Source organism: Gymnogyps californianus, chromosome 4 (assembly GCF_018139145.2).
Source record: "Gymnogyps californianus isolate 813 chromosome 4, ASM1813914v2, whole genome shotgun sequence".
NCBI lineage: Eukaryota > Metazoa > Chordata > Aves > Accipitriformes > Cathartidae > Gymnogyps > Gymnogyps californianus.
In genome coordinates this window covers 75,692,140-75,835,990 of record NC_059474.1, presented here as the reverse complement: position 1 = coordinate 75,835,990, position 143,851 = coordinate 75,692,140, and the positions used below count along the sequence as shown (strand labels likewise).

General features: G+C 39.1%; 5 protein-coding genes across 7 annotated transcripts; 3 read left to right on the top strand and 2 right to left on the bottom strand.

Moving 5' to 3' along the window:
* The first annotated feature begins 6,615 nt into the window (after positions 1 to 6,615).
* PLK4 (polo like kinase 4) lies at positions 6,616 to 25,734 on the top strand. Its single transcript, XM_050895716.1, has 16 exons — positions 6,616 to 6,687; positions 7,636 to 7,731; positions 8,502 to 8,597; positions 8,691 to 8,805; positions 11,384 to 12,416; positions 14,481 to 14,581; positions 16,184 to 16,560; positions 17,430 to 17,534; positions 17,919 to 18,021; positions 18,874 to 19,023; positions 19,964 to 20,094; positions 20,892 to 20,983; positions 21,363 to 21,504; positions 23,223 to 23,363; positions 24,279 to 24,385; positions 25,137 to 25,734. Exons 1-16 carry the CDS (start codon positions 6,658 to 6,660, stop codon positions 25,234 to 25,236), a joined length of 2,919 nt encoding a protein of 972 aa, XP_050751673.1. The 5' UTR covers positions 6,616 to 6,657; the 3' UTR covers positions 25,237 to 25,734.
* A 2,111-nt stretch (positions 25,735 to 27,845) lies between these two features.
* Positions 27,846 to 40,329, bottom strand: MFSD8 (major facilitator superfamily domain containing 8). The gene is made up of 12 exons (XM_050895714.1): positions 40,286 to 40,329; positions 38,517 to 38,602; positions 37,456 to 37,499; positions 36,040 to 36,280; positions 35,613 to 35,726; positions 34,055 to 34,199; positions 33,358 to 33,416; positions 32,168 to 32,276; positions 30,908 to 31,042; positions 30,420 to 30,523; positions 30,063 to 30,322; positions 27,846 to 29,306 (listed from the first exon to the last, which is right to left on the bottom strand). Exons 2-12 carry the CDS (start codon positions 38,545 to 38,547, stop codon positions 29,091 to 29,093), a joined length of 1,458 nt encoding a protein of 485 aa, XP_050751671.1. The 5' UTR covers positions 38,548 to 38,602; positions 40,286 to 40,329; the 3' UTR covers positions 27,846 to 29,090.
* A 2,983-nt stretch (positions 40,330 to 43,312) lies between these two features.
* ABHD18 (abhydrolase domain containing 18) lies at positions 43,313 to 66,278 on the top strand. 2 transcript variants are annotated; one of them, XM_050896023.1, is made up of 15 exons: positions 43,313 to 43,381; positions 43,823 to 43,968; positions 44,796 to 44,904; positions 48,238 to 48,322; positions 49,437 to 49,537; positions 49,889 to 49,913; positions 51,283 to 51,378; positions 51,469 to 51,553; positions 52,038 to 52,065; positions 54,351 to 54,489; positions 56,569 to 56,658; positions 57,391 to 57,492; positions 59,768 to 60,146; positions 62,277 to 62,439; positions 63,476 to 66,278. In XM_050896023.1, the coding sequence occupies exons 3-15, from the start codon at positions 44,813 to 44,815 to the stop codon at positions 63,525 to 63,527; spliced, it is 1,437 nt and encodes a 478-aa protein (XP_050751980.1). In that variant the 5' UTR covers positions 43,313 to 43,381; positions 43,823 to 43,968; positions 44,796 to 44,812; the 3' UTR covers positions 63,528 to 66,278. The 2 variants fall into 2 exon arrangements, with proteins under 2 accessions (XP_050751980.1, XP_050751981.1); XM_050896024.1 differs by lacking the exons at positions 43,313 to 43,381; positions 43,823 to 43,968; positions 44,796 to 44,904; ... (4 more) ...; positions 51,469 to 51,553; positions 52,038 to 52,065 and adding an exon at positions 53,885 to 53,932.
* A 4,885-nt stretch (positions 66,279 to 71,163) lies between these two features.
* LARP1B (La ribonucleoprotein 1B) lies at positions 71,164 to 104,740 on the top strand. 2 transcript variants are annotated; one of them, XM_050895353.1, is made up of 20 exons: positions 71,164 to 71,501; positions 77,955 to 77,978; positions 79,490 to 79,551; positions 80,637 to 80,696; positions 84,401 to 84,569; positions 85,992 to 86,135; positions 88,857 to 89,000; positions 89,252 to 89,420; positions 93,230 to 93,374; positions 93,593 to 93,767; positions 94,571 to 94,743; positions 95,225 to 95,596; positions 97,351 to 97,474; positions 98,354 to 98,553; positions 98,949 to 99,055; positions 99,584 to 99,744; positions 100,060 to 100,204; positions 101,462 to 101,571; positions 101,792 to 101,919; positions 102,725 to 104,740. In XM_050895353.1, exons 1-20 carry the CDS (start codon positions 71,225 to 71,227, stop codon positions 102,956 to 102,958), a joined length of 3,123 nt encoding a protein of 1,040 aa, XP_050751310.1. In that variant the 5' UTR covers positions 71,164 to 71,224; the 3' UTR covers positions 102,959 to 104,740. The 2 variants fall into 2 exon arrangements, with proteins under 2 accessions (XP_050751310.1, XP_050751309.1); XM_050895352.1 differs by lacking the exon at positions 77,955 to 77,978 and having other exon boundaries at positions 98,351 to 98,553.
* Positions 104,741 to 109,516: 4,776 nt separating this feature from the next.
* Positions 109,517 to 122,804, bottom strand: PGRMC2 (progesterone receptor membrane component 2; the record flags this gene model as incomplete). Its single annotated transcript, XM_050896414.1, has 3 exons — positions 109,517 to 111,384; positions 112,136 to 112,291; positions 122,522 to 122,804. Coding segments are annotated over 3 exons (537 nt in total), but the record flags the coding sequence as incomplete, so codon positions are not given.
* Positions 122,805 to 143,851: the final 21,047 nt, after the last annotated feature.

Here is a 143,851-nt window from a genome sequence, read left to right as displayed (position 1 = left end):
CAAAGCAACGCTGGATCATACCGTTTGCATGACATAGGATGTTTTTTTGCATATACCTGATCACGTATCAGTGTAAAACAGATCAGGCCAAAGCCACAAGACCCTTAATCTTTTTTTTTTTTCATGACAGTGAAATAGCACAAAATAACCCATCCAGAGACTGCATGTACAAAAGAACTTGCATCTGCAAGTTACAAGACCGTAGTAAGAATAATACTCTGCTTATTGGCCTACAGAACTGATACCAACCACCTGCAGCCCAAATGCACTGCAGTCTCACCTAACGATATACCCATGAAATTAGTAAGTACTAGACATGGCATGCCAAGTGGCCTCTACCACCCAAGCTTTCTGCTAGCTTTTCTGACTCAGTGAGAATGTAAATTCTGCCCTTTTTAATGAGAACAAATCAGATATCAGGAGATGTTCTGAACAAGCAAGCTAATTAAAGACCTGTGCTCTACCTGCATGGACATTTCTGCAACCCACTGACACTGCACCTCTGCCATTTTGTTCAAGGACAAAGTTGATTTGCATCATTTGTGATACACATAGATGGATTTCAATAGCAAAGACAATTATCCATGCTTATAAAATTAGCCAGTGCAGCCAAGAGACATCGGATTTAAAATAACCATTTTCACTGCCTAACACTATGCCTAAGACACAATGCACCACCACATATGCAGTGCTCTGAACAGGGGCTAAACCATCACCACTGCTGCAAGCTACAGCACTCTTGACAGTTCTTGTCTGCCTTCTACTCAAAAATCTGTTGTCGCTCCCTTGCTCTCCAGGGAAAGGCTGGAAGAGCTCCATCAGCTTTAGAATGTTACAGTGACACCTGAAGGAAGCTGAATGTCAGGAAGGGAGGATGACTTCCCCTCTTTCTCCCAATTTCTGTATTCTGAGTACTCTAGTTTTGCTTTTCATCATCCTTCTTACTCAGTTCCTTTTTACTCTTGTGGCTAATCAGACTTCTCCACTGATGAAGGACCCTCAAAATCTTCACATTTTGTTTGTGCAATAAAGTGGAAAGAAGGCCTGCATGCCCTGTTTAAAGGGAATCCTGTTGCTGTCTTAAAACTATTTTAAGAAGACTTTAAGCTAGCATTTCTTTCAACACTTAAGCATGGAGAACAAGATTAGATATGTATTTGCTCTCTGATAAAAAGAGTTAGCAAGGGATTTATTACATCGCTAGTTCATCTCGCAAGCTCTGCTTACAGCAGATGCTGACCCCTGTAGTCATAAATTCAAGCCAACAACAGAATAGTGATTCAACTTTATTTTTAATCAGACAGAGGAAAGTACCATTTCACTGGCATGTTGCTGGCTTGACAATTACTGGAGGAGCAGTTACCCAGTTGCTGAAAGTCCAAAGACTCTCTGGCTCCCCTTTTAACGGGGACTATGTGACATGAAAGAAAAAGAAGCTAAACTAAACAATAACATCTACCTTCCAATCTTATGCGAGAAACATGATCATCTTCAGAAGACTTCCTATTTATAACCTCCTAACTACCACACAACCCCAACTATGCTACTCATGATGCAACAGAACTTCAGAGAAACCAGTGCCTGTGCCCTAAAGCACGCACACTTTTCCAACTGCAGTGGCTAATATAAAAAGGTATTATCTCTACCTACAAATTTGTCTTCTGTACAGTCAGGCAGCATATTTTGCATGCTGTTAGCTATTTAGTTTGCCCCCCAACGTCAGTATGTATCAGTCATACTTTTGGCACATGAATTCACTCACACAACTTTTCTCATCACTGTTCAGGTTAAAAATCTAGCCTGGAAATTAAATTGAAAGTCTTATTTTTGCTAATCTTCCACCCTAATTACTCAAACCAGTGATGACTGTTAATGTTGCACAGCTCCACAAACCAGATCTATTTAATCAGTCACACAGCTTCCGTTTTACACTTAAGGATTCTCAACAATTGACACATACACTTATCCACAATCCATTTTACATCCATTAAGGAGCGGATGACTGCATGTAACTTCCTGAGAGCCTCCTTCTCTGAAGGAGAAAGTGCAGCTTGATTACAAGGCACCTCTGTATTTTATTCCAACAATGAAAGTTGGCAGGCAGTGGGGGAACTGTTTAAATTTATAGTCACAAGCTGGCAAACATCGGAGAAGGCAAAGTGCTAAATCAGTGCACCTCCTTGCATCCTGAATGATAGCCTGCCCTAGCCAGAGTAACTCTTCGGGAGCATTCCACTGGTACGGAAGTAGCCAGCAAGCTGTTTATGAGGTGGAGTGATTCAGAGGGCAGACTAATCAAAAAAACAACAACAAAAAAATCTTTTTCCCAGCCAAACCCAATTCCTTGATCTGGTTCACCATGTAGCCACATGAACAGTCCTGCCACACAACAGAGGAAGAAACAGAGGGTGGAAACAAATAGTCACGTCTGCTTCAGCCAGCTTAAACAGTACTGCATCTGAATGTGAAGCAAGAAATAAACAAACAACTGAACTGCCAGTTGAAAAATAAGAAATGGAAAAGCAAACGTCTTCTCCAAAATTGGGGAAAATTTATTCTATGCAAGGGACCTGCACCAGTTCACTACAGTGGTTGAGTCTAAATATTGTTTGAGGGCATACTTGCCCAAAGATGAATTTCATTCTTAATAGCATAGCTAGGAATAGAAAAGCACATGAAAATATAAACAAACTGGTCAGGTAATGGAGCTTGAAGATGTTCCCTCACATTTTAAATTCACCTTAACTACAGAAAGAAAATTCATCAATGATGCCTGGCATCAGGTGAAGGCAGCTAGCCCATAAAAACAAATTTGTTACAACAATGTTGTTTTGTTTCACATTAGACATGAAGTGCTGTTGACCAGGTCTAATTGCTACTTTGACATAATAAAAAAAAGCTAAATGGAGGAGCCAAAGAACACAGGCAATGTGAGAATCTCTCTCTCTACATAGCTAGAGGATTTTATTTTACCATATATTCTACAGAAAACACAACACAAAAAGGTCACTCAATGGTTTTAAAGTCACGTACGGAAACAGCAGACTTATCAGCCAACTCTATAGTGTAATGGAAGGAAAAGAATATAGGGTGCTCTTCCCCCTACTTGGCCTCATCTCACTGCTTTCTACCTACGGGTGGAATTCCACAGTAACATTAGCCCATCCAAGAGAGAGCTGCTGTGCCACCCTCCCTCTTGCTCCCATTTTGCAGTCCTGCCCCTTTCACTGCACCGGCACTACTGCTGGCACAGTCACACACTGACCTAATTCAGGGCACTGAGCAAAACCTAACCCTGCTGAAAGAGAACCCATTTTTAGCTGTTTCAGCTTCTTAAAATGGCTTGCCACTCAGCTGAAAAAGCATCCCAGCCAGCACGTGAAAGAAGACAGGTGAGACAATGGCAGCTCTGAGTAAACTCAATCCAAACTAATGGGGACCAGCAGCCTTAGAAATGATAAGTTTGTAATTAAGATGCAGGTTTGGAGGTCTGCCAACAGGCATATCACTCAGGGCTCTGCCCAGTAACGCATTAGTACCTCAGGTTAAAGAAAGATTTATGTCAAGAAGAGCATGCTAAGCACAGGTGATGGAATGAGGTTCACTCCTGATTTTCTTCACTCATGTTTTTTTAAAACTCCAACTCACAGTTCAGAAGTTATTTCAGCAGGAAAATAATTGGAAATAGCATTTTTGAAAAATAAAACAGTGTAGCTAGGAATTAAACGCACAAGTGGATTAAACCAGCTGCTCTGCCTTTGCCTCTCAGTTCTCTGTGTACTTAATACTCATCACACCTTGTTGTGGCAGAAGACAATTCAAAGAAAAGCTGCACTATTTTCTAACAGTAATTACAACAATAACCACCACTGTAAAATTGGCGTAATTCCTATCAGTGCAACAGACTAACAGAAGTGGGAGTTGCAATACCTTTGAAAAGGTTAAAGACCCAAGAGGAATTTGGTTGCAAAAGCATGGCTTGCAGCTGAAAGCAGCACCGAGAGATCAGAAATGCAGCTGACAACAAGGGTGCTGGTAGAACAGTTGTGGAATGACTGAACAGTCCCAGATCCACTTAAGGCATTTTACTCAAAGTAAAAGAAACCAAAACATGAGCAGAACCTCACAGCAAAGAAAACCACCAAATTTAAATAATGAAATTATATACGACAGGTCTGCTCTCCCTTTTGTGCCATTCCCCTTCCAAATGAATGGTTCAAAAAAATTTGACTACTCTTCTATAGCTTAGATTCTACTCCATTAAAGGCAATGTAAAATATTTCTGGCTCTACTTTCAAAACCACTTGACTTTGACAATTTTCTAACTAAACTGTAACCCAGCAAGAATGTTAACTTTGTATATGCAAATGAAGATGTGTAATGAGCAGAGAGCAACATTTTATCGCACCTACAAGAAACAAACATGTTGTTATTCCAGTTATATATATCAAAAAAACAAAGGCCAGAAAAACAAGGTCTTTGGAGGGATGATGCTACAGACAATTAAAGGAAAGGGATATGCCTCTTAAAGGCCATCATAAAAAGCTGACAAAACGTGCTGCTTTAATTACTTATTAATGACAAAGAATTAAGATCAATACAAGTAGAACGCTGATCTGGTCCCTTAATGGAAAAGATTGTCTCAGAAAGAGTTCTTACTGCTAAATGTTTCACCGTGCAAGATCATTATAGTACCAAGTACCCTTTTTCCACTCCCAGATCATGAGAAAAGAACACTTCATTAACTCATGTTAAGAACAAAAAGAGGAATTATCTTCTGATTGGAAAATCTATGCGTCTGTACAGAGCCCCTTCTTCTTCGCCTGGTGTGCTGACAGCTCCCCTTCTGTCCCAATCGACTTTACCTATCTTTCAGAGCATTCACATACTTTCCATTAGTAAGAAACGGGTATATCTGCTAAGAAAGGACAATCTATATAATGCCCCATGTCCCTTCCCTCAATATATGCAGGTAAAAATACCATGCCCGCATTTTATAAGAGAAATACAACCTGATGACGAACATCACAAATCATAATCCATTCCCAGAAGTACTATTTCTTCTATCAAAAGCCCTTTCAATTACAGCACTTTCGTAGTGTTTCAATACAAAAACCACTTCCTCTTTGTCCTAATTAAGGTTCATGTTTAAGTCTGCATTCAAAACCTTCTATATTTCACATGAAAGACTATAGAAAGAATCCAAGAAGTAGGTATTAGTCAAAGAACCACCACACTCAGCTCAGTGCTCCATAGCGCACTTGGTGATAAAATTAGTTACCATGTTGCACTGCATTTATGTTGCAGCTATGCTACTATCCCAGTACGTTACTTAGTTTGGCACTACAGCCCCAAAATCAGAGGGCCCTCCAACACGTTCCTGAAGCATAAAAGTGAATTAAATCCAGGCTTTGCTGTTGCTCAGCATGTGCTGCAGTAGTTTACTACACACCATACCACCATCAGCTGACAACACCTCACTAGCCTAAGCTTTTTCAGATATTTGGAGAAACAATACAACAACGTACCTCAAGAAAAGATTAGGAACTGAGGATTTAAAGCTTCAGCTTGCACCTCTTCCTTCAACGGACTGAACACCTGGGAGAGGGGAATTTGGGACAAACCCCAATTGACAGCTCCTCCTCTCAGCTAGCTCCGGGCAGGTTTCCTGTGCAGCTGGGGGTTCCTCAAGGTGCCAGCTGGAAGCAGCTGCTGCTCCCCGTGGGTACCCTGTAGGAGGAGGCTGGGCACTCAGCCCAGGCCACACGGGCAGTCTTCCACCTAAGCCCATTGCTGTTTCTAGCCTACACATCTGAGACAAACACCATGCATCTCCATTACTGGACACCATATCAGAGAAGGTAAGATGGAAGAACTGTACTTTGTGTTTAATATGTAAGGCAGTAAGCCGAAGGGAAGCCCTTAAACTTTGTGGGAGTTCATCCCAGAATTTAGCCCAGCTATTTAAAAATAATAATCAAGGAATAACAAAACCTCTCTACTGAGTGCGAGGGAGATACCCACGTGAGGATAGCACTGCTCCTTTTATTAGGAAGAGTTCACGTTCACCTACGATCAACCAGGAGCTGACCCTGCCAGCTCAGTTCGGCCCATCTTCCAGGCCTGAGGGCTTCCACCAAGACGCCCGGGTGAGCATGACAATGCCAGGGAGCCCGGCCTCCCTAGGCCACAGGCAGCGCGGAAACTCTCCCTCCTCTGAGGAGAGATACCTGGAACCGCACAGGGCTGTCAGAAGCGGTTATTTTTCAGCTACCGGGCCGAGGTGACACACCAGCCCGCCACCGGCTCCGCCACCGCCAGACCTCCAACAGCGCATGCGCCGTAACGGCTGCCAGGGCAAAACGCCCACGCGCCGTTCTGCGCATGCGCAGTAACTCCCAGCCCGACCATGAGTGCCACGGGCGCCTCTGCGTGACGCGATTGCGTCAGACGCAGCCTCGACCTGGGGCGGGGCGGGGCAGGGGGGGTAACGGCGCGATTTTTCAAAATGGAGGCGCTGGGGGAGGGGAGCGGCCGCCGGGCCCGGGAGCGAGCAGGCCTGGGCCGAGGCGGGCGGCGGAGGGTGCCGTGATGGGGAGCCGCGGCCGAGGTCCTGAGGAGAACCTATAGCGGGACCCGGGGAGAGCGGCCGGCGCCATGGCGACCTGCATCGGCGAGAAAATAGAGGTGCGGAGCCCAGCCCCCTCCTGCTGCCCGCGGGCCTGGCCGGGGCCGCCCCGCCATTTGCTGGAGGCGCGGGGCCGGTGGCGGGGAGAGGCCAGGCGGGGGGCTTCTCCCTCTCCGGGGCGGCTTGTTTGTGGAAGGCGGCCGGCGGGGCGCCGAGCGCGGCTCCTCCCAGGCCCGCCCGCACCTTCGTCCCCTCCCTCCACGAACGCGGCCCGGTGGGCTGTGGCGGGGCGGATCCCCCGGGCGCCTCCCCGGCTGGGCCGGTGGCGAAGCGGGCGCAGGGGCTCAGCCAGCTGGGCCTGGCGCCCTCCCCCGTCACTTGCCCCCGGACCGAGCCGTGAAGCCGTGTTTCTCCACCCACGGCGGGGGGGACGGACCCCGCCCGGCGGAGCGCCCCGGGCGATGACACCCGCCGGGAGATCCGCAGCTCCTCCGGCGCGCACCTTGTGCTTGGCTTTTATGTTCCCTGCGCTCCTGTGCGAGCGGCAGCTGGCCCGTGCGGGGCACCGGGGAGCTGCTACGGAGCCGGGCTGTGGAAAGTCCCGGGCGCTCTGTGTTTGCGGGGCGGGCTGCGGTCGCTCCCCAGCCGCTGCCATAGCAGCGGGAGCTGGGGGCGGGTGTCTCGTCCCCCGCGAGCGGCGGGAGAGACGGCGGGAAGGTGGCCGCGCCGCGCTGCCCCGGGCAGCGCCAGTGCTAGTGCAAGCCGGCTGCCGAGCGGCGAGGACGATGCCGCGGGAGGTGCTGCGCGACCCCGCCGCGGCCCGCCGCTGCGCCCCGGAGAGTTCCGTCCAGGTACCGCCCTGGCACCCCGGGGGCGCCTGAGGGTTTGCCCCGGCATCGGGGGTGTGGGACACCCCCATCTCTTGAGGCGGCGAAGGGGCTCTGCATCGGGAGAGAGGCTTCAAAGCCTGGGCTGGGGCTGATGGCAATGATTTGTTCGTATTGCAGGATTTCAAGGTGGGGAACCTCCTGGGGAAGGGCTCCTTCGCAGGGGTCTACAGAGCAGTATCCCTGAAAACCGGTCTGGAAGTGGCTATCAAAATGGTAAGGCAGCCAGCCAAGGAAGTCTCGGTCTTCCGAGAGACTGAACAAGGGCAAGTTGCAACAGGTTGAGGTTACGCGGTTGGGCATTCGTGCCTGGATTGCTTGTTTGTACGTAACTAATATTTAGATTAGGATTCAATCCTGAAAGATGCAGTACAACCAAACAGACTGTATTGATAATTAATAGAAATGCTTACAGTGCTATTAAAAGAACTTAAGCTCAAATATTCAACATTGGGTGGATAATGAGCCCTATAATTCTAATTCAGAAATTTCTGACCACAAAAACTTCATTTAGAATCCATGTGGCTGGAGAGGTTCTAGAAAAAATGCCTTGAAAGATTTCCCTCACTGCCAGGACAAACTTTGTGAAGGAAACTCGCACCTCACAGGTGTTTTGCCAGATATACTTACAATCTATAATACTTCTACTTATCCACCTCTGTAATGTTAACTATATTTAGCACATCTGCCTGGCAAAATCAGAGTTAGGTTTCTCTGCCTAAGTATTTCAGGAAATTTTTTACTTAGCGTTAGTACTGAAAATGTTACCACTTGTCTACTTTCAGACAGTTGTGTGTTCCACCATTTATCTATGATACTTGTTCATTAAAAGCATATAGTAGGTAAAACTATGTGAAAACTTGCTTATATTTAGAAGTTTTCAGGCAAACATGCATTGAACATCTAAAATGTCAAGTTCACTTGAAACTAACATGTATGTAATCAGTGTTGCAGTTCTTGAAAAATATCCTGTGATCCATTTACAGATAGATAAAAAAGCCATGCACAAAGTTGGGATGGTACAGAGGGTTCAAAATGAGGTGAAAATACATTGTCAGCTAAAGCATCCATCTATACTTGAGGTAAGAATCATGTTTTTGTAGTGAGGACTGTATATGTTACTTGCTGTAGGTCTACAAAATGCATTTTATTTTTTTCATTGTTTTATGTTCTAGCTTTATAACTATTTTGAAGATAGCAACTATGTATACTTGATACTTGAGATGTGTCACAATGGTGAAATGAGCAGATACATAAAGAACAGAAAGAAACCCTTTTCAGAAGAAGAAGGTGAGATTTTTTTCTGTGTAGTTCTCTTTGCATTAATGTTTTGGCTCAATAAATATTTAATTCTAGTGAAAGAATATTTAAAACTGCCATCACTCTGACCCAGTTTCTATAGCTTAAAAACTTGTGATAAGTGATAATCTAGAGATTAATTACTATTACACGTATATTCACTTGAATTTCTGTATACTTTTGTTTCCGTTTATGCCATTTTACAGTAGCTTGTCCTATTTGGGGTTTAAAAAAAATTGTCGTGGTTTAACCCCAGCCGGCAACTAAGCACCAAGCAGCCACTCGCTCACTCCCCCCACCCAGTGGGATGGGGGAGAGAACTGGGAAAAAAAAAAAAAAACCTCGTGGGTTGAGATAAAGACAGTTTAATAGGACAGAAAGGAATGAAAAATAATGATAATAATAATAATATGACAATAGTAATACTAAAAGAATTAGACTATACAAAGCAAGTGATGCACAATGCAATTGCTCACCACTCGCCAACTGATGCCCAGTCAGTTCCCGAGCCGCGATCTGCCCCTCCCAGCCAACTCCCCCTAGTTTATACACTGGGCATGACGTCATATGGTATGGAATATCCCTTTGGCCAGTTTGGGTCAGCTGTCCTGGCTGTGTCCCCTCCCAGCTTCTTGTGCCCCTCCAGCCTTCTTGCTGGCTGGGCATGAGAAGCTGAAAAATCCTTGACTTAGGATAAACACTACTTAGCAACAACTGAAACCATCAGTGTGTTATCAACATTATTCTCATACTAAATCCAAAACACAGCACTATACCAGCTACTAGGAAGAAAATTAACACTGTCCTAGCTGAAACCAGGACAAAAATAGACAGTGATCTTAGAAGGCAGAGGTATATAGAAGGTAGAGCTTACCTTTGTACATAAAATTATGTTGAAGTATAGTCTAGACTGGGAAGTTCCACAGAGGAAAACTGGCAGCTTCACATCCACAGATTTGCTTTCTTTGCGTTGTACCTCTTCACCTCAATATGACTGTATTACATGTCACCAGTTAGAAAGCCTTCCAGATTATAGCTTGCCTTATGTGGTATTGTTGGAAATATTTACTGTGTTCCAAGGTGTGTGGAAATGATGATAATGCGGTTAACTGTGTTGCTTAAAGGCTGAGTTAGCAAGGAAATAGCCAATTTGACACTCGATCTAGAATTTTTGAAGGACTGGCAGCTGAGGAGAAATTCTACTATGGTTTTACCTCCGTTTCTTACGGAAAGCACTGAAAATCCTATCTTTCATTGAGAGTTTATTGTCAGAGTAATGCTAAAACTTTTTAAATTGGCTGTTACTCTTTTGAATAGTGTTTTGAGAAAGAAGTCTTGCAAAAAAGATTAATTTCGCTTACGAATTCACTAATGTTTCATTTTCTTACCGTTGAGAGAGAGGATTTCAGTTAGAACACAGACCACTGAAAGCTGAACCAGAACAGCACAATTTAAAAAAAAAAAAAAAGACAGCAAAGCAAGCTGCAGTGTATAATGTTTGAGGGCACAGCCAAACAAGCTGTTCTGGTTTCAGCTGATCTGGATTCAGTGGTTATTGCCTCTACTGCTTCTAGACTTACCATGCTGATCATCTCTTGCACAGTTCTTCCAGTTTACCTGCTTCTCAGTTTCTAATCTAATTCTGTGAAACTATTATAGATATGGATTTTTTTGGAACCCAGATCACAGGACTGGATTAAAGGGGTACTGCTGTACAGGCATCATCTGTTTAACTCGTATCTGCTCCAGCAAAAAGAGTTCATCTGATGGTACATTAGTTCTAATAGCTGATAAACCACTGACCTGGATAAAGAAGTCTCTTCCTTTGAGGAGCGGTTTCTACTAACGTTTGTCACTCACCAGTCTTTGCCCTCTGCTAAGAGAAGAAGGAGGGCTGTAAATTGTTTGCTCTAGAAAGAATGATTCTTAAAATTGCTGTAATTGCAACTTCATAATAAATGATGCTGTTTCAGCCTGGATGAGGTTTTGTTATTCCTGCTGTAAGCTAAAACTCGTGAATATTCCCTGAATTTCTAATGTAATAGAACAGAAAGGCTATCCCAATATTGTGAACTTAGAAGTTTTTGAGAAATTGGAATACTACTAGCCTTGCCAGTTTGCTGATGATAAAACAAATATCATCCAAGTTGTCTCCTATATTTTATAATCTGCACATACTGAAGCTGCTTGATTTCATGTATTTGCTGTTTCTGAAAGTGAGGAGCAACTTAACTCTTTAAATTCTTAAGAATCTGATTTTAAAAAGTTTAGGCCAATTGAAAATATTGCCAGTCCTGTTTACATTATTCTGTTAGCAAACAAATCTGGTTATTGCATTGTAGAACATTTTTTTTATTAACTTAGAACATAGTCATGCCATATTGCTTAAAGCAAAAAGCGCAGAGTTAATTCCAGTCTCATTAGCATGACACTTAAACATCCTTGTAACATCCTCATTATTTAAAAAAAAAAAAAAAAAAAGCAAGACCGATAGCAGACTTCAGAAAGTTATTTTCACAGCTATGATTTCAATTATATGACTAAAACATCTGGTTTTGTGTCTTGACAGCCCGACACTTCTTGCATCAAATTATCACGGGTATGCTGTATCTTCATTCTCATGGAATACTGCACCGGGACCTCACCCTTTCTAATATCTTACTCACCAATAATATGAATGTCAAGATTGCTGATTTTGGACTAGCAACTCAGCTGAAAATGCCTCATGAAAAGCATTACACCATGTGTGGAACTCCAAATTACATTTCTCCAGAGATAGCCACAAGGAGTCCACATGGACTTGAATCTGATGTGTGGTCTTTGGGCTGTATGTTTTACACTCTTCTTATTGGAAAGCCACCTTTTGACACTGACACAGTCAAGAACACGCTGAATAAAGTAGTATTAGCAGATTATGAAATGCCAGCCTTTTTATCAAGAGAGGCGCAAGACCTTATACATAGGTTACTTCGCAAAAATCCAGCAGATCGTTTGAGTCTTTCCTCAGTGTTGGATCATCCTTTTATGTCCAGGTGTAGCTCTGCACGGAGTAAAGATTCGGGAACTTCAGAAGATTCCATGGACAGTGGAAACGCTACCATCTCTACAACCTTCACAGGCTCTTCCAGCATCAGTACCAGTGGTTGCTTGAAGGAAAAGAAGCAGCTGTTAGTTGGGCAGCCACTCCCAAATAAAATGACTTTTTTTCCTAAAAACAAGAATTCCAGTAATGCTTCATCAGTAGATGGAAGCGGTTCTTTTCATCAGTGGGGAATTCAGGGAAAAGAAATTGGCATAACTGGCAGGGGAAGAACCATGCAACTTGCTGAAGAGAGACCACATTCGCGCTACCTCCGAAGAGCCCACTCTTCAGATAGGTCTGGCACATCCCATAGTCAGACTCAAGGCATATCGAATATTGTTGAGAGATGTCACTCTATGGAACTGCTTTCTAAGCCTAAAGTAGGAACAAGGGAAAATACAGAATGCTTTTCGCCTGCCAACAGCTATACTGATATAGGAGAAATATTTAAGGAGAAGACTTCTAGTAGTTCTGGTTCTTTTGAAGGGCAAATATCTCCACCTGTAAAAGATCAACCACAGTAAGAATCAGTTTTTATTAAGATTAAATTTAGAGCTGCCTTATACGTTAAATGCATGATTTTTCCTGTAACTGAGCTGTAGTAAGTGCCCAAAGTCTCTACACTTGTAGCTTGAATACCAAATGGGAGAGGGTGGTAGTTGATGCTGTTGCTATGTAGAGCAACTCTACCTCCCCAGTGTCCCTATCTTAAAGTTTATAGATACAGCGCATTAGCTAGCTAGATCGTAGCTTTTCTTTATCCTGGTAATACTCTATTATTGACTTATTTCCATGTGCAGCAAGTTGAGTATTTCTTTCCCCACAGTAATTGTAGCAGAGAGCCTTCCTAATTCTTCTTTGCAGAAGAGATATAGACTAGGGTAGAAGGCATTCAGAGTGTGATTACCAATGTTTTTAGTTGCTGCTCTGTTTTTTTCTTCTGTTATGCTTAGACAAGGTAAAGAAAAAAAAAAACCAAAAACAAATTAAGTACAAGATTAGGTGATGGATTATAAAACTGGCATACCAGAAAGGAAAAATAGCACTCAAAGATAACTATCTGAAACTTAGTTCTGGCCTTAGTTGTAGTTTCTGGGTGAAAATCCTGGGTTCTTTCTATACATTGATGGACTTCCCCAGCTGATACAAACCAACTCGGGTGTCAAATCTACAAGTGATGCTAGGATGTTTTCTGTGGTGTTGGAGGCCTCATCTTTGCCTTCCGTGCACTGCTACGCAACAAGAGCCCTTCTTTGAGATAAACTTAGTCTATGCTCAGAAGTTTGCTTTGTTTTTTCCATCAGCAGAATATCAAAGAACGCTTTCCTATTTTAATATAAGGACTATTGCATATCTTAGTTCTCGCATTTCTTTCCACATTAAGGAGTGGCGACTTTGTGTGATGGTTTCATATGTTTTTCTTTTTGCAAATGGGTTCAGGGAAAATGCAAATGAGCACTTTGCCCTGTAGAAAAAGTAAATGGAGTAAGAGGTTTTTCTTGACTATTTACAAGTGTTTGACATAAGCCTCTGTTCAGCAAGTTCAATGGGCATGTGCATTCTTTCTAGTTTGAGAAATGTTTGATGAATCAATAAAGAAATGATTTATGCAAATGTTAACATAATGCTTACTTGTATTCCCCATGACTTCATAAAGACATGCTCAATATAAATGTGACAGCATATTAATATAAGTCTGGGGATTAACTGAATGGTTACTACTTTTTTTACATGGTTGATTATAGGAGAGCCTCTTACATCCGTAGTTAGCCTGCACAGCAATCTTAAATGCAAGGTTCTAAGACCTAAATTAGACACTTATATTCTGTGGGGTTTTTTGTGATAACTGAGTCCTTGCCAATGCAAAAGTAGTGATCATCGCAAAAAGAAAGTACAGACAGGTACAGGCTACGGAGATAGAAAACTTCACAGGAGCTTAGTGTGAATTTACAACAGATCAGTGATTCTGCAGTAACTGTTTTTGTGTGTATTCTTTATTCTTCAACATGTGGATTATAGCTTGAGTTCACCTGTGACTATATATATGTCACTGTCTACAAAGCTGGTAAAAAAATCTTTATAACCTTTGGGATTTACTATATTAAACTCAAGTTATTTTAGGTGATTGACTACAGATTTCTGCTGCATATTTGTTATGCTGAATGAGATCCACTGGGGTTATGGGCATCATCCCTGTGTCTTCTCTGAGGTTGTTTCCTATACTGTGAATTAAGAACTAGATGTAAGAACAGCCACTGCTGGCAGCACTATCAATGGCTCTTTTTGTTCCTATATGTCAGTTCTAAGAGTCTACTAGTGCATGCTAACAGGCTTAAATTTGTGTTAAAAATTACTAATAACTTTTCATTCCATTTGGAAACAGTATTTTATTTTTTTATGCTTTACCCAATGAACATTCCCCATGAAAAAAGAAGCATGTTCTATGCTGTCTAGAGCTGCAGAATGCCACCTGCATTTCTTAAATGTTCTAAAAGTGTTGCGGTTTCTGCAGCTGTAACATAACTTTTGTTGTGCAAGTGTCTTTGATGTAATCTTAATTACATGTGTAACTTTTATTTTGCAGCTCAAATTATCTCTGCCCAATGAAGCCCCAGGTTGGTTTGTTAGAGCAGAAGTCCCAGGCTGAAACAATGCAGCAGTGGCTTGGAAGCATGCAAACAAATGGTGTGTTACTAATCAGTTGTATATTTTTGCACTCAAGTTGGAGTAGTGACTTGTAACGGTTTCTGTGGGTTTTTCTATATTTTCTTTCTTTAAGCTTGTGACAGAAGGGGTATCTGTATGGCCAAGTAACTGTGATAACGGAGTGTAATGCTGGCATTGTAAATAACAGCGATTGGATGTTAACAGAGGCTACTGTAGACAGACTTTTTTTTCCTGAATGAAAACCATGGGAGACCCTAAACTGACGTCACTGCAAAAAATTGACACAGATATTGAAAGAGGCAAAATTATTTCCAGCATCACTAATCTGTAGAATCATTCTTAAGCAAGAAATATTCCATTGAAAACATTGTTTTGTTTTCTCTTTTGGACTAAGCTGTAACATTTTAGTTTCCTGAGGCAGGAATTAATTTCAGAAGGTTTTGTAGTTAGTGTTCCTCTCAGGCAGTTGGGTTGGTATAATGAACTGTTTGTAACTGCCTTCATAAGAGTGAAGAAATTGTACATTGAATTTGAACACTTAGCTTCCTAAAATGAGGTCATTCTCTTCTTTTAGTATTTTAGCAAAAAAAAAAGAGAGGAAAACACAATTCTAGAACCTGCCATAATTATTCAGTTGTGACCTGAAATGTGTAAGTATAAATACATGCCAAAAGATTGGCAGGTGACTCAAAAGCCCTGTTAATTTAGTTGTGCAAATACGCCTTAAGAGAAAATGGGACCTCAGTGATTGAGAAAGATAATGAGGCTGCAGAAGGAGAGGTGGAGGAAAGGACAAAAGACACAGAAGGGAAGGAGGTGTTCTTTGTCATGCATCATGTTACATCATTTACAAATAATGTAATTTAATCATAAAACTAAATCACAAATCCATTCTGGCCTTTTTTGTTTTGATATTTTACTGGACTCCTTCCCTTCCTGTCTACAGGGAATTGGAATCATATGACATATGGTCTTAATAATCCTATTTCATTTTTGGTCCCTTCTCAACTGTTCTGTAACATGGCAGGAGGAGTGCAATACTTGTGTGGGTGAGGCGAAAGTTGATCAAGGGCTTAAGTATCAAAACTAGGTAAGCAGTTATAGGAAGTTTAAATATAAAACCAGGTTTTTGTCTTTTAACAAGTGACTGGAAATGAAACAAGGGGTTTGGAGCGTGCATTTAACGTCTTGAGTACTAAAACCTCTGATGCTAAAACACTAGTTAGATAAGCTGGAACTTAAATGAAACTTGGTACTAGTGGTTATCTGAATGGCAAGTAAACTGTTTCAACAGATTAAACTAATTCTTATTTATCTATTTGAAATCTTAGTATTTTGTTTATAAATGGTTTTGCAAAATGATTTGATATATGTTAAGACTGAAGGCCATCATAACTGAAATCTAGTAACAGTATTTTAAGTAGCACTCAAATTTTGTTAGCACTGGTATTGATTGGTACTAAAGTCATAGCCTAATGATTTGGGCTGAGGATTAAAGAAATCCCATTCTCCACTTAAATAAGCCTTCTAAGATGGTTTTTTGAAAAGCTTTTAAAAACATAATAGTATTTTTTCTTCTGACTTCTTTGAATCTACAACGTACCTTTATGACGCTTTCAGTTCCGCTGAGACCACCTGCAGACCTAACTGGCAACAGTAATGCACATGGAGATTTTCGGTATCATCTGGATGTGCAGCAAGATGCATCAAGAAATGCATGGAACACCTTAAAAGATATAAGGAATCACGATGCGTCTGTCGACTGTCCGCATTCTTTAAACCAAAGAAACCCAAAGAAATACATCCCTGGAGCTCTCTGCAAATCTGAGAAAATTCAACCATCATCATCTACATGTGGCCTTTGGTCAACTTCAGAACAAAACCAAACATGGGGCAAAGAACCACCAGCACATCAGAAACCTACGCTGCGAAGTATAGTATCACCTCTCAACGCTCACAGGCTAAAACCAATCAGGCAAAAAACAAAAAATGCAGTGGTATGTATCAGTTCTTAAAACAGAAACAACTTAAGGATTAAATACAGTGAGACAATCTCTTAAAAATCACTTGGTAAACTAGAAGCATTTGTTTTTAGAAAACTTAATCTATAATAATTTAATTTAAAGTTATATTAGTAAGATGCATCTTAGTTTTTGTGTATGGAATACTCATGGTCACTTCCTGCAAATAGTGACATGGCATTGCTTCTAGCTTACAAGCAAAGAAACTATATGTAGACATAACTATTAAATGCATATATACTTCCTACAGTTCTAAAACTCTGTACTGCTTAGCTGTACAGTTGCATTTAAGATTTTAACTGTCAAACACTTTTACAGATTAGATAAATAACTGGATTAGAAATGAAAACAGCCTTGCTCTCAAGTAAAAACTTGAATCTCTTTCCTACAGTGCTGCTTTTTCCCTGTCTTGTGGGTGGGAAAGCAAAACAAATTCCATTAATCCTTACTGATCACAAAAATTTTCTGATTGGTTTGTTCCTGGTATCACCCTTTTGCCTTTTGTTCCATTTCTTATAGTCATGCTTATCCTGTCATGTTTCCCCCCGCCCCCCAATTTGTTTGTTAAAAAAGAACATAATAGAGCTGACCTGTCTTTGTTTGATTTGTCACTTAAGAAGGCACACTGTCACTGACCAGGCTTATAACCTTCAGTCATGTTGAAGAAGTGTTCTCTTCTAATAGCACTAATAGCAAAAGTTACTGTAAGAAGCATTTATAAGTTAGCAGTGCATTTGAGGAAGAAGAAAACCATTTTTTAAAAGCATTTGTGGAAAGAAATTATATCTTTTCTTGCCAGAAAGTAAAGGTCTTTTTCTTTAACTTGTATATTTAATATATTTTAGGTGAGCATTCTAGATACTGGGGAAGTGTGTATGGAGTTTCTAAAAGAACACCATTCACAAGAACTTGTGAAAGAAGTTCTCAGAATATCTTGTGATGGAAATGTGGTGAGTATGTTTTCAATTTCTTCACTGTTGTATAAATGGCTTAGAGTATTCTGTTCTTTTGGAGTTTTTTTATTTTCATTTAAGTGATTATTTGTTTGGAAATGCAATGTTTACATATGCACAGCTGTAAACTCCTTCCTCCCCCCCAGTACAGCCATACACAATAGGTAGCAAGTAATTATTTCAGAGCAAAATTGGACTTGACTTTTGGAATAGGTGAAGTTTTGTTGAAAAACTGGTGCTGTTAAATAATTACTTAGAGGAATAGAGCGTTCATGGTAAATTACTGTAATTAATTAAACTGTGACTTAATTCCATACCTGTTAAAAGTAGGGAGTGCTGTAGTAAGTTGCAACTGTAAACACATTTTTTCCTTTTTTGTAGATTGCAGTTTATCATCCAAATGAAGGAAGAGGTTTCCTTCTTGATGACAGACCTCCTGCTCCTCCTGAAGACATCTGTATGTATAATTTTGACAACTTGCCAGGTAACCTGAAATTTATTTTAATTATGATGATTAATGTGATTTTTAAGTGAATCTTGTTTGAGACTTTTTAACTTTTAGCCACTACTTTTCAGATAATTGTGAAGATAAAACTCTTTCAGAATAAGATTCAAACCACAGTTTAACTGGAAACTGTATTTTGAAACTTCACAAGAAAGCGTAAACCCACAGGTTTTAATTCATTTTGTATAGAAGTTATAAGGAGTCACTTACCTCTATGCAATGTAGTGTACTAAAATTAAAGCTTTCATAATCTTTCATAATCCTCAATTTCATAATCTTTCATAATCCTCATTCATATTGGAAGCTGTTTAAATATGAGTGGAAGAAATATTATCAAATCATTTTTAAAACAGCAACTTTGTGCTTCCTAATACTCATAACTTGGGGAGGAAGGGGAAAAATACATATTTTAAAGCGCTGACAGATTATTTAATGTAGACAGCTGAAGAACAAATATAAGCTACCTATAAGTTCTTAAGAGACAAGCAGACTTCTCTACTAATTAGAGATCAAAGACATGTTTTACCTGAAGCCAGGAAGCCAGCTGGACCACAATATCTAGTTAAATGGTATATGCAGCAATTTACTATGTTGTTTAGGTTCTGAACTATGTTAATTGAAGCTATTCAAGTGAAGCTATTGAAGATGCACGCTTTTCTAAAAGTTGGTGAAAATAAGTCAGTTTCTTTGAACATACTTCTGTAAAGTACTTAAATATTACTCACAACCTTCAGCTATCAAATAGGTATTTTAAATTACTTCTCTCCAAGCTGGCACACAGTGTTTAATCTGATGACTTTTATCAAAAAGTTTTTAAATTTTCTTTTTTAGAAAAGTACTGGAAAAAATACCAGTATGCAGCCAAGTTTGTGCAGTTGGTAAGAACAAAAACCCCCAAAGTTACGTTCTACACAAGATATGCCAAGTGCATGTTGATGGAAAATTCACCCACTGCAGATGTTGAAATTTGTTTTTATGATGGTATGTATTCATTTTTGCAATTATGCAAATAGCTATATCATGTTGTTAAAGCTGCTAAAATATTGCCAAACACTAAACAATGAACACTTCAGGTTGAAGAAAATATTAGAAACATTTTTTTTCCCACTCTGCCTTTATTCTATAACTTGCAGATCAGTTTATTATTCATTAGTTCCTTACTGATATCCTCTTCAGGGAGTACATGTTGCAAAAGTGTTATTTAAATTATGCCTTGTTTTTATTCATGAGCTCTTCTCTGCATCTACATTTGATAGTTAACCTGCTTAGTTAAAGCTGCGTCCCTGCTCCAAGCTTTCCATTGTTAACTGAGGTAATAGCGTTACCAAGAACACTCACTGGAGAAAGCAACTGGCTGCCTTTTCCAACTCTTACCATTCGTAAACTAGACTGTACCGACAATTGTTTTCTCACTATAGACTACTGTCAACTAGTTTGATTTGCCACATGCATAGATACACACCAACAGAATTTATGACAAAAAAAAAAAAAGAAGACTTAACAGCTCTGTGATTCAGTGTGGAACTGCTATTGAAAGAATGGGCATCTTTTTTAAAATCATATTCAGATACTAATAGAGCCTACTTAACCAATTTTTGGCAATACTGTTAGACATGTTAATTTTGTCTCAGATTAATGTTTAGAAAGGTAGTTCTTAAAATACTTAATAAATGCATTATTCAGCCCATTTAAGTAGTGATCTTTGGCCACAGAGGGTATTCTGTTAATATCACAGTCCCAATTTAAGTGGCTTTTTATTTCTGCTAGACATAAAGCTCATGCAGGAGTGGTTTTATTCTTGCAGTAATTAAGTCAGTGAGATACACTTTAGTACAGTAGAATGGAATGGTAGAAATCTGTATTTTGTAGATGCTGGTATGTTATACAATTCACACTAGAAATTTTTACATTTTTTTTACAGGAGCAAAGATACACAAGACAGCTGGTATAACTCGTGTGATTGAAAAATCAGGGAAATCCTTCACTTTGAAAGGAGAAAGCGAAGCAGGTTTGAAGAAGGAAATACAAGTTTATATGGATCATGCAAATGAGGTAAACTGTTCTATATAGACCTTCTCCAGTGCGAAGCAACCTGAAAATTGAGTTTCTCTTTCACAAACGTGCTTCCAATGTTGCTTTTCATATTTTTCATCACACTAATAAGGAGGGATGATAAAGTGTGTTTTGGAAGAGCAAATATCAATGTAGAGGTAACAGTAACAATGCCTCACAATGAAGACTATTAGAGGAAATTCTTACTAGTGTGTAAAGCAGGTTTGTCTGTCTGGTGAAAGGATTAAACAGAACAGATGAAGCTGCTTTAGACAAGTTTAAAAAAAAACCCCAACAACAACAACAACAAAAAACCCACAGAAAACCAACCCCCCCAAAAAAACAAACCCAAAAACCTGCTAGGTGTTTAACTGGCCTGCCTGCTGTGCTTTCCATCTCGTTTCATGTCACCCAATTAACAGTCACAAGAGTAATTTTTTGTCTATGAACTTAGGAAACAGTACAAATATAGTACAAATTTCCTATTCGGTCTTCCTTGTGTTCTATTATTTTTCTGGAATAGAATTCAGGGGTCTTCTAGTCCCCCGTCTAGTCCTGCTAAAAGGGGAGATGTGATTATTAAGAGCATAATTTCAGATGTGCTGAAGTTACGCGGGAGTCTTGCTGTAGTATAGCTTTTTGAATCGCCTCCATGGTACATGAGTGCAACTATTATCAATATTCAGTACCATTGAAAAAAGCATTTCCTTGTGTAGGCTCACCTGCCACACTAAACATGTATGAAATAGTTATACTGTTCTCAATTAAAAACTTTAACAAGCTCCTTCTAATTCCAGGGACATCGTATATGCCTTGCACTGGAATCTGCTGTTTTGGAAGAAGAAAAAAGGAGTGAAAGTGTCCCATTTTTTCCAATAATTGTTGGAAGGTAGTATCTTTCACTTGAAAATACTTAATGCATTTGAATATTCCCACTGAGCAGCCTCATGCAGCTAATGTTTGCAGAAGCCAGGGTTGCTTAACAGAGGCTCGTAGTTATTAGCAAGATGAATATTAACTTGATAGCATGTATGAACACCTTATTTTGGACTTGCAAAGCCTTCTTTGATACTAGGACAAATATACACTTCTGGATTTAGACTAAACCAGGCTAACAATTAGCATGTGTAAAAACAATTCTGCAGAAGACCAGTGCCGTCAAGTGCTTTGTACAGTCCATGGTAAACTGAAGGAAAAGCTATGTCTCCTCACTTGTTTCTTTAGTCCCTTTTGGACAGACCTTTTCTCAATTTGTCTCATTTTTCCAGAAAACCTGGCAATACTGAATCGCCACACGCTGTAGCACCTCCACTGTTGGACAATACAAACTGTTCAAAAGAAGTTATGGCACTGGATATAAATATAGCTGCCGGTTCTACTCCAGTTCAGACTCCAAACTCTACTCCTTCTGTAAGTACACAAGAACATACAGTGGAGACTACTCTCCAGTAGGAATTCAAATATTGCTGTTCTATTGGAACTAATGGAATTACATTTGTACGGACGTAGGCTTTTATTAGCTATTTGTGAGCATATTGACTAGAAATGTTAACTTTGATTTCAACTAACTTTTGATATCTGGATTTAAGATCACCTGAAAAATCAAAATCCTCCAAAACTTTACCACAAATGCCTCCTGGGAACATAGTTTGAAAATTGCTTACTCATGTTATATGGCACAGTCTTCAATTTGTTTTGGAGAGCTCTGATGTGCCCTCAGGCCTGTATATTGAATGGTAGTCACAAAGGATATTAGCACTTGAGGCTATTGTTCTGAAATAATCAAGTGTTAGTGTGTGTATAAAAAAAAAGAAGTGTAAGTGTAAATATATTTGTATGTATAGCCCACAAGGCTTTGGGTGCAATTTCATCTAGTTTGTTTAAAAGACCCACCAAGCTTCCATTCCTGCATCACAGCCCTGATACAACTTCCCCTGCTGACTGAATTACATTGGGGTCTTGGCACACTGAGTTTGTATCATCTTAACCTGGCTGAATTTCTGTGGGTCTGCATCTCTGTTCTTTGATTGTGTAGCACATGTCCTTAGTGCAGAATCTGCCAGTTTTCACTTGACTGAAACGAACCTGGCAACAAAAATTCCTTAGGGCTGCAGCACTAGGGTTGATTTTTATACTGACTTAAGGTTACCCCTCACCAGAGTTCTAACTTGAGGGTTCAGCATTCAAACTCATTCTTTCTTTGCCATATAGCAAACACTTAGGTCTTTAAGACTTTCACTGTTTGCTTTCTCTTCTGAAATAGGTACTTCTAAGCAAAATACCACAATAGCTGGTTGCCTTTCTGTGTTACTCTTGACTCTTTTTGTCAGTTTCTTTATACTTGAACTAGATCTGTATATCCTGAGGTACAGCTTGTTGTTTCTTTCAGGTTCCTGTAATTATCTGGATCCTGCTGTCTTTCCTGACCAAGCTCTCCTATTTCAGAGGCATCCCCTGACTTGCATCTTTTCACTGAACCCTGAATCTTAAATACTGCTAAGCATACCACCTCATCTGTCATCTCTGACTATGGGAGGAGGTATCTGAGTAGTAGAACTTTACAGAAGCAGACATGTTCCTCCTAGACAGTAGCGGTAGTGTTGTCCTAAAGGCCTCCAATGTTTGATGCTCTGTTATTCTTAACTCATCACTTTTGTCTCTCTAAACCTATAACAGACTCTGTATGTGCTGTAGAACTCTTCTATTAATGTTTAATATTCTAGTTTCCAATTAATAGCAATGTCCATATTTTGGTAAAATATTGGCTGAGTGGTCATCTGAATGAGGGCTATTTTATAATCTAATGTGCTGAACATTTTTGCTGAAGATGGACAGGGTTTTCCAACAGTCAAATAAGGAAAAATGGGATTTAAGCAGAAAAAGTCTGCTTAGGGAAAGTGATTCCTTTGAGTAGAGGGAAGTGGTAGAAAAATTGTCATAATACTGAGAAAGTCATATGAAATCCTGTGGGGTTTTTATAATGTAATGCTGTTAAATGAGGCATATAGGCTAAATCTGTCTGTATTATATGAGAAGACTAAAACAGGTGGTAGTTGACCACTACAGTTGGGACATAATCAGTTGGATTAATACTAAGGCTGCTAATATGGTGCATTTCTGCATTTTAGGTGGTGTCGTATGAAAAGCCTACATTTATGACTAACACGGCTGAAACTGCATGCTCCTCTGTTCATCAAACGGAATGCAGTCCAAATTCAGCCCAACTTTTAAAATCTGTCTTTGTGAAAAATGTTGGTTGGGCTTCTCAGGTGAGAAATGAATACTGATAAAGGAGGGAAGTCTGTTCTTTTTTCCCTTCCTTACATACTTTTAAGTCATTAACTTTAAACTTGATTTGTGAGGAATACATTCAGTTGTATTCTGCTACAGTTTAAAGCTGAAAATTGCTATGTGGAAAGATCCTTCCAAATTAGTGTCTTGGATAAATACCATGGTGAACTACATATGTAGAAGAAACCAAAATAATAGTTCAGTGTTTCAGTTATCACAATTTTCCTGTGGTTATTATTGCCTATTTCAGTGTCTTCTGTCATTTAAATTTGACTCTAGTAAAAAACTGAAGCTGTTAAACTTGTGTGTTCACTAACGTAGAAGTAAAGGTGTCATGACAAAGTGTTTTTAACAGATATGGACCAGATCTGTACAAGAAGAATGAATCTGCCTACACAACAGGAAAAGCTGTTTCCTTACAGAGAAATTTTTCCTCTGTTTTTCTGTAGGACCAGCTTTAGATTTAAAAAATGGTTCTCTGCAATCCAGATAAAGTAAGCTTCCTGTCCCAACAGAAAAAGTTTGCTTTATACATATATATGAACTTTAAAATGTATATAGCTGTGAACTCTCACAAATAGGCCTTCTCTTTTATGTTTGGTCCTATTTAAAATTTCTTTAGGAGTGGTTAAGCTAAAGGTACTTCTTTATTTAACTCTCATTGAAAAGGATGACTAAAGCTGAGAGTCTGAAACCTTACGAAGTCTGATTCTTGAGACTGCACAAGACTACTTACTCCAAAGTAGTGTACATGCAATCTTTAAAAGACTGACCAAGATACCCAAGTCACTTCAGCGATTTTGAAGAACTTTCAGCTTCAATGATTAGAAAAATTCTAGTTATGTAGTCTTGTATTTTATGTCCTCAAACCATAATGCAACTTCTCTTGTTAGCTGACCAGTGGAGCAGTATGGGTTCAGTTTAATGATGGATCCCAACTGGTAGCCCAAGCAGGTGTTTCTTCGATCACTTACACATCTCCAGATGGCCAGACAACTAGGTGAGTCTATTACTGCTGTAAAAATAGTTCAGTTTACTGTCAGTGCAAGCTGTTACACAAAAGGTAAACTTCATAGCTGCATAGCTGCTATTCATTTTGTTTTGTAAATATTAAAACTTAGCTTTTCAATCACTTCTCAGTTGATTAGCTTATATAAGCTTAATAAATAGAGAAACACCTATAGATTTGACTGAACTCTGGATAACAAATGCATAAAAAAAAAAGCTGGGAATGCATCTACTTGGTCTCCACAGTATGGCTATGATTCATGTATAGTATTTAAGAGGCAGGTGGAAAAAAGTAAGGTTTTAATACTTCTTTTTTTTTTTTTTCCAAGCTACTGCTAGATTAGGGAGATAGCATGTCAGCATTGATGCATAGACCTGAAGTGCTCAGGTGAAGTTTTGCATATCTTTTGGATGCTGGGCACTTCCCATACACATATAGCCACTCAGTAACGTGCTTCCTCTGTGCAAAGTTTGAGACAGTAATATACAGTCTGTTCAGCTATTATTGCAGCTTTAAACATTGTTTAGATATTTTCTTAATCTGAAACACATTCAGTTAAACACATATAGGGAAGGGGGGCCTAGACTTAAGCCATCAAGCTCCAATTAATGTGTCTAGATAGACTTAGAATCTACTTGACTTAGTCATTTGGTTATTTATAGGCAAGTTTTGAAATAATGTCCTGAAATAAAACAAATTATTCCAAGTACCTAATTTTTTCTGTGCTTATTTACCTTTCCAGATATGGAGAAAATGATAAGTTACCAGAATACATCAAAGAGAAGCTGCACTGTCTGTCTTCTATTCTTGTGATGTTTACCAATCCAGCTGGTCCCCACTGATTAAAGCAAAGCAGGTGTCAGGACACAAGAGCTTAATAAACTCACTGACTTTCAAGTGATGTGACTGCTCTTACTCAGCTTATGCAGAAATTCTTCCAAAAGCTGGTAAAAAAATAGGAAAGGAAGGGTTGCTCTGGTTGTGTAGCAAATTGCTTGTAAAGTATCTTACAAAACATGTTTTTCCTCAAAATGATGGATAGACTTGCTCAAGCACAACTTTGAGCAACTTAGTTCTAGATAGCATCAACTTTTTGGAAATAATCTGAATCTGTTGTATTTTTTCTTCCCCCACTGCTTACTCAGTGCCAACAATCAAGGAAAATGCATCCGTGCTGTTGAAGTGTTCGTATTTGTAAATAACTTATATTTTTACGTCTTACAAGTAATATATGTAAATATGTATATGTTTTATTACTTTGTTTTTATTTTTTGTAGCAGCAGCTTTAACTTCCCTGCACAAGCATTTTATACAAAAAAAAAAAAATAAAAAAAATGCAGTGGTAATTGTCCAGACCTCTTTCTTTGTTTCATGTTCAAGTGATTGTTTATTGAGAGCCCTTTCCTCTAAGTATGAAGCTCCATTTATAACAGGAGCTGATGTGATATCTTAGCATCATATGTTGAGAGTTTAGGACTGGGTGAAGCTTGGGGAGAAACAGTATAAAACTGTTGCACAAAGTTACTTCTAACTTACTGAACTGAAAAATTGCACTGTGGTTTGTATATTCAATATTTTACCTCTGGCCTACAGATGCCAAAAACCTGGGAGCACATTTGATAGGAAAGCAAACTACACATACTGTAGTAACCGATTCAGCTTGTTACTTTGTAGGTATTTTATTAACTTTAGATACTGTTACCTTGTCTTTCACATTATGAGTAACACTTGTAACAAACTGAAGTAGCATTAACAGTAGCACTTTTTTTACACATTTTGCTTCAAGTGTGCAACACTCCTGATGGTGCTTATATTCATACTTAAATACTCCAACTTCCTTATAAGGTAGGAGAAAGGCTTAAGTTGAGTGGAAGAGTGGGATCCAAAAAGGTGTCAGTGGGTGGGGGAGGATGGAGAGTTTCAGAGGAGCTGATGGTGGCTTGCACATGTGCTCTAGGCACAAAACTGAGCTGTAAAACCCTCAGGAAAGAGGTGTTCCAATACAGCTTTTTCAAATCTGCAGGCTCAGCTTCGAGCTGAAATAGCCTTGACTTCAAGTCAGTTCTCCTTATTTGTCTAGTCTAATGAAGACAATTTTGATTATTTTGTCATGTCCAAATCAAGGAAATAGCTTGCAAATAAAGAATTTGGCACTAGGAACATCAAGAAAGATACGTAAGTAGCACTTATTAAAAAAAAAAGCCTTAAATGATTTTCCAAAATGAATTTTTTTTTTTAACTGCTCTTTCAGTTGAGAGTGTACCTTCTCATGTTGGACCTTAATACTCAGAGAGAATGACTGCACGGTAAAATGACTTAACTATTAGAAGTCTTTGATAAACCAAGTAGTATGCATGGCTCTTAGGCAGACTCTAGGGTTTTTTGAATATACCTCTAGATACAAACAAGTGCACATGCACATAAATACAGCTTTCCTAGAAGAAACATTTTGGTTTAGTACTTTAATCTTAAATCAACTGATTTTTAAAGTAGCAAGTCAACCTTGGTAAGACGTAGGTCAGGACTGCATGTTAAAAACTTGCATTATCAGCCACACTGATTATCTTTACTTCAGACATAATATAATCTAGTTTGATGTGCAAGCTAAATGTAGAAATAGTTGAAGAAAGCCTAAGAGGTAGACACCAGAGGGCAGAAAGGCATAAATGCTTAGAAAGAAGAATCAGCTAGCTTGTAAGGAACAGTGTGACGTAAGTGCAGTTACATTACATTGCTAACCAGAATAAAAAGAAAAAACAGAAGCCCTACCTGTGAATAACAAGAACATGTTTTGTAAGAAGGAGAGGATGATAATCTGTAACAAGCAAGCCATAGCTTAAAACACAGCTGACCTAGGAAAATAAAAACAATTCTCATGGCCAAAGAATTTAAAACCTTGCTTTCTTATTTTAATCATTATGTAAACTTATTAATGTGCATGGGCTACCCCTTTCTAGGGATATTCTGTATTCTACAGGTATTCACTGCAGAAGAAGAGACTTGAATCCAGTTTTATCCTTAACCCTTTAAGTTACAGGTAAAATAATCCCTCCAAGTACCCAAACATTTTCTCACTCTTAAGCTGGAAGTTAGCTAGCTTGAAGAATGACAGTAATAAAACCCATACAACATACATACTTTGTCCTAACCTTCAGCACAAACTGAGTTGTAGAACATGAAATCCTAATCATGTTAGCCGCTTTGAAAACTCTTGCATTTCTCATGTCTACAGTAACACCAATTTCTCATGACTGAAGTAACTTTCAGTTGCTGTAATTAAACATTTCATTTTGCAGTCTGTTTTCACCACCAAAACACAGTATTTCTGGTACTATTTATTACAAATTAGCATATAAAAGAAATGCTTATAAAAGCAAAGTCCTTTCTCATAGCATTTTGTGATTCTGCAGCAGGAAAGCCCGAGAGAATAAAACTTCTGTATTCCCTTCAGTCAGTATTGAAAAAATAATCTTTTAATTCAGTAGTCTTTTTGTGTTTGAACAATTGATTACATATGAATACTTAATTAGATTTATTAAATTCAGTAGGCATCAAATATTAGACACATTAAACAGCAGCTACAACTCTCATACGGGAGTTATTCCAGTTTTTTTTTTCCCAGTAGTATTGAAACAGATAAAACAAACCCATACAGATGAGCTTAGGCCCCATTATGAAGAGAAATTATTATTTCACTTTTTAAAATAAAAACTGATTCCAATATTGTAAATTCCTGTTTCTCGTACCATATCATCAGAAAAAAAATAAGTCTACAGCTAATAGTCAACACCCAAGGAGCCAGTCTCCTCCCCTTTACTTAATTACTGGTTGCTCAGCACAGTGCGTTCATTCTCACAAATGACAACGAAAGTGTAAACTATCAATCATGCTTAGTATTTCCTTCTTGTAGTGAAGTTAAGAAAAGCTGTGCATAATTCAACTCTGTGCAGGTTATCTTTCTTGCTACAAAAAGGCATTCAGCAAAACAGAAGAAAAATTGCACATATGGTTCACTGTAGTTCAAGTAACAGCCACCGAGGCTGCGATTTTCAATGGCTCTTAACCAACTTAAATACCCAAATCCCCCATAAACTGCTTGTGAAGTAGGCACCTACCTTCCTCTACAATTCTGTCACATTTCATTTGAAATCCTGGAGAAGATGTGCTGACATGTAACAGTTTCCAGTCAGACATTTTGGATTAACCAGTGCTTACAAGCTAGCAAACTGAACATCAGAAGGTTCGCTTAAGTAGTGATGTTTCCATACAAAGTGCATGCAGCTCAACTAATCTTGTAGTTACAAAAGGGTTACTAATCCTGATTCACAGAATCAAGATAATATTTCTTTTACCTCTTTCTGGAAAGGGTGCACGTAACCTGTGACCTTCACAGCTGCATTCAGTACACAGGTGCATCATTTAAACTGTACACGCTTCAAATGTGCCATTGTATTGATCTAACTTGTTCACATCCCTTCCTCTGCTGCTAGAAAAGCAGAATACAAAAGCTCTGTTGCAGCAGGTGTAACCATGTATTAGGATATGACCAAGTTATGTGTTCTGTCAATGTGCAAGTACAGCCGTACAGTTCTTAGCATACAGCCAACAAGGTCAGTGGTTAGGTACTCCTCATTAAAAAGTAGTAATAAACTAAGTATTATTTCTGGCTGGTTTTACTTTTTTTTTAAATACATATTTAACAATTCTCTTCTTGCATCCTTCCATATCTGACAGAAAATGCAATTAGTCTCTTGTATACTATCTCCAAGAGTAAGAGAGAGACTACAACTACTCCACAGATTAAGCTAAATGCCCAACGTGGTCCCAGATGAGTGTATATTTGGCTCACAAAAACAGGCCCAAGTATTCGTGCTCCACTTCCAGAGGCAGTTAACCATCCCATGTAGACACCCTACAGAAGATCAAAAGCTTATGTTAGTGATACAGGAATTATTTAGCTTGCCAGTAATTCCCACCGATTATCCTAATTAGAAAATTCAGAAGTGTTTAAGCAATTGCTTATCTTTCTTAACTCGTTTAGATACGGAGGAGTACTTTGTTTCCAAGAGTACTGCTCAGCTTCTCTAAGCATTAATGCGAAGGCTCCACTGAGCTACATACTCTATAGCTTTCTAATAAAAAGGCATTCTGGCTCAAAGTATTTAGTCTCTTACAGCAAAATATAACATGGAAAAAATGAGATAAGTGGTGAAAAAGGAAGAAAATTTTTTGAGCATCAGTATCGGCTTGCTATGTGTTTCACCACTGTAAAATGTCAATAACTGGAGGTATCATAGCATTTGTAGTCTTTATATAATATACTTAGTAAGAGGAACATTATTCCGTACTGATATTCCAAATATACAATTGGTTGTTACAAAAATGACTCAGAACAGTCGAAAGTCACAAGCTTTGGGCTTAGTTGTTCTGAAATTTTCATACTGTAAGATTTGCCATAAATGGCAGTACAAGCCTTGCTTTCTAATCCCTCTAGGGACTTGCCTTGGATTTTAAAAAAGATTAGAGTTCCTGGAAACTTCTGCCCTGGTTGAAACATACTATTATTTGGCTAATGACCAAAGGAATTTTAGCTAGATCCCTCATTCTAATAAAGAGGGTGCAAGTCTTGGAGAGCAAATGAAATAAACCGTTTAGACATCATGCTTACCTGAGGCTTTGGTCCTAGAATTTTTGAGTATAAAGTGTAGGACATGACATTACAAACTGGATAGCCCAATCCTATTAGTATGTCAGAGCTGATATACTGGGCCAGATAGATCATAGGAGTATTCAGGCACCAGGACTGTGTGACAGGGCAGCCTACGGGTTCCACTGTACGGTTGGATGGAAGCTCCATTGCTTGCAAACCCCAGAAAGGCATTAACGTTTCAATGGAAGTTGTTCTGGGAACGGAGTTATTCTTTATTTCTGTAAAAACAAGTTATGCATACCGTTAAGAAAAAAATACAATAAAAAGCTTTCAATAAAACATTACAATGATAGTGTAGTGTGACTTGAATTATACCTTGCCACTGGATATTTGGTAGTTTTTTGCCCCAAGGCAATAAGATAAAGAATCCGACCAAGACAATCAGTAAGCCTCCATGGAGTATGGCACGCTCACCAGTCCTATCAAACAATAAAATTACAATTAAATTTATCATTTAATTAAAGTAAAATTTATCAAGGTGCTAATGACATAGTCCATTAGTTTGTTGAAAAGATGCCTGACCAAAACACCTGCAACAAAAAGTGCAAAATCACAGCAACTTAAAACCTGTTTTTCTTGTGATTCAAGGGTAAAACACAGACAAGGAAGGGGATTATGTTAACAGAATAAAGAACAACCACAGCATCATGGCTGTGTCAAAACTGGAAGTACTTCATTGTCATAGTAAACCCAAATTCATTAACAAGCAAAAGATTTAAGTAATGCAGATTTGCCCTTGCCATAAAGCTTCTCACACTTAGCTAACATAAGTAACAAAATTCCGATAAACTCCAAAAACTTACCTTTTAGATAGCGTTTTAACCACCATGAAAACAATAACCGATTCAATGCCAATCACACTAAGGATTATTCCATTATAAAAAACGGCTTCTTTCCTGGTCCAGGAATACATATCCATCGTCAATGGAGTAGCTATACTAAATTGACAGAACAAAATGACATTAATTAAAAAAACCCATCTTCTATACAGCTCTTTCTATACATATATTGTCCCAAACATTAAACACAGTGGTATAGAAGCCTTTCCTCCTGACGGAGGTATCAGAAAACACAGGCTAGTTATAAACTAATTCTGTCACGCATCATTTATCAAAACTAAATCCACTAGACAAAATTCACAACTGCATTACACCAGCCATACTCTGAAGCATCATTAATCTATTTCATGAAAAGATGATGGAGTTAAAGCAAAGCAATAGTCATAGAGAGAAAAAAAAACCAATCGGGCCCTGTGAGTATAAAAATAATAAACATTTAATACTGTTTCAGTTTTAGCAACCAACCAGTCTCTAGGATCTCAGTTTTCTAAAAATAATGCAATTAAGACAGAGACATATTGTTAAAAGAAATTTTAGCTATGTTAGAGCTCAAAAACCTTACAAAATAAATCTTATATCCTCAAAGTATTTTATAAATTAAAAAAAAGGAAGTATACTTCAGTCTGAGGTAATGTTGTTATGTTTTACTTGTTCACTCCCAAATTTTCTGTATATAAGAGAATAACACACCTCTTTAGGTAAAAAAAACATCACGTAAAATAGTGTATTTAAGAATACAACTGCATTAACTATATCAAACAATTGTTTTCATCATTACTGAAATAATCACTACTAAGAGCTTCACTGGAGCTTTTGGAGCTAATCAGAATCATGCTAAGAAGTTAAACAAATTTAAAAAAGAAAGTATAGAACAAGGTACTCAACTGAAGACCAGTTTTCTCTGAAGACTTTAGGTAGCCCAAGTTAAGCTACTTTTTCTTTTAAGACTTAAAAAGTTGAGGATATGGGTTTCCATCCATTCAAAAGTTTTTAGGTTAATGTTTCATACACTACCAACTGTATGCTACATATTTTCAGTTATTACTGACCTTTAATTCATTACTCTATATCAGTATATATCAATTTGATTGCATATGGTTTTGGACTTCTGTTTCTGAAGAGTACGGTTAAGAAAATGAGTGCAACAGAAAAGCCTTTACATGCACACCCAGTCTAACTACATTACATGTCTAAGTATTTTGAGAGAAAATAGACAAAACTTACGTTTCAAAGACAGCAAACACAAACAAGATGACAAAGAAAAGAAAATTGATTGCTACCACAGCAATATGGTCAATGTTTCCTTCTGCGTCCTGATCCAGAACACCACTTTCTGCAACAAAACAACAGAATAATCTAAACTGCAAACAGAGCTTTTTTTTTTACGCGACCACAAATTACAAACAGTAATGATTTCCTTACTCTGTTAAGTATTTAATGTGCAGGTTGGTGGGCGGCTAGGCAGTTATATTTTGACAATCTAAGTATAATGTTTTTAAATCAAAATGGAATTGTTGAAATTTCAATTCCTCTGACAATGAGGGAAAATGATTTCCAAATTGATTATACCATCTGTTGTTCCACTGTAATGCCGGGACTGACAAGTCCTGAGTGACAGCAAAATAAGCAAACTTTTAAAATATCTTAACAATGGAAACCAAAACACTTTCTGTTCCTCTTGCAAGGTCAAAAGCCCGCAACAGTAGAATTCTCTGCACCACCATGGAGCCTTTGTTCCTCTAACCTGGGCATAGCGTTTTCATACACAAAACACCCATGTGTGGTGTGCACATACAGCTCCCTTTTTAAACACAAAACTAATACAATACTGAGGCTGGTGACTTCCACAGATTTTAAAAGAGGTTTAAGATCATCTTTCATACACTTCTTATTCTTCAAGTGAAAAGGATACTCACAACATTTTAAAAAATTTGAACTGTGTACAAAAAGGGTATATATTGAAGATAAGCTGTTGCACTGTATGTGGCAATTACTGTACTTTAGTCTCACCAACCAAATTTACTTATACAACATACACCTTTTAATAAGATGCCGTATGTGAAAGCTGATATGCAATAACAATATTACTCAGCATGATATAGAACATGAGAGAAGTATGACTACAGAGTAGAAGTTAAGGGAGATTTTTTTTGATGTCCCTATTCACTTCATCCTGTCTCTTGGAAGATTTTTTTCTTTTTTTTTCTTCTTTGCTACCAGACAGCACTATGGACACATATGGACACAACACGGACATGAAGCAATTTCTGAACCAGTTAGAAAGAGACATAGCCTATTTTCTACTTTGAGTTGCCAATCCATCAGACTTCAGAATACTTTTAAACGTTTGTATATAATAACAGAGTACTTCAAAATTATCATCACAGAGTAAGTTTTCAAGAAAATATAGATACCTTCTCCTTCAAAATTGATACTTTTGCATTGCCGTCCCATGTCATCCACTCGATGTTCTCTAAAAATTTAGAACTGTTTTCATTAATACACTTATTTATTTGATCTACTATTGAGTCAAGTTCCTATTAAAATAATTCTAAATGGCATAATCTTATATTCTAATTATACCCAGCTCCTTTAAACATCATCTGTGTAGTCCACGTTTGAGTGCAGTGAACACCACCATATTCAAGAAAGAAAACACTCTAGTGGGACAATATCACCTATCTGTGTGCTTCTCTTCCCTCCCCTCACTGCCACCAATGGGATAATGCATAAAAATCCCACCTCGACATTCTTAAAGGAAAGACACAGACAGTGAGAACCCTACAGACAAGCTAACCTTATTTCTCTTTAGAGACAAAACATGGGCAGAAACTACCAACATTAAAAATATATCAAGGCTAAGCTAATAATCTAACAGCTCTAACTTTTTTCTTCAGTTTACATTCTAGCCGTAACATCACTATGATTAATTTATGAGCATAATGAAAAAGATATGTATTAAAGAAGGTAGAAACCCTGAAAAATAAATAACAGCTTATAGTTTTAGCGCTCCAGATTCCAGGCTTATTACTCCTCCTGAGCAGCATATTATTTGTTACAAGCCACCCACTGAAACAAGGTAGAATATTTCTCTTTTTTTGACTTGATTACCTGAATATGGCAAAGATGAGAATAATATTAATAACTCCTAAGAGAGCTCCAAATAAAACTGGTGCCGTATACATGTTCAGCTGAAGATGAACTAATTTCCATGTTATTCCTTCTTCTCCAATAAGTGTAAAACATGTCTGAAAAACTTAAAAACATAAATGTATTAAGAAAATCTTGAGAATCATTAAGAAAATATTAGAACACACAGAATAAACATATAAAACTGCATAAGCAAAGTTGTTCTAATTGCTAAGTAAAATTTACATATTATACCTGTCAAACGTTTTACATTTTGAGAATCCTAGTCTAAATAAACCGATGGATACCAGTGGGATCTCAACTAGCCAGAAAACTACTTGGTTACATACAAATACACTGTATAAATAACAGCATGACACTTAAAGAACTGGAACTCAATTCTGAGTGTACCAATGGTTAATCTTCTTGGCCATGTGCAGACAGCTGATTTACTCTTTTTCCTCTTCCTCCTACATGGAGAATCTTGGTCCTGGGACTGGACTATCCCTCCCGCTAAGGGCAAGCTAGAGAGAAAAGAAGTTGTGGGCTTTTCTTAAATTAAAATTTAAATAATTGGTCCAGAGCAAAAGATTGTAAGATCAGGTCATTTGCTGTTATGTCATACTGTTAGGAAACAGACTGAGAGTCCCTATCAAACTAGGAAAGGGAATTACCTAAATTTATACTCTATGCAAATCACACAAAAAATGCCGATTTTTTGTTGCTGTAGACCCTTTAATGCTCTATCAACAGCACTAGTCATAATCAACTGGAGAAAAAACTTTCAGCCCTAAATGTTCACCTCATTATATTACCATACACAGAGCACTTCAGCTCTACTAATTGAATAATCTTAATGTCCAGCTATAGAAGACAAGTAATCAGTAAAGGCTGTTTAGGACAAAATTGCTGGTCTCTCTTTACAACACAAGGCAAGTCTAACGCCTTTCTCCCATGAAGCAGACAGAGTATCTCAGGAGCCACAGTTACACCTGATCTAACAAACACCCCTTGAGCTCTTTGTTCCCTTAGCTCTCTGTAATACCTGTGCTATGTCTTAAAATTTTTGCCAATATGAAGATTTTGTGATCATCACTGCAAGATCAGAAAGATCTGTTGGATGTTATTATCTACAACGTGTGAGGCAAGGTGAAATTTTCAGTCATTTTGGAAAGGTGGAAATATTTGTCTGTGTACAGTAATGTTAAACTCCCTTCTCCGTCAATAAAGTGCAATTGGTCGTAGACTATTTAGTGGGTACTGGTACAAGAGAGCATCTTGAAACTTGTTTTTCCTGCAGCCAGCAATCCAAACCGGCTAGTTTTTAACTACAAACAATTAGAATTTCTTTGGACTAGAATATTTCATTTATATTGGCATACACAAGTATATATGAGTGGATCCCATTTATTCGATTTTGATACCACTGACAAACTATGCCTTGAAATCCGCAACATACAGCTGCTGAGGATTCCTACTTCCAATGGCCAATTTCATCCTAAAAAGTATTAGAGAAATGAGGAAAGAAGATACGCTTTACCTGGTCCTAATATGAAGCCAACTGCTTGGCAGGCACTGGTATTGGCCATGGCACTTGTTCTTTCTGTAAGAGAAGTGGCACCCGCAATATACGATCGAACGACAGCCACGTTTCCTTAAAAAAACAAAACCAAGAAAGTGTTCATGTAAATACTAAGTTATATTCTTAAGTTATCCAGCTACATTTATTTTAAGGTTTTTTTCTTATTTTGCAAGAAAATGAAACCCAGCACTCCCTCTAGTATTTATACACAACTGCACAATTACACAATTTTATTATAAACTAGTATTGGCTGACTCTTTGCTTTGTTAAGTAGTAAGTTACCATATATATAATGGTAAATTTGGTACTAAAATATCATGTTAACTATCTTACACAAGACATAGAATTTAATAATTTTCAGAAATGTAAATTCTGCTGTGGTTACCTGCTCCAAATCCCACAAGAGCACGTGCAGTCAGCATGTAGTATTTGTTGTGTGAATGAGGTACATGGACGTAGGCATAAAGACAATTAGCAGCTACTGAAATAGCAGTTGAAACAACGAGAGGTTCTCTCCTTGGCCTGTAATTGGACCACAAGCCGAACAGGGGAGAGGCAACCATTTGGCCAATGCTATATGAAGCTATAATCCAGCCCAAGAAACTCGCATCTGCTGTCGGATCAATCTGCAGAAACAAATTAATCAATTCTATGGGTAAAGTACTATAGTATCTTATAATATCAACAAAACCATTTTAGAATCAGTACCTGAAATACCTAAGACTCTGCACTGTAATTCTGAGGGTATATGGTACTATGCAATGCAGTGTCAAACCTAAGCTATCACTAAACAAATTAGTGTGTCTGCATGGCATCGTGCGGTGTTTAATATAAATACACCACTCTGGGTCTCAGAAGCAGTTGTCTTCACATAGTACTTTGTCTGGGGCAATAAACCTTGGCTGTCGCCGGCAAGGCACCAAACCAATAAAAAGTGCTTTGCTTCTGAGACTGGCAATGGCTCACTTGCAGCAAACTCAAATAGTTTTCATACAGCACTGCTGATGTTATAGGCTATAGACATAACTTAAGCAGTACGGTAGACAGTTTACATGCCAGGAGCAAGAAATCACTTAAGCCATCTCTGTACACGCCTGAATCCGTCCTGATTTAAAAGGCTGATGATGCATTTTCTTTTCTTCTCCAAGAATTCAGCACCAATTTCAATTTTAACGATACCTCTAGGACCCTGCCCAGAACGTGCTCTTCCAAATGTGCATTTGGAACTGCCTTCTACAATTCCGGGAGCAGTAAAATCCTAGCACAGATTTTACTGTGTTTTAGAGACCTTTTGTGCCACTTTTAACAAGAATGCAACAAAGAGGGAAAAAAACCCAAACAAACTAAAAACACTATCCAAGAACACAGGCAATTCCCTGTTAAGAATATCAAGAAGGTCTACATGCAACAATCTGACATTTACAGAGCAACTTCTACCTTCAGCTTCCTTTTTTTTTTTCCCCAAAATGCAGACAAGCCTTGTGTATTATGTTTTAACACTACAAATGCATTCAGATAAAGAGATTTCTATTGATTCACTGTCCAAGAAAACAGTGAAATTATATTGGAAAATCAAACATTTCTGAATTATGATGTACCTTTATCAATTCAGGAAATCAACTGACAGATTTTACATGAAATAATGAAAGCTGTCTAAGTGGATGGCAAAATAAAAGTCTCTTATAACCACACACTTCCCTTTACTGTTTCTTTTCCTAAATAAAATGCCAAGTTTTGTATTACATACTTTCTGAGCAGGAGTTTTCTGTTCTTACTAATTAAAAAAAACATCTTTACAAACCTTTTGGAGATATGGCCACACAGACATAATTACAATTGAGAAACCTGCAATGCAGTAAAAACATAACTCGTTACTTTATTTGCCATGTTTATCAGTAATTCACTTCACTGAAACAGTTATTACAGGTTCATTCTTCTGCTCCCAAGTGTATTATAGTCTAAAACTGTGCATCAGTCTGTCACCTGAAAAAACTATGTATTATGTGCTTTTTTTAAGGAGTGATAATTCCTCCTAACAGGAGGAACTGTTTTTAAAAGGACATTTTATAGGCGCATACACACTAAACAAAAAAACTCCTATGAAAAGAATACTGATGCGCCAAGCAAACTGCATGGGATTTTTCCTCCCAATGGAAAGACACGGTCCCTAGAGTAAAAAGAATTTCTTGATATACTGACATATTTGTATTCATTTATCAAAGAAATTTTAATTCATCAAATTAAAAAAAAAAATCACTGAAGTATCCTATGATTTTCAAGATCATTTCTAGGTCCACAGAAAATCACCAGAAGTCAAAAATCAACAGAAGTCTTGTTTCCAGGGGGAGTTATTTAGGAATGAAACAGTAATTTGTTCTGCAGTGGAGATGCAAAATCCCGTAGCAGAAAGCAAGCTCTCATACACATTTTGAAATAGATAACATACATTCCCACAAAGATCTTACCTCTTAAGAACTCAGCATTATTTCTATTTTCATTCCCTAGAAGTTTCACTTTGGATGATAAAAGTGTGACCTTTGTTTATCTGGTTCTGAGCAATAACCTTACTCTGCCACTACCTTTTACCCCGAACTATTAGAAAGTCATAAAACAAAGATTTAAGTCATATGTCATTTAGTCTCAAAACAGAGTATTATTTAACTTATCTTATTAAATGTTAACTTTGTTTGATTTGCTAGTCATATCTTCACTTTTGAAGAATCAGAAAATGCACCTTTTTAAGGTTATAAAAGAACAGTAGCATTAAAGGAGCTAGGTAGTTGAAATCTAGAAACCCCTGTAATTTTCAAACCAATATATTCATTAAGCAAATAACATTGAAATCCACCTGTGTTTACTCACCCACACTACTGAGAAACATAGTAAGATACATAATCCAGATGGATCGCCACCTGCTCTTATAATGCTCTTGTGTTTCCACAACATCCCTGTTTTTGAACCAAAAGTCAAGAGAGAAAGAAATCATTATCAGATTCTCTTCTAGTTGTTCCCACAGGACACTGAAAACATTTTTCACAAACCTCTCAATACAACCGTGTAAATTGTTATGCAGGAACGGACTTCCACATAGCAAAAAATACAAAGAATTTATTTTAGAACCAAGCTAATTTTTCACTGAAAAATACTAAATTGACAAATCAAAAAACTAATAGAAATACTATCATGTACCATTGCGTTCAAATGTTACACAAAGAGATCTTTATCTAGAGAGATCTTCAATTCTGCAATCTCTTTGTATAGACACTTTGGAGCATCACAGATATCATGTAAAGGCTTTAAGAAGTGCGTATGAAACCCTAAAACCCCAGACATCTTCTCATAACTCTGACTTTAAAGCAAAAAATACCCAAACCTGAACAACTATTGATTAGACTAAAAGGTATAGCCAGTCCATTCTTACCGTGAGAAAATAACTGTACGATGTAAAAGATGTGTGTAAAAGATACTGCTGAAGATTGTAAGGATGGCAAAAAACCTTAAAATAGAACTTACAAACTTTGTGAGCAGTAACTTATTTTTCTAAAATTCATAAGCACCTTCTGAGACCCACGTACTTCTTCAGAAGCAAGAACATTTCAGGGTTCTTCACTCCTTTTGGTTTTGAAGTATTCTAAGGAAAATAATCTCTGCCCAAAAGATGCAAACCTACGTTATATATGCCTGAACATAGTTTATAAACATTGTTTATACAGATCATACATAGACTTAGGCATACGCACAATTTTAAAGCTAATACAGCTATTCCACAGCATGATTTGTACATTTATTTCTTCAGAAATGTTTACACCCTTGGAGTGTCTTAGTTCAATGAAACTTTAACCACAGAAACGATGTTTCTAAATGCACTTTGTAATCTTATTGCCCATCACGCACCGGAAAAAGGCAGTAAAACTCTTGTATATGCTATGCATATGCTATGTTTGGTTACTTCCAAGTTTTTAGTTAAATCAAGTGGTACGCTTTAAGTATGAGAACACTTCAGCAAAGACGGCGGCAGCAGCAGCCACCCCTACACATTCAAGATACTGTTGCTTTCGTGACAGAAGGAAAAAAACCAAGTGATCAACCGCTGCCCACACAAGAAGAGTGCTATTAAATACCTAGACTTCAGCACCACAATAACAGATTTTTACGCTTTTTAGAAACTTCCCAAGCGAGTGCGTTTGTTTTTTTACAGACGGAGCCAGCCCCCGCCGGGGCAGCGGTCCCTGCCGCGCCCCGCTCCCGCCCCCGAGCCCGGGTCAGGCTGAAGAGCCGCCGCCGGTCCGAGACACCGGGAGGGCACAGCGGGCGAAGGAGGCGGCGCCGCGAATCCAGGCTACCAGAGCGCCTGGGGAAGGCGGCTCGGTCTGTAACCCCTCCGCCGGCTCTCGAGGCGGGCAGCTTCCCTCAAGCTTAGGCTTTCCTTGAGGGGTGAAGCACCCACGCGGGGGGGGAGGGACTCGTCACCCACGGGTGGTTCCTCTAGTGACTCGTGGGGGTGTCGCCTCAATCCCCCGGCGCAGGGAGGGACGGGAGGCGCCTGTTGGCGCAGCTCCCCTCCGCCCGCGGTACAAGGAGTCGCCTCATCGCCTCAGAAAGGAGGGGGGCGGGAAGGAACAAGCCCCTACCTGCTCTCCCCCTCCTCCTCCTCCTCCACGTCTCCGGGACTCAGCAAAGGCTCCTGACCCTCAGCAGCCTCCTCCGGACCGGAGACCGCGGCCGCCATACCCAGCCGCGGCCGCTTCCGAGCTCCGTAGCGCCGGGATCCACCCCCGGCCCCTCCCGGCCGCCCTTCGCGCCCGCCGCCAGAGGGCGCGCGCGCCCCCCCGCCTCCGCCGCTGGTAGGCGCTGCCGGCCGGGCGCGAGGGCCGGGGCCGCCGTCAACCGCCGCGGGGCTGGCCGAGCGCGAGACACGGCGGGGCGGGGCGGGGAAGGGGCGGTGAGCGCTGGTCACGTGCATGGGGCGGGGCCCGCGGCCTCCCGCGCGTCCCTGCTAAGCGCCTGCGTGCGTACGTGCGTGCGCGCGCCCGCCCGCGCGTGAGGCCAGGGCGGCCCCGCCTTTCTCCCACCTTCTCCTCCCCGTTCCTGCTCGCCCATGTGGTGCCTCATCACCGGCAGCGCCGGGCCGTCGGGTGAGTGACCTTCGCGGGGCGGACAGGAGGGGACGGGAAGGGAAGGGGGGGCCGCCCGCCCGCCGGCCGAGGAAGCGGCGGTTGGTCTCCGTGCGGCGCTCAGCTGAGGGCGAGGAGGAGCTGTGCCTCACTGAGGCTCTTCCCTCCTGCCTGTGCCCAGCCCCGGGGGGGGCCGCTGCGGACGCGTCCCCGCCGCCGGCTGAGGCGGCCTCGCCCCGCAGCTGGCTGCCGACCCCCGTCCTGGCGCGGGGGGACGGACTGGGTGTCCGGTGGGCCCCCGGGGGCTGAGGGGGCGCGGGTGTCCGTGTCCCCGCCGCGCCTCGGGGTGTTAACGGGCCGTTGGGCGTCTCCCGCCTCCCGCCGCCCCGTCCCGCGGCCGCTCAGGGGAGCGCCTGGGTCCCGCTCGGGGCGGGCCGAGCGCTCGGCGGCCTGAGGGGGTTTCCGCAAGCCGCCGGTGAGGTTGTGAGGGCCGCCTGTAGCCTCGGGTCGGCAGGGCACCGTCTGTTGAGCCCTGCACTTTGGACCAGTAAATGTTCGGGTTAGGCTCCCCATCCGCTGATAACCAAATACAGAGCGAGCGGAGGAAAGGCAGGTAGGCAGCGGCAGGGAGCTGCTCGGCGGCCGGTGTAACGCTTCTGGCTTAGGCCCCTTTGTTTATCCGCAGGCTCCTCTGTATCCCATCGTGTGAAATTGTGGTGGGGCTTGTTTCTGACTTGTCGCCGTGACTTCTTTGTGATTTTTTTTTTTTTAAGCTGTCTTTCTTCTATTGGAGGGAAAAGAGGAAAAAAGCATGACCTGATGTTAACTGGAAGAGAGATTTAAAAAAAAAAAAGATAGGGCAGGGGAGTTAAGGACTCAGCCTTCTAAAATAGATATACCTTCTTGGCTTTTTCAGGTTGACTTCTTGGTGAGAGCTGTTTCATATTCATGTATAGAAGCAGTAGTCTGGGCCTTTAATAAAGTCTTTATGTACTTTCCAGGGGTGTTTTTCTTGTAACTGAAGCTGCATGCACTGGATAAAAAGGAATAGCTGACCTTTTATGTGTTGGATTTTGGATGAATTTTTGTGTCTGTTTCTATGAAATAAGTGTACACACCAAAAATTTATAGTCAGTATGCGGTCTGAGGGTCCTGGAAGCAAAGAAAAACACTCTTCCTAGAGCAAGAGCCTCGTTATAATTTATCTCTAGGTTTCCTTGTCTTCTTCTGTGGAAAATACTATTTTAAAATGTAAGGGTTTTTTTTAGTGGATCACTTCTTAATGTGCCTTTGTATCTGTTACAATTTCTATTCACAACTTACAGTTATGTGAAGCGTACTGTGGTAGCAATATGCTCACTGAATATTCATAACACTGTTTTTTGGGCTACACAACTATGCAGCGTCTTTATCGGGTCACTGCTTCCAGCTGACCTGTCTTACAAAGGGTTCGTGATGTGACACGTGTGGTATCCAGTGGTGGAAATCCAGTCGCATTCCGAAACAAGCTCTGCTGATCCTTCTTTCAAGTTCAAACTCTCACTGCTAAAATACACTCTTCTACTGTGAAGTTATAAAACTTCAGCCTCCAACAGTTGGATTTGCCTTTTCTGACAGTAAAAGTATTTGTAATTGTCTTTCCATGTAGACATTGATGGGCAGTGACTGAAGCATGTCCTACCCTTTTGTTACTAAGATAAACAAAATGGGAGGATGGCCCCTATTTTATTTCAGTAATATTTCTGAGAAGTTCTATACAATGTACTTCACATACTTGGAATATTTTTTTGTGTTAGTGTTTCCTGCACTCTTTCCAGTAGTGGTTTGATCTTGAATCTGATTAATTGAAATATCCTGAATTACTTTAGAGTCTTTATTGAATCAATGAAATAGAATACAGGATGAGACAACCCTTCCACCTCAACCAATGTTGCATTTAAATATAACGTACTTGTTTTGGCATTCCCTTGGTGCAACAGAGAAAGCTCCTCAGGCCAGCCTTTGAACTCACAGCAAAATCAACATCTTCATGTTTTCTCTCTTATTTGGCTTTTATTTGGAGAGGACTTAAAAAAAACCAAAATGATGAACAACCAAACAAAACATGCAAGGCTGCTTTGTTAAGCATCAAAACATCCATTAAAATTTCTTTTCACAATTATTGGTAAGCAGCGTACTGATAGAACTGCAAATCTAGTTTTAGTGTATTTCTGACAGCATGGACTTATTCTTGTGTGTACTCACTCTGAACTGTCTTCCCAGCCCCATAGAGGGCCCACTCTGTATTGCTGTCCATTTCTCCACCACCCAGTTCTCTTCTAGCACCAGGAAAACACGAAGCCGTCCCCTTGCTCCAAAAAGCAGAGGAGGGACCTTGCAGAAGCTAGCAGACGTTTCCCATCTGACACCCCAACAGCACATGAGGTCAATGGGTATCTCCAGAGTGGGCAAGGAAAAAGCTTGTATTGAGGTTGTGGTTCTATTAGACCAAGCAGATATGGATCAGAATAATAAGATTACACAGTCAGCTGTTTGGGACTGGTGGAGTAGGAACTAACACATTCTACAGTGTTAAAATAGAAGGTCCCCACTTTGACTTTCTGGTGATTTCAGGTATTTATTTCTGCCCTGTAATGACTTAACATAAAATGATTGTGGCTTTCTAGGATGCTTGTTCTAGTATTCAAGTACCTTAAGTTGTCTATAATTTCTATTTTGATAGTAACTTAGTCTAGGTGTTAAAGCGTTTTTCTTTTTTCTGTATATTGGTTCTTAAGTATTGACTTTTTAGAAGTGCAAAGGAATTTATTAATCTGACCACAATTTAAACTTGTTATATTCAGACAAGTTTATTTTAAGAATGACCATATTAAAGTGTGGCAGAATAAATGAACGTTGGATTAAAATGGAAAAACCCCATGTATTAAATTACACTAATTTGGAGTGTGATGAAGTTATTTAGACCATTTAGTATGGAGGGATCTGGAAATACTAGAAAATGGTTGAAGGTAACTTACTAACCAAGTCTTATGATTAAATCTGTTGTTTTCTTAGGTGTACACAGATCCCGGATTTTTTTTTTTAATTGAATAACCTGTATCCTGCTGACCGAGAAACCAGATTTGAGTTCTCTTTTTTTTTTTCCTTCCTTCCTTCCTTCCTCATTGGAAGAGCACAGTAGTGGCTCCCTGTTCACTTCAGTAAGTATTGCTTTGAAAATAATACTCAGCTTGCCTAAAATCATGTTGGCTTTAGCTATATTTGAGCTAGTGTATTTGCTGAAAGAGAAATGATACTGGTAAGGATTTTGATGGCGCGATTTCTTCCCTGAAGGGAGTGGGAGCATCATTTTCAAAACCGTAAGAAATGAGTTGGCGAAAATTGGAAAGGAATGGATAAAATAAGGGTGAGGATATACATTTCAGACACGAATGAAGACAAATTTACAAAAATAAGCTTTCTCTGCATCAGTGACTGGAGCTACTTTTTTTTTTTCTTTTTTATAAACAAGTAATTACGTAGTTAGAGATCTAGTCTTCTAGTTGTTTAAAACCAAATATAGTTTCAAGCTTCCATTCCAAGATGTGTTTGTGAAAGCCCATGTTGACTGAAAAGTTTTTGCTGTCATAGCTATATTGACAGGACAGAGATCAATGCCACTCTTTGTTTTATCGGTTCAAATAAAATACAGTTAGGACTGGTTGAAGATGTAGTTCTGTGACCTTATGTGCCGCTTCAGTTGGCTTGTGATCAATTATGTAATAAATTTCTGGTGTTATTAGGCATGTTAAATTCCTACTCCTAAATTCCATTTTCCTAAAAACGCTAGGGTTTGTATTAGCTGCCTTTGTATTTTGCTTAAAATGAAAAGAATTGACCTGAACGTCAAGGTTAACTTCCTTGGAATAAAATGGTATGGCTTTTCATTAATACAGATACCAGAATAAGAACCTACTTTGTGTTACAATCAATGAACTCACCACTCAGCCCCTTTAACTGCCTTGTTTTTACCTGTTCTTTTTTCTAGATGTCAGTTTGCTGCTAATGGGTGTAAGTAAATTAGACGTCTTGTACAGAAAGCTTCTCCTCACTAAACTTTTCATCAGAGGATGGGGAAAGCCAGAGGATCTGAAAAGGTGACGTGTTAAAAAACAGCGTAAACAATACTTCTTATTAAAAGAAAAAAACAACCCTTGAAGTACCAACAGTTGTTACTATCCTGTATTTAAAAAAAAAAAAGTGTTAAAGTTTTGTTTTGTTCAGGAAGTCATGTGTTTCCATACCAAGGGAGGAACTGGATTTAAAAGAAGTCTTAAAAGGATTTGCTAAATGTTTGTGTTTAAAGAGACTCTTCTTGAGAGAATGTATATGTGTCCGATTACACTTTTCACTTATGCATACATGATAACATACTTCAAGTAGCATCTCTGGAAGTGTTTTCTAAAAACAAAACTTGCTGAATTTTTGTAGAGGAATTGTTCTGTTTAAGGAGGATCTTGCTAGCTTTCTGTAACTCCTTTATAATAATGAGCTTTAAAAGTATAAGATGTAATCAGAAGTTTCTGTCGTAGCCCAAAGTAGTAAAATCATTCTTTTTAGATGTCTTGAAAATAATAAGAAAATGGAAGTACCTCTTAATTTTTAAATATTTGCTGATTTTTATTAGTTATTATTAAGAGTAACACCTGGAAGTTGAGCACTCGCATTTCTTAAGTTTGAAAATTAAGTGACTGAGTATATATATTCTGCCTCATGTAGTATTTAAATAGGAAATAATAAATCTGCATTTAATAAGCTAATTCTTATGTATTTGAAAATCAATAAAGAAAATGTAAAAAAAAAAACCTGAAATAAAATTTTGTTCACTGTGGATAGCAGTGGAGTTATGTGGGGAGTTGTTTTTTGTTTTTAAGTCCAAGTGAAACATCTCATCTTGAAATGGCGCTTGGATTGCTTTGTATGTCTGTCTTCAGTTGATTTTTCTCTTCAAATAGCAGACTTTCCTGCAAAATGAGAATGTTGGATCTTTAAAATGTTTCGTTTACCTCTGTTGGAATAAGCAAAAAAATGTAGTTTTTGTTTTCATTGCAGCATTTCTATATTCTGTTACGTGTGTGTGTATCTGAAATGGGACATTTTAATGTTATCAAAACCCTCTCTTAAAAACTTTTAGGTTCTTGGTGAGACATGATGAAGTTTCACTCCCCCATCCCCGTCTTCCCCCCAACGCAATTGCTATCTGTACAGGGGAACTTCTGACTAATTCTACTGTTAGCTATGGCAATACTAGGCAAGGCTTTTCTCTTGCGTGGGGTGTATAAGGGTAATCACGCTAACGTCAAACAGCAATAAAGAAGCATTGCTGGTAGTAATAATGGTATCAGCTATGGCTCTTCCTTTTTCGTAGGGGGGAAAAAACCTCTCACGTGAGATCAAAAGCTGTGGGGGAAACATGAGGCAGGCTTGCTGGTCTGAAAAGTGGAAGCAGAATTTGTTCTATATATTGCCTCTGAATGGGAAGAAGATGAGCTGTTCCACAGCAGCCTGGCTTCACCTAGAGGAAGAAGGAAGAATACCACCTCCTCCTGCCTCCTCACGCTGGCGAGTGGGAGGAGGGAGTACCACTCCCTAGTATGCATGCTCTATCATGCCAGAAACAGTGTCAGTGTAGTTTTTTTTTTTTTTAAACTGATCACTGTGAAGCTCTATTAGAAGAAATTATTAAATTTCTTAGACTTCAAGCATTAACTGAGATTGAATTACAGACTACCTGCCTAGATGTAATCTGAAGTTTTATGTGCACACCCTTGATGTGATGACTGTTGATATCCTAATGCTTTATCCTCAACTCATTAGCAAGAGTTGAAATTCCTCAACACATGCAAGATTTAGCCTTCAGTATCCTCCTAACTACAGAGGAAATAAGTGCAGTATTTTTAGAGGATTTAGTGTCAAGCAAAACATCTCTTCATTTAGCTTACCCTCCACACTCACGTCTCATACTTTTACCCTTATTTTCTCAGAAATACTTAGTGTACTTGCTGTTCTCTATAAGAAAAACAAAGGCTATATGGTAGAGCTATTTTTGATATGGTAGTAAACTGGATTTTCTTTCCGTCCTTTTGGTTTGGTTTTCTCTGGTGTTGGGAAGGTGAACAGATCATTCCTGTTATACTGTTGTTCCGTACTTTCCACCCAAATCTGCTGTTTTAGTTGGTCAGGTAACATCAGGTAACAACAGGTTGTGTGTTTACACACATAAGAATGTGTGTTTACACATAAGAATGAGCAAGTTATTCTTAGGACAGAGTATTTAAGGATGAGAGGTCAATCTTGAGGGCATCTAGTCCAAATCCCTATTGGAAACAAAGGTAATGTCTTAGTTGATTCAAGTCACTTGGCACCTCATCCATTTGAGTTTTGAAAGTCCCTTGAGGATGGAGATTATTCATAGTTTCCCTGGGCAATCTTTTACGGTGCTTAACCACTATCACTGTGGAAAAAAAATCACTGTGTTCCAGTAGGAATTTCTTAAGTTGCAGCAACCGTTGCCTCTTGTCCTCTCACTGTATACCTCTGAGAAAAGTCTAGTTTCATTTTCTCTGTAAGACTCTGCAGCCCATTTAAGCAGCAGAAGAAAACAACTAGATTTGCCCCTTAGCCTTCTGTTCCCCAGGCAATGCAAACCCCATTCCCTTGACCTGCTGGCTGCCCTCTTGCTAAGTGCAGAGGATATGCCATTGGTCTTCCTCGCTGCAAGGATGTGCTGCTAACTCGTGTTCAGTTTGCTGTCCACCAGAAACCCCATGCCTTTTCCTGCAGAGCTGCTACCTACCTGGGAAGTTCCCAGCCTGTATTGTTGCATGGAGCTGTTCTGTCCTAGGTGCAAGATTTTGCAGTTTTATTGTTGAGCTTTAGGATGTTTGTTGACCTGTGTCTCCAGCTTATCCAGCTTGCTCTGAATGGTAGCCCTGCCTTCCAGCTATCAACCTCACCTTCCAGTTTGTGTCATTCATTAACCTCCCTAAGTGCTGCTAGTAACTTGTTTCCGGCTAGACTTCAGATCATTAGCAACTACACTTTGATATTGGCAGTCCAGCCTGTTTTTCACCCCTTCGGTCTGTATTGCCCCGGTGTGGCTACAAGGATGTGTAAGTGTAGGAGGTTGCTATGTCTTCATTTGGCCCTGAAAAATGGCATAAGTTTTCAACATGTCAGGTGTAAAATACTATTTAAGAGCTGTGCAACTGCAAGCAATGTACCTGAGTTTGGTTTTGGTTTTTTTTTAACTTAAAAACATTCTTATATACCTACCCTATGGTAGCCTGATTAATCTGTAAATGCAAAGCTGGCTTCATAACTTTTATTTTCTTTGTGGCTTACTTTAGCTCCTGAAATTTTATATATATATATCTTCTCTTTTTTTTAGATTAAAAGTTGAATCTTCTCTACTTGTTTCCTTTCAACAGAATATTTGAATTCAGAAAGATTATTGGAAACAGGGAAAAATGCCAGACGCTCGTTTCGAGAGATTACCCAGTGTTCATTGACAAGGTACTTAAAAGCAAGAGATGATGCAGTTTAACTAAATTTATTTTCCTGATGGTATATAAAGGTGAAATCAACTTAGTACTTACCAGGCTGCTTTTATGGGATAGAAGAATTGAATCTTGATGTCATGTGAATGTACATTTTCCTGATGTCTGACATCATCACAGCATGACTTGCTGGGATTGGCAACTGGGGACTTGAGTTAGGGAGTACATAGAGATAGGGTGGTGAGTGCACCTCTGACAATATTCAGTTAGCTTTTGCTGATCACCACTTTTCTAACAGGTGGCATTAACTGACTTAACTGGTGTTCCCTGTTGCTCTGTATCAAGAAAAGGACATTAGAATTTATCTGTAAGGGAAGAGGCAGTGAGGCTGTAGAGGCAAAAGAAACCAACGTAGTGTGAGTTCTCAAATGCTCTCGATTGGAAAAAGGAGGCCCTGTGCTTCCAAGTAAGGTGTGCAGATAGAAGTAATCATTGCCCTGAAGACTTTTCAATCTAGAAAGTGTGAATAGGGGGTCAGAAATGAAGAGTAGTTCTAAAGTCAAATAAATGCGTTGGTGGTCAATGCTGTGGCAAGCTAAAGACTTTAACAGTTTGCTGTTTTGATTTTTTTTTTCGTTGAGCTGCTGTGGATAGAATTAGGAGGCAATGGCAAAAATGTGAAACGGGGTTGGAAGAGATGGGAAAATGAGCAGTCATGTTGGCTACTAGCAGAGAACGGAAGGAAACTGAGAGAATAAAGCAGTGGCTGTACAGATACTGTTTTATTTTTTCGCCAGTAGTACAATAGTTGGGGGGGTGCGATGTCAGATCTTAAAGCTCAAAAAACGCTCGAAACTTAGTATGTGTTATGGAAGTTATTTAAAATGGGACAGCATTACACTTTATTCCTTGATTCCTTTAATAGGTCATTTAATAAAAGCAAAGTTTGAAACAAATGTTTTGACTGTGTTGATAACATGTATCCCCATATTTGAAATAGTCCTCAGCTTTGGGGTTTTTTTGAGTACATTTTCATTCTATAACAAATTCTTCTACTTTAAGAGATTGGCTTTCAGAGCAAGTTAAACACTGATATGAAATATACTGCTATCATCGCATTCTCTCTGTAGGTTGAGGAGCAATCTGACTGTAAAATCCTTGAGGGGCACTTCATTTCCCCGTTGGCTCATTATGTCCCAGGTATCCTGCCAGTTGAATCTCTTGTAGCAAGGTAAGAGAAACCAAGTGGTATTTCCTTTCTGAAACTAGTACTACAGAGAAATAAAAATGGTCTATAAGTAGTTTTATTGTGAAGCTAATTTATTGTAATACAAATTATCTGTAAAATATTTCAAACTGTTTTTTGTACTAATGTGTTGAAATAGATTTTGATCTCAAAAGTGAAAATAAATCTTATTCATGTGATAGTTTAATCTGTGTGTAAATTAAAAAAAAAGTCTCCTAGCAAAGGACATGCTTTGCTAGGGGACTTTTTTTTTGAGTGTAGGAGTCATATTGCATAAAGCTATGGAATACCTTAGACTTTTTAAAATTATTTGTTTGTTTTTTTCCAAATGAGCAGGATGCTGGAAATGAAGGATACTATAGCCAGGACAGTAGTTGTTCTTTTTATACGTAGCGGGAGAAGCTGTTTACATGAAAGCAGCATGTTATATTGTATTTGAAGGAACCATTCCAGCCTTCTGTTTACATTGAATACAAAAATATTGTATGTGTACTGAAGTAGTAAGTTCATTTAATTGTAGCAAGAGAATCTGGAAACTTGCCTTTCTTACTTGGCAAGTCAAAAAAAAAAGCATCCTCACAGAAAGCTGGATGATCCCTAATAGCCAGAAGATACCTAATGGCATTTTTGCTGGTTTCACACTAACACTGCTTTGCAGTTGAGGAGTGAGTTTGGAAAGGGAGCATAATTTCTGTTTTGCTTTTAGTTTTGAGCTAAACTTTCATGATGGAATTTTTTTCCCAAGCTTTGTTTAATAACTTAAAAATTAAACATAAAAGTTTGCCAGCTCAAGTTGATACTGGCATTGTCAATTTTATCAATGTTACTGGTTGGTGTTTTTATGTGTACTTAAACATGTAACACTAAGGAATGTCAGAAAAAGTTTGATAGTCAAAATATCAGTTCTCTTCCATCTCTCCATTGATTAGAGAAAGAAACTGTCTCTTAACATTATTGGACAAATTAGTACCATATTGGAAAATATAGTATAAGATTGTTTCCTTATCTATGTTCTCTTACAGTTTGTAGTCAAGTTATGCGAATTGTTACGTTGGACAGTATTGTTACAGTTTTGAAATGCTCTACAAATTTCCCTTAAGATCATCATGCATTGTATGAATATTTTTTTCCGAAGTGTAACACTATTGTAGGTAACAGTGCTCCATCTTGTGGGGAAAATACTAGTGGCTCAGAAGTGATTTTTTTTTTCCCAGTAGTTAGACTGTAAATAACTTGAGTAGCAGCAGAAGACATTAAGTGATTGATGTTGGGTGTATAGAATAGTTTCACGGTTTTTGTGTTGGTTTTTTGTTTTTTTTTTTTAATTTAAATATATTGCTCATCTTAATCTTCAATTTCAGCTACTGTGCCCTCAGGAGAAAAATAGCAATGCTGCCTAGGAGAGCTAGTCGTGCTTGTTTAGGCTGCTATCATCTGAAGTTCCATTTCTCCACTCTGCAAAATTTAAATTGTGATAATGAGGTAGTGGTCTTTTTTAGGAACATGATCTTTCAGCTTGGCTCCTTTTCTTGTTTGGCATTTATTCTGTCCTACTTTCAGATTCCTTTCTTTGCTAAATGTGTTTATGAAAAATGATATTGCTGAATCGCTGGCAGTTTGCCTGCATGGGTTACGAAAATACTTTATTCTGTCTTTTCTTTTTTTTTTTTTTGTTACATTAATTTCTCTGGCGCAGCTTGTAAATAGATGTACTTACTTTACTAAAATAGGTGTTTGTTTCTCATAGATTTCAGTTCATCATACCCAGAAGATGGAATAGCAAGCACAGACCTGTGTGCATTCATTTAGCAGGCACTGGAGATCATGTGAGTATGTAAAATGTAAAATTGTTTGTTATTGAGAAATTAAAATAATCAGATTTTATCTTAATATGTGTTCGTACATCTTATCTTTAGCACTTCTGGAGGAGACGCACATTAATGGCACGCCCAATGATTAAAGAAGCCTGTATGGCTTCCCTATTGCTAGAAAATCCTTATTATATCCTTTTGTGGAAAGCAAGATACTTACTCTCAACGTTCTCTCCAGAAGGTAGAAGACTTACCACACTCGTGTAATATCTACTTTGTGGATCAATTTCCAGTGGACTTTTCAGTGGATAGAAGCAAAGAGCAAAGTATGACCATTGCATGAAACACAATGCGGAACACAGTTAATATAGTATGCTACTTTTACACCAAGTATTGCTTTTCTGATTTTCTGAAAATGTCTTCTACGGCTTCTTACTGTAGTCATTAGAGTAAAAGTTCTGATAGGAATCTGTGTACTGATCAAAGTACTGATACGATTCCTTTTAGTTAATTGATTTAGTTCCAGTTAAACATTTGGGATTTAAGTTCCAAATTTTAATTAATCCATGCTATTTATGTATGTGATTTATTTTATTTTATTTTACTTTATTTTTTGTTTTAATTGCCAGTTTTTATATAGAAATTTTTTACTTTCTTTAACTTGAGTCTTCTACATGGCTGTAGAAAACCTAAGGATCAATTGTAAGTATTACCGTTACATTCATGGATACTGTCTTTTCAAAATACCACTTTTTTTTTTTCCTCAAGAAGCTCCAAGTAGTATAAACTTCGATAGCTTATTAGGAAAAAAAAAATGCCAAGCATGGATCACTGTAACCTGCTAATGTGAAATTGTCTAGACTGCTTTGTCATTTTTTGTGTTAAGAGATCACAGTGATCAGGAAAGTTTGCACAAGGTGAACTTGCAGTATAGAGTGAGATGCAAGCCAGTTGTGTGAATGCAAGCGAGTACCAGTTTATTTTCCTGATTCACAACTGTGCATGTACAAATGCTGCAATTATATTTCAGTCAACTGTGAATAATCTTTGGTCAGATAGTGTATTTTCCTGTTATAATTGCTAAGATTTTGCTTTTCTGAGATATTTTAAGGATTTACAGTCAGACATGTAAATAAATCTGGTGTTGCTTGTTTGTTAGTCAGTGGAAACTATGCAATATTCAGTATTTTACAGGACTTGCTCCCAGAGTCAGTTTCTTAAATGTGAATTTAGAAGCCTTATTAGGCGGTCCTGGCTTTTTGCTTTTCACATTTTCCAAACCACTGGAGTATAAACAGAATTCAGCAAGATATGTGTCTGAAGCAAAGCTGTGGTTTCAGCCTAGCAATATTTCTTAAAGTCCAAATGTGAGTTGGTGTTTTAATCCTTTTTAATCCTAACTTGGACATTTAACATGAGTAGAAGACGCATAGAAGGTGATTTATTTTTAAACCTGTCCATTCTATTAGGACTTCACCAGGAGCACTGTCTCACACTGCAGCATTTTAGATTTTCTAGATTTTATTTAGATTTCGGCATTTGGATTTCCTAAATCCAAAAGCGTAAAAAAATTACTTTTATGGAGAAAATTTTAATTAAAAAGTAGTTTCTAGGTTTTTTCCAAAGCAGATGCTGAATTTTATTTATTTTGACATAAGAACCACTTTTTAAAGAAAGCAAATTATGTTTACCAACTAAGATGATTGTTGTAAAATTGCTTTTTTGATAGGAAAACTGCTTAAACATATATATATATATTTATTATTGCATTTAGAACTGTAAGATTATAGGAGAGTGACAGTAGAGAGTGTGTGCTGGAATACATCCATTGGTGGGTTTTTTTCCAGTTACTGAGGATCTGATGCAGAAGAATAAATTAAATATTTTGGCGAGGATATTTCTAACTCCGTTCTCAGTTGTCTAGCTTGAGAGCTTCATATATGCGTGATGTTGAGAAGGGTTCTTCGAAAGGGGAGTGCTCAATCTAATACCCCGACCAGTAATTGTCACTCTTCGATACAAGGTTACAAAGCAGCAGCAGTGGTTTTAGTTAATATGCTAGTAACAATGTTTAATAAATATAGCAGCTGGAGAGGGCTGAGGAATCTCATAACAAAGCTGTAGGAAAGAATTGCGTTAGTCTATAAATACTGGTCTGCAGCAGCTATGTTCATTTCTCCTGTGGCTTGCACGGTAAGCTTTGTCCTTGTGCTTCAGAGTGCCTCAAATGTGTTTGTATGCTAGCAGAAGAGGCCGGGAGCCTTTTGTAACCTGACTGTGTGATACTGAAAATACACAGTCCTCCTCCCCAAATTAGAGGTGTAATTGCTCTGTAAAATACATTTTTTTTCACTTTTTACAGTCCCTCTGATGGTTCAGCTGAATAGCTTTCTACTTTTTTTCTTCTGTGTTTTAATGCTTTGCAGTACACTACATGAATTTCTTAGTACCGTGACAAACTTCCCACTTTACAATTTCAGTCTTACAGTGACACTGATGAGTGCTTCCAAAGCTGGCATACTGATTGCTCTTCAAATGTTGTGTGCAATTTTTCAGTGATGTGAAACAGGTAAATAAGAAAAAAAAAAAGAAAAAAGGATTGTTTCTGCAAATGAGATAGTGTATGTCTAGGACTGTATCACTTTGATTCTATTTCTGAAAGATCCACTATAACTTTACAGGACAGAAGATTACTACTAATGAGATTCTAATGTTGGTAATATCTGTTTCTAGAAGACCAGGCTGTCAGTGATATTACATTAGAAGCTTAGCAGGTGTCTTATTTCTAGTCCTCATTTAGATGAAAAAGTACAAGTGCCAGAGAATCTGGACTTGCTTTTTGTCCTGTTGAATCAACAGGAGTTCAGCTCCAAAATTCTCTGGGATTGTGATCAGACTTTGTATAAAAGTATGTATAGAATGATGAGAACTGTGAAAATCTAATCTTAGAAAATAAATCCTCTATTTTCCTTTTCTGGGGTGAAAAGACGGTCATGTTTAAAAAATGTCTCGGACCTGTTTGTGATGGGAGGAGCTCTTGTTCTAGAATCGGCAGCTCTTTTGCACTGGCTAGAGAGAGAAGGCTATGGACCGCTAGGGATGACTGGAATATCCATGGGAGGACATGTAAGCTTTTATATTTCCTGTTCAGTAATTTTTGTTTTAAATTCTCGTTTGGTCATTTAGCATATGGAAATAATTTGGTTTATAGTGTTCCTCTCAGAAGTACTTTAAAATAAACATTTAGAGTCATGAGAAACAAATTGTTGGCAATTTTAATGTTCTGTGGTGCTGAATTAGTATAATCCTCAATAAGTACTGACAAATCCTAGAGCCCTTTGTCAGCCATCTCTTGACAGGCTTAATAAGAATATAAGCTTCTCACATAATTATGGTTTTTTCCACAAGGAGGGGGGGGAGAAATGTTTTCTGAAAGAAGGTCTGTACTGATCAATTGCTAGTTTTCCCTCTTTTCCTCCATTCTTCTTGCTTAAACTTTTGTGTTTAAATGTGTTGTGTGAAATGCCTCCTCTTTGTAGGCACGTTGTAACTGAGGTGACTTTTGGTGTCACTTCTGTTCTTAACTCATCTGTTTTTTCCCCAATCATTGGTATCGATTAGAGAAGATTTCTGTGGTGAGGTGGATAACATTTTGTGTATGACAGTGTGCATATTCAAACTAAACCAGCAGTGTATTAGTAAGATGCTTGAAAGACTAATACACAGTTAAAATATTACTGCTTGTGTCTCTACAGATAGTCATTGGTCTGTGAGACATAGGTACAAAGGTTATTAAAACAACATACCTCTGTTTTGCTGATCCTTGTTTGTTTGTTGTTAGGAGCTAAGTAAATAATGTTGGTAATGGTAGTGTCTACTGAAAGGAAAATAATTTTCCCCCAAAGCACAATTTTGTAACTCTAAATGTCGTAAATGTACAAAGCACCTTTGATTTACATAAAGATCACCCTGCTGAAACAAACAAACTTTTGTGTTAAACATGTCTTCCCTGTCTTATTTGTAAGTTGGATTGGAATTCTCAAACCGGTATATGCACCACTAACCGTGCAGGACACTTCAAATGGTGTGCAAATGTTATGGGAATAACTGAGTACTGTGTTCTATACCAATGGTCATATACAGCATGGGTATAGAAGGGGGCAAGATCTGAGAGAGCGAGTTTGGAAACTCCTTTGAAATTTTTTTTCTTAGTCCAGGAAGATACATTTTTGGCTAGTCCTGACTTACTTATAGGACTTCTGGTACAATTTAAAACCAGGGAAAGAAATCATATTTGATGATGATCATTTGTAGAATGTGTTTTACAACAGAAGGTAGGTAACATTAATTCAGTTCTACTGATGGGGAGAGCTGAAACTAAGAAGAAAGAATTCAGATGTTCTGGCTATCAGAACACAGATATGTGGTGTTCTTGTAACTTTTTCTTAATAAAAAATAATTGGAATTATAATTCAGTTGTATAAATCCATTTATTAGAACACCTGGCACAGATGTGGAGTATTTTGTATTAAGAGGTTTACACTGCTGTTCCATTTAGAGCAATAAAACTTGTCAAGAACATACCATATAGAGAACTTCAGAATGTTGAGCTTCTTTGCTCTGTTTTTTTTCTGGGATAAACAGAATATCCACAAAAATGTGTTCTGAGAACTGATGTAAAAGTAATAATCTAAACTTTAAAGGACGGAAAAAGAGTCCACTTAACATGCTGAACTACTTCTGCTCCACATTTTGTTTCCCGTATACAAATTTAAAAAGTATAGGATTTTAAATAGTCCTTCTTGTAGATTGCTTTCATTTAAATAGTCCTTCTTGTAGATTGCTTTCATTTTGCCTTGAAATAAGCTTGCAAGAGCTTGATGAAAAGCTTTATAGGTGTTTTTCATGGTTTTAAACAATTAAAAGGTCAGAATAAATATTCCATTGGGAATTCTTAGAACAAAAACCCTTTCAGCCTTGAAATTAGTCCTATCCAGAGCAATGTTTATTGTTAGGGAAATCACTGAAGAATAGGCTGTATCTGCTAAATAGGTGAAAGTATAGCCAACTGCCACAGTCCTTAACTGCTTTGGCACTGCGTATTTGTTTGATACTGTATAAACAAATAAATCGAAGGTGAGAGAGTTCTTTTTACCATATTGTGAATTCAATATTAAAATATGTAATAAGTGCCTTTGATTCTAGATGGCTTCACTGGCAGTGACAAACTGGCCTAAACCACTGCCGTTGATTCCGTGTCTTTCCTGGTCAACAGCTTCTGCAGTCTTTACTACGGTAATTAACATATATTTTTGTTAACGTACTAGAATGTAATTAGATATGTAAGTTAAAAGGTTTGGGTTGGCCACATTCACCTTTTCAGTTAGGGCATTTCATCACCCTTCGGCCTCTATTAGTGACTAGTGGCAAAACCCCCCCTTCCTGCTCAGGATATACAACGCATGACAAGGAAGGTAGCTTTGAGCTATTTCAGTGGGTCATGTACCAAATTAGGGGCTGCGGCTGGTTTGTGGGACAATGATTAGAGTCCTGGTCTGAATGTGGGAAGGTGAGGAAGCAAGCCGTGAAAACATGTTTTCTTCTGCTCAAAGCCTGGCTTAAATAGTTGGGTAATAATGCTGCTACTACCATAAGGGGTACCTGTTTTCACTACTGCTGCCGGGGTAGGTGAATGAAGAGACTGGCTTTGACACCCATCATTGGTTTAGCCCAGTCTAGATGTGTGTAAACCCAGAGTGGGACTGTTTTCTGCCTTCTATTTTTTCCCTTTTTTTTTTTGTTCATTTGTATGTTTTTTAAAGGGAGGTGGGTTTCCATGTCCTATGTTATAATGTGTTCTTATGCTTTGATTACAATAATTCTAAGGGTTATCTGGAAACTTGCGCAGAATTCCACTGGAAAAATCAAGTCACGGAGAGGAAAAGATCCATTTTCTCTGTATATCATTATTTTAGAATGATCTCTGGGTTTTACTTGTGTACTGGACGCTTGTGTTTTTAACCTCAGGGTGTGTTGAGCAAGGCAGTGAACTGGAGAGAGCTAGAGAAACAGTATTTTACACAAACTGTTTATGAAGAAGAAATCATTCAAATGCTTGAATACTGTGGTGTAAGTATAGTTTATTTTCCCTATTTGCTAATATTTACATGTGCAAATCTAACAAATAATGTAACTTCTTTTTACTTCCAGTAAAAGTAGCCAATTGTTAGCTAAAACATGCTTGCCTCTTGTTTCCCTATGCTTTTGATAAATTTAGTCTTTGAAGGAAAACCTTCTGAAGAACAGAAGCTAATATTTTCGTTCTATAATGTGTGTTAAGTATAGCCCTTGCTACAAGTTTTTTTCTGTGACCACACTTAGTGTAATCTGCAACATAAAATGAATTCAATCAAAACATTGAAACTGTAGATAATATTTCCCAGTAACTGGCTTTATAGCCTGGAAAGCCAATAGCCTGGCGTGTAAATATAGAAACATGATGTATTGCCCTTTGAAGAAATTGCTTCCAAATATTCAGTGCTGTAGAATATTTTTAATATGTAGCAACATTGTTACTTTTCTAGTTTGTTTAGACTGCTAGGTCTCTCTATTTCTGTTTCTATGTATGATGCTAGCCCTCCCTCAGCTTTAGACTTTTATTGCACAGGCAGTTGGGATAAACATGAGGTAGAGCTTTTGTAATTAGCTTCTTGCTCCTTACGCAATATAATTTATTATCTGCTTTTTTTTTTTTTTGCTTTCTTCTTGACTCTTTTTGACTAGGGTTGAAAGACTCTTCCCAAGGGGAATTTGTTGCCTCACCACTCTTCTAGATTGGAGTGATAACTTTTTGAGAATTGCGTATATGTTGCAACACTGTCTTCTAGCCAATTCTGATAAATAACTTTTTTCCTGAGATTCTTTGCTTTGTGACAGTCCTTTTTCAATATCTTACGACAGGAGAAGAGGGGCTGGGGTGGAGATAGTTACTTAGGTGCTTGCCATTTTTAAGTAAAATACATTCCAGAAACACTGATGAAGCAGACAAAAGTCTTCAAGACTTAAGTGCCAGGTCCTGCACTTGACTCACAACAACCCCATGCAACGCTACAGGCTTGGGGAGGAGTGGCTGGAAAGCTGCCTGGTGGGAAAGGACCTGGGGGTGTTGGTCGACAGCCGACTGAATATGAGCCGACAGTGTGCCCAGGTGGCCAAGAAGGCCAGTAGCATCCTGGCTTGTATCAGAAATAGCGTGGCCAGCAGGACTAGGGAAGTGATTGTCCCCCTGTACTTGACACTGATGAGGCCACACCTCATATGCAGTGTTCAGTTTTGGGCCCCTCACTACAAGAAAGACATTGAGGTGCTGAAGCGTGTCCAAAGAAGGGCAACAAAGCTGGTGAAGGGTCTAGAGCACAAGTCCTGTGAGGAGCGGCTGAGGGAACTGGGGTTGTTTAGCCTGGAGAAAAGGAGGCTCAGGGGAGACCTTATCGCTCTCTACAACTACCTGAAAGGAGGTTGTAGCGAGGTGGATGTCGGTCTCTTCTCCCAAGCAACAAGCGATAGGACAAGAGGAAATGGCCTCAAGTTGTGCCAGGGGAGGTTTAGACTGGATATTAGGAAAAATTTCTTCACCAAAAGGGTTGTCAAGCATTGCAACAGGCTGCCCAGGGAAGTGGTGGAGTCACCATCCCTGGAGGTATTTACAAGACGTGTAGATGTGGCACTTAGGGACATGGTTTAGTGGTGGACTTGGCAGTGCTAGGTTAACGGTTGGACCTAATGATCTTAAAGGTCTTTTCCAACCTAAATGATTCTATGATTCTAAAATGAAAAGAAGAAACATTTCAAGATGTTCAGCTTGTGTCTTCCTAATATTTAGAGACAGTAGATTTTTCAGTCTTAAACCTAAGATTAGACCTGGTCACATACGTTTATTGCTATTGCCTATCTTTCTTCATGTCTATGAAAAATTGCTGTAAGTGTTAATTTTTTAATACTTGCCAAAAAGACATTACTGCTCTTTTGAGAGTGGAAAAAAAAAAAATCAGAGAAATGCATAGCTTTTATGAGTTATTTGCCCAGAAATTTAAGCTTAAATGACTGCAATTATAAATTCAGAGTTTAATACAGAATTAAAAACAGACAACTGTTTGTATCATAAGCTACCATATATAAGTACTTCCTGCATTTTTTAAGCTGACAGAAACGTAGAATTAAATTATCAAGAGGTTATGATGATCAGGATTTAATTAACTGAGTGACATGCAGGCTGAAAATAACAAGTACTGTGAGCAGTGCTGTTTGTGTCTTTTTTTTCTTTTTTTTTTAATATTGAGTTGATCTTAAAAATAACTGGTTTAAAGGAGAAACTGTTAATAAATGACCCGTTGTCTTTGTTTAGACGGATTCTTTCAAGATGGGACAAGACTTTGTTAAAAACTTCCCTGACAGTGTGGACAGTCTGGAGGATGTGGATGTGACTTCCAGAATGTTCAACCTTGATTCCTCAAACAAGACTGTGTCTAAAGAAGCTGTTCACAGCTTTACCACAAATAAAAGTACTCTAAGTGCCTCATCAGAAAGACTCTTAATACACGATGCTCCTAAAATGCAGTGCATAAATCAAACATTTTCAACCAGTAGCAATAGCAATAAAAACTTAACCAGCCAACAAGGACACAGGATAAATAAAAGAAGGAAGAGTGACACTTTACAGAGAGAATCCTTAAGGTTCATGAAAGGAGTAATGGATGAATGTACCCATGTAGCTAACTTCTCAGGTATGTATTTATTTGTTTTAATGTGCAGTTTGAAAACTGAATAAAATACCATGGAAGGAAGGGTATTTTCTTCATTCTCCATTGTGTAAATCTTCTGGCACCTTAGCTAAAATATGAAAATATCTTGAGTGTTATTCAGTAGCATCTGTTTACCACTCCATTTCCTAATTGTTTTTCTGTTTCTTCTTAATGGCCAACCAATGATAAAGTAAATTAAAAATTTGCCTTTCACTATCTTTGCTCATTTTTCCTCTGCCTTGCTGTGGCTATTTTCAGATATGAGTTAGTGCAAATTTGTATTATTTAAAAGAACAAAACATCTGTGATGCGAGTAATATCGAGATCTAATTAATCTGCTAATAAGGTTTTTCAAGCAGATTCAAGTAAATCTCATAAAGCAGAAACCTGATCTTGACTTCAGATAGAAAGTAGCCTACATAGCTGAGAACCAAGCTTGAATGATACTTTTCGACAAGTGTGTCCAGTAAAAATGCACAGAGATCCTTCTGGGACGATGCAATCTGGTGAACAGTGTTTCGCAAGACAGGCATAGCATATAGAGGGAGCTGTAGCCCAGCGAGCCTTAAATCTGATGAACCTGGGTCTCGTAGCATCTAGGACAAATTCCTTTCAACGGCCCACTTGCAGGCAATGCAAACAAGTGATTTCTTCCTGGAGCTGATTGAAGGGGTTTTGCTGGAGTGGGGGCTTGGAATTGCTTTTGTGGCAGTCCATTCAGACAAAATGGTTCAACTGTGCACGTACCCACTGAGGACTCTCAACATGTCCTAGAACATACTTGGACTTCAGACAGGTTTCTGACAGAGTTGTCTTTGAATGTCAAAACATTGTTGATACTGAGACCCTGTGCCACCTCATTTTTTAATTCTGGCATTCAGTACTCCACTGGTAAATGTTAAAAAAAAAAATCCAAAGATTTCCACACTAGCATAGATTTCTTGACTTGGACCATGTCCCAGATCACTGCTAGCCGGGGATGTTTTGTGACAAGTACCAGTGAAGTGCTTTCCTTAAAGCTTTGAAAGTTATTTCAGTAGACAGAAAAAAACCTGTAAACTTTATTCTAGGTACAGACATTCTTGTTTATCTAGACACTTATCCAGGTGTCACTTAGCTAAAGCATTGACCTTTCTTGAAACTTAAGAGGATCTGTGATCCTAAGGCACTTATCAAAGTAATGTAGTCCTTCGTGTCAATTGTCTCCCAGGTCTCTTCATGCTCTGGGAGACATTGCATCCCCTGCCAGGGTGTCCTTGGAGTGTGTCTAGAGAGGAGCTTCAGAAAGTCTGCCTAACATTCAGATTTCATGGAAAATTTAATGGGAGACTAGAATCTCTCTTAGCATTACATATCCTCTATACATGATCTAGTATATATAAACGGAGAGGGTCTAAATTCTTTGTGACACCCCATTGTCAAACATCTTCGCTGGTCACTCTTTACCATACCACACATATTCTTTGTGAAGAGAGAACTGTTCTGTGTTCAACATCATTTTGGTGTTATTTTTCTCAACATCATTTTGGTGTTATTCCTGTTAGTAATCTGATTGGTGCAATTCTGGTTATGAGTAATAAATATATATATGACAATGTGTTGGGATTTTTATGTTGTAACTAAAACATGTAGGAAACAGAAAAGAAAGTGAACATATACTGCACTTTGTCTGACCTCTCATATGAAAAGTTGTCTTCTTTCCTCTCCTTGAGGAAAAAAATTATATGAAGCTTCTACTCGATTGAATTTCAGATGTCTCCTAGTTCTTTTCGCTGAAAAAAAACAGATCTTGGAGAGCTGACCTGAATGCTGTAGAGTTTTGTTGATAAGAGGAAAGACAATTCTCCTATCATTCCTCAAGGACTTGTGAAGTTTTCTGCTTTAAGGGAGGGAAGGGGACTGATTACTTTGTTTTTCTACTGATAGCCTCACTACTGTAATGTCAAAAACCAGATAAATTCTGCTGGAGACTTTAGAAAATACAATTTTATTAAAGCTTAGGATAAGTTTAATTTTTTTAGAAATAGAGAGCATTTTTACAACAGAAATCTCAGCTGATGTGTTTCTATTTCTTACCTTAGGTGAATTCAATTTTGATTTATTTTTCTTTAGTTCCAGTTGACCCAAGTTTAATCATAGTTGTACAAGCTAAGGAGGATGCATATATTCCTCGAACTGGGGTGCGCAGTCTTCAAGAAATCTGGCCCGGATGTGAAATTAGGTATCTGGATGGAGGTCATGTCAGTGCCTACCTCTTCAAACAAGGACTCTTTAGGTAAGGTAAACAGGAAAGTTTAAAAATAGTTGAGAGCTTAAAACCATAATTTTGAGACACATAATTTTTCTTCTAAAAGCAAGTCTATAATTACTCTAAAGCAACAAATACCAAATACTGCTTTGAAGAACAAGTTACCGGATCTGAAATAATTTAAAGAGAATGTCAGCATTTCCATTTTATGAACAAAGATGAGGTGCAATGTAGCTCAGATCGTTCAGTAAACCAATGGCAAGAGAATGATCCTTCTCACTCTTGTTTTCCTATAAAACCTTTTAGTTAGTTTGTTCACAGGACGCTAGAAAATATTTTTTAAGCAGTGACCACTTATGTTGTATTGTGCAGCTGTTGTCTTTTTGCAAATGTTGTCTTCTGAGAATTAAAAAACCCACACAATTGAAGATGAGAATTAAAATATAAGCTTGACTGCAAATGAGTAATACATGAATTCTTGCCTTAGTAATACTAGGCGTTGACTTTCTGAAGACAGTTGTATATATCAGTTATATAAATGCAGTTCCTTAGTTTTAAAAAGTTAAATACTTGTGCTATTAATTTTAAAATATAAGGAATTAGTAAGACTGTACCTCCCATTTAGGAAGTCTAAGCAACAACAAAAAGGAATAGCAATATACTGGGTCGAGGTATCCTAACCACTAGCTTATTGCTATTTAAAAGTTCAGCCTTATTTTATGACAGTTACTCAAAAACTATAAATTATGCATGTCTCTGACCCATTTCCTGATGTGTTTGAGTAGAAAACTCCTAAGCCATTAACATTTGCACTTGTATTAAAGTTGGTAAACAGTACCACTCATTCCTGAAACATATTACTAGACTGAAGTGAGAGATCCCAGAAATAAGTGAGATCCCAGAAATAAGTGAAGAAGAGACTACCTAATATCACATTTTTATTGAATGCTGTTTTGAAATTGTGATGATAGCTTTGTAAATGTATTTGTAAATAGATGGAAATACGCCACTTATCTGGCCTTTCCCAAATTACACAAGTGATCTTCTTTTTTCCTTGTTTTAGACAAGCGATTTATGATGCATTTGACCGCTTTCTTCAGAAATATGCAGTTTAAAAATCTTCATAATATATTCAAACGGATCTCATTTGTACTTCCACTTACTGGAACTCATATTTGGAAAACAAGCCTCTTGCAACGTTGAATAGATGGTCCCTGGCTTTGACTGTTGTAGGTAACAATTATCAAAAATGGTAAAGTACCAGCATTACTTTCATTTCCACCAAATGCCACTTGCTTCAGCTTTACCTGTGAAAAAACAATGGCAGCATTTGTAAGTGCATGAACGGTTCATGTACTTCATGTTTAATCACATTGTGTATTCCTTTAATTCTAAATAAATTCTGAATTGTGTATCAGTTGAAAACAGACCAATCTAAGTATTGAAAGAATTTAAAATTTGCTGTAGGGCTAAGATGCCCTCTTGCGTTTAGTGTGTTTCTGGTTTGTTCCAGGTACCTTGGTACCAGGAACTCTTTGTTCCAGGTACTCTTGCTTCCTCGTCCCCTTGCTATTCCTGTTGTGTTGTACTATGGCTTTGCCAGCACTCGGCCTCTTGTGTTTGTCACTGATTTTCTCTATTATGAATTGAAAATGAGCTACAATAGAAGGGGCAGCATCAAATCTTGCAAAAAGAGACTTTCAAAATTCAATGAAGGGTGAGAGACATTTTCATTCAATGTGTCCATGAGATTTTTCTGCTACTGAATTAAACTGTGCCATTCCAGAAGAATCATGTAGCAATTCATTGATCAGTTTCACAAAGCTGGAATAAGTGAAAATGGAGTGTCTAGTAATTAATTGTTTACATGCATTCAGTTGGAAACATAAACTTTTTCTTGTAGGTTTTTTTTTTTTTAGAATGCTAGAGGAAATAGAAGTGTAATCTTTTTTCTTTAGAAGCAGTGGCACAAAGTCTGATTCTAAGCAGTTAAATCAACAGCAGATTTTATGGTGCTATAACGACCTGTTGGAAATATTTCAACAGAGGTCCTTTTTAAAGTGCACTCAGCGCTGATATGCAAAATACAGTTTCACTGTATAGTATTAAAAATGCATGTGAGACTAAGGGTTATCAAAACGGTTAAGGTAGCTCCTTATTTTTCAACACTGTTTTTCTAATTGGATAGAGAATAAAAAAATTAGGATTATGAATGCATTTAAGAAAATCCAAAGTCTGTTGTTTCCTCCTTTGGTATCAAAAATGCCAACAAATTACAGTAGAATAAAAGGTTGTCATGCATCAGCTGTATATGGTATCTGTCCACATCTTACTTTGTGGTGATCTCCTGTAACATTCTTTTAAAGCTAGTTTGCAGAGAAGTTGAAAACTGAAACAATTCAATATTAATTTTAGTACAGTAATGACCAGAGTTACACAGAAACAAACAGAAAAATCCAGCCATTTCTCAGGATATGTGACTTCTACACCTTTCAAATCAAGAACTTCATTGCTCTCCGTGGTTAGCGTAATGGTTTTTAATAGGCAGAGTATGAAGCAAACAAAGCTCAGTTTATATAAATATATTCTTTTCAATTTTAGTCTGGCAGACAGGACTAGTAACTGGGAAGAAGTCATAGTTCACTTGAAAATCAGATAAGTTCAGGTAAAACTGAAGTGCAACAATTTGTAATAACCCGAATTATTTAACATAGAAATTTACTGAAAATGCAACAGAAGTTATATTCTGTTGGAAGATAAATTGCTTGTTTCAAGTGGTTTTTCACCATTTCTTTAGACAGTGTTGGTTTTATATATATAGGGAGCAAACGTGAAGTGACTCGCGCATTTAAATATAGTAAAACACTGAATGTTGGAGGGTTTGAAATCAAATATAAGTAAGCTTACAAATATAAAATTGAAGGCTTGAATACTATACTAAAAGATTTATGGGGTTTCCATTTTGCAAGCTCATTCATCAGCTAAGAGTGTTTTACAAGACCATTGTCGGCTGTTCACCAACTTTTTTAGGTCTCAGATTTTAAACGTATTTGTGTGCTTTATGTCCTGTTTCTGTTGCAGCTATGAGAAAGGGAGATAACTGGGGGCAAGGGAAAGGGCTTGAGTAAATGGAAGAGAGAAAAGACAGATTTTGTAAGGCGGAGAGTAAGCACAAAAAAACCCAACTTCTCTACGCTACGAAGTATAACGTGCCAAAGTAAATATTTTCAAAGTGCACAATACTAGGAATTACACAACTGATGGGAACTTGACATCCTGAGGTTAGTGTTCTGATGATATTACTAACAAGGTTTAACTTGCCAAAAGGGCATACTATTCACAGAAGCAGATTTATGCTAACGTAACTCCTGTTTGTGAGAGTGTCTTTTGGGATAAGTAGTGAAAGACTGGTCTCTGACAAGAATGAGAAATCACACTTTGCTATGTAACTAAAGTAATGTTGCCAAATATGAAAGCCCAGTAAGAAGCATTTCAGGAATTTCTCAGGTTAGAATAACAAAAAGGAAAAATGAGCTCTGTGGTCTATTTCTGCCAGTTGCCAGACACAGGAAGCTATTAGCTTTTCTGTGAAGGGGGGAATCTTGCTGTGTCAATGTTTTTAACCTTTGGAAAATTGACTTTTTAAACCAGATTTTAAGGTTAAATCCTAAGAAAGCATTATTAATAATCCATTTTGATGTTAAATGAGAATGTGATTTTAATCCCGCAATTGCATGAGAAAAATACTGGAATAAGGTTCCTGCAGTAAATCCAAATAGCAGGTAAGCCATTCTGTATGTCTTAAATTTATTGTAAAACTGGCCTTGATCATTTTTGGATTTTAATGTTTTTCAATAAAAATTGTAAAAAACCAGTTAGGTGTGAGGTTTTTTTCTTTCTTGTTAACAGGAATTCAAAATACATCTCACTGTCATCCTGCAATCCTTTTTATTCCTACTAGTACTGTAGCACAAGAAGAGTAGTTGATCTACAGTACAAGATAAAAGCTTCACATAACAGTGATAATGCTTTCATGTTTTTCTACACACAGTGCCTAGTAAAGAAAATAAGCTTGTATCATCTAATTAAGATACCGTTGTGATTCCAATTTTGTACTTTTCAGTGGCTTCATTGTGCTAGAATTTCCCAGACTTATTTAAAATCCCTTCTACTTCTAAAGGGGTCCAAAATCTGTACAACTTCTTCCTGCTTGCTGCTGTGTTCCAGGCAAGGGTGTGTTGTGCCATAATAAACTCAGAGCATATTGTAGGACTGTCCAGCAGTAATTGAAACAATCACCCTCGCTGTTGATGGTTGCTCTTGGAAGGTGGGAAGGTGGTGGTAGGGTTTTGGAGTGCTGCTGCTGGGAGGAGGTTATTTCATCCTCTGCGGCAGTCTGTCGTACGAATGGGAATCGCACGCTAGCTGAAAGGCTGCTTTGAACAGATAGCTGTAAATGTTACTGGCAGGTGCATCTTTGAGTCTTGATGATGTTTATATGCAAAAAAAGAAAAAAGTCTTGGAAAATTGTTGTGGCTTACTCTGTGGAATTGGAGCAGTCATTCTGACTGAAGCCTGCCAGTTGTACCCAGCAGCCAAGATGCAATCGATTTTATTTTGGTGCTCAGTTACACTGTCTGAAAAGTGAAGGCTGTGGTAACACCTCTGCATACTAAGACTGACAAAACATGAGGAGGACAAGCGGAGCAGGTAGTGCATTTTGTCTACATTTGAAAGGCTCAGGACAGAGTGAGAGGTTAGGTCTGGTGTGTTATCTGTGAGTAACCCAGGTAATTTTTTTTAGGGTTTTGTTTGCACGTTTCTCTCCTGGCACCTAAGTGCTGATCATCATCTAGAACAGATCGCATCTAATCATTAGCAAATGGAGCTTTTTGTAATTTTTTTGTCCCAAGTCCAAAGAACACCCCCCTCAAAAGTGACTGCTCAGCAATTTTTTTTTTTAGCAAGGATAGATCACTTGTGTTGTATTACTCTAGAAAGTCTGCAAAAAGGTACCGTTATATGAAGGAATGGAGTCTTACTGCTTCTTACTGGAATGTCATGTGCATGTGTATAGATACTCCTTAAATAGTAGATTAGAAAGTGAAAATCCTTGGATCCTCGAATGCTATTTTACTTGGTAGCTGCTAACATTTTGAGGCAGTTAATTTTTTTTTATTTATCTTAATTGCTTCTGTCTTGTGTCCCTTTTTTTAAAATGTTGATCTTAATTACGGTTGCTTGGGCAGGGAAGTTTCTTATCTCAAACTGTCAGGTTCTCTGTCAGCTTGGCTGTAATGATAAGTTATACAGTATTGAAAGGAGGTTCGTATAGTCTGTAGGCACGTAATTCCTCATGAAAAATTACTAAAATGCTACTATAATATGCAATCCTGTAATTTGCAGTGTTTCCTGGTACGCTTGGATGCTTCTACACAAGATAAAACATAAGCTTTAAAATGTAAAGTAGCTCGTAATGATTGTTATTCTCTCGGTTTCATGTAGTGTAAATCAGCCTCTTTTTCAAATATGAGTATTTTAAATACTGTACTGTTAAAGGAAAAAGTATTGTAAGTTTTGCCAGGGAAGTCTGACTTGCCCTGCTAGAAAGGAACAAGAGGGGTGATACGAAGTGGACAAAGAGTTAAGGATGAGTCTTACTCAACTGTAAGAGCTTTTTATAAGCTCTTCAGGCCCAGTCCATCCAATGAAGTATACAGTAAGCCTTCTACTACCACCAAGTTAGTAAAACAAGTATGTACAAAAACTTTTCAAGCTGCCGCATTACTGGTCACCTTTACTGTTTTTTTTGCCCCCACATAGTTAACTCTTAATCAGTCTCCTGCTTTTTTCCTGGTCTGTTCAGGTTCCTGCACTGCAGTATTGCAGTGTTCCTGAAGTCCCGGCTGGCCGACACATCTGCTTCCTTATCTTCTAACACTTGCACGAGAAAAAGAGGAAACGGGAGGTTAATCCCCTTCTTACCAGTGACTTAGGTAGGGCCTCTGTACTTTCGTATCACTCTAACCTCTGCTTAACTTCTGAGTTTGGGAAACCAAATAAAAGATGTGAAGATTGTTTTGAACAGGTAGTGTGACTTGATACTCCTGTTTTCAGGAGTGTAGATGTAAACACATATAGATACGGGCTTTTTTCCCAGTCAAAATTATTCACTAAGAACGCTTTCCTCCATTTCTAATAAATTTGTCACTGCAATATGCAATTGGCATGTCCTTGATGAGTAAATGTATTGCATCCGAAAAAATCGAGTTCTTAGTTGCAAAGAAAAATGCTTCTAAGCGTTTGAAGATTTGCTTTAATTGTAATCATTCTACCTTTTTTCTCTTTCTTTGTATAAATTTAAAATGAAGAAAGAATACGTGTCACTTTTTGCACAAAAAGTGCTTAGAAGCAATAGTAATTTTTTTTTCTGTTTATGCAAAGAGAAATTCCTCACTTATTACCAATGTTTGGAGCTTAAATCTGCAGTTACAGAAACGTGCATTAAAGTATCTATGCGGTTTGCTTATAGTAGCATAACAATTGTGGTAGGTGTTTTAATTTCAAGCCTTTACCACAAAAGGTCATTAATTTCCAAATATCTTGAACAAAGCAGCAGGCACCTGGGGGGTTTCTTCTTTGAGGTAGGCCTGGGCCTCCACCGGGTGATCTGATCTCATCACACCTGACTGAATGGCACCCTGCTTGGGAGGGAGGCGTCCACGAGCCCCTTCTGCGGGTCGGGATGGTTGAAGTGCTTGGTGTTGTAGAAGATGGCCTCTCTTCTTTTGAGCTGCTACTGTAGCCACAGTTCCAGAATAATCCGAAAATGCCTCGGTGCCTGAAGAAGCGTGAGCTATGGTGGGGGTTTGTTGGGTTTTTGGTGGGTTTGTGGGTTTTTTTCTGATGAAGGGGTAAAACTGCATACAACCTCATTAAAGCAGAGAATAATGTTACCCCAAACAGAACATATTTTGCTGCTACAAAACACTGGAAATCTGGTTACTTGTGACACTACTTTAAAAATATTTGGTTAGCTTTATAAAAGCCTATTTAAGAATTTGCTTAGTTCATTAAAGAGATTTTGGCTTTTTTTTTGGAAGATCTTTTATAAGAAAGGGAGTAAGACAAGGCCAAGAGACTGAATGCAAGAAATAGGAGAGGAAAGGATGTCTGAAGGTGTAATCAAGGAGCATTATGGGAGCACTAGGAGATTGCAAAGAGGGAAAGGGGTGATGAATTTCATGCTGCAGTAGCTTTCCTCATTCTGTGCCCACAGTGCTGCTGGGATAAGGCAGTGGCAGAAGCGCAGGTATAACCTCCTAACGAATCCAGCACGCGTGGTACGAGTGCACGTGTGCTATTGCGAGATGATTTCTGGGAGGTCTTTGGCAGAAAGTAGAAAGGCAGAGGAGACACGGTGTGATAGCGAAGGTACCGGCCTGTTGCAATGCTTAAACGATGCGCGATTCCCTCGCTGCTTGGACCCAAGTCTGTTCTCACCTGCCTGTTGACCACGTTCTCTGGGCTGTGCTACTGGAAGTGCTGACCCAGAGAAGTCCACCTGACTTCAACGAAACGTGTTTATCCTCCTACTTCATTTTGAGACCCTCGTCGTATTGTACAAGTATGGGAGAGACCTATAAAAACGAAATGTCCCGTAAGCATTACTTGAGAGCTTGAACCGTCTTTAATTGGGTGTGTCTGTAATGGCGAGCAGGAACATAGAGCAGCTGCTCTGTCTTGTGCTTTCGTGTTCTGCATTGCCTGCCGTCTTCACCTGTTTCGCTTCAGCCTTCCACTCCAGCACCAGTTTCAAAGTAGACTTGATATTAAAAAGATCGCTGATTCTAATGAGGTTTTCAAAACTGAGCCATGCCCTCACTTTAAAGCGGCTGTTGGGTCATTTATTTATTACTTTTTTTGTTAGCAGCAGCGAGGAATGCCGAGTTGCTTCGTTTGTGTGTTTGTGTTTCCGCGGGTGGGGTGTGCGAGTGGGCTTGGTTCGGGGCGCCTGCAGGCGACTGCCCGCTTGGCATCGTACGCCGCTTGGGCACCTGAGTGGACTTTTTTTTTCCCTTTTAATTAATGCAAGCTCATTAACGCAAGGTCAGAACGGGGTATGTAACTAACAAAGGTGCTTAAACAACTGAAATAAACTATAAAGTTTTTTAACAGGATTAAAAACACCCCCTGCTGCCTGGGGGTGCGCTTGGCACATTACTTAAGCAGGTGCTTTCTGAAGGCTGCCGCCGCTGCACGGGGGCACAGCGGGACCGGCGTCCCGCCGCTTGCGCGGGCGCGGAGGGGGGCGGGGGGCTCGCGCCGCCGTGCTCGAGCCCGGCCGCTGTGAGGTCATAACGCACAGGAGTGCCCCCCCCCCGCCCCTCTCCCCAAGCCCCGCCCCTCCCCGCCGCCTCGCTGCTACGGCGGCCGCCGCCCGCGCACCCCCCTCCACGCGGGCAGGGCCGGGCGGGGCCGAGCCGCGCCGCGGCGGCTGAGGCGCAGCGGGGCCGGGAGCGCCTCCCGTCCCTCCGGAGGCGGCGGCGGGTCGCTCCCCCTCGCTTCCCCCCCCTCACCCCTTGCGGCAGCTTGGGGAAGGGGTTGCGCTGCGGAAGGCGCTCGCTCAGTGAGCGGCTGAAGGGAGGGAACGAGCGAGCGACGTTCCGGCCCGGCCGGGGGAGCTGACAGGGGATCTCCCGGAGCCCCGGCCGGCGGGGCGGGGCGGTGGCGAGGGGAGGAGGCGGTCCCCCCCGCCTTGGCTTCCCTGCGGCCGCCCCGGCTGGCGGCCCCTCGCGGCGGGCGGCAGGGTATGTCCGCGGCGCAGGTGTCGGCGGCGCCCGCCGAGCGGCGGGGCTGGGGCGCTGAAGGCGGCGGCCCGGCGGTCAGCCAGCCTCGGGAGTCGGAGGAGCCCCGGCAGCCGGAGCCCGGCTCGCCCCGCGGGGAGGAGGCCGCGGAGGAGGGCGGCCGGCGACGGCCGGCGGTGGAAGCCCCGCCGCCCAAGGAGAACCCGTGGACGAGGCGCAGACCCGCGCGGGACAGCCCCTCCCCGCCCGCGGCGGACGGGGAGCTCGTCCCGCAGGACCGAGGTGCGGCGGCCGGGCCGGGACCAGGACCGAGACTGGGGGGGGGGGGGGCGGCGGGCCGGGTGCTGGCTGGCGTGTGGTGGTGGTTTTCTGGTTTTGGTTTTTCTTTCTTTGTTTTGTTTTGGGTTTGGGGTGGGTTTTGTTTGTTTGTTTTGTTTTGTTTTTAGAAACGAAACTCGCGTGTTTCTCCCCACTCCCCGGGCGGGCAGCGTGCTGCCGCAGCAGGGCCCGGGTGCGGGTCGGCCGGCGGTGCAGCTCCGCCGGAGCCGAGCGGCCGCTCTGGCTTTTGACATACATGGGCAGAGGAGGGAAGCGAGCGAGGGGAGGTGGGGTCCGGCCGCCGCCTTCGCCCGGCCTGGGGGGGGGGGTGGGGTGACGAGGCGGCTCGGTGTGGAGGGTGGGGGGGAGACGGGGACACGATCACAGCGGGACACAGCCCGCTGTGCTGGCTGCAGACTCCTGGGGGTTGCAAATGGTCACCCCCGGCTTGGGGTTGGGGTGACCTCCGGCGAGCCCCGCATGGCGCTGGGCTCTGGTACTGGCAAACAGGGCTGGTAAGCTGCTTGTCTCACTTTGCTTTTCTTTAGAAATATTGCTAAATCACGTTTGCTTTACTGCAGGTCTCTTTTGCCTAATTATATAGTAAGGCCCTCCGTATGATCCGTTACTTGGTTTTACTTTCCAGAAAGTTTGGATTGCGGAGGCTTTAAATGTTAACAAAAGTAGTCAGTTTGCTTGTTCTCAGGATTCAGACTGTTTGTGTGGAAAGAGATGGAGCGAGAGTAGCCGTGGTGTAATTTTCTGGCCTTTGATCACTACATGTAAGATAAAGCTACTTTACGGGCTCCGTACCGACTAAACAGGCAGATGGCTTTACAAAGTTGGTCATCAAAGACCTGACTTGAAATTGCCAGGCTTTGTGCTTAGGCTAGCAAAGAGTTCCTAGAAGTTAGCAGCTTCTTGGAGCATTGTTCTTGGCTGGAAGTAAACCGCTGACCTCAAAATACGTATTTCACCCTGTGTTTCCTGAGAATTTCAATCTCAGCGCTTGCTCCTGAAGGCACCTGACAAACCTTTTTGTGATCTCACAGTCACTTTTATCCTTGAATTAAATATGTACTTCCTTCACAAAGAAGAGTATTTAATTTATAGTTTCAAGCGTACAGGTCATGCAAGCAGAGAAGTTCTCCAGACCACAAAATCTCTACTTAGCTGAAGATCAAACCTTTTGGCAACATATATAGTCATCTTTATCATCTCGGCTGTTTTGTTTGTGGGTACTGACGCACCCATAAATACCTATTTATGCATAGCTTCTACAGTCCGGCTTGCTGGGCAGCAGCTTGTGGTCTTGTCCATGCATGAAAGGGAACTTGTCACTCGTTTGCCTTGCTGTGGCAGTAATAATAATGGTACATCAGAAGCGTTGGGAAAGCTGCTTTTGTTACATTAGCACCTCGTGCTTCTCCTTCTGTAAAGTTTACTTTTCCACTTAAGATAAAACACGCAAATAGTTGTTGAAGGAAGGAGGAGAAAGCAGGCGGTGAGTTCATACACTGTGCACATTATATGCTTAATTTGATGATTTCAGAGAACTTTAAATTATTTTTTTTCTGCATAAAAGTTGTGCTTACCGTTTATCAAATTAATATTAAACTGAGTAGTTGCACCGGAACATCTTTTTCAGTGGCAAGTGTATAATTGAGCAAATATGGGAGTCACTGTTGCTGGTAATGGCATCGGTGAAGAACACGTACCGTGGTGCGTGTTTTGGTCTGGCCACCAGCGAAAGCACCATGAAGGAGCCACCACTCTTTCCCTTGTAAAAGAAAAAGCAGCTGATCTTTCCTGGCTGTTTGAAGGAAGGAATTGCCGTGTGCCTCCATCTGCAATGAGGGATGTATTTTGAAGTAACTAATTGCATGTTGGCAAAGCAAAATCAGTCACACTAGGTCCTTATGAATGTAGTAGTATGGAAATTAGTCATGTGAAATAACAAGTAGATGAGCAGAAATACTACTGGGATGGAATGTAAAACTATCCATAAAGAGGATAATAAAACGTAAAAGAATCTCACATCAAAGTAGTGACTGAATCCTGTTCGACTTGTTGATCCTGGCTTAATTTGTTGAAAGTTTCCTGAGACATGTGCATATGGTATGTTCAGTGGTAGTTACGCACTTGAGAAAATTGACCCCAGTCTGTCATCTTTCGACTTTCCATCTAGTGTGGTATTAGTTTGTAATAGAGGCAAACCTGACTCTTGTTACTGAGAGAAACTGTTAACATCACCCGACACTAGAAGGAAAAAAGTAATGTAAAAGGCCAAAAATTCTTGGCGAAAGAATTCGGTCAAAGCGTTGTTACTATGACCTATTATATTTTTGTCCCAGATATGCTAGTAGGTTTTAATCGTGTTGTAGTAAACCAAACGCCTAATGTAAACATATTTGAATTTTTCATGGTATGTTTGTTACCACAGTTTGGTGTTTCTGACTAAGCCTTTTATTAAACTTCTCTTTTAAACAGAATAATTTCAGAATTATACAGCTAGTTTTACATCCTGATCTGCATTTAACTCATGGAGAAAGACTGGTAGCAGTATAAAATTGCTTGTGAAATTAATAGGCTTCTATCTAATCCCAGTGATCATGAACACAGGGAGTTTGCTTTAGCATAGGCTGTCAAATGATGAAAGGTACTTGTGCGGTGTGTCTTCCTCCTCTTGCCTTCCCTTGTAGCACCCAGCCAATACATTGCAGTAAGTCTTCAGTTCTTCGGGTTGAAGCTTTGTGAGTAAGAGGAGAGGAATGGTTGCAAGGAAGAAGTCCTATATAATCTTGTAGATAATTTTTTTACAAGGTAACAAGGTAAGCTTTTTTAAATTGAGCCAACAAGATGTGTCCGTACAGAAGCTGCGGAACAACCCAGCGTTAGTCCTGTATTCCTTTCCTCTGAGTCTTGTTTTTCCTCAGCTACCCCTCAGAGCTGGGCTCTCACAGAAGAGGCTAGGTACCCCTCCTCCATATAAATAATTTGCCCAGGACGGAGCTGTTGAAATAATTTTATTATGAAAGTTCTCCCACCTCTTCTTTTGATGAACCCTGAAGTGCTGCCCTTTTTGTAAGCTTGCAAAAGGGAATCTGAATGACAAGTTCTCTAGTCTTCATGTGATTTATATAGCTGATGTGGGTCTCTAATGGTTCATTAGGTAATTATTCAAAAATTGTTCATGAAATTTATGAAAGTATTCAATGAAGCAAAATACCTGTGCTGCTTAAGCGGTTGAAGTGGATTTGCTTCCTAGGGTGCTTGAATGATGTAGTTAATTAAAATAACTGCACACTTCAGTCTTTTATATTGTGCTCAGTTTGTCTTCATTGCATTTATTTCTGGGCATCAAAGAACACATTTTATCTGATCGATATTTTGGTAGCAGAACCAGTTTGCTGTAGTGCTATTGTATAAATTAATTTGCTTTAGTCTGTTAGCAAAACAGATTGTAAAAGTGCAGTTTAGTACAGGCATACTGTGTTACTAGGAATAGCAAGCTTTTGATTAGTAAATTGGTAAATGATCTGATTATCAGGTTTTTTTGGTGTAGCTGAGGCAGATATTATTGTGAGTTCTTATGAATTCACTGAGTGTTTTAATGGTAGCTTTTTAAAATTATTTTAAGAATTATCAGAAGGTACAACATTGACAATTACCCCAACCCTGAAGGGATTAAAAACATTACCTTTACAAACCTGCTGTCTGTATTTTAGTTGTGCGTAACAGCATATGTAATTTTGTATGGTAGGTTTTTTTGTTCGTTTCTAAACTGGAGACCTGTTACGAGGGAAAAATCCATTCTGCTGCCTAGAGTCGAAGACAGAGTACTGGCTTGCTGAGCTCTAGCATGTGCTCCCTTTAGACCATGAAAGCTTTTGTAGAAATTGAGTCACAGGTCGCAGCTTTCTATGAAGAAGCTAAAGAAAAAATGAGACGAGAGATTAAATGCAAGGAAAATAAATAGTATAATGATTAATCAATCATGTATTGGGGATTTTTTTTCTCTATTGCTTGTTGTATTGAAAAACTGACTGGTTTTGAATGTAAATAGGTGGAAGGATGCAGGTGTCATAACTCACTGCCTTGGTTAGTTGTTCACATAGTGTGAAGAAGGTCAATCTAATGTAGTTTTGCTATAAAATGCTGGAACTATTGTAAGAAAGGATGTTAGCATAATTACTGGGTTTTTTTATTTCCCAGGATCTTGGATCTAAATCCATGCTCTAGATTTAAATTATGATATACTCCAAGGGATTGTTTTGTCACATTTGCAAGACTTTCACATTTATCTGTTAAAACAATAGATTTAAGTATAGCTTACTTTGCTTAAAAATGGATTATAGTGTGAAGTTTCAAACTGAGCATTGAAAGGAAAATGTACAAGTTCAACAAACATGTTCCACTGAAGTTTTGAAGCGCTGTTCTGCTGGGTTATTTCAGCTGCGCCCTGAAGCACTTCTGGTATTTATGAGATGTTGTTCCTTCACTGAAGGAAATACATGTGCAGTCCAAGTAAAAATAAAACTTGAATATTGTCTAGAAATCCTTACAGCATAAACCGTGTTTGTATCAAAATTAGAATGTGTTCCACCTTTTATTAATAGGCTTTGCTATCAGAAGAAATTGGCAATATCATCCTTCCCCTCTGTCAGAAAAAATTACTTGCTGACTAGTTATTTGCAGAACTTCAAACCATCCATTCTGAAGTACTACTACTGAAAACGTAATTTGTCTTGTAATCAGTGGTACTTTGGTGATACATCTTTATGTACAAACTTTGCTTCTCTTATCTCTGCACAGCATCCAGTCTGCTTTTCCTTTGCTGTTGCCATTGCCCCAGAGGATTGCTGCTCTTTTGGTGGTTCCAAAATTCATCTTTCATTTTTCAGAACTGTCATCCCATGTATCTTGATATACTGCACTTGGCATGTTTTCTGCAGAAAGACATGGATGTGCAAATATCTCGTGTCAGGATGTGGTGTATTAAGAGACTTGGAAGAACCATAATAAAAATGGCTTTGAAGGCTGATTTCTGTTTTCATGTGAATGGCATCTTTACTGGATGGAGTTCAGTGATTGAAAGATGATCATTGGCAATTAAACTTCCTCATCCTTGATTTTTTTTTTTTTCCCCCCACATGCTCAAAACTCAGCTGAAACGCAGCAAGTTATTGAAGATAACTGATTTGTTATCAACACAGCATGCCATTACTAAACAGATTACCTTGTAGCATATGTCTGAATAAACCATTTTAATGCATTTAGATTAGAATTAACAATAACTGAAATAGTTTATTTGCAAGGGCTTGTTGGGCTCTGCTGGAGCAATGTACTAAAGATGCCATTTCTGGGTATTCAGCACTGTTAAGTGATGTTGAAACCAAACACTGGAGTAATGTTAAGCATAGAGCTTTCATCTAAACGCACTCTAGAGTAAGTTTTGCCTGAACAGTGGCTCTGGGCCTGTTCATAACGACATAACAGATGTGACCTGGGTAAAACCTTTTAAGTGATCTGATGTTTTGGTTTTTTATTCTCCTACCCTCCTTTTTTTTTTTCCTTTCGCCTTTATCTTCCCTTTCATGCTTCACACTAAAATCCAACTCCCACACGATAAGTCCCAGAAAGCCGGTCAGGAAAGATCAGTTAAATTTGGTTTTGAGCATGGCTCTTTAGGGAGGACAAGAAACTCTGTGGAGTTGTTTTCAGGTAGGGAAGTACAGAGCGTAGTGAGATCTCGGGCCTTTGAGTTCAGAGGGGGCATCATCAACTAGGCGGTGTGTTGCCCAACACTAATTTTCTTTTCATTTAGTGTGCAAATGCATCTTCCAAGTCTTGGATTACTACATACAGATAAGAGAGATTCCTTAAAACGAGTTGGGTTTCATTCTACTTGATTCAGATAGCCTCTCCCGCCGCTTGGAATAGTATCCCATGACGAAGATAGTGCAGTGACATCGAGTCTTTTATTTTTGAATCCCTTGCTACGCCCTGGTGACACACAGAGTAGAAGTTCTGGCAGGGCAGTCCTTCAGCAGCAATTTAAGTAAAAGTGCTGTGAGATGGAAAAAGGGCTTCAGTAAGGTAATTGAACAGCTAAAGAGAGACGTGTGTTTACTGACTACTGGAGGACAAATGCTATGGCCAGTCAGTTTACCTTTACAGATAATTGGCAGTTTTGTTGGAGAAAATTACAAATTTGTTTGCTACTCCACCTCTACAGCTGTTTGTCTTGTTTTGTAAAGGGCAATTAGTTTACTATTGAATGAGAAGTAAAAATTAGGATTACACAGTCACTGTGTTTCTGAAAGCTCTCAGTCTAAAGTTAATTGAGGCTGCATAACAAGAAAGAGGCAGTTTGGGGGTGTTTTGTCTTTGTTTTAAAAAGCAGATCCGTAGGAGAAGAAAAAAACCTGCTGGTAAATGGTGTGGCAAAGGTCAAAGGCCGGACAGGAATTCACGGAGTTCACATGTCTTGTGTGAGGTGCAAGTTGTATATAGCAGTATTAGTATAATTTACAGGGGAATATGGAGTATACATTAGTTTGTTCTTCTACGTTCACGGTATATTCCAGGAAGCAGACAGAGCGGGTTTTCAGAGTCACTGGGGCGTGAGGGTGGGGTTCCCAGTGTGAAGCTACGATAAGGAAGATTAGTCACTGAAAGAGATAAGGGTTGAAGAGGTGATGTTATCCCTGTATGAAATAATAATCCACTAGTGATTTCAGTCATGTTCAATGTTTCAAGCTTGTCTTGCAATAAAATACTGAATAAGAAGTTTCAAGGAAAGGTGGTGAGCACTTCTCCATGGGAAAGTACTCATTGGGAGAACAGAACCAGGGCTTAACAGGAGAAGTTCAGAGGTGGTTTCCTCCGTCTCGGTTCTAATCTCCAAGAAGAATTGCCTGATACTAGTGGGTTTTTTTTCCCCTGAATTCCCAACACAAAAAGTAGAACACAATTGAGATGGGTAGGGAAAAATTGCACAGAATAAGAAAATCGGATTCATATACAGAAGGGTAATCGCACATGTATTAAAAGATGTAGTAAGTTTAAATAGACTTTTTTTTTTTCAACGTAGGTTATTGATCCTAGATTGTTAGGCCCAATAATGTTGCCATATATGAGAGGGAGAGTTATTTCCAAGGATTATATTAATTCCTGGTAGATATTACTGGTAGAAGTATAATGGACTCTTGCTCAGGAGATCAGGTGAGATCATTATTATAAAGTTTAGGTCTTGACTCAGGATGATTCTGAAAATGTTTGAGTGTCAGCTTCATTGCAAATGCTCATATTTATCATGAACATATCCATTGTGGAATTTGAGCATTAAAATTTATTAAGTCTTAATGTAGTTTTTATAGTAATTTTCTCGTTTCACCTTTCCTTATATTTTTTTTTCATTGCTTTGGCTTGATTATGAGCAATATGGCTAAATTTTATTTGGCATTTGAGTAATTGCTTGTAAAAGGAAATTACTAGGAATTTGTGATATGTAATTGCTTCTATTTTTTTCATGCTTGCATAATGATAGATTTTGTAAATTAGTTCTGTCTTACAAATATAGCGTCTAATAGGATAACTTTTTTAATGTGTTTCAGGGGCTCATTTTCTTTGCTACTTCTTAGGTTAAAATACCAGCGTTTTGAGATAGTGTTGAACTTATAGCGGAGCAAATGCTTAAATACTGTGTTATACAGTATCCTGTACACCTGGTTTTCAAGATTATTTACACTCGTTATGAATGTGAATTTTTCAATGTTATGTACTATTAGTTACTTTATGGAAGTGTTCATTGACTTCGATACCAACGCCTTAAAAAAACGATGGTGCAGTGTGATAGATAGTTAAACAGAGTTGTTAAAGTATACCTTCCTTACTCTTTTAAAGTGCAGTCTAATTCTTCACCTGAAAATATTTTTCTTCCTTTTCAGAACTACAAAATTCCACTAAAGTTATAAAAGCAGCAAAACCCAGGACAAGGAAATGCAGCAAGGTTTGTATTTGCCAGAAGGACATTTAGCTATGAGTTACTGGACTGATTGTGTTAGAAGTCCCGGTTAATCTAACCTGTTAATCTAAACTGGCATTTAGCTCAGCTGATAATGTGGTAGGAAAATGAAATAATTTCGAAGGAGTATTTCTGGCTGTAAATATTCAATATGGTAAATAGCTGATATTACTAAAATAATAAGATAGCAAGGTATTTTGAAGTTACAGCCAAAGTGTTATGTTCTGCCTTGATAATGGTTACTTTTGAAGACAGCGTAAAGTAAAAAAGGAAGGGAAATCTGAAATTAGAAGGCATGCTAAAGTGGTGTAAGTATGAGTGATAAGGAAAGGCACTTTTGTTTAAAAAAGCAACGATATATAAAAATGTGAAGGGGCTGCAAAGAAACAACATCACTTGAGCACAAGTGATGCTAGATTGGTTTTGGAAATCCTTTTTGCGTATTATGTGATGTGTGTGCTTTATGCGCTGTTGCAAAATTATCATTATGACAACAGGAGACACTGAATCCTTTTATTGAAAAATTAGGTTTTTAAAATTTTGTACAGCCAGCCCTTTTTAGGTTGAATAATACATGTGCTCAAAGGTCTTCCAAAAGCTAAAAGACTTTTAAGCAGTAGGTACCTTTAAATCACATAGGAAGCTATGTGTAAGATAACATTTAATCAGACAATTGCTTTATGTGTGCTCAAAAGTCGTAAGCCCTCTTAGTTTGTTTTACAATAGAATGTAGAAAATTTTGCTTGCTTGCTGTCTGTTTTTGGCTGTGCCCACTTAAAATATTCTTCATGAAGGCGTTCTTTAGACAGTTATATTAATTAGAAGCTAAGATGTATTGGACCTTGATTTGGGTGTAACTGCAATGAATAGTTGTTTCTACAATTGATCGTATCCTGTTTTCAAAAGTTGCGTGTTTGTTTTCTGTTGTATTTCTCAGTTTTTAAAAATTGCTGCTTCTAACAATTCTGCTCAAAGGAGTAATCTGGCCCTCTGAGTCACGACTGATGTCTTCCATGTATTAAAAAGGACTAAACCTAGGAAGTGGTATAAACTGTTTGTCATCTTTGCAGGGTGGTGATTTTGGTGATATCACGAACTGGCCAACACCAAGTGAAATAGCAAACAATGAAGTAAGTATCCTTTGTTGTCTTCAGTATTATGGTTTAAAAAAACATATTGACTTCTCTGCTTAATACCATTCCCCCCAGAACGTGCTTTGGGTGTTGTAGGGTTTCAGCAGAAATTTTGTCAATAATTCAGGATACTGGTCTGTGCTTAACTGTCTGCACTGGTACCGGAATTTCTGAACCCTTCACAAGTCCCCACACATACACTCCCATTTATTGCTAGTGGTGTGCCATGGACCTGTAGGTAAAAATGTGCCATATTTACTCCACCGTTTTAAAACTTGTATTTCCTTTTTCTACTTGTTGGGAAGTTTATGCACAGATGAGAAGGCCTTTGGGGTTGTGAACATGCTTGTCGCTTGTTCGCTCAGAATGCTTTGGGCAGGTTGTCTTAGGACAACTTAGTTATCCTTGCCCTATTCCTCTGATATATTTTCCCCTGGCTGGATCTTTAGTTAACATCTATTCCGTCAAATTACCTTCCTTTCACTTTATCTCAAGTGATAAGTGCATGATATATCTTACACCTCTTTTATGCTATTTAAAACAAGAACAGAGCACGGATTATTGCAGGCTATGAGGTGCCATTTCACTCTTTGCTTTAGTTCTGCAGCACCCCTGTGATGCTTTTAGTGTTTTCTTGGTGAGGGAAACCAGAAGATTTGGGATCAACAGTGTGCACTGTGTAATTGAAAGTGTCCAAATGAAAACTGAAAAAGAGTATTAAGATAGTTTGGCATGAATCATTTGTCCTGCGGGCTCAGTTTCTAACACCCTCCCTTCTCCCTCAACTGGTTGTCATAACTTTGTTGTTTATGTCAGCAACAAAACATTTTCAGGTGTCTAACCAGGCTTTTAGCATTGCAGGTCAAAATTATAGATGTCTGTAGATTTGACACAACATTATGTTTACTGCTAGGTAGAATTTCCCTCCTTTTAGTAGCTTGTTCTACAGGATCTCAAAGAAAATCTTTGAGATTGCTAGAAGAATCTTTAAAACCTGAATAGATTATAAGACAATAAATTAATGCTTGTTCAGTTGTTCACATACCAGTTAGAATACTTCAGTGTGTGCATACATCCCATCGTGGTTTAAGATTTATGCAAGATCCTTGATTTGAGGTTTTTTTTAAAAGTATTTATAAGCTTCTCCATCATCAGTATTCCTGTCGGTTGCTGAGATGTGAATAGAAGAGACTACCACTTCAGAAGGAGACAGCGGTGATATATTTAATAATATCATGAAGGATGCATGACTTGCATCCTAAAGCTGCTAATTCATCTGGTGGCATTAGAGGTGTATAACGCTCAGCTGTGCATCAGACTCCTTCCTTAGTTACTCATAAAATTAGAAATAATTTCACGTGTGCTTTTTATACCTCAGATGCACAGCCTGTTCGTTTGCTACAGTCTAACAACTCAAAAATGCTGTTCTTGAAGATTATGTGGTCGATTCCACTATGCAGTACTTTTTGTTTGTACCTTTTCAGAGGCTACTGTTGTAACACACGAGATACAGTGCAGAGAAATTCTGTAACTGTGTCCAAAAATAATGATATTTTCTGTCATGTTCTGATGATCAGAAACAGAGAGGGTCTGCTGAGTTTAGATCTGAGAGACTGAATAGCATTGAAAGGATTAAATTTTGTATCCTTTAATAATGTTTGTAAATGCTAATGTTGATTTATGACTAAGTCTAGAATATGCATATTTTAGCTCTTTTTTCCTTTTTTTGGAAATACTGATTTTAGTGACTTAAGAAAACATGCATCTGTATCTTTTGCATTCTCTTTAGTACTGCAGGTCTTTAGCATCTACTTCGTTATGTTGTCAAATTTTGATATGATTAATGATGTACTAATTAGAGTGGCTGAGAGATACATATGTAGTGTTTTTTAAGAATATACATGTTTGATGTTTTCTGTCTGAAATAGTCTGCTTTAACAGTATTTTTTTTAAAAGATTTTTTGTTTTACCAGATGGTCTAGATTGTTTTGCATAGGTGTTAATTAACCTTTTGCTGACTTAAGTATGTGAGAATTTTAGTACACAAATCCATGTAGTGTCTGTTAAACCAAATAACATTTAGTTTGTATTTAATCTCGATTTGTCTAGGGGAAGGCTTTGTGTTCAAATTAATTATGGCATAGTACTACAGTATCTACTGTATGTACTCCAGCAGGTTCAAAGCTATGTCCACAACATGGGAGTATTCTTTTTGTTTGGCAGAAATGTCTGCGAAGCTTAATTTTGCAGGTAGATATTATAACCAATCATAGAATGATTTGGGTTCAAGGGGCCTTTAAAGGTCACCTAGTCCAACTCCCCTGCAATGAGCAGGGACATCTTCAACTAGATCAGGTTGCTCAGAGCCCCGTCCAACCTGACCTGGAATGTTTCCAGGGATGGGGCATCTACCACCTCTCTGGGCAACCTGTTCCAGTGTTTCACCACACTCACTGTAAAAAATTTCTTCCTTATATCTAGTCTGAATCTACCCTCTTTTAGTTTAAAACCATTAACCCTTGTCCTATCGCTACAGGCCCTGCTAAAAAGTCTGCCCCCATCTTTCTTGTAAGCCCCCTTTAAGTATTGAAAGGCTGCAGTAAGATCTCCCCGGAGTCTTCTCTTCTCCAGGCTGAACAACCCGAGCTCTCTCAGCCTTTCTTCATAGGAGAGGTGTTCCATCCCTCTGATCATTTTCATGGCCCTCCTCTGGACCCGCTCCAACAGATCCATGTCTTTCCTGTGCTGAGGACTCTAGAGCTGGACACAGCACTCCAGGTGGGCTCTCACCGGAGCGGAGCAGAGGGGCAGAATCCCCTCCCTCGACCTGCTGGCCACGCTTCTTGTGATTCAGCCCAGGAGACGGTTGGCTTTCTGGGCTGCGAGTGCACATTGCCAGCTCCTGTCCAGCTTTTCATCCACCAGTACCCCCAGTCCTCCTCCGCAGGGCTGCTTGCAATCCCTTCATCCCCCAGCCTGTATTGATACCGGGGAAAAATGAAACGTTCCACTGTTCGCTAAAATGCTGTTCATTTTGCCTTCTTTGAAACCTGTTATTCTGTGGCATTTCCAAGAAGTGATGATCTGCAGGATGCTGGCACTACTCAAAGGCACACAGTTCCCAGTAAATGCCATATTCTAATGTGGGGAAAAAATAAATCTGTAATCATACACCTCCATATCCTCTGATCTTTGGTTCATGTTCTGTTTTAGTGGAACAAAATTGTCAGAGTTAAGACCTATGGCTCCTTATAGTTTACATGAACATTTGGCATGCTGTTGAGATTGTACAGCATCATGGGAATTTCTGATTTACCATTCAGTATTCTGTTAGCACAGCTTTTTAAAGATAATGAGTCTGAACAGTAGGTACTAGTGAGTAATATATCTTCCTTTCCTATAAAATAAATTTCAATTCTGAGATATTGAAACATGATTGCTATGCACTCCGCAATTCCACATCTTCAGTTAAAAACCAAAAACTTTCTTAGTCTAAAAATTCTTTTTATAGTCTTACAAAGTTAGCAGAAAATAGAACTATTTAAAATGAGACTTTACAAAACAACACAGTTCTTAAAACTCACCCTACTGAAGAGGTTGAGAACAGGTAATAATAAAGGCATCTTAATAGGTAAAGGAAATTTATATCTTTTGCTATCAGCAGTTGTACTGTCAGAAATAATTACCGGTATTTCTTGCAGTGTAAGACTGTAAGTCACAGTAAGAAGCCAACAAATAGAAGAGAAAAGGAGGAGAAATCTGATCAAAAAAGCAATAATGGAATCAAGGACAACCTGGAGGCAAAGCCAGATGGTCCAGGAGATAATATTAGCGAAGATGAAGTTCAAACTAATAACCAAAGGAAAAAAGGTCAGTCTGGGCACTATGTATAATGCAGTAAGTCACCATTGATACAATTGCATTAATTCCAGTTGAATGACTTGATGAAACTTTTTATGTTTTGCATTTTCTAAGTGATAACAGGATATATTGCTTTCTGCTAGGAAGCTTAAAACAGGCTTCCTTTCTCAGGTTTTGGAGTGTTCTGTTTAGTCAAATAGGAATTCTGGGGAAAAAGCAGCTCGTGTCCTACTGATGGTCCGTGGAGCTCTGACAGTTTCTGGAAAATTTTAGCATGGCTGTACAAACCATTACTGTCTCTCCCATCTTTATTTCACTAACTAGATAGCGCTATGTTAATTTAACTTCATATATATGTGTGTGTGTGTTACTATGTATACTAACATTTTAATTTTCATGTTTTACTATTAGCTTACACTTTGAAGTTATCACTTGAAAACTAAACCAGGTTATTAATTTCCTTTTGATCCAATCTGTTATAGTTTTGCTTCTTATTTTTAATGTATCTCATTTGGTCATTAGACTTGAGTAGGCTGGAGAAACAGCTGAGAGAGCTTCAAGATATTGCTGCCATCAGCTGTTTTTTTTCTTGCTTCCCTGCTGATATTTCTTCAGATCCTGAAGACCTTTGTTGTTTAGATTTGTTAATCTTCCTATGTATATATTTAAAAACAAATCCTTTATTGCTTTTAATTTTTTCAGTCTGAGTGGAAATTTAAAGCAAAGCATTCCACATGTACAAGCTATTGTTTTGGTTTTTTTTTTTCCCCCAGTGTGGATAATGCATTTTATGTATTTGCTTATATTTCTTGGCTACAAAGGTATGAAGCCCACAACACCATTCAAGTATAGAACAGCAAATAGTATTGTTAAATAAATGGTTAGTGGATATTTTAGGCCAGCCTACAACAAAGTACAGCTTTGCTGATAATTGTTGATGCACTTGAATGAACTTAATCTGAATATCTCGAGGTAAAAATACAGTAGCACAGCTAAATTCTCAGGAAAATGTTTATGGTTTGTGATTGAAATCTTTGTTTTAGTGGTTAACCTGATATGTTATTTTTTACCTTTAAATTTCATATGCAAGTTGTGAAATTACATAGTAATGAATTTACTGTATATATTTAACACGTAGCTATAAATTCTTGGTGATGGAGCTTACATGTAAAAAATCATTAAATAAAAAAGCTCGCCTTCATATATTTAAAGCTTAGGTAAGGTTACCTTTCAGTTTGAGAAATTCCTGTTTACTGCATTTATTATTGTTTAGTCATTCATCATATCTTAAAATTTCAGTGTGAAAGCTTCTCCCAGTTTTTAAACTTTGAAATTAACTGTTACTAGTTCTACAAGAATGCTATAGAATCTTTTCAGGAGCTGAAACCTTGAGTAGTCCTATAGTTAAGAGTAATATATTAATTTTTCAAGGTAACAAGCAGAAATGGGTGCCACTTCACTTGGATGATGTAAGGTCAGACAGTCAAGAAAGACCAGGCTCTCGAACTAGCTCAAGATTTCTGCTGGAAACAAACAAGTTAATACCTCATAACAACAGACGGAATGAGACAAGAAGTAAGTAGTTTTCAATCTCTGGGTCTTTCTATTTGTGGCAAATAAAGTATAATACCACATGAGTAGGCCTTTAGATTGGCATTTTAGGTTGAAACTTGACTTTGCCTATACTAAGTAAAACCTAGTGTTAATATTTGCCAATAACCAGCAATAAATAAATAAATTGTACTTGTAGTTTAACAAATTTTAAATTGGAAAGTTTTGTTTAAAAGCTTACTGTCAGATTTTTTTTTTTTGAACCTCTTCACAAATTGATGAGAGTTGTAATGTCTCAATCACTGACTCTGCCAAGTAACTGAGTTTGGAAACGGTCTATCTTTACAGCGTGTGCTCGTGCTCTGAATCAGAGCAGCATATCTTTTTCTCTTCATGGCTCCCTACAGAGTCTTGGGCCACAGCTTTACGATGCAGAAAGTTTGGAAATAGTCTCATCAGGTGGCTGCTCTGTCCTGCTTTACTGCTATTCCCACAGCTTGTTGCTACCAGAGCAATTGCTTGTGGACCTACACTTTGAATTCTGCTTTGGCAATTCTACTGATGATGTTTTTTCCTTTAAGTTGGACCAATTCCCTCAGTTCCCTGACCTATTTCTTAGCACGGCCATGCAAAAAGTTGTACTAGCACAGCAGAGGGAGAAATGCCCCACAGCTGGTACTGCTTCTGGTCCTCAGGTGTTCTGAATACAGGTGGTCAGACAGCAGAAGTCTTAGGCTGAGTGTAACTCTTGGGTTTATGTTTTTGCGTTTAAGTTTTAAAATCGCAATATACGTTAACAATTTAAATGTTTGCTCATTATAATAAGTGCTGGATGCTACTGAGATGGGATTTGTTTATGAAGTCATTTTAGGAACATCGATTTAAGGGTTTGATCTGGATGTCCGAGGGATGGGCAGGGGGAGGATTTTTACTAGTGTATCGCTTTCTTCAGCAATTATTCCTTAGGAACCCGATGGTCAAATGACCAGAAACTTGTAGCATGAACTCTACCTCAAGGCCCTAGTGATTCAAGACCAGTTTCAGTGTGAGAGAACATAAAACATCTTCTGCTCTTCAGGAACATTGGCTGTTTAAATAAAAAAACTTGTTTCGGTCTTAGATACAACACTAGCTCATGAAGGTGTTATGTAGGACTTTTGCATGTGTCTGAGCCACATGTACTCTCAGAGTACAAAAATGAAAGTGATTTGGGGAAATAGTTCAAATAATGCCTACACATTTGGGATCTCTAAGGTTAAGGGTAGCAAGCGTGAAGGCTAAGGTCCAAATTCCCAGTGAGACATAAACATACAGATGATGATATTCATAAATTCAGAGTCTTATTTGACAGAAAATAAAATACAGGAGCTTGAGTATACAAGCATACATATTTTGTTGTAGGGTTCATTAAAAATAGTTGCTAGTAAAACAGGATTTCTAATACGAACCAAGAATCATGTCTTTAGTCACTTCTGTGTTAAATTTAGTAACTCTCAATTTGATCAAACAGAGGCTGTATTCCCAGGCATTCCTCTGACAAAGAGGTCCCCCAGGATCTGGAAGACTATCCAATTACAACTTAAACTTTAAGCAAGGGTGACTGACTGAAGATGGAAGTCTCTGAGAGTGTTAGGAAAAGAGAAAGAAATGGTGTGAGAGAGTGTGTGTGTGAGGGGGATTCATATTCTTTCATGAGTAAAGTGAGAATTACACCTGTCCTTAAGTTTTGTGGTGAGCGGAGCCAAGGTCCCTGGGGTCTGGTTTGGTCCCAGCCGAAACCAGGACAACCTGCTTGCTTTCCTTCCTTCCTGTCTTCTTTTCTGCTTCTCTCTTGCTCTCTTTTGCTATGTGCAGACCACATATTTATATGAAAACCTTACATAGATTCTTACAGAGTCATCTTAGATTTGCATCTGTTATCAAAAAGGGTTTTTAACTTAAAAGCTCAGTTTGGGGCAGGACCAGCAGAGAATAAATGATTGCTGTTGTCCTGGTTTCAGCTGGGATAGAGTTAATTTTCTTCTTAGTAGCTGGTACAGTGCTGTGTTTTGGGTTTAGTGTGAGAATAATGTTGATAACACGCTGATAAATGGGCAGAGTCAGGGGAGTGGTAGACGGGTGCTTCTGGGAACAAGCGGGAGGCTGCACAGAGCCATTGCTGTGGAAATCCTACCCAGAGCAGGATCATCGAGAGCTGGCAGCTCTTCCTAGCTCTCTCTAGGTACTGGGAGTTGTCCACAGGAGGAGACTGTGTTATCATGCCTGGAAGGAGAATTGCACGATCATTCCTTTCCATCCCATGCCGATCGTAGGTTTTGTGATCCCTGAGCTGGCACCAGAGTGTCCAGTTGCTTCAGAAGCATTTGAGATTGACTGCTGGTCAAGCCCATGTGCTCTTTTTTGTTGCTACAGCTTCTGCCCAACTTGCCTTTAGGCTTGGCTGGGCAAAACTTACCATTTCACCCTTGCAGCTTTCAGATCTGACCTTCTGCTTCAGCCAGCACGGCTGAGTCAGTGGATTGCCTGGACGCAAGCTGAGAACGCTATGTTACAAGGGACTTCTTGGCAGTAATCATGTATTCTGCCATGTCGTTTCCTTCAGCCTTTCTGAGCATCCAGAAAATTGAGACAGACTTTTCAGTGCAATGTGTTTTATGGTTAATACCTAGGCATAAATCAGAGACTACTTAATTATACTGTGATATTTAATTATGATTGCAAGTATTATGCTTTTTTCTCTTAAAGATTGGCGTCGTGATAGAGAAAAGAGAGATGATCATGATGAAGTGTGCAGCGTGAGAAGTGAGGGTGGCAGTGTTCGAGGATTCTCCAGAGGCAGAGGAAGAGGTAGAGGCAGAGGAAGAGGACGAGGCAGAGGAAACCCTAGAAGTACGCAAAGCAGTAGATGCTTAGCAAAAATTTTAAAACTACATTTATAATGTTATGGTTTGCACATGAAGTAAGAGTTGTGTCAAAAAACATATCCTGTAACTTAATATAATTAAGTAGCTTGAGTCTTTTCAAAATCAGATGCTGAAAACCAACAGTAAAATAGCAATGTGTATCATGCCTTAAAATGTTTGTGTGCTGGACTTAATATTTTTCATCATCTTTCTTTTATGTTCTCCTTTATTTTGAAGTGAACTTTGAATATTCAGTTGGTTATCAAGAACTGTATGGTGAAGGAACTGACCAAGTATTTCAACCTGAGCTTAATGCTGGTGTGATGTATTACTATGGTGATGGAACAGGAATGCAGATGTATTCTGTGGATGAAGCACTTCTCAAAGAATATATAAAACATCAAATGTAAGTAGATTGTTTAATGTGCAAATATTTTGAGATCTAATTAAGATAAAGTAACTTATTTCAAACAGTGTTTAATCCTTATTATCCATATAAAGATGGAGATTAAAGCATTTCAGTTTAACTTTTTGATTTGACCATGATCAGCGTCAGTTTGAATTTATTCACTAGTGGGGTGGAAAAACTTGAGTGATGGGGAGAAATTTTAAGGAAGCTGTTCTGCATCTTGTGCTATAGTCTGGCTCTAACTCGTATACCTGCTTTTTTTTATGGTACATAGCCCTCTTTTTATGTTGTCATGTAATTGAGATATGGATGTCTCTGAGCTTGTGCTTTTGAGTACTGTTGGTCTGTTTGCCTATAAAGCTCTTCTTGGGTGATGTAGCTAGATGTTTCCCTTATTTGCTCTCAATTTCACTTTGAGAAGTCTTGTTAGTTTTATGTTTTCAGAGTGTTTCACCTGAAACATTTAACTGAAAGAGAGTAGTTTTGCAATGATACTTGATTTTTCAATAATCTGAAATGTTTACTTTCTCGTGTACACCATTAGGCAATGAGAAACCATCTGGAAGACTGATTATCACCAGGAGACAAGTCAAAAAGGGCCTGGAAACCACTAGTTCATTTTAAAGAGACAATTTCCACCACTGGCAGATATTTCATCTTCTGTACTTGCAACGGCATTTCTCTGCGATGCCTTTGTGGTGGTTTTTGATTGCCCTTGTATTCCATAAAGCAACTTGCTTATTTTATTCTTGCTTCTTTTGTTACAGTTGACGCAAAAAGGAAGAAAAAAGCCTCTTTAAGGGCAGAAAGTATCTGGCATGTGGCTATCAACTTCAAAACTTCTATTGCAGTCTTTTTTGTTACTCTTGCTGCCAGGCCCCTATGAGACCTGACAGTGGACATGTACCCCCATGTCAGGATAATCGGCCTGCACTGTCCTCAGACAAGTGAGGGAGGAGCACAGACACTCCACTGTTGGCCAGATTTCTGGGCATGCAGTGTAGAATCCAGACCTTCTAAGGTAGGACATGATGATGTCCCCCTCTGCTGAGAAAAATGTCAGTTACAGCATTGGTCACATCTGACTTCTGGTTATATTTGTATTTTATTTTAGCAACAAGAGGTTGGCAGGTGTCAATAGAAGACTTGGCATGGCTGGCTAACCAGAGCCATTGGTTGCTTGTCTGATACGAACTCTTAAGGCAGTTTGGTTATGGAGTTTGCTTTCCATGAGAGAGAGGGAGATTCTTGAGCAGGTTTAGAACATAACTTCACTATTTTTACACTCCTTAAAAAAAAAAAAAAAAAAAAAAGTGTTTTTTTAATCTATTCACTTCTTTTATCACATTAAAAATTATGGGAAAGAGACTTTATTCATCAATTACCTATTATTAGCTTCTAAATGGGGATGGTTTTGTCTGCCTTTCATAATTCATTTTAAAATATTAAAGTGACTATGCCAAAGAAGGAAGTATATACAGAATAAAGCTACACAGAACTGTTAGGTCTCAGAGTTCCTTATGGAGTCCAAGATAAATCAAGATATATTAGAGAAGTGAGATTGGTTTGAATCCTAGTGAACTGATGAATTTTAAAACAGTTTACCTGCTTAATAGGGAAAAATCTTAGAGACTGTGTCCAACTGAGTTGATGTGTAATTACAGTAAGAAGTACACTGCTATCAAGCAGTTTATGCTTGTCTCAAGAACCAGGTTGATGTACAAGAGAGAGTAATATTTGTATTACGTACAAAAATATCTTTAACATTTTTAATTACAGGCTGAAGTTGTCAGCCTCGGAAGTTTCAGTGCTTAGCAACTCAGTCTGCAACATGCAGTAGAACTCTATTTAAAGTCGTCTTTCTTTAATAAATAAATAAGTAAATAAAAGTTCAGACATGCATCCAAGTCTGCATCAATTCAAGAATAAGCAAAGGAACTCTGAGGAAAATGTAAAAGAAAAGAAAAGGTGGAGGGGGGGTGTGGTGTGTTTAGGTTTGTCCCTCTACTTGGAGCAAACTCGTGCGTTGTCTTCATTTATTATTAATGGTCTTTCACGTTCCTTTTTCTAGAGTGATGGACATCAAGTGAGGCAGTTTGAGTCAAGTTCAGTCATTGTCCATTTCTGCTTGTGGAATTTTTAACTAGGTGAATCGTTACAAGATTTTACCTTTACTGTATGACTGTAAAGGTAACATTAGTAAAACGTTGATATATGGCTTTTGTGCTTGCTTATCCTCTAGGCTGGGAGGGGAAAAGAAATGTAGCAGTTCAGAGCAGTAAATAGGATATTCTTGAAAGAAACCTTCTCTTTGTGCACAGTTGCTTCACTGATCAGTTTCCTTAGCTCTGAGTAAGAGCGTAATTCTCCAAAAGCCTTATTCTCTTCTCTGTTTGCTCTGATTTAATGGCAATGTTTTCATTTGTCATACGTCTTATTGTCCAACTTTGAGACTTTACATTCATTCTGTCTTGGAGCTGAGTGTTTCATATAGAGAGCTTTTGCTTCGAATTTCTTTAGCTACCAAAAATTAGAGAAAGAAATGGTATCAAGCTTCTCTTTGGGTCAAGGATGGCATCAGAGTCCTCTCCTCTTGGTAACTTTGGCCTTGATCCCAACCTCAGTGGAGGCACTTAGCATTTTGTACTTTGTTGAAATTAGAATTAACTTTATTTACATTTGCACGTGTGGTTTTTTTTTTCCCCTCAGCATTTTAATGCTCTCTTGTTTTATTTTTGCACTATCTCTATTTTTGTGTCATAGAATTTTAATTGCTCTCCATTGAAATATTTCACTACCTACATTTTCCTGAACCTGATGAGGAGTAGTATTCCTTGGATGTAATATGCAAAATCGTGGTATGATGTGTAAACTCTCTGAAAGGCCTAGATTTTAGTCGTTGTGATTAAATTGGGTTTTTTTCCATTCTTTTTCATAGGATGCTTTCTTGTTCCCTTGCTTTATGTGACAGATCGTGATTTGAATCCCTTTTTCTCTTCACTCAGTATAAAACATCTTGACACCCTGATCATTTCATAGAGCAGCTTCATTGTTTAAGAAGATTTGTTTTTCTGCTATTTCTTTGTCCCTCGTCTCTCTTGTTCTGTGGTATTGTCATATTCCTGAAATGGTCCTTGTCCCTCTTTATCCACTAAACATCATCTCTTCTTTTAGACTTTACCTTTCTCCATGAACTGTCGTGCCTTTTGGTACAGTTTCATGACAAATACAACATCACTATTTTTGTTTTCTCATCTTCCCACAAGCATGCTTGAAGTAATGATTTCGAGTACATATATGTGCCTCAACACTCAGATAGGATACTTAAACCTTCTAATGTACTGGCAACTGGGAAAAGAAAAGATACAGTTCAGGATGAAGGTGCACTGATATTGCTGTGTGGGAAATAACTTATGCCCTGACTGTAAGCAGTAGTTGTCCTTCATCTATATGGAGGCTAATAGAATGTTGTTTCCTTCTGTTCATGTAAGTAATAAGGGAGGGGATGGGTGAAAGAAAAATTGAGCTTAGTTTTTCCTTATGCAGTTCATATACGCAAATGTAAGAAGGCTTTGATTTATACCCCTGTGTACTGTACTGGATCATAAGTCTTTCTTAACATGTCGAGCATGCATGCTGTTCTGTAAGTCTTGCTTATAATGATACATCCGTTGAAGGAACGATTTTGTTGATGACAAAGTGTGCTCTGTTTTTAACGGAAGACTTTAACAAGGAATCTCTAAGTTGCTATTTTAGGATTTTCTTTAACCTATAATAGGCTCATATTTGTATGTTTCTTTCTGCAGTGAGTATTATTTCAGCACAGAAAATTTGGAAAGAGACTTCTTTCTGAGGAGAAAGATGGACCAACAAGGATTTCTGCCTGTTTCATTGATTGCTAGTTTCCGTCGGATGCAAGCTCTGACTACAAATGCTGCACTCATTTTGGAGGTAAAATAATTCAGAAGTACACAGGTAGAAAGTTGCTTGGTTAATTTTGTACTGCCATTTAAAGTCAGTGCTATGAAGTTAAGAAAGACTTCTGTTTGCAATGACGAGGATTTTATAAAGAGGCTACAAATGGAAAAGTTTGTGGTTTTTTTTTTTTTCTTTTTTGGATGGTGCTGGATATGTAAAGTTTTTAAAGTTATAATGTGCTTGTCACACAGGCCCTAAAGGACAGTACAGAAGTTGAAACTGTGGATCAGAGGATAAGAAAAAGGGTTGATCCAGAAAAGTGGCCAATTCCAGGTCCTCCTCCATGCAGTCTGCCACCAACTGACTTTTCTCAGTTCATCAATTGTCCAGAATTCATACCAGGCCAAATTTTTGGCTCACATACTGGTAAAGGATTTATTTTATAGAAACATAAGTTTAGGACTGTCTGTCTAGCTTAGGAAGTTTGCCTCTTGATACTGATTTTATAATAGAAGTTGTACGTTTGGTAACTTTATTCAGCTGATATGCCTGTCAGCCTGCAGTTACCAAGTCGCATGGCTGGCATGGCTGATGTGAAGTAGATAAAAATGTCTCTTTGTGTGTTACGGCTGTGACCGTTCTCCAGAATATAGCATGATGGACTACAGTCCTTTAGTAGCAGTAGTAGAAGTAGTAGTAGTAATCTTAAGTTAGTCATAAAATCTGCTTCATTTCGGTAGCAGCTGAAAGTTCACTCTTTATTTGGTGCATCCTGGTTTTGGATGGGGAGCTCATTCACATTATTAATAGGGAGATGGCTTTGTTCGCTGACAACCCTTGGCAAGGAAATCTTTTACTAAAACGTTGGCTGGAATTAAATGGGAAGAATGAAGACGGAGTTAGGCACCCGTCCATAGAGCTAGAGGATGGTGTGGAGAAAACATGTCCTTAATGATGCTGCTCTTGTTTTCTGAATAACACGTAATTTCTCTCATACTGTTAGAAACTTTCCACATGAAGAAGTTGCTAGAATCGATCTTTTCCTAAAATGTTGAGTGACCTAAAAACGAAAACAAATTCTGCTGATCAGTGTTATATTTAACCAGAGAGGTAGAAAAATGGTAGCTGTGGTTAAAAGAAAGACTAGTGAAACAATTAAAAAAACCAAACAACAAAACAAAGACAAAACCACCCACAACAGGAACTGAACTACTGTTTTCCACTGCTAGAGTCTGCACCAAGTTCTCCAAGAATGGGAAGCCTGCTGAGTCCAAAGGAAAACACTGAAATGAGTAATTTTCAGACGATATCTAAAGGATTGTCTACAAGTTTGCCTGATTTGGACTCTGAACCTTGGATAGAAGTGAAAAAGAGGCATCGTGCATCCACGGTCAAACTAAAGGTAAAATCAAAAACCTTTCAATTACGTTTAAATAAACAAATGCAAAACCTGCCAACTTCCAGGTTATACTCTAAAACAAGATTTTTCATGTCTTAACGTATGTAATGCTTGATAATGCAGTACAGTTAGTGTGCGTACTTCTCACTCTACCAGACCTAGAATAACTAAGTGCATTTAAAATCCTGATCCAAAGCTCACTAACATGAAAAGGAAATACTGGGTTTTTTTTCTGTGAGGGACAGTTATGCCTGTTGGTTATTGAAAAATATATTGTAATGTGCATTGAGAATTGTTCTAAAAGGTTACGGCAGAATTATTTAGAACAACAGTCATTTACTTAATAAACATCTGAAAGTGGCCGTATTGTTTCTAATTCCTGTACATTTGTTTATTGAATATGTTCTATCATGTTCTATTTGTCTCCTATTTGGATAATCGCTATCCAATTCAAATACGAAATGCATCACCTTTTCCAACTTAGGAAAGTGTTCCTGTACCTGATCAAACATCAGATCAACAACAGCCACCCCCGCCTCCAGAGGAACAAGAACAAGAAGAACTTGATTTTTTGTTTGATGAAGAGATGGAGCGAATTCAAGGTCGGAAGAATAAATTTACTGATTGGTCCGACAGCGATTCCGATTATGAAATTGATGATCAGGACGTAAACAAGATTTTGATTGTAACACAGACACCACCATATATGAGAAAACATCCTGGTGGAGATCGTACTGGCAACCATGTATGCCGTGCAAAAATTACATCAGACCTTGCTAAAGTTATTAATGATGGCTTATACTATTATGAACAGGATTTGTGGATGGAGCAGAGTGAAAATGACACGATGATGAAGGTAACTCTCTTCATTTTTGTCCTGAAAACCATACCTGTCCAAACAGTTCCAAAATTAATTTCAGCTATCTGCTACATAATTGTAAAATGCTACACTTTTTGAAAGAAAAGTGACAGTAGTTGAATTTACAGGTCTATTGAATTCTCTTTATTTTGATAATATTGTAAACAGTTGAAAGCAAAATCAGCAAGGTCTTCTTGTCACAGATTTGACCAGAAACATTGAATGAGTATTTTTTAGAACTATTTTTAACATTTTGGACATGGTTCAACTTTTCCAGTGTTTTCTTGTTCTCTGAATAGCTTGTTTCATAACATTTGCAAACCCCTACCAGATGGGGGACACATTTCTGAGATGAGATAATAAGAGAGGAAGGTAATACAGTCATTTTAAGGTAGTTTTATATTAAGGTTCTGTTTGTCTTGTAGCTTGTTAGAATTGGTAGCTCTGTGAGCAAATGAAACTTTGGATTGCACACCTTATTTTATTATAGAAACCCTTTTATTTCCTAGCCTGTACATGGGCCCCTGCCTTTGAGGCTTTCAAAACTTTGGAAGGAGATTGTCAACTTTGTGATTTTTGTTTGTTTGTTTTGTTTTGTTTTGTTTTGTTTTTAAATTATCACTTTTAAAAATATACTAAGCAGCTGTAAAATTACAGATGAGTTGAACTCCAGCGCTGCATTCCTGTCACTTACTGCTCTTGGTTTATTAAGAAACCCCTTCTTTTGTGCGAGCGAGCCCAGTGAGAGGCATGTCTGTAAGCAATCCCACTGTGTCACTAGCAGATATTATGTGTACAGAAATACAAAGTTACCTAAATGCTAAGGTGTGAGGGGAAGGAGCTTTACCTGGGCACAAGGGGAAAGGTAGGTTGGGGGAGGGGGAAGGTAGCTTAAAGGACAAATGGAGCATGTGGGTACAAAAAAGATCTGACAAAGGTAGAAAGCATTGTTCAGAGTAAGAGCAAGAAATAAAGGTAGAATTCAGAATGTGGAGGGCTTATTACAAAGCAAATGGACCAAGAAAACCAGCAAGCTGGAAGAGGACAGTGAGAAGTAGCACACAGCAAGAGAGAAAATATTTTCTTTTTTGTTGTTGTTACATTCCTGACGATGATTTAAACAAGATTTTTCACACACAGCATGCACAGGCACATGTGTCCAACTCCACCTTCAGCTGAGTAGGGTCATGAGTGATTTGAGATGCTGCCACACATCTTGGAAAATCCTGTCCTTTTGCAGTTTAAACTACCAATCAGAAAAAAAAAAAAAAAAAGCTGAACACTATTTCCAAATACTGGCTCTTCTTTAGAGGTAGCCTGAGGAAGGGAGCAGGGCATCTTCTGCTCCCCTAAATTGCTAGGACCTTCCTTGGCATGTTTACTGCAGAAAGAGGATGGTTTTGGGCTTGGCGAGGGGCAGTATCTCAGTCATTTCTGTTTCTTATTTGTCTGTGAAAATTTGCATGTAGATGGCCTTACCTGCCGCCATTTGCCCATTTGTTGGCGTAACTGTTTCTTTTAGCTAGTTCAGTGTGAGCTGCGTTAGGTTATATACAGTGTTCACGGCAACTTTTTTACAACGTGTGCTAGAGACTCCTTCCATCTTCCTTAAAAGAAACCTGTACTGGCTATGTATGGGTAGTTGTGTGTCAATTCTGGCTTGCTTATTTTCTCTTTTATGAAATTCACCTGTTCCTCAGGATGATATCCTTTATCGTGCTTTCGTTTACAATTTGCTTTCTCTAATTCAGCAAGAGATTGAGAACTTTAAGAAGCTAAATCTCATTAGTAAGGAAGAATTTGATAATCTTGCACCAGAACCAATTGCTGATCCAACCCAAGAAGTTCCTCCAGGACCTCCAGGGTTACAGAAGAGTAAGTAATACGTATTTGGTTTTAGAATCTCTGTAGTAAAGAACAATTCTGTAGATGTGTTAACTCTTTCTGCCTGTGTAATATTTTAATTTTGGTTCAGTCAGCAGTCTGAGGGGCTTTTTCTTTGCTAATTTTTCAAATTGTCAACTGTTCATCAGTAGTGTGGTGTCCATTGAATTAGAAGCTGGTACTAGTACTTTTCAGGATATATATGAGCATCAAAAGGCAGTGTTCTGTTTTGTTGTCACCATATACCAACACCAGCTGCTTTTTGCGTAACTTGGCATTTACAATGCGTAAAGTAATAGCTAGTCATGTTGTGAAACATTTTCTAGAAACCAGTATTTTTAATGGGAAATGGGGACAGAAGGAAGTGAGATTAGAAGAATTTTCTACTTGTATCATAGCCTTACTGAGCAGTCACAATGTCCAAATCTTATCTTTTGAGGTATTTCTGATATAGTAGTAGTGTTAACATTTACTAGCATACATGCTAATAACATCTTTAAAGTAGTTGAAGAAAACCACCTCGCTAAACCCACCACCTCACCAAAAAGCAAGAACGTGGTTACACTTTCACCAATGTTTATTTTCCATTACTTTGCTAGTATAGATACACACGAACAAGGAGGTAAGAAAGAAGAGGGTTTAAATTTTCTAGCAAAGACATGCTTGAAACATTATTTCGTAGTTTTGAGCAGTTTGTACTGCTTCTACACCAAGTGCTTTTGTTAATTTGATTATCCTTTGGGGATGACGTAGTTCACTTGAAATGAAACAGGCCTTTAAGGTACTAGATACTAGGGGAGCTTAGGCTTTGAAATCCTAAGTCTCTTTTGAAAATGAATGTTTTCTCCTTCCTGCCAACAGATTTAGCAGAGGAGCTGGTTTGTAATTTAAGTATTGAAGTACCTCCAACAGCAGCAATAGCTCGATCACTGCCAACAGCAGTTCCAGATTCCCCCTGTGCTCACCCTGGCTTCACCCCGCGAACGCCTCGCACCCCAAGGCTACAGGATCCCAACAAAACACCCAGGTTCTACCCTGTTGTTAAAGAGGCGCGATCCATTGATGTAAAGGTAAATGGAAAGACGTAGTGTTTTTTTAAAACCAGAAAAAGCCTATAAAACTCGTGTCTGTGCATACAATTTAACAAGAATGAAAAGGCAAAAAATGAAACACTTGTACTTTTTTTTATTATCTTCAAAATATTTACCATATTCATTCTTTTTTATTTCTACAAAATGGTTTCCAAGTTTCCTCTGTAACGTTTCTTAAAAGTCCTTGCTGAAAAAGTGTAATGCCTAAAGATTTTTAATTTGTTATGTTTTGACTAATCTTTAGGTTATGAAACTGGAGTGTTGTGACTTTATAATGTGTTAGATAAAACAAAGTTCTAAAAATTTTATATTCTAAGAGGGAGAGAATGAGTGAAATCAAATTAGGGAAATAAATACTTCATTTACTTTCTTAGACTCCAAGAAAAAGAAAAACACGACACAGTACAAATCCTCCCTTAGAATGCCACGTTGGTTGGGTGATGGATTCCAGAGACCACAGGCCAAGAACTTCCTCTGTGAGGTAATTTGGTTTTTTTTGTTGTTCTAGAAAATTTGTTTGCAATGTCATTAATTCTCGCTGCTAATGGAGAAATAGGCTGCAATAAAAGACAATTTATAAACACAGTGGAAGCGAGAAAAGAGCGATCAAGAAAGCCTTGTATTCTGTGTTTTTGTGTCTCTGGAAGTAAGCTAGACTGACTGTGTTCACCATGTTGTTTGTTGATCCGTGATGTAGTAGCAGTAACATTACTTGAAGTACTGATGTTCACTTCAGTGATTTTGCCTTTAAGTTGTCATTTAAAATCAAGTTTTTAATTATCATCATCCAAAACTGCCTGCTTTTTGACATATTAGCACAGAATCTGATTTTCTTGAGGTGCACCTGAAAACAGATGACTGGGACCCCAGGCATGCATTGTAGTGGTCATTAGGTGACTGTACTATTCTGACAGCTCTTGCGTAGATCAGAATGGTTGAAAACTGATTCTGTAGAAAAGCACCGTTTATAGGACAGAAAATACGTTTTGTTTTGGTTTTTTTTCTTCAGCAGTTCCAATGCTTCACCTTCAGAAGGAGCTCCACTAGCAGGAAATTACGGGTGTACTCCAAATTCTCTTCCAAAATTTCAGCATCCTTCTCATGAACTGTTAAAGGAAAATGGCTTTACTCAACAGGTGTACCACAAATATCGTCGAAGGTGTCTAATGGGTAAGCCGCTAAACGTGCTTCCTAAAATTTTAGGTAGAAGTTACCAGGTGTCATCTGATACCAGTTTTGTCCACATTGTTCCTCATCCTTAATTTATTTCTTGGGAAAGGAGAGCAAAATTTATTTGATGCTTCTATTTTATGAACTCTGCTTTCCATTTAACTTTACATTTCCTGACAAAAAAATTACCCTGAAATTTAAACTTAAGTTACTGGAAGATCTTGTGTGTTTATTACTAATGGAAAAGCACATGAAAATATTCTGCTGAAAAATTAAAAATAGGTTGGGTTTTTTTCCCTTTCTTTTTTCTTCCAGAGAGGAAACGGTTGGGAATTGGCCAGTCCCAAGAAATGAACACACTTTTTCGTTTCTGGTCCTTTTTTCTGAGAGATCACTTTAACAAGAAAATGTACGAAGAATTCAAACAGCTTGCTCTAGATGATGCAAAAGAACACTACAGGTATTCACTTTTTCCTGGAAGTTAAAAACTGTTGAGGTCTTACCATTCATTTTAATGACTGTGAAGTTTACGTATATCTGAAGTGGACATTTTTAGTACTGGCTTTGACTCTTTGTAAATCTTTAAAATAGCGGTCTGTATAAGTTATTTTAATACCAAAAATCTCTTTGAGTATATTTATGCTTTGCAGATAAATAGCTAAACGTTGCAGCATTGCCTGACTTGTAATCAGTCCTGAATTCTACAAAATCCTGTAACTTGTTGACCGTGACAAGTCAGCTCTATACTTACACTCATAAGATTCTTCCTTCCATAGGTGAAGACATTCTTAACCTCATTCAACTTGTTCAAACTGCTTCTTGCCTTACAAAAACACCAGAAAAATGACCACAAAGGAAATTACCGCTGCCCCTTTAGCTCTTTGATACTATTCCCTTCCTTTCACCCAGTTCCCCCTGCCTCTGTTTCTCTTAGCCAAAGAGACAAGGTAGCCCAACCTTTTGAATGCCAAGTGAGGAAGTACGGGCTATGGAAATCCTGAAGTTCGGATATGTTGTCCGAGACTGCAGAGCGATAGTCCCTAGGGTGCAAAGGTGGCTTTAATAATACCTTGTGTCTCTGCTCTGAGCTTTCTTGATGCTCCGTGATTATCCAAGGGATACATTTACCAGGAGAAACTTCAGAAGGCTCTTAAGGGGACTAAGGTGGCAGCAGATGAATGCAGAACAGAAGGAGGTCCCAGCTATCTAGAGGCCCAAGGCAGCTCTGGTGACGGCGTGGCAGCCAAAGCCAGAGTGTTACTAAATACTGAGCCAGAAACCCTGGCGCTGGGGTGTGCGGGGGCTGAAAGAACACCGAGTCCTGCCCTACACATCGGGTTTTGCGCTGATGGCGGCCTAGGCTGACTTTTGGTCCGACCCGCCATGCTTGGTTTTATGTTGAAACTGTTTGTGTATACAAACCTCCTGAAAATGTGAAAGCATTTGTCTTCATTTTGTATGTGTGTATAGTGTCTGTAGTTCCCGAGTTGAAACCGTGGGACAAACCTCATTTTCCTAAGTCAGTTTTGGTTATTTGTGAAGATGTTTCAGAACGATAGGTCGATAAAATTGAAGTGAAAAGGAAGTGTTTTTTATGAGAAGGGTCAAATGAGACTATGCCATTTACTTAAATGCAAGGAGAGACCGAAAACTTGCATCCTTCTGAGGAATGAGGAGCTTATGTATAAGATTTTTGTACCTCTTTGTTCTGTTACAGGTATGGATTGGAATGCTTGTTTAGATTTTACAGCTATGGCCTAGAAAAGAAATTCAGGCAAGAAATATTCAAAGATTTCCAAGAAGAAACCAAGAGAGACTATGAAGCTGGTAATTATCATAGGCCAGTCACTGCTCACACCGGGGTAACTTTAGTTGGGAGATAATCCCAATTCCTTGGTGCCGACTTGTTAACTAACCCAAGAACAGATTTTGTTCATGTTCCTTTTATCTTACAGTTCTCTTAAACATATAGTTACCAGGGAATAATTAAGTTTTTAATTAAATCTGACCTTTGTAAATTGGTAAAATTATCTTTTTCCATTATTAGGTCAGCTGTACGGACTGGAAAAATTTTGGGCTTATCTAAAATACTCTCAGCACAAGACTCCAGCCATTGACCCCAAACTGCAAGAATACCTTAGTAAATTTAAGAGACTGGAGGACTTCAGAGTGGATGTAAGTTTCAACACCTATTTTAAATAAATACTTGGTGTATGAATATTTTTTACTGGAAGGTAAACTGAGAACAGTACTTCATTTCACAAAAAGGCAGCTTTACAAACCCTGTCAATGACTAGAAAACGCATGGTTAAAAAAATTAAATTCAAATGAAAAATGCAGCTTTATTCTAGACATTCTTGAACCAAAGCACGGTGCTGAGATGTGGTGGCTAAAATGTAAAAAGTAGTGATCCATTTTCATTGTGTAATGAAACAAATAGCAAAAAATAGCTTCTTTGTCATCTGCTAAGACTGATGGCTTCTATACCGTTTAAGAACTTGGCAAATGAATTAATGCCCAACTGGCATTTCTTAATGAACTGTGACAGGCGTTGTCCTTGCGGAGACTTTATATGCCAAATTCAATGCATCCTTCCTGTAGAATGCTGAACTCTTAAACTGTGGGATTGCAGAGTATAGTGGTGCCGTGCTTTTCATAACTGGGTTATGGTGCACTACATTACCATCGTCCCCTATAATCCTCCATTTTCTAGGAGTTGTGGCAAACATTTGGGCAGTGACGATTAAATAATGCTGTAAGACTGTTTAAAGTCCTTAGTATGTCATGCACTTGCACTTCTAGCTAAACAGCTAGGAAAGCTTTAGAATATTGTCAGTGAGTTGTGAATAACTAAGATTACTAGGCCTAACTAAGAGCCTAATTATGGAATGCTGTCTTTTTTGATCCTTTAAGTACACGAACAGGCAAGTACCTGGCCTTACAGAAAAACATTTAACAGGTTGCTAATGTTTATTTTCAGCCTCCCATTAGTGAAGAATCTGGCAGAAAGAGACCGGTTGCTGCAACAGGTGAGGATTCAGGTCATCGCAGACATCAGTCTCATTCTTCTAAAACACTTCTTGCCGCTAAACCCACGGCTGCCTGTCAGTCCCAGGCACTGGGAAACGTTACCAGTGGCAATACTGTGCAAGCGTCCATAGGCCGTAACAATGCTGCCACAAAATCTATAGAAAGTGACGTACCAGAAAAATAGACTTAAGACGAGCTTGCGCCCTTGTGAATCAACTTTTACATCAGTCTTTTAATTTGGAGATCTTCAAGGCGAGCCAATCTAATACACAATTAAAAATGTATGGGAAGACAAAGGATTGGATTCTCTTTTTCACAGGATTTAGTTCCAAAACACTTACCCTAGGAGAGTTGCTCTTGGTTTTGGGATCATCAGAAGGATCCTAGGGAAGATTCTTTGGCTTCAGTATTGCTTTCCTCAAGCTTTTGTTTACAAAGAACTGCATTCCTTGCATATGCAAAAAATACTTTGGGGATGCCTTACATTTCAGCTCCTATTTCCTAAAAAAGGTATGATATACCCATGTTATTTACTGTGCTTTCTTTACCCAGATTTTCCCATTATTTGTATTTTACCAAAGCAAAAAGATTATGTTATATGTAGAATTTTATAAAGGAAGGATCTATGTGATTGGTTTGCTCTTGAATCTAACTATTAAAAAGTATGTTTTTGTGCAAAAGCACACTCGAGAATGTGCAGCTATATATGAAACTGCATTTCTGGATTCTATTTAAAGACATAGTTTCTATTTTTTCAGGGTCTCCATAGTTAGTATTTTATTAAGTATGGAGTTTGAGTGGACATAACTGGGATAGTTTTGCAGATATTTCCTTCAGTACTGGTTCTTAATAACTCAAGCAACAGGGGAAAATGGATCTGTTGATTTCATAGTGTCTTAAATTAACATACAGTATCTACAGTTTGTGCCGGTTGTTAAAATAGCAAACTATTCAAATTATTCTCGGCTTGAAAGGTGTCTTCATTTGAATTCTCTTATGATTATGAAGTACTCTAACAGGAGAGGCATCATTTTTAAACATGGTTTTTTTTCTCCGTATTTCAAGTAATAAAAATGAGTTTGGAGGGAAACAAAGTATTCCTTGTAAATTTTATTTTTTCCTCTATTTTGCAATATCTGAATGAAGTTCTGCTTAAATTGTGCTAGCTAAGCGTAAATAATTTCAAACAGGTCTAAATACAATGTCACTGAATGTAAGTTATTCAAATACAAATACATTTCTATAGCTGAAAGATGGGGATGTTTATATCCTGTAACTTCTTATTAACTTCATGACTTTGTTTTGAAAGACTCAAAAAGAACTGAGTGGGCAACTTATCTCTTCCAAGGGCAGGCGAGAAGAATTTCAGCTTTTTGTTAAACTGCAGAAAAGACTTCAGGTAACTTTTCAAGTTAAAAAGTTATGTCTAGCACAAATGCCTTAATCCACAAAGGTGTCCTAACTGACTGCACAGCCACGTATGGGGTTTTAAACTTGTATCAGATCTCAGAGGTTCTAACAAACAAGTCCATTAATTTTCCAGTCATTGTCTTGTGAATCTCAATGAAACAAATTATGACTGTTTGCACTGTAAAGGAGTATATGTTAGCAGTGGCCTTCCCAACAGTTAATACCATTTCAATACAAAATCAAGCCTTTTGTAAGTAAGTGGCCTGTTCTAAATGAATTTAAATGAACACATACCAATATTTTAAGTAATATCCTGGAAATATGCTGAAGTGACACATCTGAATCCTGTGTTTGATCCATGCCTTTTGCTATCCAAGAAAATGATGCGAATGTAAATTTAGATTGAAATTGTATATACAAGTAATAGATTTAAGATATTTCCTTTCACTTTTTCATTGGAAAATGTGCAGATTAAGCTTTTAGTGTGTAATTTTGTGATATCTTGACAAATTTTATAAAAACAAGAAAAAAACCCAACCTAATAGTGTTGCATATCAACTTTTTTCCCCCCAAAGTGTGAAGAAAAACAACTTGAAAGAGTGTAAGGCTGTAGATTTGCATGTGAATTTCTGTTGCCTCTGGTGCACTAAGGTATCAGGGAAACCCAGCCTGTTAAAGGCTGAAGTGGTTCTTAGAATGTGAGCCAGCTTTCTTCAAGTTCAATATTGATTTATTTTTTTCAGGTGACTGGGTATTTGTCAAAGAAAAATATGACAGGTGGATGATAAATATGGCTGAAAGCAAAGAGAGCGAATACTTTACCTCCTGTCTGTCCTGTTGGCCTCTGTAGGGCTAGTTGCTTAGACACTGTCCCTTTATTTCGGTGAATAAAAAACCACCCAAGTCTGTCCACAGCTCTGGCTACCTTTCAGGAATGCCCCCTTTCACTTCCCACGGGCTTGAATCTTCCCTCTCTCCCCTTGCAGATCGTGGAAAAAACAGTACTTACATTACTGCTGTTTGCACACCGAGCTGAGAACAAAACCACTGAATTATAGAATAAACTCGAAAGACTTAGCTGGCTAAGCAGCTTGTTTCTCCATATGGCTTACAGTAGTTAATCACCTTTCAATAACTGGCATACCTGTTGCAGAGCCATGCATTTGTCTTTGAACACGCATGTATGTGTCCAATATCCTTTCCCATGCCTTTTAGGTCCGTTTAAGCCAACCTTCAATTTGTCTTTCTTAAGACTGGTTGTATTCTAACAGTAGTCTATTACTAAACACTTAGCAAGTCTTAGACATTTCCTTGTCTAAAAATTCTCCCATGTGCTTATTAAAGAACTTTGTTCAGGTTTGTCTTCATTTCTTCTGTTGAGAAATGACTGTACAAATATTTCAAAATGCTACCCTGCCTAAACTCAGTAAGATTCTTCTTTTGTCATGCTCAAAATACTGGCTTCTAAAGGCTTTTTAGGAGGGAAGGAAGGGAAGACTCAAGATGGCTCTTGTTCCTGATGGAGACCAGATCGTGTTTTCCTATAACGAGCAGCAGCAGCCTGTCTGCATGACTGATGCTCCTGGAGTTTTATAGGGATTTGGGTTTCTGTGGGAGATAAAGCATTAGAATGAACAGAAACCAGTTTGTATTCATATCAGCCTCTACCCTGCAGACTTTGCTTCAGGCATCGCTGCGGTACTGAGGTGACAAACTACACTCCCTCAGTTCCAGACAGAGGAAGAGACTAATCATTAGCTGATGTTCTTTTACTGACAAATCCCACAGCTACGCTAGGCTATACCTGTAATCTTAAAAGCTTTCTTCTCTGCTGTCTTCAGCCTAGATGATTTTTTTTTGAGGGGAGGAATGCAGTTCTCTTTGCAACTTACACTTCCACAAACTCCACTATGAAAATGCAGCAAACAGACCAACCCCAAAACCTAACCCCGTAACGGACTTACAGCTTTTAACTTGTCTAAGGTGTTATTGGTGTATGACCTAAGGAACAAGAAGCTTCAGAGTACAATTTAAATGGCAACATTATAACATTTTAAAGAAATTTTGTCATCTCTGTTAGCAGTTCTAAGGTAGTGCCTTGGTTAGTACCTTCAAAGCTGATTAGCTGAGGTTTCTTTCTAGTAAAAAAAAAGCATCAGTCATGCCTTCAAATATGTAAAAGCAAAGGACAGTGATTTCACCCCTGTTAAATGGGGGCTGGAGTCAGTCAAGAGAAAAAGAGTTTTTATACAAGCAGTAATGGAATGCTTGTGTTTGTGCCAAATCCAGACTTGCCACCGGAACTTCACACCTCCAAAAGGCTTTATTTTTAGGTGCTTACAGTGTGTACACTTGTAGGCTTTGCCCAGGTACCTAGAAGACATGACAGGTCAGTAAAATACGATTGTCACAACACCCCCCCCCCCCCCCCCAAGTAAACTTTGTAACCAGAATGGGGACAGTTCGATTTGTTCATGAATTTTGCAGGAAGGTTGCTGTGCCAGACTAGACCTCTATGAGACACAGTAAAGTTGCTGCCTCCTGGTACAGGAAAAAATACACAAAACCACAAGAATCCCCAAAGAGAAAGGGCAAGGAACACTTTGGGTTTGGTTGGGGTTTGTTGTTTGTTTGTTTGAAGTTTTCAGGTAACCCTTCACCTGCATTTGAACCACCCTTGGCGCACATGTTCTAAAAGCAAGCTTAAAACCCAATCTGTAAACACGGTTAGTAAACATTCACCTTTAACCATAAATTAGAAGCCAGTGGAAGGATTTGCCAGTAACATTCATACTTAATTATTTATTTGGTTTCCATATTTAAGTAAGCCTTCAAGGCCAGAGTTACATTATTAGCAGTGTTAAGTAGGAAAAGGAGCAAGTAGCCAAATCTACAGCTGCAATTGCATCATTCCATTCATGCCTGAAAGAGCAGTCAGACGACAGCGATGGCACGGTTTTTGCCCGCAGCCTACGCTGCAGTCTGCAACATTAACAGGGGAGAGAACTGAGACTGCAAGAAGGACTCTTAAGGCCACAGGACTTCATCACAAACACACTCTGAGCTTAATAAATGAACTTCAGCAACACTACAGTACCGAGTTGCTGAATTAGTGAGTTACACTTCATGAAAAACTACACCGCTTTGTCCTAAAACAATAAAACCGATCCCAAAGCAGAGCTAGGAAGAGCATTCTATTCAAAGTACTAGGTCTTGATCAATATTTTGTACTATTCTACACAACAATGCATGTATTTCCTGGAGGAAATAAAACCTCACAAACTTTTATTGTAGAGAAAACAATAATCAAAGAGACTCAAACAAAGCATACGTAAGGTTTAACTATTCCTTGACCTTTACAATGAAAATAGTAAAAATCAAACTGATTTTGCAGGAAGAAAAAAAAATACGTTAGAAAATAGCTTAGAACTAAGATATTTAACGTGAAACAAGATCAGAAGCAGAGTGCCCAACTGCTTTCACATGCTGTGTCCAACTCTGAAGGATAGAAAATTTAAACCTTAGCCAAGGAAAAGTAGATCTAGCTCAATAAAAAGATACAAACAAGTACAAGCACGTGAAAGGATAATTCTGTAGTCCTCAGTGGAAATTCAAGATGTTCAGATCAAGTAACAACATGGTAATTTTTTTTTTTTTTTTAAATCAAGGTGGTTTAGAAATAGACTTCCTGCCATAATAAAGCATTTTTGGGAAACGGTGTACAAATGAGGCAGGAGTGTCAAAATAAATGACTACTCAAACTAGTTTAACACTAAGCCTAGCCTAGGGAAAAAAGTCATATATTAAACTGGAAAATGTATTTTGTTTCTAAAGATGATAAGAAATACTCCCTTCAAGTCCCTTATGTTGCTTAAACAAAATTTAACACATTGTCAGTATCAACCTGCCTGTCATTTTAGTTACTAGTGAATTTTGACCAAGTGATTGACACAAATGTTACAAGGATGAACGCCTCTGTAAAATGATTAATTGCACTGAAGTTTTGATGGATCTGATGTTATTCTGTATTCTTTGTATGTGTCAACTTTTTCTAAAAATGAAAGCTACAGTGTGCTTTAAAGCACTTTTTTTAGGTTGTCAGCTTTAAATTGCTAGTGACTTTGTATGTAGGATGAATGAGGTTAATTTAGATCTACCAGACATCAAAATACAGGAATAAGTCTATGCAACATACTGCTGCCATAGGCTGACAGTTTTGTATTCTTCACAGTTACCATTAAGTTACTTCAAAGCAAAACTCATCCTTTAGCCATCTTGTTGTTCAACCAATCCTAAAAGTAAAAATTTGAGCGTTGTCCTTTTAAAAACAATTTAAAAAAAACCCCAAACAACAAAACGTCACGTAACTTCACTGTGATTAAGCTTCACTGCATTTCTTACAGCAAGGGAAAGGAAAAGGCTGCACTTGGGTTAGGAAGCGACGGCATATGCAAAACTCCCCTTCTTTCTCCAGCAGGAAGTTTCTACATAAAACAAACATGATAAACAGCTAACGCAACAGCTAATGCTACAGCTATGTTAGATGTAGCCATACTAAGAGCTGTAATGAGCAAAGAGCAGAGTAACTCACGGCAACTGTTAAGAACCTCCAGCCATGACTTCGTAGTAGCAGCTGTAACACATAGTATGTGTATTTTTATGTGGAAGCCTGGGGAAAAAAATATTTATCTGGTTGTCCTATCTGACAGTTGGGTAAGCCGCCTTTTCCTGCTTCACAGCTATATGCATCTGGTGCCATGACGAAGTGCAACAGCTGGCGCAAAAGCTAAAAGTGGAAGGCATACTGTAAATGAAGCGTAGTGTAAAACTTTTTACAGTGAGATTTAGTTAAAAGAAAAAAAATTCCCTAGTGAAGCATCCAGATAAAGAACTGGTGCTTAAGTACTCCTAGCTCCTGTCCTATGCAAGCAAGCTTTTCTTTATCCCTTAGTAGCTTCCATTGTTCCATCTGAAACACATATTTTTGTGGTTAGTTACACTGGCATGCCCAGCGTTTCAGCAGCGTTAGATGGTTAGCAGACACTTATTATAGTACTAACATGCAAACTGAAGTCTGGACACTGTGCCAATGCTCAGCTTATAAGGATGTGACCTAAGCAGAAACCAGCGCTTTACTGAATTACAGCCGGTAGCTGAACAGCCACACACCTAACTGGATTGTTCAGCCTCTACAAGAACCTGCAAGCGTACCCTAACTTCTGTGGAGAAATGGCTCCAGTATTGTTGCTACTTCTGTGATAAAACTATTCTGTTCCAAGCTTGGATATACAAGGAAGAGAATTCAACCTGCCTTCTAGGACACGTGAGTTGCACATGATTCAACGGAGGATTTTTGTTTGTTTATTTCATTTACATCAATATAAATCCTCTTTCAGCCAAATAGTATAAAAGGAAGTAGTCCCTGGAATTTCACAGTCTACAGTTCAACAGAATGTATATATAGAAATCTGTTACTATAGGCTTAGCACAGGTAAAATCTGCAAACAGAGGTACAGACGTAAGCCATAAAGCTGCAAGTCATGAACTTTATAATAGTGTCACCGTTATGAATTTAGCAGAACAGACGGTGAAATTTCTACAATTTGTTGAGTGATACCCATGTATAGATCTCCAGCATTCTTGTCCTATTAATGCCATAAGACATGCTCCTTTTACTGTACCTTACGTGCTCCTTTTACCGTACATTATGTGATTTCCTAAAATGCTTCTCCTTTATTTACATCCCTTATTTTTTTTCCACCATAAATGCATTGGCATAGGTTTAGTCTCTTAAATACAGCTTACCTGAATAAGTCTTCAAGATTCTTCAAAAGCTGGGACTTGAAAGGAAAAATAACCCCACGAGGACAAGGAACAGTGTTAATAGCGGTGGACGTTTCACATCCAGGACCTCTTCCCCTTACTTTGTATTCCATCATGTTCCAGCTCTGCTTAACAGCATCTACATAAAGTCTGACAGCACTTTTGGTATTGTACATGCTTTATTAAAATGGTACTCGTATTTACAATATCTGCAGAAATAATCCCTCCCAAGTCTTGCATTCAGACACGCACACATACACACGCGCGCACGCCCCTTCACTCTACAGGGGTGTGAAGGCTACGCTCCCAAAAGTTAGGCAGCTTCTGGAAGAGGAGGAAGGGTGACTTTTGTGTGTGTTTGTAATTACTTAAAAAGAAGCATGGGAGTATGCATTTGGCCATCACAATGCTAATTTAAGTATATGTAGTATTAACATATGGCAGTAACACTGAGTATTCCTCTTTTACATTCTATACACAGAATGACATCAAGGTTTTCCAGTCAACAGAACATTCTAACTTCAGTCTCGATGCTGCTCGTAGTGACTATGAAACCACAATTTTGGGGCTGTCCCTTAAAACAATTCAAGTCTATGTAAGCGAAATAAGGCACAATTAATATTTGATTTGATTTGATTTGGAGGATGGGAAAAGGGGGGAGAGGCAGGCTTCAGATAATAGTTGTTGCAGAGGAAACAGTTTTACCCAATCCTTTTGAGAAAAGGATGAATTTTACCCCCATCCTAATCTACATGGACTTCTCTTAGAGAACTGAAGTATTCTGCCAGGGCTACTAACGCCCACATACAAAACAAAATCGGAAATTCACATTTTAACACCAGTTTCAGTAGTCTAACCTACTGATACTGATGTACATGAGTACATCTTTTTTTAATGCTGAAGGAGAAGACACACAAAACAAGATTCAAACCTTCCACTGAGCTTGAAGACTCACGTCTTTTAGAGAGCTTGTAATATATACTATTTGAAGGCTTCAGCTTACTGATAAAAAGGAATAGCGTTTTTGCCTTTCAATCCCTGGCCCCTCTTCACTAAGAAGCCTAACCAGACATTACAAATAAACTGCAACAAAAAGTCTGGCAGCACAAATAATGTCTAGTATTCAAATCTTCATTTGTGAGTATATTATTTTCCTTGTACAAAACCTGTTGAATGTTTTTCGCAGCAGATGAACTGTACCCAAAGATGCAGGACATTCTGTGATGGGGAATAAGAGGTTGCAGTTCCGAAGGCCCCTGACTTTGGTTGTTTACAAAGTTCATTCCTGTTTAGTGTGATCCTTGGTATCTTCCTCATCTGTGTATTCTGATGGTTCTTCCCCTGGTTTTAGGAGTCTACCTACGTAGTCGTATTTTTCTGAAAAAGATTTATGGTTCCATTACAATCAAATACAGCTGCATTTGCTAGTTAGCCTGCACTGCTGCAAATTCACTTCTCCTACACACTAAGGTTCTGAACCTGAATCACTGAAATTGATGGCAATTTATCAGCAAGCTCAGCCTCCTAAAACAATCTCGCTACCATTGCTGCTCACTACTTTCTCTACTCCGAGTACTTTGTTTCAATTCTCCTGCAGCTAATCAGGCAAGCTTTATCACACAATAGCTGAAAATGCCACTATTAAAACCGACACAAATTCCCTCAGCCTGTTTTGGTTTCAATTAATGTGAAAAATGACTCCCCCTCCCTCCAGAGGCATACTTCCATACTCTTGAGAAATGATTTCAAGGCAAACTTGTTCAACCCTTCGTGCCAAAACAACTCTTAGTCCTAATCATAATTCCATGGCATCCAAAGCCAACAACCTGCAAGCAGGAATTCCATCAGCTAAGCTACACTGAGATTCGAGAGTGAACTTCCCTGCTGAAGAGCTGAGAACAGCTTTCTTGTATAAAACTAAAAGGCTGAAAAAGCTATAGTGGGATATAGTGGAATTCTCTCTATGGAAGAAAGGCCTGAAATCCCTGGTCTTTTCCTAAGAAAGTTACATTGCATTATTAATGTTACTGTCAACATCTCTTTAAAAGCTGCCCCAAGCCCAAATCAGTCATTTTTATTAAAAGCATTTTCTTAAGCTAAAGATGCGCTGCTAATTTTGAGAATTTACCTTTAAATTGCATTTCCCACTCTCTTACACTTTCCATCTGTACAGCATTTAAGTCCGATAGGTCATCATATTCATCTCTGAGTGCATCTTTATCTAGACAGAAAGTTGCTAGTCCCCTGGAGGCATCTCTGCCAGCAAATATTCCATATGGACCCTCTGAAAACAAAAAGACAAAATCAATACCTTCAAGTCTTTGTTTATGGTGACCAATCTCAGTTCTTTATATAGTCTGCCGAAGCGATACATTAAACTTCTACAGTGATGGGAACAGCAGTAGGTTCAACACCACGGCTGTTCGACATTCAACAGCACTGCAATTCAATCTTAAGTATCACTAGGAGATAAAGTCTGCTGAGAGAAGCAGAACCAGGAAAATAGCTTTGAAGGGGAATCTGGAAAAATCCCTGTCATTTGATGCAAGTCAGTTGATGGAAATTCCAAAGGGACTGGAGGCTGGAATTCAAAAGGAACGCACTTCTATTATGCAAAACATAGAATATTTACAAGTCAGGCATGAATAGAAGCAAATGGTACAGACATCTTAATTAGAAATCCATTGAATTTTATCAATAAATAGAACTTGAGTGCTAATTAATAACTTCACTTATAGAACCACCACAACTTTCAACATACTTGACACACAGTGTGTCTTTTGACACATTTCTTTCTTCTGTGGAAATAATCTCATTTATTTTGGACAGCAGATCACCCATACACCTATCCTGTATTGTTCTTGAAAAGTGCACAAATCTTCATGTTAAGAATGTAAAGCAACTACTTCCTTTGTGCTTTTTGACTGATGCAAAGCAGCACAAATATGCTAATAAAATTTTGAGCAATGACTGTCAAATGTTATTACAAAGACAACTGGATGATTTGCAAACCAACAACTTTCAGGACAAGGTTGGTAACTAGCTTTCCCGAATTTTACTTAATCTAAAGAACTTTAAGCAGACTGTTATCTTAGATTTTCTTGACCTAAAAACAAATACCTTAATTCAGCTCAATTAAAACAAAACAAAACAACACACCACTTCTTTAAAGTTTTCTGCACTAACTGCAGCAGCTAAGCAACAGGGAAATGCCCAAGGCATTCTAAAGAGCGGTCACTACTTGAAGATAAATAGGCCAGAACCCTTCTCTGGCTTACCTCTCAGAAGACGACAGTGGCTGTCAGCCTGAAGAAAAGGCAGCACCCATGGGCAAGAATGAACACAAGCAAGTGGCAACACACTGTCCTTCACCCCCTCTATTGCCTGCTGTAGCACCTCAGACCTCTTCTGCACCACGACGAGCCACACGAAATCATTCAGAAAGGCTGGTTTCCTCCCAGGCCGCTTGCTCCAGCCACCACACCTATCTGCTCTTGCCGGGCATTGACTTCAGGGTTGAGACAGAGGCTGAATGCAGCAGGAAGAACTCCTGAGGCAGGGAACCCGAGTACCATATGGATTAGAAGAAACTACGTCCTCACCAGAACTGGTGTCGTCTCTCCACCCCAGAGTGCTTGGCATTTTAAGTAGCTTACAGTCAAACCTGAGAACAGAAGGGTGTCTTGTGTGCCAAAGACAATTCCCTTGTCTCTCTGGAAATAAACCAACTGATTTAAAAGCAAAATTTCACAAGAAGTACACAGCAGAGAAAGATCTATCAACTGGAAGCTTGCACTGTACAAGTCTGGCCGTAAGAGACAACCATAATGATTAACAGCATCTCTATGCTTGTCCTGTCAGATATTTAGCTCCAGGAACGGCATTCACAATAACTATCTCTAGGATCAGGAACTACATTTATGCTACTTAAGAGAAACAAAGTCAAGAGGGCTTGTGAACTCTATCTTTCCTATTTGCATGCTGAATTAGATGTTTATTTGAAAGACAGGATTCAGAGACTGAAATTAATCTATATAATCAAGGTATTTAATCTACGCATTTTGCATGCTCAGTCACTTCCCATAAAACAGGGTAAGACGTAGCGATGGCCATCATTTGCAACATAACATAGACCTTCTTCAAACAAAAAGTCTTGCTTCACTCCAAAACAGCTATCATTCAAGTGATCTAGTTTTTGATGTTCTGAATGAAGAACACAGGAGCTATAAACAGCTCTTACAAAGACGACACACAGTCAGTAAATCCTTAAGAGCAATTATAAATTGCTACTTAACCTCCCCACCAACAGTATTTTGTCCCCAGTTTTTCCTATCTCTGAAGTGTTTAAAACAAATATTTCCATAAACCCAACTAGCTGTTTGCATAATGCGTTTTCAAAATTCTGGCTAACCAGAGTTAGAAAAGCACGCTGTTCCCCTTCTGCCCTGCATTTAGTGATTTATGGAGTTTTGCAGCACCTGCTGAGATGCCACCTCTTGGCCCACCAGCTTGATTCCAATTACTTCTATTAAAAAGAGAATTACATTACATTTATCAGTATGAAGCCCTGAACACCCTTGCATCTCAGTAATATACTTAGTTGAAAGCATGAATGCTTTTAGAATGTATCAGTTTGCATTAAGATTAATGGATGCAAAATTTCTGCAAATATATTGTAATGTCAGATGCTATTATACCATTTTTTTTTTCTTTTCTAAAATTGAATTTATATGTTAACATTCCAGCATGTTTACTACAGAAGTATTCAGGAGTCACAGAGAAACCATCAAGCCAGGTCCAAGCACTCAACAGAATGCTAACTAGTAAAAACCAGCCTTTGGACTTGGTAGACAGCATCTCAAATTCTAGCTCTGCAAATGTAACTTATAAATGTGTCCTATTCTTTGATCCTTTACTAAAAGGCAAATACTGAATTATGATTATTTAAAAAAAAAAGTACAAGCCTGGCTTCACCTTAGTTGCACGGTTGCTAAAGCAGAAGTTCAGACATCTCAGTATACGGAATCTACTTCAAGATTTAAAGCTTCCATTCAGATACTTTTACACAGAGATTAAGTACAGTATTTTATATTAATACAGAATATACAAGTCTGGGGTTTTGCTATAAGCCCTAGTCTATTATTCACTTTTACATAAATACTGGTGGAACAGTCTTAAAAAGGTATTTTGCCTATCAGATTTCGTTGCACTTGGAGAAACATCCAGGAAGGTGCCAGCATGGAGAACCCTGGGGAGAAAAATATGCTTCAAGAACACAATTCTGAGGTAGACACATTAGTGCAATCCTAGACATACTCCCACAGACTTCTTTCATGACCAGATGCAATTTACTCTGCAAGCCCTACCCATAGTCCTTCTTTCCTTTTGTCTGCCTACCTATTTAGACTGGCTCCTGTTCTAAATAATTGATTGCACCATGACATGATATACATACTGAAGATATCGCAAAAAGAGATGCTATTAGCACGGGTACATATACCAAACTGATTTTTCGAGACCCTATCAGAAAATTTCAGTGGTTTTCTTTTGCTGTACCCCCAGATTAGCTTTTTCATAGTCAAGTATTTCTTTAAAAAATTCTCACACTCCTATTTGGCATCTTGCAACAATGAAAGGAAAGGCAGGGAAGTGTCAAAACTCATTAAAACATGTCTGCTACATGTTACTTGGCTACACATAGCTATGAGCCTTACATGAAGGAAAACTTTGTTCCTTGAAGAATGCTTTTCTTCCCATGATTGCTTTCACATATTAAAACACTTTGTTTCAGAGCCTTTGTTTATTTTAGTGCTGAGACCAAACAGTTATCAAGACTACGTATTTGCCTACATATCTCCACATCTCTACCACATTTATACACTGCCTTTTTCCCCTGTGTAAAGTACTCGTTTACCTTACAACTCTACCTTGTATAAAGTATGCCCTCCTCTAAGCTACAATGCACGCAAAATGTTGCTACCCACCACCAGCAGATCCTCACTTTCTTTCAGAATCCAGTTAAAAATCTGGCCACCTTGATGAATTTGACGTCTTGTTCCAGCCTGACATTCATCTTTATTCACAAATGAACTGGGCAGCTTGAGAATTGGCAAAATCAAAGTCTCTTCAGCCAGTAAAAATACCTTTCCAATTCCTGCACTCAGGATTTCTGCATCTCCTAGCCCTGTTTTGGTTCTCAAGTGAAGATTTAGTTTCTTTTTGCCGACACCCTAAAACAACAGCAGGCGAGGAAAAATAAATTTAATGTTAAAGCACTGTATTTAAAAATTTGAGATACGAAGCTGTCCAAGCTGAAGTTTTTATTTGGAAGTACTGCTTCTAGTAATTTGCTCCAAAACAGGCTAAACTGCATCTTGGAACAGCACGTGTTTCAATTTTCAACTGGTTTGGCCAATAGTTCCCCCAGCAAAACTTATGCTGGTGTTCAACTTTTCAGTAGATATTCTTGGTTTACCGAAGAGGCTATCTGACCATTTCAGTTCTATACTAGCTTTGCAGAACATCCCAGACTATTGCTCCAAGACTAGTAACAAAGGTGAACAGCGTATACTGAACTTTGGATTGCTCCAACTGTCAGCCCAGGGACTGCACCACAGATAGCTGCATGTGGACTTTATACCTAATGAAGTGATTTGTAGTCTAAGAATTGTATGCATTCTCACAAGGTCCATCCAAGCTCTCTGAAGAAACTGCACAGGTTAACATGGTTCAGTTTTACACCAGCTTTGGTTTCTTCAAGTAGTCAAAAAGCACTTCCAAGCAATCACCAAATATGGAAAGCATACCAGATGTTCTTTGCATCTGTGGGCCGCGCGGCCACTGGAAATAAAACCAGTTTTGTCTGAAGCTTTGAAATTCATGGACAACGTTTCTTAAACTGCAGACAAGAATAAAGACTAATCTCTTAAGTTACGTTAAAGGAACAAAGGGATCACAAAATTATTGACAGCTGCGCTATCCTACCACTTTGTCTACCTTTTCCACTCCAAATCAAAGCGAAATCTCCACGGTCTGTTTAAAATTTTCCATCTGAATCCTGACACGTGTTTGTTCAGTGTTGCATCTTTTATGAGGGAATGAAAAAGCTACAAATTAGACAAAGCCACTTTGAGATGCAGCTTGAAAGCAGCAGCTTTCTAATAACATTTATCACTTGGAATTCAAGGTGACATAATTTTAACTTCACTGCTCCAGATTTACGTGAAAGGAAAGATGTGGGTCAATTTTAAGTTACAACTTGCATGGAAAGTAAGTGTTCTTAGGAGAGCGATCCACAATGTCTACATGCTAAGGTGGGAACTGCTTAGAAAGAAGGGTCTAAACCTGACTTCTTAGGCACAAGACCAGAGGGCCTCACTCTCTCTTTCGCTTGCTTCCTTTTTAATTCTGTAAAAAAGAGCGCAAGAATCAAGGACCCAATTTCAACTAAAGGGGCAGACAACGAGTACTACTAGAAGAGCCAGTAGTTCAGTAGTCAGGAGATTTCTGAAAGACAGCTCCATACTTGAGGAGGACCTAGATCCCACATCTTGCTTTAGTGAAAAACGCGCTGGCCACTAGTTTATTTCATAATAAGGCAAGCAATGCTGGCCAGGTTTTTTGATTAAATGAAAGAGAGCTACACTGCTATGTACTGGATTTAACATCTATATGTCATTAACAATGATGCCACTATCACATCCTAATATATCTTGCTTTGAGCACACCTGCTTGATCAGGCCCCTCAAACCTCAGGTGACTGGAATGTTTAACTGGGAACTAGGGATTTACAGAGACATTTTATCAAACACACAGTTGTTCAAGTTTTAAGGAATATATTCAGGTTATTAAAAAAGGAAAAAGAAAAAAAAAAGACAAAGAGAGAGCTGACAGACACACAAAGCAGAAGCAGAGGAGGAGACAGAGTGATGCATCTTCCTGCACAAAACCGCTTTACTGCTCTCCGTCAACATGGACTGAGGGCTTAGAACAACCCCTTCATCCTGGTGGCAAGGGCACTACTCCCTTTAATCAGAAGTATGGAAACAATCTCTCGTCAATATGCATGTATACACCTTTTTAGTTTTACTGCTTCCGGTAGGAACTTAGCTTCTTTATCCAGAAACGCTGTTTGTTTGAAAAGCTGAGTCCCAGGGCGAGAGACACCTCCATTACAGAGACACCAAATGGCTGACAAACATCAAAACCACAGAGAAGATACACATCTTACAGGAAGCACTTCTTTCCCCCCAGTCTTATCCTCTGTACTTATCTGTAAACCCTCAGCCTGTTGTGTTCTTAAGATAAGGCCACCCTTAACAGAATTCTCCAGACACAATATACATGATGTCCCTCCTGTAACATTTCACTCTAACCATACCCTTGTAAAGGATATATTGAAAAGCATCAGTGCCATCTTTTATATAGAGACACAATGAAGTTTACAGCACTCAATTCCAAAGGAAGTCTAAAAGCATCAGATTATTTTCATACAAGTGATGGGAAAAAATGACAGCTGTTTCCTACAGAATTTTTCGAAGTATTTAACATCAGAAAGCACAGTTCTTAACTGGATTTGCAACATGAAATAAAGGTAATTTTCCCCTCATGAAAAATGAACTATGATGGAAATTTTTGTGTAAGGAAATACTACTACCTAATCTAATCCTCTTGGCAAACTGGAAAGCAGGAATCTTCGTGACACTTTGAAAGACAAGAGTGGGATGAGAAATGAGTTGACAGTGACAACGTATTGCAGCGAAGGAAAGTCAGGAAATTGATTTTTTTAAAATCATTAAACATTAAGAACCAAGAAGTGACGTGGAACAGTTGTATACACTGGATTGCATCTCATCTTGCTTTGTCATGCTCAAAGCCATATATTTTTCATAACCGCACAAAGTATTTGGTAAGTTAATCAAAACCTGTTTACAGTATTATCTTGGCATGCCAATTTAAATGCTAAATATTAAGACTTGCTAATGTTACTTTAACTCTTACTATGCCCTTCTATTGACCAATATACTACCAGGAATCTTGATACAAACAAACATGAAATTAAATGTCGCAATAAATGAAACAGTAAAAACTGTCTCACCAACACAGCACACGCTAAAGGTATCAATCGTTAGACTCTAAGTCATGAGATGTGATTATAGATGGGGAAACCACCCCAAAACAGCTTCTCTGAAATTCTGGTTACATGATATTTTTAATAGTGAGCCGCTAATTGTTTACTTTCTTTCTTTTAGAGTTTGCGGGTGATAAAGGAAAAGGTAATTAATTAAATTAATAACCAAGCAGAGCATTCTAGGACACTTACTCATCTGGGCACAAACAGAGGTGGCATTTAATACAACTAAAAGTGAAGTGTTGAAACAACGGGTATACTTGCAGGACAGAGGACTAGCCCAGGAAGCAGCATTTTGGAAAAGAACTTGGCAAGTGAAGTTTTAAATTAAGAGTTCAATGTAAACGAAGTGATTTTTGGAGGCACAGACAGTTAAATGTGTGATATAACCTTTTCTTGCTCTTAGCTAAAATGCATTAGACATTCCAAAGACTAACAGGATACCAATGAGATAAACTGTGGAAGGCTTAAAGAAGACAACATGAGAAAAAACAAAAAATTTGGAAAACATTTTGATGACATGTTCAAGAAACTGAAGTTTTCAATCATGGCTGTTTGAAAGGATGACTTCAACAGTCTATCAATTTTTAAAAATATCTTAACTGTATGTATGTAAAGGGCTTTTCAATTAAACAGACCAAAGCATAACAGGATTCAGTGGACGGAAACTTAAAAACTGGAGAGCTTCTAATAAAATCAGAAGCTTGGTGGGAATTTTAATGGAATCTCAACTGCTGGACAAAAATCTGGACTAGATGACAAGTGTGTGCATTTTTAGCCTTCTGCTATAAGTAGAAAAGTAAGGAAGACCTTTGCATCCAAACTACACTGAAGGAAAAAAAAAAAGAACAGATCTTAATTTCAAGACATCAGAAGCCTTCTGAGACAGCCACATTATTCAACATTAACCCAGCAGTCAAGACATACTTCAGATTTGATAGTGAGCCCTCAGCCAATGCTTTTTGCTGCCTTCAAAGCTGAAGCAGTATTTCGTATCAGTACCTCAACCAAGTATAAAAGGCTCACAGTCCGAGCCTGCAATGTCAGCAAAGCCAGTGCCCTCAACTGTTTCTTGTGTTAAACAAAATTTGGCCATGGCTTTGTTGGCACGCTTTGCATTTGTCTTGGTATACTCCAGCTATGAGGCATAAAATTACCAAGAGAACTGCTGTGGACATCTGGCTACTCTGACTGAAGTCTTTCTGAAAAGGTCTCAACCAGCTGTAGAAGACTTTTCCACCTAACTCTTCTCAGATCTTTTAAGGCCTGCAAACCACCTACTAGCTTTTTTTCTTTTCAGCCACAAAACAATTGCAAGAAAATATTCCCCGACATGCATCCGTACAGGGAAACCACATCAGCACTATTCAAAAATCAACACGTTTGGCAGAAAAGACACAGCTGATGATGCACAGGTTGAGCATCACCATCCTAATGTGCATGGTCCCAAGTAACAGAGATCTGATAGAAAAAGATGATGTCAGTTCTGTTATAAAAAGGCAATCTTTCACTACGGGGGGGAAGCCTTTGTCCCTCTCCACGAAAAGCTGGAAGCACTGCTTTAGGGAAACCAGCTGCTGCCAGTTATCAAAAAAGCCGACTGATGTCCTAGAACATAAAGCTTTAGCTTCCTCACAATAATAGACCTCCAGAGGTTAACAATGTGAACCAGTGATGATATCTACAGTGGAGAGTCTAAAATTTAATTTATGTTGGATACACAAAAGAGTTAAGTGCATGTTTAGATTATTGTTCAGTATTATTTCATGGAGTAATTTATGAAACAATCTGTCAACTTACTGGTGGGTGTTTTAAGTTTCATGCAGCAAATGTAGCACCTGCATTTTATATCAGCACATAGGTCTCAGTTTAAAAACTCCTAAAGTGCGAGACACAAAAGAACTAGCCCGATTAAGTGTCATGAAAGCTGCAGCACACCAGACTGCATTTTCTCAGCTTTACTGGTCAATAAACAAAACAAGGCATGGCAAGGTAGTTTAGATTTCATTGTTAACTTTTACAGCATCCAGTCAGAAAAGCATTTTGATTCAATTATGGCAGTTTCAATTTCTGCGACTGGTAGCAGAGCTGGTATCACAAACTTTGAGGGTAACAACAGTTACAAAATACTGGTGTTACCAATTCAACTGTACAACTGCTTCTCACTTCTCTGGTAAGAACCAAAGACTTGCAACATGCCAGTTCTGTATTTTTCTTTTTGTAAACTAAGATTATTAAATAATAATAATTACTTAACTGGAACTATTTCTGGGGGGGAGTATCCTCTCTCTCCTCCACCCCTCATACAAGGACACCTGCCATACCTACTACAAAAACTCCTGCATAATTTGATTAGATCAAGTTTTCCAAACCACCATTGTTTAAGGATGAAAATTATCAGCAGTCATAACCCTCATTTCCTTTGGCATCAGATGTGAACACAGTGCTCACTAGTAAGTTTATCCACCTCATTATTAAGAACACTGTTTATTACAAGAAAATATGCTGCAGTTTCACAATCTATAACGTGAATACGGAAACATAACATTGCCTTTGAAGCATGCTTTTCTTAACCTTTGAAGTATACATTTCCACTCCAAAAAACTGTATTGTCTGTCTTTCTATTTAAGAGATTGTGTTGATTTCTGCACTCTTCTCAACGGTAGCAACATGTCAGTCCCTGATTTCTCACTGCTTGCCTCTATCCTGGTTAAAATTCATACACAATATGGCATTTGCACCTAAGTAAGTAACCAGCTGTTTTTTTTCTTTCCTGAACCGTAAGAGCTAGCATGAAGGAAGCATTGCTCAGTTGCACTTGGGAAACCTACTAGAAAAGACAGGGAAAAAAAAAAAATTAAACATTGCACATCCAAATCTAAGCAACTAGAAAAATGAATGCGTGACGGATGCCTGAACAGAACCCAGACCCGTTTTGCATCACCTATTTAAAACTACCGTTAGGCCCCAGGCAGGCAGGCCGGCCTAGTAAGGGGTTGCGGACCGCTGCGACCAGGGCCGGGTCGCGGTTTGCACGGCTGTTTCCCATCTGACACCACCGCAGGCAGCCGGCGGCCCTATCACGGGTGCGGGCAGCGAGCACGGGACTGGCCGCCCGACCTAAACCCAAGGGCCGGAGTGAGGCCTTCCCGAAGCCCACCGCCCCCCCAGGTGGGGGTGAGGCCCCGGCGCCGTCAGCGAGGAGCCCCCGGCGGCAGGGCACGCCCGCCGCAGCGGATCCCCGCCGTCCTCCCCAGCGCCGCCTCCCGCCAGCGCCGCCCGAAAACGCGGCGGGCAGCCGAGGGGCGGCGCGGGGCCCCCGCCGGGCACGGCGGGAGAGCGGCTTCCGCCCGAAGGACCCCCCCCCCGGCCCCGGCGTCTCACCGGGCCCGTAGAACTTGCTGCCTTTGGTCACGTCGAAGACTTTGCCGTTGACAGCCAGGAGGATGCGAGGGTTGCGGGCCCCGTCGAACTCGCGCAGCTGCTCCAGGGAGAAATCCCGCCGCTTCATCCGCGGCAGAGCGGCGGCCTGGCTCTGCCGGGCCACGCCCCCCGGCCCGCTCCGCGTCCCCCAGCGCAGGTACAGCCGGTAGGCCGCCAGCAGCGCCAGCGCCAGCAGCCCCACGTTCAGCAGCATCTCACCGCCCACCACCGCCGCCGCCGCCGCCGCGCCGGCCGGCGGCTCCCCCGCGCCCCCGCCCCCTAGGCCGCCGTCGCTGCTCCCCTCAGTCCTTAGCCTCCCATCCCCATCGTCCGCCATCACTGCCAGGCCAGCGCCTGCCCGCCCGACGGCTCCGCCCCGCTCGCGCCCAGAGAGACGCGAGGCGGCCGCCGCGCCGCGCCGCGCCCCGCGCCTCCGCCCACCGCTCGCCCGCTTCCCATTGGTGCCCGGGCGAGGCGGCACCGCCCCCGGCAAGCTCGCGCCCCGCGGGCGAATTGGGTGCGGACACGCCCCTCCAGCCCAACGGCCCTCCGCTCGCGAGAGGTGCCGCCGCCGCCACCAGCGCGCCTGCGCGCTTCCCCCGCCCCAGTGCCCCGCGCGGCCAGGTGGCGTTGGCGGGAGCGTGAGGGGGAGGAAGAAGGGGGGGGGCGGGTGGAAGGTGTGTCTCGTGCGGCGTAACCGCCACACCGGCCCGCTCGTAGCTCGCCTCAGCCGCCGCCCCGCTTCCCCTCACGGGACTGAGCGGGTACCGCCGCCCGCGACAGTAAAAGCAGAGCGCGGGGAGAAGGCTGTGTGTTGTGAGGGGGCTGGGGGCGGCGGGGCTCGACGGGTGGGTTGCAGGACGCGCGTCCCTCCGCCGCCGAGGGAAGGGTCGAAGGCCGGCGGCGTTGGCCACAGTGGTGCGGCCACGTCGTGCAGCCCTTTCGGCGGTTGCTGAGTAAGCGACACGTCGGCTCAGAGGTCTGGTGCGGAGGTGGTTTTGTTGTCCGCTTGAGGGAACGCAGGCGTGCCCCTGAGGTGACACAGCAGCCAGTCTTGGAGAGAAACCTTTGGAGGTAGCTCAAGGGATTGCTTGGTGCACTTCACTGCTTAGGGTAAATATACCCTTCCATTTTTTGCTGTCAGAAAACGGGATGACTACTAACTGTAGGCTAATCCACTAGAATTACTCCCTGTGCTGTGAAATGTAGCAGTGGCAGCACATAGATGGCTTTAGTGTATCTTGTTAAGTACAACCCATGCCCGGGAGAGAGTTTACTCAGTTATGTGAGGAGAAAGACTGAAAGCTTTTATTATTTTCAATGAGAGAGTGGATGCATGTAGATCATCTCAGTAGGACGATGCTTACCTGCAGAGAAGAGAAAGACCTGGGCAGAATTTAGCCTTTCTGTTCCTCTCATCTTGTGAATGTGTTCCCAAGCAAAACTGACTGTCTCATCAGATGATACTGAAGAGCTGCTCTACAAATGTGTAACTGGGCCCAGGGAACGTAAACTGGGCTCAGCCACTCTCCCTGTGGTTGGAAGGTGATACTAGGAGTACTTTGGACTTGAGAAACATTGTTATTCCATGTAACTGTGTGGTGCTGGAGCATCCCTGCCTAATAACATCAGCCTTAAGAATAATTCACAATTACGTAACTCAGTCACAAAAGTTGGAAAACTCAAATGTTTTCACAAAGGCTGGTAGACGGTGCAAGAGACTCAACCCAGTGGAAAATAACATTAATGATACTTAGCATTTACATAAAGCTCTGCGTTTTCAACACCTTGTGTAATGATTAGGTGCTTAATCTTCTGCTCTCTGAGCCAGTTCAGTAATGACTACCTCTGTGAGGAAACAGGATGAAGTTCTTGCCAGTTAAAGACCTGCAATTAAAATACTACTACTCCTCCTCTTAACCAAGCAGGCTCTACTTAATATATGTATAAGTAAACACCATTAAGAAAGTCCTTTTATCTCAACAAGTCACAGCTTGATGGTGGTTAACAACAGTTTTTATCGCAGAATCATAATATATTTGGATTGTCTGGGCACAGCTGTGGTGCAGGTCAGAAAAAGACAGAGTTGCACTCTTACCTCCGGGTTTCCTTCCCTCATGAGTTTAATTTAGATTTTCCACACCATCTTACTATGTTCTCTTAACTTCCTTTGTATTTTAAAGATGGGTTCAGAAAACAAAAACAAGTAGGAAGAGATGTGAAGTACTTTTACCCGTCTTCCTACCAAGATTCTTATCTCTAAATTCATACAGACTGGCTAAATAATTCTAGACATTTCTTTGAAAGTACGTGGTTTTCCACTGTGTGAACGTGGTGTTCTGCTATATTCTGGAAGTAATACTTCCAGAAATCAGCGTGGCTACCGTAAGCATTCTAGCCTTCATTTGTCTGTTCTGGATGACTTCTTAAGAGATTATATTCCTACCCGGGCTTGGCTAGGATACCTCGATTTACGTCTGTGAGCCTTGGATATAGTGCAGCAAAACGGTGGCTATTTCTGATCCTCAGATAAGAGCTGGAAACCAAGAGGAGTTCCAGGAACCTGCCGTAAGGAAATGAAATTGTTTGAAAGACCGAGTTTAGAAGAATTTTACTTGAAAGAATTTAAACACTAGAAAATAGACAAATACATTAGAAATAGTATAATACAAATACTAAATATACTAAGTAAACTTGGATTAGAACATTTCCAAACCTAGCAGACAGAAACCACTGAAAACGCATAGGTTCCGAACTGGAGAAACACTGGCTGGTAACCCCCTTCTTAGTGTACACCTCAGACAAGTCCAGATACGAAGTGCCAAGGAAGTTAACGTCCCAGTGCAGCTGCAGGCACCTTCGATGCCAGAACACCATCCTTAGCCGACAGAGGCACTCATGGTCTGCTAACTCAAATATGACAAACAAAAGCCTTCCTGTCTTGGGGCAGACTAGTTTCAACTTCAGTCAAATTTTGTTACTCTGCTGTTAGCTTTACCTGCCAGAGAAATGCCAGAAAAAACAGTTTCTCTGCTATGGCTGCTTCCAGTGTTTCTTCCTCACCTGTCTTTGGTTTGCCAAGACAAAAAATCTGTCCCTGTAAAGTATAAAAATTATGTTCCGTAAACCTACAACTGGTAAAGGGTCCCTAAAAGTCTCTTAGCGTTACTGCGTTGCTTCCACTGTTCTTTATGTGCACTTCTTGGTGATTGTTTTAGTGTGAACAAATCTTATTTTGATCTAATTGACAGCCAGCTGTCATAGATCCTGATCCATGACTGAGGAGCCCAGGTATTGCTAATGTATATAATTGTGAGTGTCAGGGGAGTAATTACACCAATATGATTAGAGGAGTGAAAGGGAAATTGGGCATTATGGGTTACCTGTGGAAAAAAACCTCAGAATTTTCCAAATTCTGAAATTAATGCACAGCTAATTCATGTGTACGAATTTGATCTGAAGAGCAAACAAAGTAGTAATACTTGCATATCACAGTTTCCCATAAAGAGCTTAGTGAAACCTGAAAAAACATATATGAAAGAATATTACCAAGTTTCTAATTACATTATGTTATCGCTTTTGTTGTTCCTGAGTATTTAATTTTATAGGGTTTTTTAACCTAACAAAATTTGAAGACTACCTAGCAAATGAGTAATTTATCGCTATATTCATATGCAATCTCATCTATTGTTACTTGTTTATCCTCTGGTTCTTGGAGGTTAATAGCCATTAACTTTCATAGCAGTCTCTCTGCCATATCTGACATGATTTGTTCTAGCAACAAGGAAAAAACAGCAGTATCTTTTAAAGTTATTTGCTCACTGGTGTTTGATGTTCAATATTTTCCTACGTCAGTATACATTTTCTTCAGAATAGAGCCTTCTGTGTTATAATGTGTCAGATATACTATGACTGACTATTGCACCTTTGTCCTCAGAGTTTCACAAATAGATCAGTTTCCACCTACTTTGTTTGCTCCACATATGAAATAATTCTCTAACTTTTTTTTTTGGAGAGAAGCAGGTAGGATGCTTCTGGATGACTTTTCCATTAGGAGGTGAATGCCTCAACTCAGTTATGTTCTTCACTTTTTGTTTTCAAACACTGCTTATTACAGTTTCTGGAAAGAAGACTGAACTCAGTGAAAAGTACAATGAGAGCACAACTTTACAAACAGAAGTTGAAATCTGATACAAGCCACCGTCATGGCTGAAGTTTATTTTCCATTGATTTTGAAGCTGAAGAAAATCACACAAAGACAGGCTATGTTCAGGACAGATTAGGAGGTGAACTGTGTGTGAAGGAATGTAGGGATGTCTCAGTAAATTTGGAATAATAGAACAATCAATCAGCTCCATTGATTGTGGATATTTTTAAACCCAGCTTAACGTATACGATGCACTGATGGTTTTGTTTTAAGCTGATACAGCTTGGAAATGCTTACTGTTGAGGTCAATGCAATGCTTGATGTCTGAAAATAGTATCTGCTTACATTTCTTAACACATCTGTATTTCATATTTATTTTAAGTGCTACATGTAGACCTATCTAAAATTTTTTAATATCATGTCACAGGGTCTTTTAATGAAGGGATGCTGAACGCATACAAGTTATTCAGAAATTTCTTGCAAATATTTGAAAATATAGTATGAATTGCCATATAGCAAAATTCATATCAACCCATTGTGCTGGTTTTGGCTAGGACAGAGTTAATATTCTTCATAGTTGCTGGTATGGGGCTCAGTTGTGCATTGGTAAAAGGTCTACTTTTGTTTCTTAGTCTTTGTAAATGGTGTGATATCTGAAGTGCCTGGTCATAGTATCGCAGAAATAGATTAAGTTAGTCTCTAACAAAACAGTTTGATTTTGTTCATCCATTATAAAATTACTCTGTCTAATGGTGTGCTTCACAGAAAAGTCTCTATAGTCCAGACTGGGACCAGCAGAAACCTGTGAGCACCAGTCAAGCACTGACCAGATGGGTAACCGGGGGTGCCTTGCTACAAAGCCAGAGGTAGGTTTGCTGCAACTGAAGCTCAGCTTGGTGTAGGAGCCGAGAGCAGCTTTCCTTCAAAGATGGAAAGCTCAGGTTACTCTGGCTCTCAGCTCTTGGTCTCACAGTGGCTCTGGCATATCTTATTCCAAATCTGGTCAAGTAAATTACTGACTTGAATACTAGAGATACATTTTCAAAAAACACATGCCAATGCTCATGCAAAGGCAGGTTTTAAACAAAACAACTTACTTGGGATATTTGCAACTGTATGTACGTGGCTGTGTTTTCAAATGGTAACTTCAGAACTGCAATAATTAGGCCATAGTGAAACAGCGGAGAAAGTGTCCAGGCAGGCCTTTGGGCATAGTCATCTGTAAGGAAGAAGGTAGATTTTCAATATAAATAGGGCATGCCTCTGCACTAAGTAACTATGTTTTCATGTTTGACTGTAGATGCTTATAGGACAAGTACTAAATGCCCAGGCCTATCATTAGATTATATAACCTCACTGTATTGTGGTCTGCAGAAAGTGTGGACAGTATGTAAGAGCTGCAGAAGAATATTCTTTAGCAGGTCTCCGTAAAGGAACACAAAGAAGGCAAAAATAGCAAGTTACACAGACATAAGAGTATAGCAAGCAGATTGGGGAAAGGACCTGTCTAGAGGGTTGGGAGGTAGACTATTTGCTGGTACATTGCAGTTCATGAGCTCAGGTATGGGTATTCTTGCCTTAGCACTGGTAGTGTATGGCACTATAGATAATGAAATAGTGTACGTAAAATGTAGAATTATATCAGAAAATAATTTGAACTCCTTAATGCAACTACAAATAATTTTAGTATTTCCATTCTTCCAACTTGGTTCTCGACTGTACAGGTATGACCTTTTGCATACTGGGCAGAATTGTACCGTGTGTATTTTACTACAACACTGGCAAACCAAGTGCTTAAGTAAGCAGATTATGTTTATCTGTGCAGTGATATAGTTAAATCCCATGAAGTCAATGAGAGCTTTTCCAGTGGCTTTAATTTCACAAATTTAATAATATTAGTAACCTTGTCTTGGTTTTAAAAAGAGCTGGATTTGTTTATTTTTTTGTTTCCCCCATAGTAAACACCACTAACATAGACACTTTTCATTTAGTTTTAAAACTAATACTGATTTAGCCCAATTTCAGTTGACGCTTTTTTTGCATTTTAACTCTGTCTTGGGATTATCTTTATAAGATATTGCTGTGTTTACATGTACATTTTGTTCTGTGGCATGATATCACTTATGTTAAAAATTCCTGTGGTAATTTCCTTGGTTCACGACAATCATCATCTGCTAGGTTGTCCACAGGTGTCTACCTCAGCTGCTGTTCTCTCTGCAAGTGCTAGGGTTGATACACAACACTGCTAGCTGTGAGTTAAAGATCACAAACAGAAGTAGGCCACTACTGGCATTCCTGCTGTTCTACATTCTTGTATCTCTTTGTCCTGCTTACTTGCGTTTCCATCTCAGTTCTGTTAAATCTTTGAGGCATTTTATGTCCTATTCAGTCTTAAATCACCATTTTTTTTTTAATGGACTATTCTAGGCTACTGTTCAGAGAGACAGGTCATGAACCCCTGTTTTGACAAGCAAATGATACACAGTAGCTGACCATAGAAGCAGACCTGTGTTTGATAAGTAGTGGTGGGAAATAGACTACACACCCCAGTTTGGGGTTCATTTCAGAAATGGTTGCTAGCTATCCTAGGAGATTTCAACAATGAATTCACAGGTGTCTCAGCAGGGTCAAAGTGAAGGAACCAAAGTTTCAAGCTGATATACATTTTTTAGCCATATCTGTTACAGCATTGGTTTTCCTAGAGAGATTGGCTTCTCTTAAGGGCAAAAGCCACTTAAGCAGCTTACGCAGGAGTTTATTGCCTCTCTTCCACCCCAAAGTCCACATCATTATTGAGGGGGGAAAAATGGTAAGTACACAACCAAGTGTAAAGGTGTCATAGTAGTGACCTAAGGATTTTAAATCGGCATACATGACCATTCATATGATTAGATGCCTTTTCTTTAGTGTGTTGTCATAATCTGTAGAACTACATTATTCACACATAATGGGAAGCTGAGATAGAGTTAAGTCATAACTTAGGCTACTGATAATAGCCCTCTTCATTGGACAAAATGCGTCAGGGTTCAAAGTCACCAGAAGTCAGTCTGTCCTTGTAAGTCTTTTTTTTTCTTTTTTTTTTTGGAGGGGGGTGTGTGAAAACTGTGCACACATGCAGCTCCTGTTCTTTGGCAAGCATTCATAGTGAGGAGTAAATTGTTGAAGTCTTCTGTGGCAAAGTCCATGTTTTTCAGTTTTTGCCCTTTCTTTTTCTATTTTTCTATTTTTTCTGAAGAACGGGGAGGAAGTAGCAGAATACAGCCAGATTATACTGATCAGGTAGCAGCAATTACATCAGCAACTCATCAGTAGCCTTTGCCACTTTCTAATTAATAATACTTACAAACTTATTATGCAGCCAGCATTTTGGTCAATTTGTTCAGCTAATAAGGTGAATTTTGCTGGGTCACTTCTGTTATTAACACTCACATTCACCGATACGTGGTATTGTCGTCAGGGTATACAAAATCTTCTTTTCATTGGCTGAAGAAATTCCTCTACTGGAACAGAATACTTTCTCCTTGCTTAGAAAGACAGCATAGCCATTGTGTTAAAATTTGTAGTCTGGGGCCTTTATCACAAAGAAGCTAGGCAACATTTTTCTTTTGAATTTCTGATTAATGAATTTTCTTTCTCTAATTTTGCAGGTACTCTTGAGTATGGATGGGACAGTTAGGACACTGAGCAAAGCCATTGCTACAGATAGCAAACAAGTGCATCTCATTCCCAATGACATCGCTGTGGAGATGCAAAAGCGGAACACCAAATTCTAAGACTTACTGCAGGTACAACAGGAACAAGGGATAAGAAACTCTGACAACTTAATGGCATGAGAAAAAATGAGGAAAGAAGGCGCTTATTAGAAGGGTAATGAATAGTTTCCAGCATCTAGTTTATGTGCAGATACAGATTCTATAAAGACTAATGACAAGGTCCCTGAGCAATAGCCTGTATAGTATAGCATAGCACATAAAAATTATGACAGTGCATTTATAGACTTTATTTTCACAGATTTCACTTTAGCTTTAGTTTGCACTTGGCATGCCAAACTGTACTAGGTAGTTAAAAAACGTTTTCTTGTTAGCTAACAGAAGGCTTGATAGCATTGTTCTTAAACATTTCTTTTTATATGTTTCTAATATTAATGAAGTTGTTTAGTTAGACATTGATTGTCCACTTAGTCATAAAGAAATGGCCGTTATGCCGGAATGTTTTAAACAAGAGTAAAGCAACCAATCTGTAAGATCAGATACAACAGCATCCCATGCTCACAGAAAAGTACATACCAAGATTTATGTTTAATTTGACATGTAATTAAAAAAAAGCAATCAACTCTTATCCCAGGCAATCCATACAATTAATCTGGCACTATACAACTGTACAAATTTGTAGTCATCTAACCTAAAGCTTGTTAAAGAATAAGCACCACAGGCCTCTGTAAAGCCTCATAACATATGTGCATGGCATGTTTCAGAGCATTTTTCTAGCCAAAAAACCACTCTATATATTAGCAATGAATTGCTCCCTATAAAGGCCTCATTTGAATACGTATAGTCTTTCTAATTTTAGTCTTCCTGATTTCTTGTGAAAGGTATGGATGCTTCCCAGAAGTGCAAGTTGGCTCAAAACAACTTGTAGCAAAAGTTTACAGGATCCAAACCTTGTCAGAATCCTCACTTTCAGTTTTTCAAGTAAAGGTGCAAAATGAAGTATACCACAAACTTGCTTAAACTGTTTGTAGTGTAAAAGGAAGTGTTGTCTTGACTTCCAAATGCATGTTCTACTTCCGCGGTGGCTAAGAACATAGCTGATTTTTCTGTGCAGGCCCGACATTGTCTGGGACTTGCTTCTAAAATAACGTCAGGAGAAGGTAAATGAGGTTTACCCAAATGTGTTAACAACTTCTAACTCGTTACAAGCCATGCCACTGGTTATGAATAAGGTTCCAATTTGTCTAGTGTCTTGTCAGTGCCTGCCACTGTTAAGTAGTGTTTTTGACATAGGTGTGACCAAATTCCTCAAGACATTCAGAATTAGAGTTATATTTCTTCTGTTTAATGCAGGCATTAAAACTTTTGGGATGACAAACTATGGGCCCAACTTTTTTTGTGGGGGAGTACTCCCTATGCTGGGTTATAAAGGCAAGCCTTATGTGAGAAGAGACAGGCGTATCCTTTGGGGAGTAATCAGGATCCTGTAATGAGAGGAATGTAATTATTTTGCATATAATAAATAAATTAAATATTTAATCATTTGAAGGACAACTGGAAAGAAGAAGAATGTAATTTTTGTGTTATGGTTATGTTTTCTTGACCATACATGTCAGTCTGAAAGTATCTGAAGCTAGATTCAGAGTTTCTACTTCATGTAAAAAAGCAGCTGTAAACCTGTTAAGCAGGCAGGTTTAATTGTTACTGAAGTACTCTAGGACAGGTGAACCCGATCCTTCGTATTTTACAGGGAACATTTTCATGAAGGGTAATATTAACTAGTTCTCTCATTCCAATTAATCTTTTATTTATATATTATAAGAATGCAAACCTTTATTCTCTGCTGCCAGAAAAAGAGAAAGCACCAAACAAAACAAAATACTGTGTAAGCAAAACACTTCAGTGCATGTGTTTTATGTCCCTCTCCTTGGAAGAGACAGATACAAAGACCACCAAACATATGGTAGATGATGGTAACATTACTCAGTCAGGGGTCAGGTGCAGCTACACTGAGATGACAGAGCTGCTCAGTCACATGGTTGCTACAGTATCATATGAGCAGCATCATGCCTGCCAAGCTAGCCTGTGCTACCCAAGGAGAGGGAGGTTGAGTGGGAAGGGACTGAAGTCTTTTAAAGCTCACCCTGCTGTTAAATACACACTTTCCTCAATACATTCCTGGCAAATTTTTAGATACTGTAGCAACAAGTGAGTTAGACTAGAATACCTTGCAAATCTTTTGTTATTAAAACCTTTTGAAAGTAAGCGTGTAATACTAACAAATCAAAATAGGAGCCCTTGACCTGTGTTTTGCACTCTCCTAGCAGGGGTGTGTATGACTAAATAAAACACAAGACACTGGAAGAGCAGGCTTAGTGTGTATGTATCCATATTTTATCTCTTTGCGCCCGTATCTCCTCCTTTTCATTTTTAATAATGACCAGGGCTAGGCTGAATGTAAATGGGAAATCCACGTTCCAAAGAAGCAATACAATATTATAATTTAAAAATCAGTTTGTTAGAATTGGAAGCTGGAGGGGCATTAGACAGAAACAGTCTGGAGAGAGTCAGAGAGAGAGAGGTGGTCTTTAACACAAGTAAGGATTTGAGAACTTTCCTGTTAACATCTATGTTCAATGCAGTCTTGCAGAAGTAGTCTTTAGAGACTAAACTTTTCTTCCAATGGTAACAGCAACCATGTACTTCTAGTAATTTGTGCTGAATAGGGATTCACCTATGCAGACAGTGCAAGGTGCGCATGAGAGTTCAGACACAGCGTAAAGCTTGTGCAGGACTATTTCCTGTTGAAAATCAGAGTAGCCTGTTTATTCTGTTCCAGTGCTGTTAGTGGCTGCAAAGAGGTGAAAAATAACACAAAAATTTCTGCTTTGTACATGAGTGTATCTCCAGCGGTGCAGATAAACTGCCAGTCCAACATCTTTTTTACAGAGGGGTGTTGCAACCTCTTTTGCCTTGAGTAAATTGATTTTTGTTTAGACCATAAAGGTATAAAATCATGCATGCCAGTGTTATGAAAGAGACATTTGTGCTGTCTGGAGATCATGTTTGGAGAACCATTATACTACAGTAGGCTCACCCCAAGCAAGTATTTGTCAGGGAGATTTCAAACAAACCTATACTCTTTATTTGTGCCCATAATAAAGTAATTAAAAATCAATTAATATGCGGAAAAAATGAAGCAATATAAGGCTGTGGTTCTGCATTAAGTAATATAAAATCTGTGCATGCTGGATTTCCTGGCAGTAAAAATTTGATCTGTATTGGCATGAGCACACGACTGCATTTTTATCGAAACAGCCAGAGCATATGTTACAGTGTTTATTTGGATTTTATGCCAGCTTTCTGTCAGTTGAGGAGGATAAATTATGCCTGATCCAACATAAAGTTAGAGTGGTACAAAAAGACAATATCTCATCTGATAGGAACTCTCCTGGGACAAAATTATTTCTTCAAGCTATTTACTATCTCACAGAATGATAGCCTACTACCCTAATATGCTGTAAACCCTACGTAGTCCTTAGACAAATCTTTTTCAAGTCAGAGCATGTCTATATCTGATTAGCTGTAAATAGACTGACAATTTTTTCCTCAGAGGGAAAGAAGGGGAGAGTCACAAATTCAAATTATGTTTTACACCTTAGGCAAATACAGAAATGGTTCAGAATATGATTTGTATAGAAATCTCAAGTCTACTCATGTATAAGTATAAATAATGAGATGGGAAAAAATGAGTTGTAATGATAACTAGGAACATAATTCATGAAATTATGGGGTTAGGTTTGGGCCCATATTATGAAAGAAAAAGGATTTGATTTTGTGCTTCCCACCATGTTTCTTCTTTTAAATATGCAGCTGCTGTGTCATATTATGGATCTTTGGCATTTCATTCTGAAGAGGAATTGTCATGACACTAGTTACTGGAGGTGAAGATAGTAAACAAGAACATTACAGTGTGAACCAGATGATTTTTGAGATTTCCTAAGTCGAAGGGCCGAATCCGTCAGTAGGTGTGTACAGGTTTTACTAACTCTGATGTAAAATTGGCTGAGATTATTTAAGATTTTGTTGGGATTTTGTTAATTGTCATTTAAATTCCATTAGAATTTATGAATTTACTTTTGTCACTGCAGTGTTGTCTGTCTTTGGCCAGGGATTTTAACTGACTGCAATTCAACATTCAATGACAGTACTGCTTAACATTGTTCAGGCAACCCTGGCTACTCATTTCTGCACCTGCACTGCAGTCTTTACTAGGCTAGCACAGCAATTTTTTTGGGTGCATAGTGGACTAGCCCATGGAGCTGATTTAACTGAAGAATAGCAGGGATTGTGAAAGCTGGCACTGCCACTGAATTTTTTTTTCCTCCAAACTACATAGTGTATGAAAACAAATGGAGCTCGGAACTTACAGCAGACCTGGCAAAAGGGTATGGTGGTGTGGGATAAACTGAAAGAAGGATTATTCTTGACAAACTCAAGGTAAGAGCATACCTGTACCTACATTCCAGGGAGTACGTTAAAGTAGAAAAAGGGATCCTGAAGTAGATGCAGTCATATGAATACAGAAATATTTTTGAAAAGTACAGCATGTACTGGGGGCTGTAAGTCAGCTTTGTTCTGATATGACTACATCTATACCAATTGTGCTGGTATAACAATGGTAATAAAAACGTTTTCCTAAATGACAGAGTTATGCTAATAAAACTTTTACAGGTACACGACCGCTAAAAATTGGAATCGTCAATAAATAGCATACCCATCTAATGTAAACATTGCACACCCCATATTCAGCAATAATTCCTATTATGCAGAGCTCTGTTAAGAGTTTGTCGAGCTGTAATTCTACTAAGCTAGCACTTTGGGAGAATGCAGAAGTTCTTTTTTAGAAGTTGAAGAGCCGTTCCATTTCTCTTGATACATTTCAGTGAACTTTGCAAAATCATCCTTGGCACAGCTGAAACATCTTTTAGCATTCTTCTACTACTATTTCTTCTGCCACTACCACCTCTTAAAAGCTTATGTTTGTTCTCAGAATGGGACCAGATTGTACTGAGAGATTGGTATTTTCAATACAGTTTCCTGTGAAGGAATAACCTAGACTCTTGGCAGCATACCACTATTCAATTCATACAAAGCACTCACATCATTTACTCTAGACGCAGGCTTGGGCTCATGACCATTCTGATGTAATCTGTGGTAACAGTGCTATTTTAACTGCAATCACATTACATTATATGCAAGTACTAAATGTATACAAGAAGAGAAGATAACTTAAAACATGCTTTGGGGTTGAATTTTGCAAAAAGTAATGCTTCATAAAAGCTCATCAGTAGAAAATACTTCCAAGAGAAAGTTGATTAAATATACCAAGTTAAGCTCTGATGATACATAGCAATTTGCTACATATGTAGATACTTAATCCAAAATGTGATTTGTGTATTTGACTTCCACCTGCAAGAGAAACAACAGCCATCCTATAAGTGACGACAGTGCACTTGGGACTGAATGGGTCCAGCTACTGAGCAGCAGGCATTGTAGAGGCATTCTCTTAGATAGGCTGTTTTGGGTGCTCAGAGACTCGGGAGTTACCACAAATCCTAAAGCAAAGAAACTACTGAAGACTATTGAGTATGGTTGGCCCAGATACTACAAGGAGGGTCTGATCTCCTTGAATGATAGGGCCTGTTAATTTGTGGTAAATCAGATGGGAATGAGAGTGATGTGAAAAAAACATGTATGTGATTTCTCCTGATGCAATTTCTTATAAAATAATGGCAAATTTGTGTAATACCTTTAACTATTAAAATCATTCATTTCATCTCATACTGTTACTTCATTATAATACTCATGTAACTCTATCTACATAGGAAATTTTTTTTATATTCCCCCAACTGCCATGCACATAGCTTCCACACTTGTCTAAACAACCTGCTTTTTTTTGTTTGCCACTCTGAAGCCACAGCGGTTGGAGTAAATGTTAAAAAGCTAGTTTAGAGCCAGGTTTACTATCTCTATGTATGCATACCGTAGGAGTCTGCATTTTGCTCTAGCTCTCCTTTGTGTTTCCCGAAAGTGCTGTGCTGAGGTCCTGAGTCGTCTTGCTCTATGGAAGAGGCAAAAGTACAGGAAAGACAGGAATTCAAACTTTTTGAGGGAACTTGTGGGTTGAGCTGGGTTACAGGCAGGCTTCATGCAACATCACATTAGTGCAAAAGATGTGAAGATATCCAAAAAGAAGAGAACTGATATGTGCTGGGCCTTTATCAGAATTCAAACCAAATAGGATATTTTTACAAGACATTAACAACTTACTCTTCCATTTTGGACATGGACAATGTGGAGGGGAATAGTTAGTGTGGTGTGACTGAGGAATACTTGTATAACCACGTCTCCAAGGGATTTTTGGTACACAGAAACTTGATCCCTCAGGTATGGATGTAGTCCTGTGTTCCTCCTCCTTCCTGCTTACCTTCCTCCCAACATCCCTATTGCTGGCCAGTCTTCTGTCAAAGAAATACTCTGGCTGTAAGCTGCACTGTAGAAGAGTTTGTTAAGAACCATTGCTCTTACCATTGTGAGATATTGGTGTAAATATGATGTTGTGTACACATAGTATTTATTTTCATTCCTGTAATTTGGTGCTCTTAGCATGTCATATGGATAGGTTTTGTGATGTGGATTAGCTTTTGTGAATGCTGCTTACCTCTGTTTAAGTTACTATCATCCTTACATGCTCCAAATGACAGTTTCTTTCCCAGTAGTAAGCCAGGAAGCCACAAACATTTTTCCCCTCTTTCATTCAAAGTTCCCTCTTCAGCCCGCTAGGCGACTGCCTGTTCTTAACACATGCTTAAAATGATGGTGGCTTCAAATAGTGACCTGTAAGAGCCAGCTCATTTGCTGGTAGTTTCTGCAGTGAACTAGCCACTGTTCTCTATGCTTCCATGCCAATCATATCAGCCTCCAGAGAACATGCCCTATCATCAAAACATGTATGAGTAAGAACATTTTGATCACACAAGAAATAATTCATCATTATACAGTAATGTCTATAAAACCTTACCAATGCATTTTTTTAATCAGTAAAAAACTAATTAACCTTTTTTAGATATAAATATTTAAAAAAACCAAAACCCTTACATTGCACTAGTAAGGCAAAATGCACAGAAACATTTTACACAACACAGTTTGTAATTATATACAATTATTATAATTGTTATGCTGTTAACTCCCAATGTGCTTAAATCTCATTGCACAGCAATAATAATGGCACACCTAACTTAGGATTTGCCCACAGACAATAGAAAAAGAAATTCCCCGAAACAAAAAATGCTTGGAAAAGCTCTAATGCAAGGCAAACCCACTTTCTGATTTCCTGAGTAGGTCTCTAAGGCCTTCCAGAAAATTAGTATAATAATGTTCTTGTAAATAAGAATTTTTTTTTTTTTTTCTTTTTGGCAACATAAATATTGGCCTTATACCTATCCCAAGGCTCTAACCCTCTAAATGATTCCTGAATTGCACTTAGTTATGGCCTTGTTTTCCCTCTGTCAAGGCTTCACATGGGCTCTGTACTGTTGTAAGCAATATTAAGAAAGAGTGAGAACATGCCCTGTGCCACAAACAAGCCCCCATTTCCCTCACTGCTCTGACACAACTGCTAACAGAGATATGGACATTTCCTTAATTTCCAAAGCATGTGAAATAAGAGGTGGGAAAAGACATACAATCTCCACAATCTGGAAAGAGACTCAAAAAACAAAATCAACACCACCTTTGCTACTATAAAAACTGAAAATTGAACATTAACTCTTCACCTTTCAGGTTTTGCTCCTAGGCTCTGAGCTCCTCAAAACCACCTGTATTATCTAGTGCTTACATGGCAGATTTAAGTTGGGAATTAAAATTTTTTAAAAGAAGGAAATTTTTTGGTGACCTTATGAAATACTTTAAGAAACGAGAAGGTCGAGAGAGAAAGAAGAGCTTGGAGAAACAGATAAGTGATAAAAGGTTAGGCGGAGGGTTTGCTTTGACTGCTGTTTGGGATTAATCCTGAGCATTACCCAGTTTAAACCATGTTGCCTTTTGCACTTAGAGCCTCATCAGAGTCACGCACATGGTGCTCCTTGGTCACAGAATCACAGAACAATTTAGTTTGAAGGGATCCTGGAAGTCACTTGGTCCAACCTCAGTTCAGAGCGGGGCCGTTTGAGATCAGGCTGATCAGGGCCTTGTCCTGCTGAGTTCTGAATATCTCCAAGGATGGAGAGTCAACAGACCCCCTTGGACAACCTGCTTCCAGTGTTTGACTACCCTCGTTATGAATTTTTTTTTTTCACAGTAGCTGTTCTAGCTGTCCTACAATCTGTCTATCCTACTATCTGATCCATGACCAGGACCATTTTAGGAAGTAATTTTGTCTGTTCTTCAGAATCTGCTGCTCTTGTCTCTTTTTCCAGTCTTGGTCTCTGATGTTAGGGGAGCACAAAGAGCAGGAAATCGCGAGTTAGGACACCATAGAGTTAGTTTGGGAAGCCTTCTGGTTCTTGCAGCCAGAGAGGATTTTGTGCAGTGCTTTGGACATGGTGTTTAGCATAGCTCCCACTGAGGAACTGAGCTGAGTAGTATCTTTTGCTGTAGTTGGTCAGGAGGGTCAAGGTTTGCATGTGTGCTTCAGTGGAACCCAAATTTGCTATGTTTTACTTTTGTTTTCCCTTAGGCTGGTGATTTGCAATCAGGTACTAAGAACATTGCTGTTTCTGCAATCCCCGCTCTGCTCCCAGAAGGGCAGGCAAATTCCCTCACAAACACTGGGAAAGGATTACTGGTGCCTCAACTTACTGCAGTACATAAAGTCATGGACTGTAGCCCTGGAACTGACCAATGCACATGCAGGTACGCAGTGCCAAGACGGACACAGTAAAGGTATTGTTCCATGCATGCTTTTCCTAGCAGCAGCCTGTTTTAAGGCATTCCCAGGACCCACCTCAACTGCCAGCTGCTTGTTCCTGACACCCTTTCAGGTGTGCCAACACAGCTGTTTATGTGTATGTTTGGGAACTGAATTGTGAGACTAATTCAGGTTAAACTGCCTAACAACGCTTTTTTTTGCAGAATTTTTCTTTAATACCTGTTTAGTTCCCTGGGCCTGATTCGCAGTGTGGCCTTACAGACAGTTGTGTTGATAAAAATCATATGGCTGTCAACAGAACAGGACAGGCAGGAAGGAAGGCAAAATTGCTGGAAGTACCTTAAGTCAATATTGCTGCCAAAGGCAATGTATCTTCAAACTTACAGCTTTGTGGTGTTGCTGCTCACAGCTGAGCTAAGCTATTGCTGTTGCTCAGAGTCCGGTGTCCGTCTTATAGTCAACCTCAGCAATGCTGACACATCCACAGGTATACTCGTATCAGTTTGCTCATCAGTGGTGATAAGCTAAAGGTTAAATTAAAAGAACATAGTTGCCAACTCTGCGCTACGGATACATACTAACTTGAGGGCTAATAATCTTGCAACATCTTCTGTCAATTCTCGTGGTCTCCACAGTTCAGTAGAAAATAGTTTCCAGAGAGGCATTGAATGAGGTGCAGTTTTACCATACACTTAATCCAGAGTAACAACGGGCAGCCAGTGGAAAGAGCCGATTCTACTCTTCCCCAAAACTTGTGTACATCAAGTGCTGGCACCTCTTCTCTTGCACCAGACCAAATGGTCATGCAATGCAAGAAGAGTCAGTTTCCTTTGAGAATCTGATGGATAACTGATAATTTTTTTTGGTGGGAACACTGGCCTAAATTGAAGGGATTAGGAAAAGCAGAGGTAATGAGCTAATTCTTCAGTGAGGATGTAGCTACAGAAACACTTGGAAAGGGATCCCTCATAACCTTGTGAAGTTTTTTAAAAGGAATTCCTTGCTCTTTGCAAACCCATTACTGCTAAATTTGCAAAGCAACACTTTGGAGTAGTGGAATAGAATCTGAATTAACAGTGTATTTAAAACTGAAGTTCTCATTTAAATTTTTATGTTAATTTTAGTCTGCCACTGATGTCACACAAGTGTACAGCAGGAATCATTTTACTGAAATCACAGACACTGCTGTGTCCCTTGTGAGGTAATTTCTACCTGTGTAAAATACATATGAAATGTTACTAAATCAAGTCAGCATTTTATACCCACTTGACACTCATATTGCAGTGATGTAAATTACTGCAATATGAGGCATCAGTGAATAAAATTACAGTAGAATAAAAGTCTTGTGTCAGAATCTGATCCCATATAAGTGTTTTGTAGTGTTGTTTTAATGGAACATTGCAAAATTGAAAAATCATTAGTAGTCCTGCCAATGCTTTAGCATTTAAAAGGTCCTATTTTCCATTTCCCCATAGTCCCTTTATGCTACTCCATTAGTTTAAAAAGGCCATAAAGAGAGCACATTTAGCCACTTGGGAATATTTTCATTTCTGTGTTGCTCTTGCCTTTGGCATAGTAGATGTGTTAGGTTGTGGCTGAGGAGAAAGGGTCATGGCTGGCCCGCCTCTCTGTTCCAGCTATTCTTGGTTGCTGGAACAGCTCCTAGGGGCCCCAGGCTGCCAATTGTACTAAGATTGCTGGTAGCCTTAAGACTATTCAAGGAGTAATTAGCTACCAAATGTGGGTAATTGTGACAGAGTCTAGCTAATACTGCTTGTGTCTGAATAGACTAATTAAAGGCTGCACACATGAGAAGAAGAGAAAAAAACCTCTTCTTTTAAGGAAAAGAATTAAGAGAGAAAATTTGATCTAGTATTAAAAAAAGTTCTGTTCCTTCTAGTAGGATCCTAGGAGTTTTTGATAATTAAACTTGGAAAATGAAGCACAATTAGAGTTTTTAAATTAAATACTTTCACTGTAGTACCCTTCATACTCTGCTTTTGATTTCATGAAAGCCGTTTTATATTTTTTACAAAAAGGTTGTTCAGTGCAAGAACATTTAAAAATTGTTCTTGCCTATGAAAAATCAGGAGTTCTATTTCTGCTATCAGAGACATTTGTAATTTAAAGAAGCCCAGTTGGAGATATATCATCATGGGTACGTAAGTTCTGTTTCTCCCTCTGTACAAAATGAGATGGGGAGGGGGAATAATCTTCTGCTGATCTGACAAGACTACAGTCCCCCATGCATCAGTATAGCTGTGTTTGTCATAATTTATACCTGTGCTCCTCCCCTCTGCTGCTCCTACAGTCAGTTGTGAGTAGTTCCATTCTGTCTTATTTATGTAATGTGTGTATTTACTAGTACTTAGATATTTGCTAATACAATCATAAAATCTCACATCTCAGCTAAATTTTCTACGCCTTTAGCTGTGCTGCAGGAAATAGCAGATTTCTTAACTGCAGGAGTCCCATATATAGCTGATTATATCTACTTCTTTCTCTAGTCTGAAGTAGATCACGGTTAGAAGAGAACAACCAGAATGAGGCCCTCGCAAGGGCAGGAGATTCAGAAGAAAACAGCTCCCTTTACTTCCTCCTGCCCAGCTAAAACAGATTATTTTAGAAAACACTTCCTTGTGTTCTAAGGTGCTGCAGTATCACTAATACCCTCTCAGCCTTTCTTACGTGCCAGAGCGCTTCCCAGCCACCAGCCAGCCACCCGGCCACCCTCAGCAGTCTCTGTTTCTTTCTCAGACTTAGACCTCTAAAACGTCTCTCAGATACAGCAAACAACTTGCAATGTCTTTCTTACCTTGTGCTTTAGCCATAGTCGCTAAATTTGGGGTGTTTTCCATCCATCTTCCTCTTCCAATCCTGACAGATTGGCTGTAAGCCTAAATTTAAGATGTAGTACTCTGAAATACACAAATTATCTCATTAAATACAGCAGAACTGCATCAGCCTTGGTAGCTGTTTATGGCTGTAATCAGTGACCAAATGTAGGGTCCCAAGCTGTCCATTAATGCTAGTTTTGCTAAGAAGATAGGTAGAAAAGCTGTACTTATTTACAAAGAAAGCCAATTCCTCTTCTAACTGCAAAGGGGAACAAGCCACGCTGTCTTGGTCTGTCCAGAGAGCAGAGAACTGTGAACTGACCCACATATGCAAACACTCTGCAAAATTCAAATCTGATTGAATTCCAGACATTTTACAGCCAGGAATACAGGTGTTACCTCATTATGGCAGCTGCAATTCCTTTTTTATAGACTGCTTCAAAGAGCAGCTGATATAGCCTAATCTCCCTGTTTAAATATCTTCTTACTCTATGTTGTGAAAGTGGATTAGAAATAGCATATTGCAACTGATCTTCATTCTCCAAAACAAAAGGAAACAAAGCTCTGTTGTTGAATGCAGTCTTTAACTAGAACAGGCAGTTTATGATTGTCTTTTCAATACAAATCTGGAGATCAGCAGAGTTTGTGGCTAATACTTGCTCTTTTCTTCTATCCTGTCTATTGATTTGCACTTGGGAATTCATGTAAGTGAGATGTTCTGTGTTGATGTGAGAGCTCTGGTGGAAAAGTGAGGACATGGTAGCTGATTCTCCTGCTCTTTGAACTGAGAATTTGGGTGACCTGACTGGCAACTCACAAAAAGACTCTTAGGTAGAGAGCAGCAGTGATACTGGTTTAGCAGGACAGTCCAATCTGAAATAGTCTTCAGGTTGCTTTAACTGGTTTTAAGGCTGAGGATGAAAGTTCTGTGCATGATGTATGTGGAAAGATGTCAGAAAGATGACCCAGGTTTTCAAGAAGTCTCGTTGTTTACAGTCTTTATAACAGCAATACATATTTTGTGCTTCTTGGTATTAACAATTGGAAGCATCTTAAAAATGAAAGGCAATCATTGCAGCCCAAAAGAGGGGAAAGAAGTAGCAATTGCTCTGTAGCCTCATCACTCTTTTGTACAATTCAGGAAAGAAGAACCCCAAAATAGAAACAGTGATATGTCTGTACCTTTTCAAAAAGTCTGACAGATGGTGCTATGGCATGCATCTCTGCTACTTGACCTGGAGGCATTCTGGTTGAGACAGTGAAAATACAGTCATATAAGCTACATTTTAGAAATACCTGTCATTGTTCATCATTATTCACGTAACTTTGCATAGATGGAAGTAGGGGCTTCTGTGTGAGAACTACCTTGCAGTAGAAACTGCAGGCTTGATAAAGTAAATTAATGTGTGACACATGCAGCTTCCATCTGGATGCATGAAAAAAGACCAGACTCTTAAAGTTTTACAAGACAAATCTGTGGTTTGGGTTTGGTTTTTTGTTTTGTTTTGTTCTGTTTTTAATTGACAGTAATTAGCAGCTCACATGTAAGAAAGCTAAATCTTTTTTTCCCCCCTAAATTCAGATGCAAAGCTATGTTTCCCATACCTACAATAGGTCATCATATCATTAAGATGTGTTCTTTCTTTGTTTCTTTTTACATTAAAG

What these genes read in the sequence shown, in the direction of transcription:
- PLK4 (XM_050895716.1), top strand. Translation starts at nt 6,658, where the DNA reads ATGGCGACCTGCATCGGCGAGAAAATAGAG. An exon ending in ACCCTTTTCAGAAGAAGAAG is followed by an intron (nt 8,806 to 11,383) that starts GTGAGATTTTTT and finishes GTGTCTTGACAG; the next exon opens with CCCGACACTTCTTGCATCAA. An exon ending in ATATGGATCATGCAAATGAG is followed by an intron (nt 20,095 to 20,891) that starts GTAAACTGTTCT and finishes TTCTAATTCCAG; the next exon opens with GGACATCGTATATGCCTTGC.
- MFSD8 (XM_050895714.1), bottom strand. Translation starts at nt 38,547, where the DNA reads ATGTATCTTACTATGTTTCTCAGTAGTGTGG. An exon ending in TGGCTTCATATTAGGACCAG is followed by an intron (nt 34,200 to 35,612) that starts GTAAAGCGTATC and finishes TATGTTTTTAAG; the next exon opens with TTTTTCAGACATGTTTTACA. An exon ending in GTGTTTGCTGTCTTTGAAAC is followed by an intron (nt 31,043 to 32,167) that starts GTAAGTTTTGTC and finishes CTGTCAATTTAG; the next exon opens with TATAGCTACTCCATTGACGA.
- ABHD18 (XM_050896023.1), top strand. Translation starts at nt 44,813, where the DNA reads ATGGGTGTAAGTAAATTAGACGTCTTGTACAGAAAGCTTCTCCTCACT. An exon ending in CTTCTGCAGTCTTTACTACG is followed by an intron (nt 56,659 to 57,390) that starts GTAATTAACATA and finishes TTTTAACCTCAG; the next exon opens with GGTGTGTTGAGCAAGGCAGT. An exon ending in TTCAAACAAGGACTCTTTAG is followed by an intron (nt 62,440 to 63,475) that starts GTAAGGTAAACA and finishes TCCTTGTTTTAG; the next exon opens with ACAAGCGATTTATGATGCAT.
- LARP1B (XM_050895353.1), top strand. Translation starts at nt 71,225, where the DNA reads ATGTCCGCGGCGCAGGTGTCGGCGGCGCCCGCCGAGCGGCGGGGCTGG. An exon ending in AAAAAACCTGCTGGTAAATG is followed by an intron (nt 77,979 to 79,489) that starts GTGTGGCAAAGG and finishes CTTCCTTTTCAG; the next exon opens with AACTACAAAATTCCACTAAA. An exon ending in CGCGATCCATTGATGTAAAG is followed by an intron (nt 98,554 to 98,948) that starts GTAAATGGAAAG and finishes TTACTTTCTTAG; the next exon opens with ACTCCAAGAAAAAGAAAAAC.